This window comes from Macaca thibetana, chromosome X (genome assembly GCF_024542745.1).
Source record: "Macaca thibetana thibetana isolate TM-01 chromosome X, ASM2454274v1, whole genome shotgun sequence".
In the NCBI taxonomy this organism is placed as follows: Eukaryota; Metazoa; Chordata; class Mammalia; order Primates; family Cercopithecidae; genus Macaca; species Macaca thibetana.
The window spans coordinates 87,297,310-87,441,488 of NC_065598.1; the positions used below are offsets into that span (position 1 = coordinate 87,297,310).

Genomic DNA, 144,179 nt, shown 5'->3' on the forward strand with positions numbered 1-144,179 from the left:
ATCTGACATGTCCTAGAGACATTTTCCTCATTGTCTTAGTGTTTAACATTCAGTTCCTCATTACTTATGCACATTTCTATAGCAGGCTTGAATTTCTCCCCAGAAAATGGAATTTTCTTTTCTATTGCATCATCAGGCTACAAATTTTCTAAACTTTCATGCTTTGCTTCCTCTTGAATGCCTTGCTGCTTACAAAGTTCCTCCACCGGATACCCTAAATCATCTCTCTCAAGATCAAAGTTACACAGATCTCTGGGGCAGGAGAAAATGCCACCAGTATATTTGCTAAAGTATAGCAAGAATCACCTTCATTCTAGTTCCCAACAAGTTCCTCATCTCCATCTGAGACCACCTCAGCCTGGACTTCATTGTCCATATCACTATCAGCATTTTGTTCAAAGCCATTCAACAAGTCTCTAGGAAGTTCCAAACTTTCCCACATTTCCCTGCCTTCTTCTTAGCCTTCCAAATGGTTTCAACTTCTGCCTGTTACCCAGTTCCAAAGTCAATTCCACATTTTCAGGTATCTTTATAGCAGCACCCTACTGTCTGTGGTACCAATATACTGTATTGGTCCATTCTCATGCTGCTATGAAAGAATACTCATGACTGGGTAATTTATAGAGAAAAGAGGTTTAATAGACTCACCATTCCACATGGCTGGGGAAGCCTCAGGAAACTTACAGTCATGATGGAAGGAACCTCTTCACACAGTGGCAGGAGAGAGAATGAGTGCCCAGTGAAGGGAGAAGCCCCTTACACAACCATGAGATCTTGTGAGAACTTACTATCATAAGAACAGGATGGGGAAATCCACCGCCATTATTATCCCCTTGGTCCCTCTTCCCACGACATGTGGGGTGTATGGAAACTACAATTCACAATGAGCTTTGGGTAGGGACACAGCCAAACCATTTCACTCATCTATGAATATGAGATTTTTAAAAATTTGTTCGTGTCCTCTTCAACTTCTTTCATCAGTGTTTTGTAGTATTCCTTGCAGCGGTCTTTCATCTCTTTGATTAAAATAATTTTTAGGTATTTTTTGGAAGTTATCTTAAATGGAATTTTCTTCTTGATTTTGTTTTCAGCTAGCTAATTGTGTGTAGAAACTCTACTAATTTTTGGATATTAATTTTGAATTCTACAACTTTACTGAATTAATATATCAGTTCTAAGTGTTTTTGGTATTTAGTCTGTTTTATATATATGATAATGTCACCCACAAACAGGAACAATTTAATTTCCTCTTTTCCAGTTTGGATACCCCTTATTTCGTCTCTTGCCTAATTTCTCTTGCTAAGACTTTCAATACTATGTTGAGTAAGAGTGATAAGAGTTGTTATTCTTGTCTTATTTCAATTATTTTCCTCAATTTTCTTTACTGAAAGATTTTCCTCATTCACTACGATATTATCAATGCATCTGTCATATGTGGCCTGTATTATGTTGAATTACTATCCTTCTGTATCTAATTTATTAAGAGTTTTTTTATCATGAAGGGATGCTAAATTTTATCAAAAGTTTTTCTGCATCTATTGAGATGATCATGTTATTTGTCCTTCATTCTATTCATGTAATGTATGAGGTTTATTGATATGTTTATGTTGAACAATCTGTGTATCCCTAGGAAAAATCCCAATTGATCATGTTGTATTATCTTTTTGCTATGTTGTTGGATTTGGTTTGCTAGCATTTTGTTGAGGATTTTTGCATGTACATTTAACAGGGTTCTTGAACTGTAGATTTCCTTTATGTTATGTTCTTGTCTGGTTTTTGTGTCAGGGTTACGCTGGCCTCATAGATTGAGTTAGAAAAAAATTCCCTTTCCTTCAATTTTGTAAATAGTTTAAGAACCATTGGTATTTATTTGAAAAGGCAAGTTAGAATGAATAACATCTAGGAACAAGAATTTGTTTTATATTTAAAAATAATTAAAATATATTAAAATACTCCAATCATACTCTTACATCATATATACACCAACTATCTACCCACCAAAATTAAAAATTAAAAATAAATTTTAAAAATCAATGGAATTCAGTGGTAAAGTCATCAGGTAGTGCACTCTCCTTTGTTGGAAGTCTTACTGCTGCTTCAATTTTGTTGCTTGTTATTGGTCTGTTCAGGTTTTTAAATTTTTCTTGTATCAAACTTCATAGGTTGTATGTGTCCAGGAATTTATCAATGTACTCTGGTTTTGAATGTACTGGTGTAAAGTTCTTCATAGTAGTCTGCAATGATCCTTTGTATTTCTGTGGTATCCATTTTGATGTCTCCTTTTTCGTTTCTAATTTTATTTACAAGGGCATTTCTTATCTTAGTCTAGCTAATGGTTTGTTGACTTTGTTTATTTATTTAAGAAACAACTTTTTGTTTCATGCTCTGGTGTGACTTTTTAGTTTCAAATTTGTTTATTTCTGTTGTGATCTTCATTATTTTTTTTCTTGTACTAATTTTGGGTTTGGTTTGCTCTTGCTTTCTGGTTCCTTAAGATGTGTCATTAAATTGCTTATTTGAAATCTTTCTAATTTTTTTGGTCTAAGTATTTATTGCTATAAACTAGTCTTTTAATTCTGTTTTTGCTGTGTCCCATACGTTTTGGTAGCTTGTGTTTCCATTTTCATTTGTTTCAAAACGTTTTTAAATTTAATTCTTAACTTCTTTTATCAGCCATTGGTTATTCAAGAGCATATTGTTGTTTAACTTCTATTTATCTGTAGTTTTAATGTTTCTCTTCTTATTAATGTCTAATTTTATTCTATTTTGGTCAGATAAAATACTTCCTTTGATTTTGTGTTTCAAAAACTTTTTGAGTTATTTTGAGTCCTAATATATGAACAATTCTGGAGAATATTTTATCTGATGATGAAAAGAACGTGTGTTCTGTTGCTGTTGGGTAAAATGTTCTATAAAAGTCAGTTAGGTCTACTTGGTCCATGGTGTAGTTTAACTCTGAACTTTCTTTCTTGATTTTCTGTCTAGATGATCTGTCCAATGCTGAGAGTGGGGTATTGATATTAATTGTCCTTAAGATTTTTATTTTGATTTTTTTTTTGGCATTTTTAGATGATTGGGTTCTGTTACTGAAGAATAATTGTGTTCCTTCTGAGGTGACATTTTTCGCTTGCTTTTTCCTGGTTGTCCTGTTTTTATGTTGATTTATATGCATCTGGTAAAAAATTTCCTCTTCCAATTTGATCTAGTGGGTACCATAGGAAAGGAATTATTTGTAATAATAATTGCCTGAGAAATGTCCAGAATATAAATTATTTTTATAGGGAAGAAATTATTTGTAATAAGTCATATATCTCAGAGTGGCAATTCAGTGGAGTGCATTGGACTTGGTTTTAAGCACATACAATACTTAAATCTCTATTTAGTTTCTTCAGCTGGAATCTGCATTACTGACATTTGTGAGTTTCTCAGTGGTTTAGACTGAGAATTTGTGGTATCAGTGTTGTGGCTTTGCTAGCGGTTGGTTCACCAGGCTGTTTCTCATCTCAAGAGTGTGCATGTGGGCAAACGGTCGAGTATTCGTCTGTTTTCACATTGCTGATAAAGACATACCTGATACTGGACAATTTACAAAAGAATGAGGTTTCATTGGACTTATAGTTCCATATGAATGGGGAGGACTCACAATCATGGTGGAAGGCAAGGAGGAGCAAGTCACATCTTACGTGGATGGTGGCAGGCAAAAAAAAAACCTTATGCAGAGAAACTCCTGTTTTTAAAACCAACACATCTTTTGAGACCCACTCACTCTCATGAGAACAGCATGGGAAAGACCCATCCCCATGATTTAATAATCTCCCACCAGGTCCCTCCAGCAACACATGGAAAGTATTGGAGCTACATGATGAGATTTTGGTGGGGACACAGAGCCAAACCATATTATTCCACCCTGGGGCCCTCCAAAATCTCATATTTTCACATTTCAAAACCAATCATGCCTTCCTAACAGTCCCTCAAAGTCTCAACTCATTTCAGCATTAACTCAAAAGTCTTATCTGAGACAAGGCAAGTCTCTTCCACCAATGAGCCTGTAAAATCAAAAGCAAGTTAGTTACTTCCTAGATACAAGGGGGTTACAGGAATTAGGTAAATACAGCTGTTCTGAAAAGGAGAAATTGGCCAAAACAGAGGGGCTACAGGTCCCATCCAAGTCTGAAATCCATCAGGGCAGTCGAATCTTAAAGTTCCAAAATGATCTCCTTTGACTCCATGTCTCACATACAAGTCACACTGATGCAAGATGAGGGTCCCCATGGTCTTGGGCAGCTCTACCCCTGTGTTTGCTTTGCAGGGTACAGCCTCCCTCCTGGCTGCTTTCATGGGCTGGCATTGAATGTCTATGGCTTTTCTAGGTGCACAGTACTTGCTGTCAGTGGGTCTATCATTCTGGGGTCTGGAGAATGGTGGTCCTCTTGTCACAGCTCCACTAGGTGGTATCCCAGTAGGGACTCTGTGTAGGGGCTCGGACCCCACATTTCCCTTCTGCACTGCTCCAGCAGAGGTTCTCCATTAGGGCCCCACCTCTGCAGCAGTCTTCTGCCTGGGCACCCACGCATTTCCATATATGTTTCAAAATCTACATGGAGGTTCCCAAACCCCAATTCTTTACTTCTGTGCATTGGCAGGCTCAATACCATGTGGAAGTTCACAAGGCTTGCAGCTTGTACCCTCTGAAGCCATAGCCCAAGCTCTATGTTGGCCCCTTTCAGCCAAGGCTGGAGCAGCTGGGATGCAGAGCACCAAGTCCCTAGACTGCACACAGCACAGGGACACAGGGCCTGGTCCATGAAACCACTTTTTCCTCCTGCTCTCCAGGCCTGTGATAGGAAGGGCTGCCTTAAAAACCTCTGACATGCCCTGGAGACATTTTTTTCCATTGTCTTGGGGATTAACATTCAGCTCCTCATTACTTATAAAAATTTTTGCAGCTGACTTGGATTCCTCCTCAGAAAGTGGAATTTTATTTTCTATCATTTGTCAGGCTGCAAATTTTCCAAACTTTTATTCTCTGCTTCCTTTATAAAACTGAATGTCTTTAACCACACCCAAGTCACTTCTTGAGAATTTTGCTGCTTAGAAATTTCTTCTGCCACATAACCTAAATCCTCTCTCTGTAGTTCAAAGTTCCACAGATTTCTACGGCATGGGAAAAATGCCACCAGTCTCCTTACTATAACATAGCAAGAGTCACCTTTACTCCAGTTCCCAAAAAGTTCCTCACCTCCATTTGAGACCACCGCAGCCTGGACTTTATTGTCCATGTCACTATCAGTATTTTGGGCAAAGCCATTCAACAAGTCTCTAGGAAGTTCCAAACCTTCCCACATTTTCCTGTTTTCTTCTGAGTGTCCAAGCTCTTCCAACCTCTTCATGTTACCCAGTTCCAAAGTCTCTTCCACATTTTGGGGTATCTTTTCGGCAGTGCCCCACTCTACTGGTACCCATATACTGTATTCATCTGTTTTCACACTGCTGATAAATACATACCTGATACTGGGCAATTTACAAAAGAAAGAGGTTTAATCAGACTTACATTTCCACATGACTGGGGAAGCCTCACAATCATGGCAGAAGACAAGGAGGAGCAAGTCACATCTTACGTGGAGGGTGGCAGGCAAAAAAGTGACTCCTGGTTTCTTTGTTGGTTTGTTTGTTTGTTTGTTTGTTGAGACAGAGTCTTGCTTTGTCACCCAGGCTGGAGTGCAGTGGTGCGATCTCAGCTCACTGCAACCTCTGCTTCCCATGTTCAAGCAATTCTCCTGCCTCAGACTCCCAAGCAGCTGGGATTACAGGCCCATGCCACCAGGCCTGGCTAATTTTTGTATTTTTAGTGGAGATGGGGTTTCACTATGTTGGCTAAGCTGGTCTCAAACTTCTAACCTTAAGTGATCTGCCTGCCTCGGCCTCCCAAAGTGCTGGGATTACAAGCATGAGCCACCACTCCCAGCCAAGACTCCTGTTTTTAAAGCCATCAGATCTCATGAGACCCACTCACTCTCACAAGAACAGCATGGGAGAGACCCGTCCCATGATTCAGTTCTCTTTCACCAGGTCCCTCCCACAACACGTGGGGATCATGGGAGCTACAAGATGAGATTTGGTTGAGGACACAGAGCCAAAGCATACCAGGTGGTTTGGCCAACTTGAGGTCTGACTCACTAGGACTGGAGCCACAGTGCTGTTATGCTGGTTTAGAGCATGGGAACAAGGTTGCTCAGCCAGCCTGGGGGGATGCCTGCCAGAAGTGGCCCATAGGGCTGTTTCTTAGGCCCAGGATATAAATGCAAGGCTCCTTGGCTTGTCTGGGGGCATATTTTCCATGGGTGGCCCCACGGGGCTGTTTCTCCAGCCTTGGATTTGGGTGTAACACTGCATGAACAGCCTGATGTTATGCCCACCTGAGGTAGCATGCAGGGCTGTTTCTTAGGCCTTACATGAGCTGTTTCCCCAGCTTGGGCCACAAGAGCACAGTTGCTTGGCTGACCTGGGGGAATCTGCTAGGGGTGGTCCATGGGGTGATTTCTCAGGTTCAGGACATGGATGTAAGACTGCTCAACTAGCCTGGGAGGCATGTCTGCAGGAGATGGCCCATAGGGCTATTGTGTAGGCCTGGGACATGGGTGCATAGCTGCTTGGCTTGTCTGGGTGTGGCCCAAGGGGATGTTTCTCAGGTCTGGGACACTGGTGCGTTACTGCTTGACTGGTTCAGGGGCATGCCTACCTGGGACAACCCATGGGGCTGTTTCTCAGGCCCAGTCTGCAAGCGCATGGCTGCTTGACTACCCTAGGGCTTATCAGCTAGCGGTGGCCCATGGGGATGGTTTATAGGTCTGAGACATCAGCTCTTGGGTGCTTGGCTGCCCTGAGCATGTGCTCACCAGGGGAAGCCTGTGAGACTATTTCTCAAGGTGCATGTCTGCAGGGGTCGATGACAATGCAGGGTTATTTCTCAGGCCCTGAGCATAAGCGTGTAGCCACTCCTCTGGCCCAGAGGTATATAAGCTGCTCAGAAACTGTCAGTTTTGAGTGGTGTCCGGACAGGAGAAGGCTCTACAACAGGTCTGCACTGTTGTGCAGGCTGCTCTGCCACTTGGGCAATGGAACCCGGCAGATCCAATGGTGCTTGAGGTGTCAGTGGCAGATAGCGATGCTGTTTGGAGCCTTTCACAGGCCCCCATAGGTGAATCACAATAGAGGCCTTTAGGATTTTGAAGCAAGTTCCTGCCATCTTTTGCAGATAACTACTCTACTTTTGAGAGACAGTTCTTGGCCTATTACTGGGATTTCATAGAAACTAGACTTTGACTATGGGTCATCAAGTCACCATGCAACTTTATCTCCCTATCATGAACTGGGTTCGTTCTGACCCATCTAGCCATAAAGTAGGGCATTTACAGCAGCATTTCATCATCAAATGGAAGTGGTATATACATAACTGGGCTCAAGCAGGTCCTGAAGGCACAAGCAAGTTACATGAGGAAGTGGCACAACTGCCTATGGGTCTCCATTCCTGCCACCCTGCCTTCTCTCACCCAGCCTGTACCAATGGTCTCATGGGGAGTTCCCTAGGATCAACTGACAGAGAAAGAGAAGACCAGCGCCTGGTTTACAGATGGTTCTGAATGATATGCAGGCACCACTTTGAAAGTGGAAAGCTACAGCACAATAGCCACTTTCTAGGACATCCCTGAAGGACAGTGGCGAAGGGAAATTATCCCAGTGGGCAGAACTTCAAGAAGTGCACCTGGTTGTGCACGTTGCTTGGAAGGAGGAATGACCAGATGTGTGATTATATACTGACTCATGGGCTGTAGCCAATGATTTGGCTGGATAATCAGGGATTTGTATAAAAGCATTATTGAAAATTTGCTAACAAAAAATTTGGGGAAGAGGTATGTAGACGGACCTTTCTGAGTAGTCAAAAACTGTGAAGATATTTGCATCCCATGTGAGTACTCAACAAAAGTTGACCTCAGCAGAAGAGAATTTTAGTCATCAAGTTGACAGAATGAATCATTCTTGGACACCACTCAGCCTCTTTCCTTAGCCATGTCTGTCATCGCCCAATGGACCCATTAACACAGTGGCCATGGTGGCTGGAATGGAGGTTACACATTGGCTCAACAACATGAACTTCAATTAACCAAGATGGACCTGGCTACAGCCACCACTGAGTACCATTTGTCAGGAGCAGAGACCAACACTGAGCGCTCAATATGGTACCATTCTCAGGTTGATCAGCCAGCTACTTGGTGGCAGGTTGATTATATTGAACCTCTTCCATCATGGAAAGGGCAGTGGTTTGTCCTCAATAAAATAGACACTTACTCTGGATATGGGTTTGAATATCCTGCATTCAATGCTTCTGCCAGACTACCATCCATAAACCCATGAAATGCCTTATTCACCATCATGGTATTCCACACAGCATTGCTTCTGACCAAGGCACTCACTTTACAGCTAAAGAAGTGCAGGAGCTATCAAGTTCCAAGATGGTCAAATAGGAACAGCTCCAGGCTACAACTCTCAGCATGAGCAACATAGAAGACGGGTGATTTCTACATTTTCAACTGAGGTACTGGGTTCATCTCACTGGGGTGTGTCAGACAGTGGGTGCAGGACATTGGGTGCAGCCCACTGAGTGAGAGCCAAAGCAGGGTGAGGCATTGCCTCACCCAGGAAGCACAAAGGGTAAGGGAATTCCCTTTCTTAGCCAAGGGAAACCATAACACACAGCAACTGGAAAATCAGGTCCCTCCCACCCTAATACTGCACTTTTCCAAGGGTCTTAGCAAACGGCACACCAGGAGATTATATCCCACTCCTAGCTTGGAGGGTCCTGCACCCATGGAGCCTCCCTCACTGCTAGCACAGCAGTCTGAGATCTAACTGCAAGGTGGCAGTGAGGCTGGGGGAGGGGCGCCCACCATTGCTGAGGCTTGAGTAGGTAAACAAAGTGGCTGGGAAGCTCGAACTGGGTGGAGCCCACTGCAGCTCATGGAAGCCTACCTGCCTCTGTAGACTCCACCTCTGGGGACAGGGCATAGCCAAACAAAAGGCAGCAGAAACCTCTGCGGATTTAAATGTCCCTGTCTGACAGCTTTGAAGAGAGTAGTGGTTCTCCCAGCACAGAGTTTGAGATCTGAGAATGGACAGACTGCCTCAAATGGGTCCCTGACACCTGAGTAGCCTCACTGGGAGGCACCCCCCAGTAGGGGCAGACTGACACCTCACACAGCTGGGTACCCCTGTGAGATGAAGCTCCCAGAGGAACGATCAGGCAGCAATATTTGCTGTTCAGCAATATTCACTCTTCTGCAGCCTCCACTGCTGATACCCAGGCAAACAGGGTCTAGAGTAGACCTCCAGCAAACTTCAACAGAACTGCAGCTGAGGGTCCTATTAGAAGGAAAACTAACAAACAGAAAGGGCATCCACACCAAAACCCCATCTGTACGTCACCATCATCAAAGACCAAAGGTTTTTTGTTTTGGTTCAAGTTGACAACGGGTGAACTTGTGATCATTAATATTGGGTGTCAACTTGATTAGATTGAAGGATACAAAGGATTGTTCCTGGGCGTGTCTGTGAGGGTGCTGCAAAAGGACATTAACATTTGAGTCAGTGGACTGGGAGAGGCAGACCCACCCTCAATCTAGGTGGGGACCATCTAATCAGCTGCCAGTGTGACTAGAATAATGCAGGCAGAAGAAAATGTAATGAGGAGACTTCCTGAGTCGTCCAACCTTCATCTTTCTCCCATGCTGGATGCTTCCTGCCCTCAAACATAAGACTCCAGGTTCTTCAGCTTTTGGACCCTTGAACTTACACCAGTGATTTGTCAGAGGCTCTCAGGCCTTTGAACACAGACTGAAGACTGCACTGTCAGCTTCCATACTTTTGAGGTTTTAGGACTGGGACTGGCTTTCTTGCTCCTCAGTTGGCAGAGGGCCTATTGTGGAACTTCACCTTGTGATCCTGTGAGTCAATTCTCCTAATAAACTCCCCTTCATATATACATATACACTATTAGTCTGTCCCTTTAGAGAACACTGATTAATACAGGATCTTTTGATATTTCCTTCACAGCAGGAAATTCCTCCTAACTTCAGGCAGATCCAACCTTGGTCAAGGAGAAAAGGTTGCAGAGGCTGGATGCCACCATGCTGTCCTCCTTGACTTCCAGTTACCACAGGAGTGTCTCCACTTTCCCACTGCACTCTGGTGCTCTCCCTTCAACACTCCAGTCAAATGTTAGCTGTTTATTTATTGCTTTGACTTTTTTTTCCTGTGGGGGAGAAATATGCCAGGGGTCTCTAGTCCGCCATCTTGCTGATATCCATGAATGTGTTTTGTAACAATTATTGAAAACTCCAGTTCCATACAGTAAAAAACAAAATTTAATTTTCCACAAGCTTAACATTACTCAATTATTTTGGTATTTATATTAACTTTTATTTTCTAGAATATATAGGATAATTCCATTCTCAATTCAGAATGTTTTCTTTTATTAATTTTTCTTGATCTCCTATTATTTGTAAGGTCTTTTGCCTAGCATATTTTGCTTAGGCTCTCTATTTTTCTACTAGAAGCTTTTTATGTTTGTTTGTTTTTACTTCTTTGTTTAGATTGTCCCAAGTATTTTTCTCTTTAAAAATTGATCCCAAATATTTTTCCTAAAGTTGTTTTTAAATTGTGCTAGCTTGTCCAACTTGGTATCATTCACTTGAGTGCTGAAGCACCGTGAGTAGAGCATTTTCATTAAGCCATGCTACCATCTGCATTCTGGTTTATTAGCATATGCAATAGAGTAAGACATTGCACTGACTTCTATTTTTACATTTTGTGAAATTTTGCCAGTGGGTTTTCCTTTCTCTTTAGCACATGCGAAGATCTTAAGGAGATGAAACTTGTAAGATAAAGGGGTTTGAATTATGTAAAATCAGTGTAATGATTAGATGTACTAAATCCCATCTGAACCCAAACCAATATGTTTTACATTAGACATTCTCTTTTGCTAATAATATGCATAAAAGAAACCCTGAATTTATCTTATTACCACCCCAAAATTTAGTTTTTAAATTGCACCAGCATCTATTCATTAAAACGAAAGCTTATTCTGGTTTCAAAGGAATATTATTATGTCATGCTTTGAAACAGTAACTAAGCATCCCCCTATGTAACGAACTATCTGAAATTAAGAACCACAGACTATGAATACTCTGCATTATAAAATAATTTTGAATATGCCATTCATTTAGTGTACACATACATGCACATGTATTTATCTATGTATTTATTTATTTATAATTTTTTTGCAATGGAGTCTCATTCTGTTGCCCAGGCTGGAGTACAGTGGCATGATCTTGGCTCACTGCAACCTCAGCCTCTTGGGTTCAAGCAATTCTCCTGCCTCAGTCTCCCAAGTAGCTGGGATTACAGGCACTCGCCACCATGCCTGGCTAATTTTGTATTTTTAGTAGAGATGAGGTGTCACCATGTTGGCCAGGCTGGTTATGAACTCCTGTCAAGTGATCCACCCGTCTTGGCCTCCCAAAGTGCTAGGATTACAGGCATGAGCCACCACACCCAGCCTGCATTTAGACTGCCATAATATAGAGTTACCTATTTAAAATTTTAGTCTGATATCAGGATAATGCTGTACAATTTGCTAACATTTGCCATTAAAATGTCAGGCTGGGGCTGTGTATAGTTGTGCAAACTTGTAATCACAGCAATTTGGGAGGTCAAGGCACGAGAATCACTTGAACCCAAGAGATTGAGATGAATCTGGGAAACATAACAAAATCCCATCTCTACAAAAAATTTAAAAATTAACCAGACATGGTGACAAGTGCCTGTAGTCACAGCTACTTGGGAGACTGGGGCAAGAGGACTTCTTGAGCCCAGGAGGTCAAGGCTTCGGTGATCATGCACGACCCTCACACCTGGAAGAAAACAGTGAGAACTTCCCTCAAAATAAATAAATAAATTAAATAAATAAAGTAAATTTCAGGCTCAGAGGTACTATCCAACACAAGCAAGCAAGAGAAAGAAATAAAAGATATTCAAATAGGAAGAGAAGAATTCAAACTATCTCCCTTTGCTGACGATATGAATCCTAAAGATTCTGTCAAAAGGTTACTAGAACTGAAAAATGAATTAAAGAAAGCTTCAGTAGCATTTCTTTCTTTCTTTTTTTTTTTTTTTTGTTTTGTTTTGTTTTTAAGACAGAGTCTCACTCTGTTGGCCAGGCTGGAGTACAGTGGCATGATCTCAGCTCACTGCAACATCTGCCTCCTGGGTTCACACCATTCTCCTGCCTCAGCCTCCCGAGTAGCTGGGACTACAGGCGCCCGCCACCACGCCCGGCTAATTTTTTGTATTTTTAGTAGAGACGGGGTTTCACCGTGTTAGTCAGGATGGTTTCGATCTCCTGACCTCATGAACCACCCGCCTCGGCCTCCCAAAGTGCTGGGATTACAGGCATGAGCCATCGCGCCCAGCCTACAGTAGCATTTCTATACACCAATAATGTCCATGCTGAGAGTCAAATCAATAACACAATTCCATTTACAATAGCCAAAGGCAAATGAAATACCTAGGAATGAAGCTAAGAAAAGAGGAGAAAGGTCTCTACAAGGAGTTTCTTCATATAATTAGAAAAACATTATTCTAAAATTCATATGAAACTGAAAAAAGAGACCGAGCATCCAGAGTATCACCTTATCTGACTTCAAACTACACAATAAGGCAACAGAACAGTAACAAAACCAGCATTGTACTGGTACAAAAATAGACACATAGATCAATTCAACAGAATAAAGAACTAAGAAATAAAACCATACTGCTTATAATAATCTGATCTTTAACTAAGTTGGCTAAAACAAGCAATGGGGAAAGAACTCCCTATTCAATAAATGGTGCTGGGATAACTGGCTAGCCATATGCAGAAGATTGAATTTGGACCCCTGCCGTACATCATATACAAAAATTAACTCAAGATGGATTAAATATTTGAATGTAAGACCTCAAACTATAAAAATCCTAGAAAAAAAAACTAGAAAATACCCTTCTAAGCATTGGACTTCACAATAATTTTGGCTAAGTCCCCAAAAGTAATTTCAACCAAGACAAAAATTCTTCAAATAAGACATATAAGTAGACAATAAATATATTAAAAACTACTTAGACTCACTAATCATCAAATAAATGAAAATCAAAACCACAATGAGATACCATCTGTGATTAGTCAGAATGGTTACTATTAAAAAGTCAATAAAGACAGATGCTAGTGAAGCTGCAGAGAAAAGGGAACACGTATACACCACTGGTGGGAAGGTAAATGAGTTCAGCCACTGTGGAAAGCAGCTTGGCTATTTCTCAAAGAACTTAAAGCTACCATTCGACCCAGAAATCCCATTACTGGCTACATACCCTAGGGAAAAGAGATCATCGTACCAAAAAAAAAAAAAAAAAAAAAAAAAAATACACGTTTGCTTCTATGTTCATCATTGCACTATTTAGAATAGCAAAAACATGGAATCAACTTAGGTGCCCATCAGCAGTGGATTGGATAAAGAAAATTTGGTACATGTATACCATGGAATACTACATAGTCATCAAAAAAGAATGAGATCATGTCCTTTGCAGCACCATGGATGGAGCTGGAGTCCATAACCGTAAGTGAATTAATGCAGGAACAGAAAACAGAATACTACATGTTCTCACTTGTAAGTGGGAGCTCAACATTGAGCACACATGGACATAAACATGGGAACAACAGACACTGCAAACTACTAGAGAGGGGAGGGAGTAAAGGGAGCTTGTGTTGAAAAACTACCTTTTGGGTACTATGCTCAGTACCTGGATGAAATATACTGATGTAACAAATCTGGACATGTACAGCCTATATCTAAAATAAAAGTTGAATTCAAAAATAAAATGTTAGGCTGTGCTAATCCACAAAAGATAACATATCAGACATTTTTGAAAAGTTGTTATAAAAAATGTAAACTTTTAAAGCTATCAACAATGTTAATTATAATCAACATTTAGTTAAAAGACATATTTAACTATTCAGGAAAAAAAAACAGAGCTATAAAAATTGGACACTGAAAATAGGCATGCTCTTTACTTTAGAATCTATTTATTTAAAATAGGAAAAATGCCAACAATATTTCAGTCATGTATGTTTGGGGCTTTTATTTTTTCTCCTTTTGTTAATTTTAATTAACATATAGTATCCATTCAGAAAAGTGGACAAACAATAATTGTATAATTGAATTTCAAAAAGTAAAAACTGTTTAACCACAACCTAAACCCAAAACAGAACATTAGCAGCACCCAGGAGTTTTGTTCTTACTCCCTGGAAATTGTTGTCTTTTCCCCCATGCCACGCAAGGCTAAACATACTGACTTCTCTCCACATGCAATAATTTTGCCAGTGTTGAAGTTTATATAAATGTATTCACATATATAACATATGTGTGTATGTGTGTGTATGTATGTGTGCATAAAATCTGCTCTCTTTAACTCAGCATTAAATTTGTGAGATTCATCATTATCGTGTATAGATGTAGTCCATTCAAGTTCATGTATGCAATTTTAATTTGATTAATATGCCACAATATGTTTTTTCCTATTCTACTCTTGATGGAAATTTGACATGTGTTCCGTTTTAGGCTGTAAGAATAGTGCTATGATGAGCATTACTGTAAATATCTTTTTGTAAACATAAGTATGCATTTTTTAGTATATACCTATAAATAGAATTGGAGGTTCATAGAATATGCATATATTTAGATTTATTAGATACTATCAAATAGCCTTCCAAATTGAGTACATAAATTTAAACTCCATTAGCAATGTGTGATGGTTCTAGTTGATGTACATCAACACTAACAATTGGTATTGTCTTTTTTTTTCCATCCTGGAAGCTCCAGTGAGTGTGAAGTTCTATTTTACATTTCTCTAAAGATTAATACAGCTAATATGGTTTCATATGTTTATTAATCATAGGAAATTCTCTTTTGCCCTGTCCTCTTGAGTATTTTGCTCTTTTATTATTTGAATATCTTTTCTTATTTGAGCATTAATTACACTGAGTATTCATTTACAATTAAATGAATTGTAGCACTTCATATGTTATGGATATAGGGCATTTGTCAAATATATTAATTGCAAATATCATCTTTTGTCTATGCCTTGCCTTATTTTCATAATATTAATTTTGATAAACAAGTTCTCAATTTAATGTAATCCAATACATCTTTATTCCTTTATGGTTAGTACTTTATGTGCCTCATTAAATATATATTTGCCAGTCTCTAGTTCATGAGGATATTCCAATATTATTTCATATAAAAACTTTACTGTTATACTTTTGAATTTAGATTAACAATCCATTAGGAATTGATACTTGTGTGTGGTGTGAAGTAAAGATCAAGATTCCTTTTATTTCAACTGATGGAGCCCTATTTAATTAAAAGGATCATCTTTTACCAGGGCCCTTCAGTATCACCTTCATCATAAATCAAGTGAGTCAATTTCTGAATTCTATTCTGTTCCAATTGTCTACTTTTTTAACTTTGCACCAAACCAAAGCATTTTGTCCTACGTAGCAGCAATGAAAACTTTGAATTTGAAATTAAAACAAAAACACCATTTACATTAGATCCCCCAGAAATGAACTTAACAACATATATCCAATACCTGAAGGAGGAAAACGATGAAATTCTGATGAATGAAGACAAAAAATAAACTGAATAAATGGAGAGACAGTCCATGAATAGAAAGACTCAATACTGTCAAGTTGTCACTTCTTGCCAACTTTGTCTACAGATTCAATGCAATCTGAGACAAATTATTAGCAAGTTATTTCACTTGTTTTGTAGGTATTGATAAATTGATTCTAAGGTTTGTATGTAGAGGCAAATGATACAGAATAGCCAATAAAATATCGAAGAAGAACAAATTTGGAATAGTGACACTACCTGACTTCAAGATTTACTATAAAGCAACAATAATCAAGACAACGTGGTACTGGCAAAAGAATAGACAAACAAGTCTATGGAGCAGAATACTTAGCCCACTAATAAAACTGCATACAGCCAACTAATATTTGACAAAGAAGAAAAAATAATAAAATAGACCAAAGATAGACTTTTGAACACACGGTGCTAGAATTATTGAACATCCACATGCAAATTAAGTCAGTGTGGTATTGTTAAAAAAGAGACAGATTAATAAAACAGAATAAAGCCCACAAATAAACCCAAAGAAATTGTCAACTGATCTTTGACAAACAAGAAAAAGCAATGCAATGGAGAAAAGATAGTGGTTTCAATAAATCATGTTGGATCAACTGGATATCCACATCCAAAAAAAAAAAAAAAATGAACAAATAGACAATACACCCTTCATAAAAATTAACTCAAAATCAATCACAGACCTAAATTTAAAACACACAATTATAAAACTCCCAGAAGATAGCATAGAAGAAAATCCAGATGTCCTTGCATTTGCAAATATTTTTAGATGAAGGCGTAATCTATGAAAAAAATTGGTAAGTTGAACTTCATAAAAATTTGAAACTTCTGCTCTGAAAAGAAAGAGAATGAGAAGACAAATCAGACTGACAGAAAATATTTGCAAAAAAAAAATCTGATAAGGAGATGTCATCCAAAATACGCAAATAATACTTAAAACAACTATTTAAAGAGAACAACTTGATTTAAAAGATAGGCAAAATATCTGAAGAGAGATCTCACTAAAAAACAACATACAGATGTCAAATTAGCATATGCCAAGATGTTCAACATTATATGTCATTAAGGAATGACATGTGAAAATTACAATAAGATACCACTATACATCTGTGGAATAACCAAATTCCAACACCAAATGTTGTCTGGGATGTTGAGCAACAAGAACTCTCATACATTGCTGATGCGAATGCAAAATATTGCAACCACTTTGGACGACTGTTTGGCAGTTTCTTTCAAAACAAAACATACTCTTGCCATATCATCCAGCAACCAGACTCCCTGGTATTGACTCAAGTGAGTTGAAAACTTACGTCCACAGAAGAACCTGCACATTAATGTTTATAGCAGTTTGTTCATAATTGCCAAAACTTGGAAGCAACTAAGATGTCTTTCAGTAGGTGAATGGACAGGTAAACTATAGTATGTCCATACAATGAAGTGTTATGTAGTAATAAAACGAAATGAGTTATCTTCATGAAAAAACAGGGAGAAAACAAATTAATATTGCTAAGTAAAAGTAGTCAATCTGTGAAGTCTATATACTGCATTATTCCACACAAATGACATTTTGAAAAAGGCATAACTGTGAAGACACTAAAAAGATCAGTGGTTTTCCAGAGTTACGGGGACGGAGGGATAATAATGAAGCACAGAGCATTTTTAGGGCAATGACAGAATTCTGTAGCTCATAATGGTGAATATACGTCATTATACATTTAGGTGAATTGCTCACCTTTGTATCCCAAGAAAACTTGGGACTCCTGGACCTGTCAGAAAGTGGCATTCTTTACTTACCACAGGTGAGGAACCTGTACAGGAACTGTGTAGACAAGGTATGGGGCCAGTTTTCCCAATGGACTTTTATTGGCTCTATAAGTAACTTCGATTCCTTAAAGGAGTCTGTATCTGAAAGCATGCCATTCCAGTCAAAACCTTGATAAAATAACCAGTGTCTCCAATTGTGTCCTGTTATAAAACAGATTCTTACTGCACTTACGCAAATAACTTTGTTGCCATAAGAACACACACTAGTTTCCAAATGTTGTAGAAATCAGGTAGAGATAAATATGCTCCATATTTTATTAATAGGAGTATATTTTACTCAATTGTTAAAAGCTATAAATAGCTCAAAAGTAAAGTTTTCTTGGCTCTGACAAAAAAAAGATCAGCAACATTTTAAGCAAAACATCATAAAAGGATTTATTTCAGTCTTCTATTAGTTTAGTCCATGCAGTTAACTCCTGTTATGCTTGATATTCATGAACATTATAGCTCTCCATGGGAGACTTGGAAGTTCTTCCTCTATTCTCGTGTTATCAAAAACTGCACATCTCCAAAGATATCAGAAACCTGCATTTAAGAGCACCTGTCAGAGTCCTATGCTGATTATAAAACCACTTTTTCAAAAGGATAAAAGTAAAACAACTGCTGATGATAAGACTTAGAATAGTCACAGTTAAAGACACAATTGACAAGGAAGGTTGGTTACTTCTGTGGCATAAAACAATTTTACATAATAACCATAATTTCTACTGATAACATATGCTAAGACATATCAGAATCATAGGAATCCCATATAATTCTGGAACACATACTAATAACACATTTATATAAATACAATCCAAAGAAGTTTAAACACTTTTCATATTTGACAATACTTCCTGTATGATTTTATTATATCAAATAAGCTGAATATGTCTCTTTTGAACTTCAGGGAACCAATATAAAAAATAATAATAATAATGAGGACCAAAGTTAGTATTTGACTTTGGAAAGTTTGTCAAATATAAAAAGTTTAAAACACAAGATATCACAAAGTAGGATCACAGGTCATTGTAAAATAAGTCATTCATTCAGCCAAAGTGATAACTCAAAGATTAAAAAAAAAAAAAAAAGGCAAAAACCTTTATTCTTTGAGAGTTAATTTCCCAAACAATAAGCCCTAATAAAGATAGCATGAGGCCGTTTAAATTTGTTTTTCAAAATTGTATAAACAATCTATAAAATTTTAATCATCTTGACCATAAGATATAGTTTCCAAAAGCCTTTTTGTAACCTTTATAACCTTTCATTAAGGAGCGGGTTAATGCTATAGGAAAACCATGTTAATTTGACACGTGGGGCCCATATACTGGACTTGCATCAGTGTGCATTTGAGGTTAATGATTAATTTGTAGAGAAACCATAAAATTGGCCCTTACAATCTCACGTGCCCACCACTTCTGCAATAGTTCCTGGGCCTTGAGTTGAATAGTTTTAATTTCTGGCCCTGTGTCTCACTAATTCAGTCTATCTTGCTTGGCATTTTCTACCCGGTACTAGGATGAAGTTTTAACTTTAACACTTTATCAGTGTTTAAGATTCAGTAGGACTTGGGGTCCTTTTCAGACTCAGGATTCAAAGCCCTGTATCAATGGCATGAGGAGTTTGAAACCATATACACAAAGTTACACAGATGTAATAACCTTAAAGTTTTTAAATCTTTTTTTTCTAAGCAAACCCAAACTTAGTATATATGACATAGGAATTATTTCGGTAAAGTGAAAAATCTCTTTATTAGGACAATTACTCAAAGGCAAAAGAAAAGACCTTCTACAGTGTAACTGCTGGTCTCTATGGGTAGTCAATTTAGATAAAGAAAACAGAAACCCCAAAACGGAGTGAGTGGCATATTTGCTCTGAGTTCTTTAAGGGGGTTTAGTCATTTGAAACCTTCTCTAGGTTTTTCTTGGTACCGAAGATGGTGAAGGGGGAAGGAGGAATAGGGTGGAAGAAAAGTAAATGAAAGATTGTGTTTTTAAAGATGGGAAACAAACACAGAAGCCACACACATGGTTTTATTATTTTGTTTTTGTTTTCTTTTTTCCCTTTTGCAGCTGAAGGAATTTTAGCCAATTCAGAAAGGCCTTGTTTCCCATCATTTTGAGTTATCATTCGGATTTGACCAATTCAAGTAGAGTTGGTCAAATCTGATGTGAGAAAGACCTGAAAAAGCAACAACAACAACAACAAAAAAAAAAAACAACAATATGATTACAAGCACTCTAATGGTAAGGAGAAAGTAAGCTACATTACCAGTGGAAGAAATCCGTGTTACCAGGGGTGAATCCGTATAGATCGGCTGCAGCCTCAATTCTTGCCTCCTCAGAAGAAAGAATATGACTGAGGGGTATAAGGCAGAAGAAGAGACCTAGACAAGTTTCAGAGCAGGTGTAGAAGTTTATTAAAGGAAAAAAAGGAAAGAAAAAAAGAAAAGTATAACTTTGAAGTGGCTGAATTGAGAAACCAAGTGCTCAGCCTCACCTCTTCACTTGGGGTTTTATACATTGTCATACATCTGGGATCTTAGATTTCTTCTCCGCACTCCTGCGATCTTATTGGGAAGCTTCTGATCAGTTTCAGGTGTGTTTCAGGTGTGTTCTATCTGCTAGGAGACTGCCTTTCCCTGGCACTGGCTGTGACCAATTATTACTTTAGAGAAACAGTTAAAAACCACCTGACCGTCACCTGATGGTCGCCCAACACTCCTGGTGTGTGTGGGGGTAGTTCTCCTCTGCCCTACTCATACCCGAGTAGCTATCTACTCTAATAAGATGACTAATAATTTTAACTTTAGCCAGTATGAAACCTCAGTTCAACTACTTACCTAGGAGTGTGTCTTAGGCTGAAGACTGCTTTCTACCATTCTAGAAGCAGGAAAAAACTCAAACTCACCTTCCTTACCTGTTGGAAGTGAGCTCAAACTATAGAAAAGTGTTATTTGCCTTCCATTGTCATGGAAGCAGGAAAACTTGCCTTCCTAGTTGGAAGCAAGTACAACTCCAGAAAAGGAGTTGTACAGCAAAATAATTTTAGATCTCAACCAAATTTTGGAAGATCAGGGATTATCTGGAGGGAGAGAAGCTCCCAGGCCTCAGAAAATTGTCCTATTGGGTTTGAGCCATAAAGATAGCTCAAGCTGCTAGCAAGCCCTGATAGAAGATTTGTCAAAGGTCAAGGCCACCTCCACTCAGTGTCCACTCATGATCATTAAAAGCGAACCCCAAATATCTGAGACAGGTCTCAATTTAGAAAGTTTATTTTGCCAAGGTTAAGAATACCCGCATGGCACAGCCTCAGGAGGTCCTGATGCCATGCTTCCAAGGTGGTAGAGGCACAGCTTGGCTTTATACATTTTAGGGAGACATGAGACATCAATCCATATATGTAATATGTACAATGATTCGGTCTGGAAAGGCGAGACAACTCAAAGAGGGGAGGGTGCTTCCATGTTATAGGTAGATGAGAGAAAAATGGTTGCATTCTTTTGAGCTCCTGATTAGGCTTTCACTGAATGTGCAATTTACAGGAATAGTCAATTATGCATTAGTCTGGCTTAGTGAAGCAACAGGGCCACGGAAACAATCAGATACGCAGTTGTCTCATGTGAGCAGAGGGATGACACTGAGTTCTGCCTGTCCATTTTTCACGTTTGCCCACGGAATTTCCTTGTGGGAAAATTGCGAGGGAGGTATGTAGATTTTTTCAATCTTTATGCTATCTTATTTAGGAATAGAATGGGAGGTAGGCTTGCCTAACGCAGTTAACAGCTTGACTTTTCCCTTTGGCTTAGTGATTTTGGGGAGATTTATTTTCCTTTCAAAAAACCAATAAAATATATAATACTAAGGCTGAACCCTAATATAAGCAACTATGGACTTTGGATGTTTATTGATTGTAACAAATATACCACTCTGAGGTAAGATGTTGATAATGGCGAAGTCTCCTTGGGGATGCGTGTCAGAAGGGATATGGGAATTCTCTATATTTTCTGCTTAATTTTTCCATGAACTGCCAGCAAACATATATTTTTTAAAAAATCAGTTATAGCTTTATAATAAATTTTGATACCTTGTAGTATGTTTTCCAACTTTGTTATTTCTTGTTTGAGATTGCCTTGTCTAATCTTGGCCTTAGTAATTTCATTTCAATTTTGAAATTATCTCTTCAGTTTTAATAACATAATCATGTGGGATTTTGAGTATAATTTCCATTTAATCTACAGATCAATTTTGGGAGAGTTGACATCATAAAAATATTTGTGTTAAATCCATGAATACAGTAAATCTTTTAATTTATGTATGTATTCTTTAATTTATCTCATTAATGTTTGTCATTTTCAGAATAAAAGGGTTGCATGTGTCTTGTGGTTTTATTTATATTTTATGAGTTTTGCTGTTATAAATCATTATTCTTAATTTTTCAATTTTGTTTTTGTTTGTATATAGAAATAAAGTTCATTTTTAACTATTGATCTAATATAGAGTGACTTTGCTAAATTTACATATTAATCTTAATTATTTGTTGTAGGATATTTTAGATTTTCTCTTTATTTTTTATTTTTAATTATTATGGATACATAATAGTTGTACATATTTATGGGATACATTTTGATACAAGCATACAACGTGTAATGTCAAATAATGGTAATTGGTGTATCCATCACCACAGGCATTTATCATTTTTGTGTTATGTGCATTCCAGTTCCACTCTTTTAGTTATTTTTAAATATTTGATAAATTTCTGTTAACTAATGTTCCTCTACTGTGCTTCCTCATACTAGATCTTATTGCTCCTATCTAACTGTATATCTGTACCCATTACACACTATAAATGCTCCTGACAAGGATAGTTTTATATTTTTTATTCTAGGTCTTCCCCCTACACCTTGTTTTCTTACTCTTATTCCATTGCTAGAGCACCATGCACAACATCAAATAGAGAGTAGATAACAGGAAGCTTGGATTGGCTCTCTATTAAGACAGGGCCCATATAAGCTAGGTATTAATTTGTAATGTGGACTTTAAAGTTTGAAACTCATTTGGCAATAGCCAGAAACAACTTGTTTACATTGTTTAGGAATGTGTAGGTTGGTGTTCTAAAGCTCATTTAACCAGTTACATACCCAGACTTAGCTCCATGACAAGTGGGACATAAAACATGCAACTGGAAACATGAGCCTGAGATCTTCTGAAATCAAGGGCACATTTGTTTCTTTAAGTATAACAAAAAGGCCTCTCTCCCATTATCCTACAAGAACTAACACGGGAACAGAAAAACAAATACTGCATGTTCTCACTTATAAGTGGGAGCTAAACACTGAGAACACGTGGACACAAGTGAGCAAAAGACACCAGGGCCTACTTGAGGGTGGAGGGAGTGAGCAGGGAGAGGATCAAAAAATGACTTATCGGCTGGGTGCGGTGGCTTACACCTGTAATCCCAGCACTTCGGGAGGTTGAGGCAGGCGGATCACAAGATGAGGAGTTTCAGACCAGCCTGGCCAACATAGTGAAACCCCATCTCTACTAAAAATACAAAAAATTATCTGGGCATGGTGGTGAGCACCTGTAATCCCAGCTACTTGGGAGGCTGAGGCAGGAGAATCGTTTGAACCTGGGCAGCAGAGGTTGCATTGAGCCGAGATAGCGCCACTTCACTCCAGCCGGGGCAACAGTGCGAGACTCCATCTCAAAAAAAAAAAAAAAACACAAACAAACAAACAACAAAAAATACGACTTATCAGGTAATATGCTTATGTACTAGGTGATGAAATAACCTGTACACCAAGCCCCTGTGACATGCAATTTACCTGTATAACAAACCTGCACATGTATACCTGAACCTAAAATAAAAGTTTAAAAAAATCCTTTCTCCAGGGAAAATATCAGGTGATCTTATTATTATAAAGGTTTGGATTCCCTGTGCTTGAGGTTCCTCTCCAGTAATAAAACCTATTTCTTGTTCGGGTATCATCTTACCCTCCTCTCAGCGCCCTGTGTAAACTGGGGCCCAGGAAGCTTGCAAAATTTCTAGTATTTTGACTACTGCATTATTGCAAGCAGTAAACTATACTTTGTCTCTGATTGAAGAGTCTCATGCCTTCTGCCAGCATCAATGAAACTGTGGCAGATTCATTTGCCATCTTGTAAATAGAGTAAAATCTTAGATTATTCGTAATTTTAACACTATGCTACCCATATTTTCGGAAATCCTCTTTGTCAGCAAGAAGTTTATGTAAAGAAAATTAAATTATATTTTAAATAACAACTACAACAGTTAGGGGAAATGACTTTCAATTGGCTTTGTACAAATGCAAATACTTATTAATACAAGGATTCGAGGAATTCAAGCTTAACAGGAATAATCAAATGCTTATGTAATTTTGCCAGAGAGTAAAATATTCATAAAGATGCAACAACAAAAATTAAAAAAAAAACTTTATCGATCAAGTGGTAAAGAGTAATTATTTTATTTTATTTATCTTTTATTGCTAAAGTCAGAGATTATAGTATTAATTTCCTCAGACACATTTTGAAATGTGTTAGAGCACAGTTTATTTTTAATTAGAGAAGAAGGATCATCATTAATTATTTTCCATTCACTAAGACACTTCAGTTATGAAGAAATCTAGTTTAGGAATACATGCCCTAATGAACCCCAAAATGTTATTATTCTCCTTGTTTAATATGGATATACAAGAGGTAACATTCAGTCGTTTATTGTATTTCAATGTATGAACGTAATGATCTATATTGAAAAGCAAATATCCATTTCAATGTTATCTATTCTCATAAGTGTATATTTTACAAAATGACAGTTTCAATAGGAAGTGAGAGCTAAATCATTTTCTTTTACGTAAAATAAAGTTGATTTATTGTTTTAATGATGTTGACATTTCATCATGCTTGAGGAATATTAAATATTTGCAAATATTTTTTATCTCAAGCCACCTCTCTATTATTGTATGTGGACAAATATTCTTTGTTTAGGAATACATTTAGTGTTCAAAGTGTACTTTGCAATAAATGCATTGGGTAGCACGGAATCAGTTAGAGTCTTGGGAATAAAAGGCAGATAAATCCCTAAATTAGTGTAATTCTTGACAGAAAACAGATGCAACACTAAATCAGTGTAGTTAAAGAGAGTTTAATAAAAATTACCATTTGTCAAAATGTGAAAACAATGCAGTATGATAAAGTGCACTGATATTAACAACAGCAAAGAGACATTACCACGTTTAATACTGAAGAGATAACAGGAGGTATTAGATACAGAGACTTGGTGAGAATGCAAACTCTGGTTGTTGGATGGGGCCATCCAACAAAAGTCGTGACCCTTACATAATGGTACAGGGCTCCTGATAATATATAATCTTACAAGGAAGGATCAAAAGCAATTGTTGCCCTGACATTGCACTCTACCAATTTTTTGAGCTATTGATGTCTCTTATTGGCCATGCCCAACTTGAAGATAGAGGCTCTGAGTGTCACCATCCCCACAGCTCGCTGGATACAGCCCACACTACAGTTCTCTGATGGGTCCCATACTTGAGGCACTGGGCAGAGGCATCCTGGCCCACTTGAAACAGACAGCAACTAGCTCTGCTGTTCCCATGCCCCCTCTCACCATGTACTCTGAGCCTATAGTGAGAGTGTCTGCACTAATGATCTCTGAATCACCTTGAAGAAATAATTCCTCCCTGGTCTCAAAGAATAGCTAGTGCCTGGCTCCTGTAGAGATGGCTGATTAGATCTGTAGTTCTTTTATATATGCACTAACCCATTTCTGAAGGCTCTTCCCTAGTGAAATAATTATCTCCCAAATGCCTCCTCTCTTAATACCATTATGTCTAAGACTGGGATTTCAAAATATACATTTGGGATGGTGGTGGGAAGACAGAAACATTCATCCCATAACAAAATCCTAACCACCAATGTGATGGCATTTTGGAAATAATTACATCATGAGGAGGGAGCACTAATGAATGTGTGTAGTCTCTTTATAAAAAGAAAGACAAGAAAGATTATTTTTCTCTAGGCCATGTGAGAACACAATGAGGAGACCACTATCTGCAAGCCAGGAAGAATGCTCTCATCACACACCAGACCTGCCAGTGCCTTGATTTTGGACTTCCCATACATAAAAACTGTGAGAAATAAATGTTTGTTTTTTAAGCCATCCAGTCTATGGTATTCTGTTGCAGCCCTTTGAGCTGACTAAGACACCAGATAAATAGTTGCAAGGAAAAGGAATTTCCTCTGTTCTTAGTTGAATGTGTACATTCTAGCATAAACCTATACCCACAATCTTCGCTGCACTGCATTTGTTTTTCAACAGCTTTAGTGAGATACAATTTGCATACAAACATGTTTTGCAGTGTTTTTTCTTTATTTTGGAGATTATAAACTTCATTAGATTTACTTATAAGAGTATTTGATATTTTTACTGATGTAATTGCTATGATTTTTAAACTTTATTTTATTTACTTTATGTAAATAAATTCATCTTGTCTATTTACTTTGTATACAATGTATATTTCCTTAATTAATTGTAATATTCTCTTAGTAGCTTGTTACATACTTTCTATGCATTTACAAATACAAAGATTTTCTTTCTTCATTTCCAGTACTTATTGCACTGTTATTTCCTGCCATATTTTACTAGTTAGGTTTTCCAGTACAACATTGAATAAAGGTGGAGATAGTGTCCATCTATTTTTCATTCCAAATCTCTGGTGGAGTAATTAAGGTATAGGTTTTGTGTGGATTTCTGTTATCAAATTGAGTGGTTTTCCTCATACTACATTTTGCTAATGTATTTTATTTATTGGAAATGAGTGTTGGAATTCTGGGTTTGGGTCTGACCTATAAAAATGTGGAAGTCATTACTCCATTCTAACAATATGTAAAAAGATGGACAAACTGAAAAATCAACAAATTTTAGATCCATCAGAGAGGCAGGATTACAGCAAACCACTGACTCTATAATTGAGGAGACTGGTAGGAGAATGCCAAAAATTGTAACATCCATGTAAGGTTCTGCTTTGTCTTTCAGGCTTAATAGCATTTTTATTTATTGGATAATATCCCATTGTATCAATGTACCAAGGTTTATTTATTCATTCATCTTTTCAAAGGCATCGAGGTTGCTCCCAGTTTTTGGCAATTATAAATAAAACTGCCATAAATATTTGTGTTCAGGTATTTGTATACACATAAGCTTTCAAATAAATTGAGTCAGTACATAGGAACAAAGTGGCTGGATTATTGACCTTTATATGAAACTGCCAAACTGTCTTCTAAAGTGACTACAGCATTTTGCATTCCCCCTGGCAATGAATGAGACTTTCTGTTCGTCCACATCCTTGTCAGCATTTGTTATTGTCAAGTTTTTGGATTGTAGCCATTCTAAAAGCCACGTGGTGGTATCTCATTGCTTTAATTTACAACTTTTTAAATGACAAGTGATGTTGAGCATTCATATGCTTATTTGTCATCTGTGTATTTTTGGTAAGGGTCTGGTTAGATCTATTGCCTATTTTTCAGTTGGGTTGTTTTTTGTTGTTGTTGTGATGTTGAGTTTCTAAGAGTTCTTCATATATTTTGGATACAAGTCATTTACCAGTTATGTGTTTTGCAGATATTATCTCCAAATCTGGGGATTATCTCTATAATCTCTCAACAATTTATTCAGCAGATAAAAAGGCTTTTAATTTTAATGAAGTCCAAATTATCACATTTTTCTTTCAAAAACTATGCTTTTGGTGTTTTATCTAAAAAGTCATCAACAAATTCAAGGTCACCTATGTTTTGTCTTGTCATCTACTAGAAGTTTTATAGTTTTGCATTTTACATTCATATTTATAACATTTTTTTAAATTAACTTTTGTAAAAGATAAAAAATCAGTATCTAGATTCATTGTTTTGGCATGTGGATGACCAATTTTTCAAGACATTTCTGGAAAATACTATATTTCTACCATTGAATTGCCTTTGCCCCTTTGTGGAATAATCAGTGGACTAGATTTGTGTGTCTGCTTCCTTAGTTCCTTATACTGTTCATTTAAATCTCTTCATCTACTATTTTTCCAATATGACATTGTTTTAATTATCAAAACTTTACAGTTTGTCTTCAAGTTAAGTACAGTCCATCCTTCAACTTTGTCCTTCTTCATTATTGGGTTGGCTATTCTAATTATTTTCTCATTCCATAGACACTTGCTGGGATTTTTATTGGGATTGCATTGAATCTACAGATCAAGTTAGGAGGAAGAACTAGATTCTTAACAATATTGAGCCTTCTTATTTACAAAATGTTAATAAAAGGTCTCCATGCATTTAGATCTGTCTTACATTTTTTTCATAAGTTTTGTAGTTATCCTCATAAAGGTCTTGTGCATATTTTATTAATTTTTTCCCCAATTACTTCCTATTTAGGTGCTGATGTAAATTGTATTGTGTTTTTAATTTTACATTCAAATTATTTATTTCTGGAATATAAGAAAGCAATTGCATTTTGTATATTAACTTTCTGTGCTGCATCCTTGTAATAATCTTTTACTAATTCCAAGAGTCTTTTGCAAATTATTTGAAACTTTCTATATTAAAAATAATGTCATTTGTAAACAAATACAAATTTATTTTTCTTCCCAATTTGTATACCTTGTATTTTCTTTTTTTGATTTACTGCATTAGCTAGGACTTCCAGTATAATTGTGAATAGGAATGCTGACAGAGGACAGACTTGCTTTGTTCACAGTATCATCATAAAGTGTGATGTTCACTGTAGGTTTTGTGTAGATCTCCTTTATTAATATGGAAGTTCCCCTCTATTCCTCATTTTTGAAGAGCTTTTATCATTAATGGGTTTTAGATTTTATCATATGCTTTTTTTGCATCTATTGATATTATCATGTATTTTTAGCATGTTTATGTGAAGGACTACAAATAAGTGACATTTAAATGTTGAACTAGCATAAATATCTAGAATAAATCCCACAGAGGCATAGCATATACATTTTTATACATTGCTGAATTTGATTAACTGATATTATGTTGAGGATTTCTCTATGTTCATGAGAGACACTAATCTGTAGTTTTTCTCTCTTGTAATGGTTTTATCTAGTTTTATTCTGAACTCACAATGAGTTAGGAAGTGTTCCCTCAGTTTCCATCTTCTGGACAAGATTGTAGGGAATTGGTACAATTTCTTCCTTAAATGGTTGGTAGAATTCTACAGTAAACTCATCTGGTCTGGTGCTTTCTGTTTTAGAGAGTTATTAATTAGTGATGTAGATTCTTTAATAGATGAAGGAATATATAGATTATCTTTTTCCTTTTGTGCTAGCTGTATAGATTGTACCTTTCAAGGAATTTTTAAAATTAAATCTAAATCGTCAAATCTTTAAGTGTACAGTTATTAATAATATTCATTTATTACCCTTTTAATGTTCATTGGAGTCAGTAATGATGGAGCGTTTATCATTTCAGAGGTTAATATTAATGTGTATTTCCTCTATTTTTTCTTGATTAGCCTAGCTAGAGGTTTATCAATTTTATTGACCTTCTGAAAAAATCAGCTTTTGATTTTATTTTTCTTTATTGTTTTCCTATTTCAATTTCATCGAATTCTACCCTAAATTTTACTTTTTTCTTCTCTTTGCTTTCAGTTTATGTTGTTTTTCTTTCTACAGTATCCTGAAAAGGAAGCTTATACCATTCATTTTAGGTTTTTCTTTTTTTCTAATATACAAATTCAATGCTATAAGTTTTGTGTTAATCATTGCTATCACTGAATCTCATATATTTTAATAAGTTGTGTTTTCATTTTCGTTCAGTTCAAAATATTTTTTTAATTTCTCTTGAGACTTCTTCTTTGACCCATCAGCTATTTAGAAGTTTATTGTTTAATTTCTAATTCTAAAAAATCTTCTGGCTATCTTTTAGTTACTTTTTCTAGTTTAATTCCATTGTGATATGATTTGCATTTGTTTGGTTGGTTGCCCAAAATATGAACCCAAAGGAGGTCCAAAGTGAGTGAATTGGAAATTGTCCGTCTGCTTCGGCTCAATGTAGAGAAAAGTATTTAAAGGCTTAGAGAATCTGGAATATTAGAGTAGATTTGTCTACTCTAATATTAAGACCAAATTATTCACACTGGGAGGGTCCAGGAGATGTACCTTTCACAGAAACTGAGAAAAATAAATTGATTACAGGAAGTCCCAGGATCCCTGAAGAATTTTGATCACTCTTCTCCGTAGGCCAGACCTTACAGAGGATAATGCAGTAACCGAATTGGGAAACCTAGATGCAATGGAAGTAATTGGATAGCAATGTGGCAGAAGGCAAGTGGCAGCACCCAACTGCCAAAGGCAAGGTAGGCATGTTTACCATAATAAAGAGCATGACTACCTTGCCCCTACCTGAACACTTACTTTGCAGGTGTCTCTGTAGTTCTGTGAGGAGGAAATCTCAAAGACAACCCACAACCATTTCACCACTTCAACTGCAGTAGTGCCACCCTGATGCCGTAGGACTGTGGAAGGAACAAAGGGACTAGTCACTAACTTGACAAATGCAGCACACCACAGTCACCACACAGAAACAAATCCAGTCCCTCTTCTCTGTGAGGCCCCATTTCCCACTCATCAACAGACAGCGCCCCTGGCTCAGGAATACAGATCAGCCATCTCACCCACGGCTGAGCACAACCACTGGTAGTGGCTCTGAGTTTCCCTGGGAAGGGGCTCCCACAGGGAACTGACAGCCCCTCTGCCACTTCCACAGCAGTGATTCTGCCCCTGCTGCCCTTGGTCAGGTGAGGCAATAAAGATCCTGAAGACCTCACCCACACACCTACAGTCACCATATAGAGAGGAACTCAGTCTCCCCTCCCTGTAAGCCACTGAACCCCTGCTCCTCAACAAGCAGAGCTGTCAGCTCAGGCCAGCAGTGCGGCCACCACAACCCTCAACTGAATATTCGCAGTAGCAGCAACTCCAAGTTTCTCTGAGGTGGAGCCCCCAGAGGCAACCGAAAACCCCTTTCCCACGGCCATTGCAGTTGTACTGTCCTTGCTACCCTCGGAATAGAGAAGGATCAAAGACCCTGGATAGGTTAACAGGACCTCCAGAAAGCTGCAGTTGTCTTAAGAGGCCAGTCTGTCTCTCCGGTGACCCATCCAAACCCCTGCTCATTACCAGTCAGGGCTCCCTGGTTTGGGCTCACAGAACAGCTGCCCCATTCCAGGCAGATTGCACTGATTGATAGCAGCCCTGCATCCTTGTCATATGAAGCTTCCAGAGATAAGTGAAAGGCCCACTGCCACAACCATTGCTAAGTTCCCTTCCCCTGCTGCCTCCATGCTGAAGAGAAAACATAAATCCTGAGTTTGCTTCCAGAGCTGTGGTGTGCTGTCTTGGCATGCCAAGCCAACATCTGCAGCCAGCACTCAAGAGGGAGAAGGTTCCACACTTTCAGAGCACTGAGAGGGAGAATGGCTGAAATCATGAGGAAACATGGAGGAGCTCCCTGGATGAGCAAGAGGCTACCTACTTGCCATTGCATGTAAGTACCAACTATTGGATCACAGATCAAAACTTCAACACCAAAAACACTTTCCTAATACAGGCCCTGTGAAACAAGGACAAAAATTCAGCTAACATTAAAGACTCTACACAAAGCCTTCACCATCTGAAAACATCCAGAAAATAAGTCTACTGGCTGTACTCCAATTACACCACAGGTAAAAGAACAACAGCCTACATAGATGACAAAGAACTATCAAAAGAAATCTGGCAATTGAAAAAGCCATAGTGGTTTCTTTCCTCTAAATTAGTGCACTAGTTCCCCAGCAAGGGTTCTTAACTGGGCTGAAATGACAGGAAAAGAAAAAAATAGAACTAGAATACAGCTAGAACACAGAATATGGATAGGAGCAAAAATCACTGAGATTCATGAGAAAGTTGACACCCAATCCAAGGAATCTACGGATTACAATAAAACGATAGACAAAATAGCCATTATATAAAAAAAAAAAACTAAACTGATCTGATAAAGCTGAAAAACATGCTCTAAGAATTTCATAATATACCTATAATAATATCTATAAACGGAGCTACCATATGACCCACCAATCCCACTGCAGGATATATAACCAAAAGAAAGGAAATCAGTGTATCAAAGAGATATCTGCACTCCTGTGTTTGTTGCAGCACTGTTTACAACAGGTAAAATTTGGAAGCAACCTAACAGTCCATTAGCAGATGAATGGATTAAAAAAGTAGTAATATATACAATCGAGTACTAATCAGCCATAAAAAATAATGAGATGCCATCATATGCAACAACATGGGAGGAACTGGAGATAACTATCTTAAGTGAAATAAGCCCAGCACATAAAGACAAACATCACATGTTTTTACTTATTTATGGAATCTCAAAATCAAAGTAATTGAACTCAGGGACATAGAGAATAGAGGGATGGTAGTGGGGGGTTGAGGAGAGGTGGAGATGGCTAATGGGTACAAAAATAAAGTTGGAAAGAATGAGTAAGGCCTACTATTTGATAGCACAGCAGGGTAACTATCACCAATAATAACTGTATTTTTTAATAACTTAAGGAGTGTAATGGGATTTGTTTGCAATTCAATGGATAAATGCTCGACGTGATGGATACCTTATTCTTCATGATGTGCTTATTTCACATTGAATGCTTATACCAAAACATCTCATGTACCTCATAAATATATATACCTACTATCAATGTACCCACAAAAAATAAAAACAAAAATAAATTTAAAAACAGAATTTCATAATGCAATCACAAGTGTTAACAGCTGAATAGACCAGGCTAAGGAAAGAAGGTCAGTGCTCCAAGACTGGCTCTCTGAAATTACTCAGTATGATATAAATAAAGAAAAATAAATAATGAAGAACAACTCCAAGAAATATGGGATTATGCAAGGAGACCAAATTTAAAACTCACTAGTTTCCTTGAAAGAGGTGAGGTGAAACCAAGCAATTTGGAAAACATATTTGAGGATATCATCCATGAATTCTTCTCCAACCTCACTAGAGAAGCCAACATTCAAATTTAGGAAATGTAGAGAATGACTGTGAGATACTAGACAAGAATACCATCTCCAAGATACATAATCATCAGATTCTCCCAGGTTGGAATGAAAGAAAAAATGTTAAAGGCAACTAGAGAGAAGGGACACATTACCTACAAAGGGAACCTAACCAGACTAACAATGGACCATTCAATAGTAACTCTGTAAGCCAAGAGAGACTCTAGGCCTATATTCAGCATTCTTAAAGAAAAGAATTTCCAACCGAGAATGTCATTTCCAACCAAAGTAAGCAACGCAAGTGAAGGAGAAATAAGATCAAAATAAGATCCTTTTCAGCAAATGGTGAAAAGATTTGTTACTACCAGACCTGAACTGCAAGAGGTCCTAAAAGGAGCACTAAATATGGAAAGGAAATATCACTACCATCCACTACAAAAACACACTTAATTACACAGACCAGTGACACTATAAAGCAACCACACAAACATGTCTGCATAATAACCAGCTAACAACATGATGGCAAGATCAAATCTGCACACATTAATACTAACTTCTAATATAAATGAATTAAATGCCCAATTAAACAGCAAAGAGTGGAGAACTGGATTAAGAAGCAAGACCTAAGGATATGTAGTCTTTAAGAGACCCATCACACATGCATTGGCACCCATAGGCTCAAAATAAAGGAATGGAAACAAATTTACCAAGTAAATGGAAAACACAAAAAGCAGGGGTTGCTATCTGAATTTCAGACAAAACAAATTTTAAACCAACAAAAAACAAAAAGAAAAAAAGAAGAACTTCACATAATCATAAAGGGTTCAATTCAACAAGAAGACCTAAGTATCCTAAATATATACACACACAACACAGGAGCAACCCGATTCATAAAGCAAGTTCTTAGAGATGTACAAAGAGACTTAGATTCCCACACAATAATAGTGAATGACTTTAACACCTGACAGACAATATTAGACAAATCCTCAAGACAGAAAACAGAAAATTAACAAAAACAGTCAGAACCTGCACTCAACACTCGAACAAGTGGACCTAATAGACATATCCACGCCAAAACAATAGAATACACATTCTTCTCATCACCACATGACATATAATCTAAAATCGACCACACAATCAAATATAAAATAAATCCTCAGCAAATTCAAAAACCTGAAATCATACAATCCACAGTCTTCGATGACAAAGCAATAAAAATAGAAATAAGCACTAAGAAAATCACTCAAAAGCATACACTTAAATGGAAACTAAACAATATGTTCTTGAATAACTTTTGGGTAAATAATTAAGTTAAGGCAGAAATCAAGAACTTCTTTGAAATGAAGGAGAACAAAAATACCAGATACCAAAATGTCTGAATTGTAGCTAAGGCAGCATTAAGTAGGAAGTTTGTAACACTAAATGCCCACATTAAAAAGTTAGAAAGATCTCAATTTAACAACCTAACATTACAACTAGAGGAACGAGAGTAACAAGGCAAACCAACCCCAAAGATAGCAGAAGAAAAGAAATAACCAAATCAGAGCTAACCTGAAGAAAATTGAGATGTGAAAAACAATAGAAAAGGTCAGCAACTCCAGGAGAGTATTTTCTGAAAAACTAAAATAAACAGAAAGATAGACCACTAACTACCCGAATAAAAAAGAGAGAGGATCTACACAAATACAATTAGAAATGACAAAGGAAATGTTACCACTGACCCCGCAGAAAAATTACAACAACAAAAATCTCTCAGAGACAACTGTGAATATATCTACGCATCTGTGCATACAAACTAGAAAATCTAGAAGACATGGATAAATTCTCAGACACATAAAATCTACCAAGACTAAATCAGGAAGAAATTAAATCCCTGAACAGACAAATAATGAGTTCCAAAATTGAATCAGTAATAAAAAGACTACCAACCAAAAAAAGCCCAGGACCAGATGGATTCACAGCTGAATTCTATCAGATATATAAAGAAGAGCTAAAAACATTCCTAATAAAACTATTCCAGAAAAATTGATAAGGAGAGACTCTTCCACAACTTATTCAATCAGGCCAGCATCATTCTGGTACCAAAACCTGGCAGAGACAAAGAAAAGAGATAATTTAAGTCAATATCCTTGATGAACAAAGATGCAAATATCTTCAATAAAATACTAACAAACTGAATCCAGCAGCACATAAAAAAGCTACTCTGCAAGATCAAGTGGGCTATATTCTTGCAATGCAATGTTGTTTCAACATTTGAAAATCAATAAATGTGATTCATCACATACACTGAACTAAGGAAAAAACCATATGATTGTCTCAATAGATGCATAAAAAGCTTTCAATACAATTCATCATCCTTTCATGTCAACAACTCTCAACAAACTAGGAATTAAAGGAACATATCTCTAAGTAATAAGAGCCATCTATGACAAAGCCACAGAAACATCATACTGAATAGCTAAAAGCTGGAAGCATTCCCCTTGAAAACCAGAACAAGACAAGGATGCCCTCCCTCACCATTGCTATTCGGCTTAGCATCGGAAGTGCTGGCCAGGGCAGTCAGGCAAGAGAAAGACATAAAGAGCATCCAAATAGAAAGAGAAGAAGTCAAGCGATTCCTCTCTGCAGATGACATAATTCTCTGTCTAGAAAAGATATAGTTTGATACAATTCTGTATCTAAATATTCTTCAAAAAACTTAAAGACTATTCATTCAAGAAACCTCAATAAACTAGGAATTGAAAGGGCATGCTTCAAACTAGTAAGAGCAATCTCTGACAAACCCACAGCCAAGATCATACTGATTGGGCAAAAACTGAAAGCATTCCCCATGAAAACCAAAACAAAACAAGTACTAGTCAATATAGTACTGGAAGTTCTGGCCAGGGCAATCAGGGAAAAAGAGTTAATAAAAGACATCAACATAGGAAGAGGAGAAGTCAAAGTATCCCTGTTTGCAGATGACATGATATTATATCTCAAAAACTCCATAGTCTGTCCCAAAACTCCTTAATTTGATAAATAACCAGCAAATTTTCAGGATACAAAATCAAAGTAGAAAACTCAGTAGCGTTCCTACACACCAAGAACATCTAAGCTGAGAACCAAATCAAGAATGCAATTCCATTCAAAATTGCAACACAAAGAATAAAATAACTAGGATTATAGCTATCCAAGGTAGTGAAAGATCTCTACAATGAGAATTACAAAACACTACTCAAATCAGAGATGACACAGACAAATGGAAAAACATTCCAGGCTCATGGACAAGAAGAATCAATATCATAAAAATAGCCATGTCGCATACAGTGATTTACAGATTCAATGCTATGCCTATCAAACTAGCAATGGCATTCTTCACAGAATTAGAAAATCTATTTTAAAATTTATGTGGAACTCAAAAGGATTGAATATCCAAACCAATCCTAATGAAAAAGAACAAAACTGGAGGCATCGCATTACCTGACTTCTAACTATATCACAAGGCCACAATAACCAGAACAGCATGGTACTGGTGCAAAAACAAACACATAGACCAATGGAACAGAACAGAGAGCCCAGAAATTATGCTTCACACCTCAAACCATCTGATCTATTACAAGGATGACAAAAAGAAACAAGTGAGAAAGGACTACTTCTTCAATAAATGGTGTTGAGATACCTGGCTAGCCATCTGCAGAAGATTAAAACTGGACCCTTTCCTTACATCATATACAAAAATTAACTGAAGACAGATTAAAGACAAATGTAAAACCTAAAACCACAAACACCCTGGAAAAATAACCTAGGAAATAGCATTCTGGATATAGAACGTGGTGCAGATTTAATGACAAAGACTTTGAAAGCAATTGTAACAAAAACAAAAATTGACAAATGGGACATAATTAAACTAAAGTGCTTCTGCAAAGCAAAATGAACTATCAACAGTGTAATCAGAAAACCTACAGAATGGAAGAAAATATTTGCAAACTATGCATCCAACAAAGGTCTAATATCTAGCATCTTTAAGGAACATAAATTTATAAGCAAAAAAGAAACAACAAAGTCATTAAGAAGGGGGCAAAGGACATGAACAGACACTTTACAAAAAAAGACATACATGTGGCCAAAAAACATATGAAAATAACTCTCAACATCACTAATCATTAGAGAAATACGAATGAAAACCACAATGAGTTACCATCTCACACCAGTCAGAATGGCTGTTATTAAAAAGTCAAAAAATTATACGTGCTAGCAAGGTTGCACAGAAAAATGAAACATTTTTACACTACTGGTGTCATTATGCAAAGCAGTGTGGTAACTCCTCAAAAAACTTTAAACAAAATTATCATTTGACCCAGTAATCTCTTTATTGAGTGCATACCAAAAATAATACAAATGACTCTAGCATAAAGACATAAGCATGCGAATGTTCATTGCAGCACTATTCATGACAGCAAAGACATGGAATCAACTTAAATGTGCATCAGTAGTAGACTCAATAAAGAACATATGATACATGTACAACATGGAATACTATACTGCCATGAAAATGAACAAGATCATATTCTTTGCTGCAACATAGATGGAGTTTGAGGTCATTAATATTAGCATACTAGTGCAGGAAGAGATAATGAAATACTACATGTTCTAACTTAATAATGGGAGCTAAACAACAAAAACACATGAACCCAGAGAGGGGAACAACAGACACCAGGGCCTACTTGAGGGAGAAGGTAGGAGGAGGGAGAGGATCAGAAAAAAATATCTACTGGCTACTTTTCTTATCTGGGTGACAAAATAATTTGTACACGGAATCCCCATCACATTTGTAACAAAATTGCACATGTACTCCTGAAACTAAAAGTTATAATTTAAAAAGAGAAAGTAGGTGTGGCACCACTTACTATTACTCCTAAGTGACCAGGTACATTTTTTTCTTAAATTCCTGTTCCCCTACGTTTATACTCTGCTGGCATAGAGGGCTTAGTTCCAGAGAGGAGAATGCTTCCACTAAAAACTTAATAACGATTCTGTTGAACTTAAGCTAAGACAGCCAACCAGCCTCCTTGGGCTCCTCAGGCCTCTGAATTGACAGGCAAATATGGGAGTTACTGTGCTGGTTGGGGGATGGATCCTGACTACTAAGGGGGAAGTTAGACTACTTTACAATGGACGTGAGGAAGAGTATATAGTGATTGTAAAGACTACTTTACAGTGGAGGTGAGGTAGAGGATAATACAGGAGATCCCTCAGGACACCTCAATAGTACCATGCCCTGTAATTGAGTTCAATGTAAAACCACAACACCTCAATCCAGACAGGATTCTTAAGAGCTCAAACTCTTCAGGAGTGAAGGTTTGGACCACCAGGTTAAGAACCAGGATGAGCTGAGGTGCTTGCTTAAGGCAAAGGGGGTGTAAAATGGGTAGTGGAAGAAGATAAGGATAAGTATCAGCATTACAAGTGACCAGTTAAAGAAATAAGGACTCTAATTTTCATGAGAATTTCCTTTTTATTTTGTCATAAAAATGTTTATATATAAAAATTATATATTATATATTAACATATATATGTTTAATATATACTAAGTAAATAACATCTTGCTCTCATTTCCCCCTATCATGTACATATAATGCATGGACTTTATAAAACAGTTTTAAAGCATTGTTCATTTTACATTATACTATTTAGATTATGAGATATCAAGGAGAAGGAAGATCATCACTCCAGTATTTTACCTTTTTTGTGGAAGTGGTTAGTGCAGTTTCAGTTGTACACAAGATGACTATATCAGATTAGCTGTAATTATGACCTTGTTATCATCATTTAGAGATTAAGTTTGGTTTGAGGAGATGCATATAGATGCCAAGTTGACAAGGCGTGGACTTGTGATGGTTAATTTTATGTGTCAACTTAACATGAAAAGGAGGTGATCAGATATTTGGCCAAACATTCTGGGTGTTTCTGTGAGAATGTTTTGGGATAAGATTAATATTTTAATTGTTAGACTTAGTGGAGAAGATTGTCCTTCCTAATGTTGGTGGGCTTCATTCTATCAGTTGAAAGCCTGGATAGAATAAAACAGGTGATTTTCCTCTGAAAAGAAAGAATTATTCCTGCCTGACTGTCTTTATCCTGAAACATCATTTTTTCCTGCTTCTAGACTCAAACTGAAATATTGAAACTTCAGGAGTCTGGAGCCTGTCAGCCTTCACACTGGAACTATAACATTGACTCTCCTGGGTCTCCAGCGTGCCAATAGCAGATCATAGGTCTTGCCAGCTTGCATAATTATGTAAATCACTTCCTTTGAATAAATCTATCTGCCTCTCTTTATCTCTTTCTCGACACACACACACACACACACACACACACACACACACAGAGTCATGCATCATTTAATGACAAAAATACATTCTAAAAATTTCCTTGCTAGGTGATTTTGTTGTAAAAATATTACAGAGTGTACTTATATAAACTCAAATGGTATAGCCTACTACACACCTAGGCTATAAGGTGGAGGCCAAAGATGAGACTCCTTTGCCTTTGGAAAGAGAACAGTCAAAAGTATTGAATCTGGTGGTTTGAGTGCCAGCGCAACGACAGTACAACAGAACAGAAGGTAGACTTCTAAGGTTTTTGTCTCCAGTCTCAGGCTCCCTGATGGAACCTCTGAATCTGCCCTGGGCCTGGGGGAACTTGCCATCCAGAAGGGAAGGACACCATCCTGGTTGGCTTCAAAACAGGATAATTGTAGATCCCCAGGACCTTGAACACAGGCAGTAGTCAGAGAGTGGTTACAATGGGCCTTGGGTGAGACTCGGTGCTGTGCCAGCTCCAGGTCTAACCCAGCACAGTTCTAGTTGTGCTGGACACAGGAGTGCTTGTGTCATTCCATCTCCAGCTCCAAGGCAGTTCGGAACGAAGATAGATTCCATTAGTTTGGGAGAAAGTAAGAGAACAAGAAACTCTGCCTGGTAATCCAGAGAATTATCCCAGATCTTGTCCAAGACTATTAGAGTGGTAACTCTAGTCTGCAAGAACCACAGTGTTACTAAGCTTAGGGTTCCCCCTAGTGCAGATAGAGCTTAGATCACAACACCCAAGTATTTTTGAATATTTGGAAAGTCTTTCCAAGAAGGATGGGTACAAACAAGCCCAGACTGAGAAGAGACTGCAATAAATACCTAACTTTTCAATACCTAGACACAGATGAACATCCACAAGTATCAAGACCATTCAGGAAAACATGACCTCACCAAGTAAACTAAATAAAGCACCAAGGACCAATAATGAAAAAAAAAAAAATAGATATATGTGATCTTTCAGGCAGGTAATTCAAAGTAGCTGTTTTGAGGAAACTCAGAGAATTTCAAGATAACACGGAGAAGGAGTTCAAAATTATTTTAGGTACATTCAACAAAGGGATTACAATTTTTTTTAAAAAATCAAGCCAAAATTCTGGAGTTCAAAAATGCAATTGTCATACTGAAGAATGCATTAGTGTCTTAATAGCAGAATTAATCAAGCAGAAGAAAGAATTAGTGAGCTTGTTGATAAGCTATTTGAAAGATACACAGTCAGAGAAGATGTTATAGTTTGTATATATGTCCCACTCCAAAACTCATATTGAATTGTAGTTCCCAATGCTGGAGACGGGGCCCAGTGGGAGGTATTTGGATAATGGGCATGAAACCCTCATGGCTTGGTGCTGTTTTTGTGATGGTGACTTTTCACGAGATCTGGTCATTTAAAAGTGTGTGCCACCTCCCCACCCCACCACTCTCTCTTTCATTCCTGATTTCACAATGTAAAGTGCCTGCTCTTGCATAACTTTCAGTAATGATTATAAGCCTTCTGTGTCCTACCTAGGAGTCAAACAGATGCCAGCACTATTCTTCCTTTAAAACCTTCAGAATCATGAGCCAATTAAACCTCTTTTAAGAACAAAAGTATCCAGTTTCAGGTATTTCTTTATAGAAAAACAAGAATGGCCTAATACAGAAAGTTCATTCCAAGGAGTGAGGCATTGCAACAAAGATATCTGAAAATGTGGAAGCAGCTTTGGAATTGGGTAATGGGCAGAGACTGGAAGTGTCTCAGAAGCTCAGAAGAAGAAATGAAGATGAGGGAATTTTTGGAATTTCTTAGAGACTGGATAAATGCTTTTGACAAAAAAATGCTGTTAGTGACATGGACAGCAAAATCCAGGCTAAGGAGGTCTCAGATGGAAATGAGGAACTTGCTGAGAACTGGAGAAAAGGTCATGAGTATCATGCCGTAACAAATAACTTGGCTGAATTGTGTCCATACCCTAGGGTTCTGTGGAAGTTTGAAATTGGGATTGATGACCCAGGATGTATGGTGGAAGAAATTTCTAAGCAGCAGACTATTCAAGATGTCCCTTGGCTGCTTCTAACAACCTACACTCAAATGCAGGAGCAAATAAATGATTTAAAGTTAAAATATATATTTAAAAGGGAAGTAGAGCATAAAAGTTTGAAAAATTTGAAGGCTGGCCACGTGGCAGAGAAAGAGAATGCTTCCTCGGGAAAGAAACTCAAGTGGTCTGTGGAGGAACCACTTACTAGAAATATTTGCACAACTAAAAGGGAGCCAAGTGTTAATATCTAAGACAATGAGAAAAAGACCTCAAAGGCATTTCACAGACCTTTGTGAGAGCCCCTTTCATCACAGGCCCAGAGGCCTAGAAGGAAAGAATGGTTTTTGGGGACCTGACCCAGGATTCCATGGCCTTGTACAGTCTTGAGACATTGCTTCCCATATACTAGCTACTCTGGCTCCAGCTGTGGCTCAATAGTGCCCAGGTACAGCTCGGGCTGCTGCTTCAAAGGGTGTGAGCAATAAGCCTTGGATATGGGACATGGAGTCAAAAGAGATTAATTTAGAGCTTTAAGATAACTTGTCTGCTGGGTTTTGAACTTGCATGGGGCCTGTATCCCCTATCTTTTGGCTGATTTCTCCCTTTAGGAATGAAAAAGTTTACTCAATGTGTATATTCCCATCATATCTTGAAAGTCAGTCACTTTTTTTTTTTTTTAAATAGGCTAAAAAGTAGAAGGGATTTGCCTTGTCTCAAATGGGACTTTGAACTTTTGACTTAATGGTGGAATGAGTTAAGACATTGGAGGACAGTTGGGAAGGCATGCTGGTAGTTTCCAATATGAGAAGGAAATGAGATTTGGGAGGAGTAGGGGTCTAATAATATAGTTTGGATATTTGTTCCCACCCAAATCTCATGTTGAATTTTAATTCCCAATGCTGGAGGTGGGGCTGGTGAGAGGTGTTTGGATCATTGGGGCTAATCCCTTATGACTTGGCGCTGTCTTTGTGTAAGGAGTTTTCATGAGATATGGTCATAGAAATGTGTGTGGCACTTCCCACCTCACTCTCTCTCTCTCTCTTGCTCCTGATTTTGCCATATAAAGTTCCTGCCCCTGCTTTACCTTCCTACTGAGATTGTAAGCTTCCTGAGACCTCCTCAGAAGCTGAGCAAATGGTAGATCTGTGCTTCCTGCAGAGTCTGCAAAATCATGAGCCAATTAAACCTCTTTTCTTTATGAATTACCCAGTCTCAGATATTTCTTTATAACAATGCAAGAAGGACCTAATACAGGAGACAAAAACATTATAAAAATCAATTAAACACACCTACAAGATCTAGAAAACAGCCTCAAAAAGGCAAATCTATGAGTTACTGACCTTCAAGAGGAGCTTGGGGGTATAAAGTTTATTCAAATAAATAATAACAGAGAGCATTCCAAACCTGGAGAAAGATACCAACAACCAAGCACAGGATGATTTTAGAACACCAAGCAGATGTAACCCATAGAAGACTACTTCAAGGCATTTAATAAAACTCTCAAAGGACAAAGATAAAGAAATGCCCTAAAGTCAAAAAGAGAATAGAAATAAATAACACAATGTAGCTGTCATATGTCTGGCAGCAGGCTTTTCAGTGGAAACCTTACAGATCAGGGGAGAGTAGTATGACATATTTAAAGTGCTAAAGAAAACAAAACAAACAAAAAAAAAAAACCTTTAGCATAGAATAGTCTATTCAGTGAAAATGTCCTTCAAACATGAAGGAGAAATAAAGACTCAGAAATAAATAAATAATACAACTATTAAAAATTATTATTAATAAAAAATAAAGTTATCCCCCAGACAAACAAAAGCTGAGGGATATCATCAATACCAGACTCATTCTACAAGAAACACCAAAGGAAGTACTTCAATCAGAAAGAAAAGAGTATTAATCAGCAATAACTAATCACCTGAAGGTACAAAATTCACTGGTAATAGTAAGTACACAGAAAAATACAGAATATTATACCACTGTAACTGTAGTGTGTAAAACACTCTTATCTTAAGTAGAAAGGCTAAATTATGATATAATAAAAAATAATAACTTCAATAACTTTTCAAGACAAAGACAGTAAAATAAAATATAATTGGAAACAACAAAAAGTTAAAAGGGGGGATGAAATTAAGACATAGGGTGTTTATTAGTTTTCTTTTTGCTTGTTTCTTTGTTTATGCAGTGTCAAGTTGTTATCAGCTTAAAATAATGGGTTATAAGATAGTGTTTGCAAGTCTCATGGTACCTTCAAATCGAAAACATACAATGGATTCACAACAAATAAAAGTCAAAGAATTAAATCATATCACCAGAGAAAACCACCTTCACTAAAAAGAGACAGAAAGGAAAGAAAGAAGAAAGTGAAGACCACAAAATCACCAGAAAACAAATAACAAAATGGTAAAAATAAGTCCTTGCTTATCAAGAACATGGAATGTAAGTGAACTAAACTTCCGAATCAAAAGACACTGAGTGGCTGAATAGCAAAAACAAAACAAAACAGAAAAAGACCTGTTGCCAACAAAAAACACATTTCACCTGTAAATGCATGCATAGACTGAAAATAAATGTATGGAAAAAAGATATTCCATGCCAATGGAAACTAAAAAGGAGCAGAAGTAGTTATACTTACATGAGACAAAATATATTTCAAGACAAAAACTATATAAAGAGATAAATAAGGTCACTATATAATGATAAAGGTATTAATTCAGGATGAGGATACAACAACTTTCAATATATTGGCACCCAAAATTGGAGCACCCTGACATATGAGGCTAATATTATTCTTAGCAAGCTATCACAAGAACTGAAAACCAATCACCGCATGTTCTCACTCATAGGTGGGAACTGAACAATGAGATCACTTGGACTCAGGAAGGGGAACATCACACACCGGGGCCTATCATGGGGAGGGGGGAGGGAGGAGGGATTGCATTGGGAGTTATACCTGATGTAAATGACGAGTTGATGGGTGCAGCACACCAACATGGCACAAGTATACATATGTAACAAACCTGCACGTTATGCACATGTACCCTACAACTTAAAGTATAATAATAATAAATAAATTAAAAAAATAAATAAATAAAATAAATAAAAACCAGTGATTAAGACCTATCGGACTCCATCCAAAAAACCAAAACCAAAACAAACAAACAAAGCAAAGGAGTAGATGCTAAAAATGAACTGAATAAATACGTTACGAACGAAAAAAAAAAAAAAAAAAAAAAAAAAAGAGAGAGATAGCCCCCAATACAATAATAGCTAGAGACTTCAACACCCCATTTGCAGCATTGGACATATCTTCCAGACAGAAAACAAATGAAGGAACATCAGACTTAATTCACACTATGTCCCTAATACATATTTACAGAACATTTCAAACAATGGCTGCAGAATACACATTCTTTTTCTTAGCAAACAGACCATGCTCAAGGTTAGACCATATGTTAGATCACATAAGAAGTCTTAAAACATTCAAAAAATTGAAATAATATCAAAGATCATCTCAGAGCACAATGTAATAATGCTAGAAATCAATAGCAAAAGGAAATTTTAAAACTATATGAACAAACAGAAATTAGATAACATGCTGCTAGATAACCAGAGGGTCAATGAAGATATTAAGAAGAAAATTGCAAAATTTCTTGAAACAAATGATAATAGAAACATAACATCCAAAAGCTATAGTATAGAGTAAAAGCAATACTAAGTGGGAAGTTCACAGCTATCAGTGTCTACATCAAAAAAGAATAAAAACTTCAAATATTCATCCTAACGATGCACCTTAAATACCTAGAAAAGCAAAAGCAAACCAAACTGAAAATGAGTAGAAGAAAAGAAATAATAAAGATTGGAGTGGAAATAAATGCAATTGAAATGAAATAAAAATACAAAAGATCAATGAAACAGCAAGCTTGTTTTTTTTTTTTTTTGAAAAGATAAACGTAATTGACAAACCTTTAACCAGACTGAGAAACACAGAGAGAAGATACAAATAAAATTAGAGAAGAAAAAAGATATCATAACTGATACCACAGATATTCAAAGGATCACTAGAGGCTACTATGAGCAACTACATGCCAACAAACTAGAAAATTTAGAAGGCAGGTACAAGTTCCTAGACACATACAGTCTACCAACATTGAACCATGGAGAAATCCAAAACTTAAGGAAGACACTAATAACAAGTAATAAGGTTGAAGCCAAAATAAGAAGTCTTCTAAAAAAACAAAAGCCAAGGACTCAATGACTTCACTACTGAATTTGGCCAAACATTTAAAGAAGTAGTGCCAATCCAACTGAAAATATTCCATAAAATATATGAGCACAAAATACTTCCAAACTAATTCTACTACTCCAATTACAAAACCAGACAAAGACACATGAACAAAAGAAAACCACAGGACAATATTTCCAATAAATATTAATAAAAAAATTCTCAGCAAAAAAACTGACAAACCAAATTCAATAACACATTAAAAAGATCATTCAACATGACCAAGTGGAACTTATCCCAGGGATGCAAGGATGGTTCAAGGTACACTAATCAGTTAATATGATACATTGTGCATTATATCAACAGAAGGAAGGACAAAAATCATACGATCATTTCAATTGATGCTGAAAATGCATTTGATAAAATTCAATGTCCCTTCATAATAAAAACACTTAAAAACTTGAGATAAAACGAACATGCCTTTATGTAATAAAAGCCATATATGACAGACCTACAGCTAGTATCATACTGAATGGGGGAAAACTGAAAGCCTTTCCTCTGAGATCTGGAACACAACAAGGATGCCCGCTTTCACTTTTGTTATTCAGTATATTAGTGAAAGTCCTAGCTAGAGCAATCAGAAAAGAGAAAGAAATAAAGGATGTCCAAACTGGAAAGGAAGAAGCCAAATTGTTTGCAGATGATATGATCTTAAATTTGGAAAAACCTAAAGATTCCACCAAAAAACTATTAGAACTGATACATTCAGTAAAGTTGCAATATAAAATATCAACATAGAAAAACTGGTAGCATTTGTATATGCCAACATCACACAATCTGAAAAAAAAAAAAAATTAATCCGTTTCTAGTGGCTAGAAATAAATAAAATACCTAGGAATTAACCAAATAAGTGAAAGATCTCTACAAAGAAAACTATAAATTATTGATGAAATAAGTTGAAAAGGATACCAAAAAAAAAGGATATTCCATGCTTACAGATTGGAAGAATCAATATTGTTAAAATTTTCCTACTACCCAAAGCAATCTATAGATTCAATGCAATTTCTATAAAAATATTAATGACATTCTTCACAAAAATAGAAAAAAACTATCCTAAAATTCATACGGAACCACAAAACACTCTGGATAGCCAAAACTATCCTAAACAAAAAGAAAAACTCGAGGAATCACATTACCTGAGTTCAAATTATACTACAGAACTTTAGTAAACCAAATGGCATGGATCTGGCATAATAACAGACACAAATACCAGTGAAACAGAACAGAGAACCCAGTAATAAATCCATCCATCTACAGTAAACTCATTTTCAACAACAGTTTCAAGAACATTCATTGGGAAAAGGACAGTCTCTTCAATAAGTGGTGCTGGGAAAACTGGATATCCGTATGCAGAAGAATGAAACTAGACCCCTATCTCTCACCATATACAAAAAACAAAATCTAAATGAATTTAAGACATAAACCTAAGACCTCAAATTATAAAAAAACTAAAATAAAATATTAGGGAAATTCTCCTGGACATTAGACTGGGCAAAGTTTTCTGGAGCAATACCCCACAGGCACAGGAAACCAAAGCAAAAATAGACAAATGAGATCACCTCAAGTTAAAGAGCTTCTGCACAGCAAATGAAACAATCAACAAAGTGAAGGGACAACCCACAGAAAGAGAAAATATTTGCAAACTACCCATCTGACAAGGGGCTTATAACCAGAATATATAAGTAGGTCAAACAACTCTATAAGAAAAAATCTAATAATCTAATTTAAAAATAAATAAACAATCTGAATAGACATACCTCAAAAGGAGACATATCAATGACAAACAGGTATATGAAAAGGTGCCCAACATCGTTGATCATCAGAAAAATGTAAATCACAAACTAAACTGAGGTATCATTTTACGCCAGTTAAAGTGGGTTTTATCCAAAAGACACATAATAACAAATCCTGATGAGGATGTGGAGAAAAGGGAACCCTCATACATTGTTGGTGGGAATGTAAATTAGTACAACCACTATATAAAACAATTTGAAGATTCCTCAAAAGATTAAAACTACAGGCCGGACGTGGTGGCTCACGCCTGTAATCCCAGCACTTTGGGAGGCCGAGGCGGGTGGATCACGAGGTCAGGAGATCGAGACCATCCTAGCTAACACGGTGAAACCCCGTCTCTACTAAAAACACAAAAAATTAACCGGGCGTGGTGGCGGGCGTCTGTAGTCCCAGCTACTCGGGAGGCTGAGGCAGGAGAATGGCGTGAACCCGGGAGGTGGAGCTTGCAGTGAGCTGAGATCGCACCACTGCACTCCAGTCTGGGAGACACAGCGAGACTCTGTCTCAAAAAAAAAAAAAAAAAAAAAAAAAAGATTAAAACTACAGGTACCATAGGATCCAGCAATCCCAATTCTATGTATATACCCAAAATAAAGAAAATTAGTATATTACAGAGATATTTCTACTCCTTTATTTTTACAGCACTATCCACAACAGTCAAGATTCATAAGCAACCTAAGTGCTTATAAATCAACAGACAAATGGATAAAGAAAATGTGGTACATATATACAATGGAGTACTATTCAGCCATAAAAAAAGAATGAGATCCTGACGTTTTCAACAACATGGATAGAAATGGAGGCCATTATGTTAAGTGAAATCAGCCAGGCACATAAAGCTAAACATCACATTTTCTCACGTTATCTGTGCCAGGTAAAAATAAAAAGAATTGAACTCATGGAGACAGAATAGGATGGTTATCAGGGGCTTAGAAGGGTATCTGCAGGGGTGGGGGTAAAGGAAGGATTGTGAATGGGTACAATGAATAGAAAGAATAAATGCCTAGTATTTGATAGCACAACCTGGGTGACTATGGTAAAAAGATAATCCAACTGTACATTTTAAAATAATTAAAAGACTATAATAAGATTGTTTTAAACATGAGGGATAAATACTTGAAGTAATGAATACTCTACTTACTCTGAATGAAATTAATACGAATTGCATGCCTGTATCAAAATATTTCACGTAATCCATAAATATATACACCTACTATGTACTCATAAAAATTTTTAAAAATAAATCAATTATTTTCTTTCTTTATATTCTTATTGTATAAGCTTTTTTCTATTTTTACAATTAGTCTTTTAATTTTTGAAATTGTAGTTATAAACTAAGGCATAAACACACACATTAATATAGGCCAACATAAGGTAAAACCTGTCGAAATCACCGTCTGCCTCTTCCACATCCTGTCCCACCGGAAGGTCTTTAAGGGCGGTAACAAGCATGGAGCTGTTAAAACCTATGATAACAATACCTTCTTCTGGAATACCTTCTGAAGGATCTGCCTGCGGCTATTTTACAGCTAACTACTATTTTAAAGTAGAAGGAGTATATGCTTATATAATTTTTAAAAGTAGATTGTAGTAAATACAGTTGACCCTTGCATAGCATAGGTTTAAACTGTGCAGGTTCGTTTATACACAGACATTTGTAGTAAATATATTGAAAAAATTTTAAGGCAAAAATTTTTAAGGCACGGCCTAGATATATCAAAAATTTTAAAAAAGTTTAATATGCTATAAATGCATAAAATATAAGTAGATATTACTCTATTTTATTTTTTGTTACCATAAAATGTACACAAATATATTAAAGTTAAAATTTATCAAAACTTACGGCCGGGCATGGTGGCTCACACCTATAATCCCAGCACTTTGGGAGGCCGAGTTGGGTGGATCACCTGAGGTTAGGAGTCCAAGACCAGCCTGCCCAACTTGGTGAAACCCTGTCTCTACAAAAAAAAAAAAAAAAAAAAAATACAAAAATTAGCCGGGCATGGTAGTGCACACCTGTTGTCTCAGCACACCTACACTTCCTATAGTCGGGAGGCTAGGGTGAGAGAAACACTTGAACCAGGCAGGCAAAGTTTGCAGTGAGCCAAAATTTTGCCACTACACTCCAGCCTGGGTGACAGAGCAAGACCCTGTCTCAAAAAAAAAAAAAAAAAAAAAAAAAAAAACTGTGCACAGATATACATACTGCCATTCACAATCAAGAGAAATGTTCCATTCACAGTCAAGAAAAATGTAAACAAACATAAAGATGCAGTATTAAATCGTAACTGGGTAACATTAACTCTAGTCTGTAGTATACTACAGTAAACATTTCATAACTACCTCTTGATGCTATTGCAGTGAGCTCGTGGTGCCAACATTCAATTAAAGTGCCCTATGATGCTTATCATCTCCAAATGAACAGCTCGTCTCCTCAGTAAGTTCTGTATTGCAGTAAAATAATTGATTTCTAGCAGCTCTTGCCTATTTCTCATCATATTTAGTACAATACCGTAAACCTTCAATAACACCATAGGACCCATATGAAGTGGCATTAATGGTGCTGGAAGTGCTCCTAAGAAGCAGAGAAAAGTCATAACATTACAAGAATAAGTTTAATTCCTTAATATGTACTGTAGATTGAGATCTGCAGTTACAACTGCCTACCATTTCAAGGTAAATAAATCCAGCATAAGGACCATTGCAAAAAATAAAAAGGAAATTCACACATCTGTAGCTGCAGATATGCCAGCAGGCATAAGTATTAAATATCTTGTAGTTTTTGCAAAATATCTTAATCTTGTATTAAAAATGTAATTTTTATGTGGTTGCAGGATAGATGTAAGAAAGACGTGCCTATCAACTCATAGTTTTGAGAAAAAGCAACGTCATTATATGACAACATAAAGCAAAAAGAAGGTGAAAGATCGAATCTGGGAGAATTTAATATTAGCAAAGGATGGTTTGATAATTTTGAAAAGAGAGTTGGCTTTAAAAAATGTCAAGATAACAGGAGAAGCAGATTCTGCTGACTAAGAGGCAGTAGATAAGTTTTCAGATGCCATTGAGAAAATCATTGAGGAGAAAGGATATTTGTCTATAAATGAAAGTCCCCTATTCTGGGGAGAGGGGAAGGCCGGAAAAGACACGTATTAATAAGGAGAAGAGGCAAGCACAAAGATTTAAGGCAGGAAGAGATAAGCCAACTCCTATCTTGTGCAGATAGTCAGATTTATAACCAAGACCACTCTTATCTATAAAGCTGCTAGCCTCAGAGACTTAAACGGAAAACATAAATACCGGCTGACACTCTCTTGGTTGTACACCAAGAATGTCTGGGCAATAATCCTTTTTCTGGATTAGTTCAACTGATGCTTTGTCCCTGTAGCCAAGAAGCATCTTTCCAGTAAGAAACTGTCTTTTAAGTTCTTTTGATATTGGAAAACGGCCCTAGCCACCATAAGCCTTTGAGTGGATGTCAACATGGTCTGCTTGCTGCCAAACACAACATCTCTAATTCAGTCTCTAGATAATGAGAAAATAAGGATAACAAGGCTTTAAGGCTCATTACACATGATACTCTATGAAAAAAGATTGACATTTCTATGAAAAATGACCCAAACAGAGACAGAATCAAGCAAGTCTAATAGGGTTACACTATTGAAGATGTCATCATTGTTGTAGAAACAGCCATGAAAGCCACCAAGCTCTAAACAACAAATTCCTGCTGGAGAAAACTGTATCCAAACATTGTGCATTACAACAGGGCCAATCAAGGAAATTTTAAAAGAGTTTGTGGATATGGTCAAACAAACGATGTGAGGGGTTATGTGAAGGGTTTCAACATACAAATCTTGCAGAAAATCAGAAGCTAGTAGATCAGAAGAAAAAAACAGAAGACAACTTCAAAGAGATGAATGCTTCTGAGCCAGTGCTGGATGAGGAGGAAAAAACACAGGAGAAGCAGTGCCAGAAAACAAACTGACATGAGACAATCTGGCATGAAGGTCCTGATTATTCAAGATTCTTTTTGCCTTTTTTAAATAACATGAACACTTTTATGGATACTGCCACCGAATCTGATGGTGGAAGAAGGGTTGGCACTATCTAGAAATATTTTTAAACAATTGAAAAACAAAAAAAAAAAATCAGAATTTACAATGTATTTGCATGAAATTACACAGAGCGCACCTGCCTCTCCTGCCTCCCCTTCAGACTCTTCTATCTCTCCCACCTTAATCTTTGCTACCGGTGAGAGAGCGAGACCTCCTCCTCCTCCTCCTCAACTTACAAAACTTGAGGTCAATGAGAAGTGTTTGTGATGATCTACTTCCACTTAATGAATATTAAATATATTTTCTCTTCCTTTATGAATTTTTCTGTGAAGATTCCAAATGTACATTATTTTCTTAATAACATTTTTTTCTCCAGCTGATCTTAAGAATATAGCATATAATACATATAACAAAAATATTTGCTAATCAATTGCTTACATTATCAGCAGGCTTGTGGTGAACAGCAAGCTATTAGTCATTAAGTTTGGGGGTAGTCAAAAGTTATACATACATTTTCAACTATGAAAAAGAGAGGCTGGAGTCCCTGATCCTCATATTGTTCAAGGGTCAACTGTACATAAACCAGTAACATATTCATGTATTATTATTAATATTACCATACTACACATAATTGTATATGTTATACTTTTATATGATATAACTGGCGGCACATTAGGTTTGTTTACGCCAGCATCATCACGAACATCTGAGTTATGTGTTTCACTACTTCATTACAATGAATATGAGGACGTGAGGTGACAGGAATTTTTCAGCTCCATTATAATCTTATAGGATCACTGTCATATATGTGTGTGATCTGTTATCTGTCATTGACCAAAATGTCATTATACAGCACATGATTTTGTGTGTGTACGTATATACATATATTTGTTGTTTCTCTAGAGAACTCTGACTCATAAAATGGCACTGTTCAGTTCAACTATATACTTAGCTGATTTCATTTTTTTCTCCTGTATTAGTATACTGATTGTACTTCCTCATTTATTTTTATCATTTGCCCTATAGTTGGCAATATACATTTACAACTAATCCAAGTCTACTTTCATATAACATACCACTTCATGAGTAGTGCAAGTTCCTTATAACAGAGTATTTAAATTCCTCCCTCCAACCTGTCCCTTATCATATTGCTGTCATTTATTTCATTTATCCATGAGTTATAATAACCTAATTCTTGCTATTATTTTGACAAATGATTTTCTATTACATCCATTAGGATTAATTTACTTTCCTTTATTCCTTTTCTAATGCTCTTTTTAAACAAAGATGTGAGTTTTGGACCTTACTATATTTTTTCTTTATGAAAAACTTCTTTAAACATTTTTGTTAATCTGTAGGCAAAGTTCCCATTTCTAGTGCCTTAGCTTGTTCAGGCTGGAATTATAAAATACTGAGCGACTTACAAACAAGAGAATATTTTTTATAGTTCTGAGGCCTGAGAATCCCCATAACAAAGGAGCCATCAGATTCAGTGTTTGGTGAGAGCCTACTTTCTGGTTCACAGATGGCAACTTCTTGCTACGTTCTCAGATGGTAGAAGGGTAAAAAATGGTCTTTCTGGGTCTGTTTTATAAGTTTCTTAATCCATGGGGTCTCTACCCTTATGATCTAATCATCTGCAGTCTCACCTCATAACACTATCATGTTGGTGGTTAAGTTTCAACATATGAATTTTGGGAGGGGTACACAAATACTCAGATCATAGCACCTGATTTCTTTCAAGATTTTTTTTACTTGTCTTTGACTTTCTGCCATTCAAATATAATACGCCTAATTGTACACTTTTAGTATTTCTCTTGTTGGTCTTCTCTAAGTTTCCTGAATCTGTGGCTTTCCTGATCGTTGTGGTTTGTCATTGCTTATTAAAACTTCTCAGCCATAATTGCTTTAAATACTTTTCTATCTCTTTTTATGGTATTTCCAATACAAATACATTATGCTACTTGAATTGTCCTACAGTTCGTGAATATTTTGTGTATATTTTTTTGAGTATTATTTCTATTTGCATTTCAGTTTAGAAAGTTTATATTGACATATTTTCAACTCACTGATTATTTTATTGGCTGTATCCAATCTACTGGTGATCCCATCGAAGACATTATTTTTATTGGAGTGGTTTTGATTTCTAGCATTTTACTTTGATTCTGTATTATAGTTTCAATTCTCTCTGCTTACATTACCCATCTGTTCTCACATGTTGTCTGCTTTTTTCACTAGAGCCCTTAACATATCAGATAATCAGATTGTTTGATAATGTCAAATAATCAGAATAGAGATAATTAAATTCTTTATCAGATAATCCCCAAATCTGTGTCATATCTAGTTCTGTTTTAATGTTTCCTTTGTCTCTTCAATCACTTCTTCTTCTTACCTTTAGTATTTCTTGTAATCATTTGGTAAAAGTCAAACACTGTGTATTGTTTAACAGGATCTGAAGTAAACAGATCTTTAGTGTAAAATGTTATATTTATCTGGCTATGAGTTAGGTTGAGTTTATTGTTTTCTGTAGCTATATGTGTGTGAGGCAACAATTTCCTCTTTTGTCTTTGTTTTGCCTCCCTTGCTCTCTTTCAGTTTCCCTAGAAACTTTTTATTAAATAGTTTCAGAGCCAGGTAGTTCTTGCATGTGTAATCTATTATTATACATCAGCCCAGTTGATGTATTAGGAAGGGGAAGCATTCTATAATCATATAATTAGGACTCACATCTTAACATGCTCTGATTAACAAACTGTACTATGGGAAAGCACACGCTTCTAGAAATTATGATTCTCGATTGCCAATTTACAGATTGCTGGTGTGATGGCATTACACAGTGTGACAGCAAACATCAAACACAGTTGCTTGCTTCTGATGTTCACTAGAAATTAAGGTCACTATGTATTAATAATTTTAATTAATATGTGTAATAAAAATGAGTAAAATGCATAAGGAAAAAACTATATATACAAGTATACAGAGAAGGTACAATGTGTCTTTGATAAGGAAAGGCTAACAGTGTGAAGATGTTCTATTTTGTTTTATTGAGGGAAAGAAGAGAGAAAATCTTTTCCTAAAGAAGTTGCTGGATTGTTCCAGAATGGGAGAAGGACAAAAGTGAATGGATATGAGAGTTGTAGGTGTGTGGAAGATTAATCTTGTGAAAGGAACTTTATGTATAATCAAGCTGGCTAAGGTTAGAAGGACATTATTTATAAATATTCCTAAGAAAATCAGTATTGGTATCAAAAATATACTAATAATACAATTTCTAGAAATCCCATCATACCATTGGACTAGGTGGGAGTTCTCAGAACTCTAATGAAGTTCTCAGAACTCTAATGAAGTTCTCAGAACTCTAATTGATTGCTTCCATAAAACTGCTAACACAGCACAAAGCAGAACAAGAATAAACTGAATACCAAGGAAATGCAGGTTTTTATGCTAAGCCAACCTGTATTGAAATTTGTGAGATATGTAATTGGAATGAACTCTATAAGATTGGTCCAAGTCAACTTTCCTATTGTGATATATTTAATAAACAGTGCAATGCACATGATTAGAAAAAATAAAAGTGATATCTAAAAGGATGTAAATTCAAACCTAAGTGTAGATTCATAAGGGGGCATGATAGCTGCCAGGATATCCTCAAGACTCTAAAGCCTCCATTTTTAAAAGCACAGAAGCTGTGCCACTGCCACCACTGGCATGCACACGAGTGTGATCTCCGCTGCCACAACTGTGAAGCAGCACTTTGGCGATTACCCTCACCAAGGTGTTGTTGCCAGCATATCAGAAACATCTTGGCTCGTCAATTGCAGCAGGTGCTTAATATTGAGAGGCCAGATAACAAAGCTGTGAGCCTGGTTCAGCCCCACCATGATTAGAGCATGTAGCCCAGGGGTGTTAAGCTGAGGTTTGGCCCAGTAAAACCTTCCAGAAGTAAAGATAGTCTACTCAACCCAACTTAAACCACAGTCAAATCTTCAAGGGCATGAAATAATATAAAAACAAAATAATCCATTGAAAATATAGCAACTTCAAAAATTAAAGGAATATCAGACCATCTCAATGAAAAAAAAAAAAGAAAAAAAGAAAAAAAAAAACAGCCTAAGGACTGCGGCAACTCAAAAAGTCACAGTGTCTTCTTATCTCCAAATGATCACACTAGCACCCCAGCAATGGTTCTTAACCAGGTTACATTGGCTGAAATGATGGACATAGAATTCAGAATCTGGATAGAAATGAAAATCATTGCGATTCAGGAAAAAGTCTCAACCCAATCCAAGGAATCCAAGAAAACAATACAAGAGATGAAAGCCAAAAGAACCATTTTAAGAAAGCACCAAACTGATCTGATAGAGCTCAAAAACTTACTACAAGAATTTTATAATACAATCAGGAGTATTAACAGTAGAATAGACAAAGCTGAGGAAAGAACTTCAGAGCTCAAATACTGGTTCTTTGAATCAACTCAATCAGACAAAAAATAAAAAGTAACAAACAAAGCCTCTAAAAGACATGAGATTATCTCTTTACAGAGACCAAAGCTATGACTCATTGGTGTCCCAGAAAGACAAGGAGTGAGAGCAAGCACCATGAAAAACATATTTAAGGATATTGTCCATGAAAATTTTCCCAACCTAGCTAGAAAGGTTGATATTCAAATTCAAAAAATGCCGACAACTGCTGAGAGATACTACAAAAAAGTGAACATACCCAAGATACATATTCATCAGATTCTCCAAGGTCAAGATGAAAGAAAAAAATATTAAAAACATCTAGAGAGATATTGCAGGTCACCTAAAAGGGAACCCCATCAGGATAATATCAGATCTCTCAGCAGAAACCCTACAAGCCAGAAGAGATTAGGCGGCTTTAACAATTAAGCAGTGTTAAAGAAAATAAATTCCAATAATTTCATATCCAGCCAAACTAAGCTTCATAAGCAAAGGAGAAATAAGATCCTTTTAAGATAAGCAAATGCTTAGGGAATTCATTACCACTAGACTTGTCTTAAGTGAGGTCCATAAGGGAGTGCTAAACATGGAAATGAAATACTGTTACCAACCACCACAAGAGCACATGTAAGTACAAAGATAATTGATAAAATATAGCAACTACACAATCAGTCTGCATAACAACCAGCTAACAACATAATATCAGGATCAAATCTACACATATCGATGTTAATCATCAATGAACATGAATTAAACACACCATTTAAAAGGCACAGAGACACAAATTGGATAAAAGAGCAAGACCCAACTCTGTACTGTAATCAAGAGGCTCAACTCTATGCAATGACACTCACAAACTCAAAGTAAAGGGATAGAGAAAAACCTACCAAGAAAATGGAAACCAAAAAGGAGCAAAGGTTGCTATTCAAATTTCAGACAAAACAGACTTTAAATCAACACTGATGAAAAGAGACAAAGAAAGGCATTACCTAATGATAAAGGATTCAGTTCAATAAGAAGACTTAACTATCCTAAATATATACGCACCCAACACTGTAACACTAAGATTCATAAAACAAGTTCTTAGAGACCAATGAAGAAGCTGAGATAACCACACAATTCTAGCTGGAGACTTCAACAACCCATTGACAGTATTAGACAGATCCCTCAGGCAGAAAACTAACAAAGATATTAATGACTAAAACTAAACACTTGACCAAATGGACCTAACAGCCATCTACAGAACACTCCACCCAACAAAAACAGAAAATACATTCTCGATATCGTGGTGGACGGGAGGCAAGACTAGATGGCAGCTCCCATTTGGACAGACAGAACACCTTGTGAAGGCGCGCATCGTGAACTTTTTCTCCACACCAGCTTCAGGAATACATTAGGAAAGCCAAGAGAACCCAGACACCCTCTGAAGGAAGCAGATTGCTCCCTGCAGGACCCGGGAGACACCCCAAATAAAGTCAGTGCCCAAACTGTGGAAGTGGGAAAAGGAGATCATCTACCCTGTAACACACACCCCCACTAGGGAACCTGAAGGTCTAGATCACAGGAGAAGATTTTGACCTTACCTAGAGCTGAGTCAAACTAGAGAGCAGAGTGAAGTAGAGGGGTAGAGGAAGCAGCAGAAAAATCCCTGTGGGCTCGCTGGGTCCCCTACCAAGCCATTTCTCCCTTGCGTCACAGGGGTCCTTGAGGAGGGCTGTCAGAGGCACTGGGAAAAGGCCAGGAGGAGAAAGAAACCTCCAGCTGAACGTTGTAACAATTTGAACTGATAGAGAAGTCTCCTGGCCAGAACTTGTGGGAGGGCATGAATCTGGTATGCAGACTCCACAGGCAGGGGAAGAAAGAAAACTCTACTTATTTTCACAGCTGGAAGGCTAGGGTAGCCTGGCACAAGTTCTCAGCCCTGCTTGCTCACTGACTGAAAACAAACTTGATGCTGTTGGGTGGGGCACAGTGGGAGTGAGACTGGCCCTTTGGGTTGTGTGGGAGCTAGGTGAGGCCTGTGACTGCCGGCTTTCCCCCACTTCCCTGACAACCTGCATGACACAGCAAAGGCAGCCATAATCCTCTTAGGAACATAACTCCATTGATGTGGGAACCTCACCTCCATCACACACCGCAGCTGCAGCAAGACCAGCCCGAGTAGCGTTTGAGCTCAGACATGCCTAGCTCTGCGCCCACCTATTGGACTTTCCCTACTCACCCTGGTAACTGAAGACAGTGCATACACTCTTGGGAGTTCTAGGGCCCCACCCACCATCTCTTCCTCTGCCTACTACCACAGCTGATGCCCTCTTGAAAGTGCCACCTCCAAGCAGGGGGCCAACCAGCACAAAAACAGTGCATTAATCAACCAAAGCTAAGGACCCCCACAGAGTCCATTTCAACCCCCTGGCACCTCCACCTGAGCAGGTGCCGGTATCCACAGCTGAGAGACCCACAGACGGTTCACACCACATGACTCTGTGCAGGCAACCTCCAGTGCCAGCCCGGAGCCTGGTAGAATTGCTTGGTGGCTACATCCAGAAGAGAGAGAACAATCACTACAGCACAGCTCTGAGGGAGCCACATCCCTAGGAAAAGGGGAAGAGTACTACATCAAGGAAATACCCAGTGGGACAAAAGGAACTGAACAACAGCCTTGAACCCTAGACCTTCCCTCTGACAGAGCCTACACAAATGATAAGAAACCAGAAAACCAACTCTGCTCATATGACAAAACCAGGTTCTTTAACACCCTCAAAAAATCACACTAGCTCTCCAGCAATGGATCCAAACCAAGAATAAATCTCTGGTCTACCTGAAAAAGAATTCAGAAGTTTAGTTATTAAGCTAATCAGAGAGGCACCAGAAAAAGGGGAAGCCCAATGTAAGGAAATAAAAAGAAAAATGATACAAGAAGTGAAAGGAGAAATAGTCAATGAAATAGATAGTGTGAATAAGAAACAATCAAAACTTCAGGAAACAATGGATACACCTATAGAAATGCAAAATGCTCTGGAAAAACTCAACAACAGAATAAAACAAGCAGAACAAACAACTTCAGAGCTCAAAGACAAGGTTTTTAAATTAACCCAATCCAACAAAGACAAAGAAAAAAAGTTGAGAAAATATGAACAAAGCATCCAAGAAGTCTGGGATTATATTAAATGACGAAACCTAAGAATAATTGGTGTTCCTGAGGAAGAAGAGATATTTAATAGTTTGGAAAATATATTTGAGGGAATAATCAAAACGTCCCTGGCCTTGCTAGAGACCTAGACATTCAAATACAAGAAACTCAAAGAACACCTGGGAAATTCATAGCAGAAAGATCATTGCCTAAGCACATTGTCATCAGGTTATCTAAAGTTAAGATGAAGGGAAGGATCTTAAGAGCTGTGAGGCAAAAACATCAGGCAACCTATATAGGAAAATAAATCAAATTAGCAGCATATTTCTCAGCGGAAACCCTGCAAGCTAGAACAGATCAGGGCCCTATCTTCAGCTTCCTCAAACAAAACAGTTATCAGCCCAAAATTTTGTACCCAGTGAAACTAAGCTTCATAAGTGAAGGAAAGACACAGTCTTTTTCAGACAAACAAATGCTGAGAGAATTTGACACCAGAAAGCCAACATTACAAGAACTGCTAAAAGGAGCTCTAAATTTTGAAACAAATCCTGGAAACATATCAAAACAGAACCTCTTTAAAGTATAAATCTCACAAGACTTACAAAACAAAAATGCAAAAAAAAACAAAAAAAGCCATGGTACACATGCAACAAATAACATGATGAATGGAATGGTACCTCACATCTCAATGCTAGCATTGAATGTAAATGACCTAAATGCTCGACTTAAAAGATATAGCATTGCAGAATGGATAATAATTCACCAACCAACCATCTGCTGCCTTCAAGAGGCACACCTAACACATAAGGACTCACATAAACTTAAGGTAAAGGGATGGAAAAAGACGTCCTATAAAAACAAAAGGACACCATAAGTGACCAGAGTTTTTTTGTTTGTATTTGTTTGTTTAGATGGCATCTTGCTCTGTCACCAAGCTGGAGTGCAGTGGCACTTGGGTCACTGCAACTTCTGCCTCCCAGGTTCAAGTGATTCTCCTGACTCGGTCTCCCAAGTACCTGGGACTACAGGTACACAGCACCACGCCCAGCTAATTTTTGTATTTTTAGTAGAGACCGGGCTTTACCATGTTGGTCAGGATGGTCTCGATCTCTTGACCTCATGATTCACCCGCCTTAGCCTCCCAAAGTGCTGAGATTACAGGTGTGAGCCACCACATCCGGCTAGGGGTAGCTATTCTTATATCACAAAAGAAACTTTAAAGCAACAGCAGTTAAAAAAGACAAAGGGGGCATTATATAATGATAAAAGACTTTGCCCAACAGGAAAATATCACAATCCTAAATATATATGCACCTAACACTGGAGCTCCCAAATTTATAAAATAATTACTAATAGACCTAAGAAATGAGATAGAAAGCAACACAATAATAGTGGGGAACTTGAATACTCCACTGACAGCACTGACACGTCATCAAGACAGAAAGTCAACAAAGAAAAAATGTATTTAAACTACATCCTGGCGCAAATGGACTTAACAGGTATTTACTGAAAATTCTACCCAACAACTGCATAATATACATTATATTCAACAGTGCATGAAACTTTCTCCAAGATAGACCATATGATACCTCACAAAATGAGCCTTGATAAATTTAAGAAAATTGAAATTATATCAAGCACCCTCTCAGGCCACAGTGGAAAAAAACTGGAAATCAACTCCAAAAAAACTTTCACAACCATGCAAATACATGGAAATTAAATAACTTGCTCCTCAATGATCACTGGCTCAACAATGAAATTAAGATAGATATTAAAAAATTCTTAGAACTGATTGGCAATAGTGGCACAACCTATCAAAACCAAGGGGATACAGCAAAGGTGGTGCTAAGAGCAAAGTTCCTAGCCCTAAATGCCCACATCAAAAAGTCTGAAAAAGCACTAACAGACAATCTAAGGTAACACTTCAGGGAACTATAGAAATAAGAACAAACCAAACGCAAACCCAGCAGAAGAAAGTAAGTAACCAAGATCAGAGCAAAACTAAATGAAATTGAAACAAACAAACGAACAAAAAAATACAAAAGATAAATGAAACAAAAAACTGGTTCTTTGAAAAGATAAATTGATAAACAATTATCAAGATTAACCAAAAAGACAGAAAATCCAAATAAGCTCAATTAGAAATGAAATGGGATATATTACAACTGACACCACTGAAATACAAAAGATCATTCAAGGCTACTATGAACACCTTTATGCACATAAACTAGAAAACCTAGAGGAGTTGGGTAAATTCCTGGAAAGATATGACCTTCCTGGCTTAAATCTGGAAGAATTAGATACTTTGAACAGACCAGCAACAACCAGCAAGATTGAAATGGTAATAAAAAAAAAATTACCAACAAAAAAATGTCCAGAATCAGATGGATTCACAGCAGAAATCTACTGACATTCAAAGAAGAATTGAGACCAATCCTACTGACACTATTCCACAAGATAGAGAAAGAGGGGACCCTCCCTAAATCATTCTACAAAGTTAGTATCATCCTAACACCAAAACTAGGAAAGGACATAAACAAAAAAAGAAAAAAAAACTACAAACCGACATCCCTGATGAACATAGATGCTAAAATCCTTAACAAAATACTAGCTAACTGAATCCAACAACATATAAAAAAAAATAATCTACCATGATCAAGTGGGTTTCATACCAGGGATGCAGGGATGGTTTAACATGCGTAAGTCAATTAACATTATACACCACATGAACAGAATCAAAAAAAAAAAAAAATCACACGATCACCTCAATAGACGCAGAAAAAGCATTCAACAAAATCCAGCATCCTTTATGATTAAAACTCTCAGCAAAACCAACATACAAGGGATGTAATATAATAAAATGTAGTACAATGTAATAAAAACCATCTATGACAAACCCACAGCTAACATGATACTGAATGGGAAAAAAGTTGAAAGCATTCCCTCTGAGAATTGGAACAAGACAAGGATGGCCACTCTCACCACTCCTCTTCAACATAGTACTGAAAGTCCTAGCCAGAGCAATCAGACAAGAGAAAGAAATAAAGGGCATCCAAATTGCTAAAGGGGAAGTCAAACTGTCGCTCTTTACTGATGATGATTGTTTCCCTAGAAAACCCTAAAGACTTCTCCAGAAAGCTCATAGAACTGATAAAAGAATTCAGCAAAGTTTCCAGTTACAAAATCAATGTACACAAATCTATAGCTCTTCTATACACCAACAGAAACCAAGCTAAGAAGCAAATCAAGAACTCAACCCCTTTTACAATAGCTGCAAAAATAAAATAAAATACCTAAGAATACATCTAAAGAAGGAGGTGAAATACCTCTGCAAGGTAAATTACAAAACACTGCTGAAAGAAATCATAGATAACACAAACAAATGGAAACACATCCCATGCTCATGGATAGGTAGACTCAATATTGTGAAAACGATCATACTGCCAAAAGCAATCTACAAATTCAACGCAATTCCCATCAAAATGCCACCATCATTCTTCACAGAATTAGAATAAACAATTCTCAAATTCATATGGAACCAAAAAAGATCCTGCATAGACAAAGCAAGACTAAGCAAAAATAACAAATCTGGATGAATCACATTACCTGATTTCAAACTATACTATAAGGCCATAGTCACCAAAACAGCATGGTACTGGTATAAAATTAGGCACATAGACCAATAAAACAGAACAGAGAACCCAGAAATAAACCCTAATACTTACAGCCAACTGATCTTCGACAGAGCAAACAAAAACATAAAGTGGGGAAAAGACACTCTATTCAACAAATGGTACTGGAATAATTGGCAAGCCACATGTAAGAAAATGAAACTGGATCCTCATCTCTCACTTTACACAAAAATCAACTCAAGATGGATCAAGGACTTAAATCTAAGACCTGAAACTGTAAAAGTTCTAGAAGACAACATTGGATAAACCCTCCTAGATATTGACTTAGGCAAGAATTTCATGACCAAGAACCCAAAAGCAAATGCAATAAAAACAAATATAAATAGCTGGGACTTAATTAAACTAAAGAGCATTTTGTGTGTGTGTGTGTGTGTGTGTGTGTGTGTGTGTGTGTGTGTGTGTGACGGAGTCTCGCTCTGTTCCCCAGGCTGGAGTGCAGTGGCGCGATCTCGGCTCACTGCAAGCTCTGCCTCCCGGGATCATGCCATTCTCCTGCCTCAGCCTCCTGAGTAGCTGGGACTACAGGCGCCCGCCACTGCGCCCGGCTAATTTTTTTTGTATTTTTGGGAGAGACGAGGTTTCACCGTGGTCTCGATCTCCTGACCCTGTGATCCACCCACCTCGGCCTCCCAAAGTGCTGGGATTACAGGCGTGAGCCACCGTGCCTGGCCAACTAAAGAGCATTTGCACAGCCAAAAGAACAGTCAGCAGAGTAAACACACAAAACACAGAGCGGGACAAAATCTTCACAGTCTATACATCTGACAAAAGACTATCCAGAATCTACAAAGAACTCAAACAAATTAGCAAGAAAAAAAAAATCCCATCAAAATGTGAGCTAAGAATATTAGACCATTCTCAAAAGAGGATACACAAATGGCCCACAAACATATGAAAAAATGCTCAACATCACGAATGATCAGGAAAATGCAAATCAAAACCACAATGAGATACCACCTTACTCCTGCAAGAATGGCCATAATCAAAAAATGAAAAAATGATAGATGTCGGCGTGGATGCAGTGAACAGGGAACACTTCTAACACTGCTGGTGGGAATGTAAACTAGTACAACCACTATGGAAAACAGTGTGGATGTTCCTTAAAGAACTAAAAGTAGAACTACCATTTGATCCAGAAATCCCACTACTAGGTATCTATCGTGAGGAAAAGAAGTCACTATATGTAAAATATACTTGCACAGGCATGTTTATAGCAGCACAATTTGCAATTGCAAAAACATGGAACCAACCCAAGTTCCTATCAATCAACAAGTGGATAAAGAAACTGTGGTATAAGATGGAATACTACTCAGCCATAAAAAGGAATGAATTAATGGCATTCACAGCCACCGGATGAGATTGGAGAACATTATTCTAAGTGAAGTAACTCAGGAATGAAAACCAAATATTGTATGTTGTCACTCATATGTGGGAGCTAAGCTATGAGGATGCAAAGGCATAAGAAAAACACAATGGACCTTGGGGATTCAGGGGCAAAGGAAGGGAAGGGAGTGAGGGATAAAAGACCACAAATTGAGTGCACTGTATACTGCTCTGGTGATGGGTGCAACAAAATCTCACAGACCACCACCAAAGAACTTACTCATGTAACCAAACACCATCTGTTCTCCCAATAACCTATGGAAAATTAAAAATATATATATACATTTGTTGAATAAATGAATGAGTTAAACACACACACACACACACAAAAATAAGTGATACACACAGCCAACAAGTATATAAAAGATGCTCAACATTGCTAGTCATCAGAGAAATGCAAATCAAAATTGCAATGAGATACCATCTCTCACCTGTCAGAACAGCTATTGTTGAAAAGTCAAAACAACGGTTCCGGAAAGGCTGTGGAGAAAAGGGTACAACTATATACACTGTTGGTTTGGAATGTAAATGAGTTCAGGCACTGTGGAAACCAGTTTGGAGATTTCTCAAATAACTTAAAATAGAACTACAATTTGGCTCAGCTATCCCATTGCTGGGTATATACTCAAAGGAAAATATATCATTATACCAAAAAGACACATGCACTCGATGTTCATCACCACACTGTTCACAATAGCAATGAAATGAAATCAAGTAAGGTGCCTATCAAAGGTGGACTGGGTAAAGAAAATGTGATACATATATATATATATATACACATCACGAATCCTATTCAGCAATAAAAATGAATAGAGTCATGTCCTTTGTAGCAACACGGATGGAACTGGAGGCCATCCTAAATGAATTAATGCAGGAACAGAAAACCAAAATACTGCACGTTCTAATTCATAAATGGGAGCTAAACATTGAGCACACATGGTCACAAACATGGGAACAATAGACACTGTGTACTACTAGAGGGGAGAGGGAAAGAGGGGGTCATAGGTACAAAACTGCAAATTGGGTACCATGCTTATTCCCTGGGTACAATATACCCATGTAACAAACCTACACATGTATCCCTTGTATCTAGAATAAAAGTCGAAATTCGTAAAAAGCAAAAAAAAAAAAAAAAAAAAGGGGGATATACATTTTCATCTGCACATGGCACATACTTCAAATTTGACCACACACTGAAGAATAAAACAATTCTCAACAAATAGGAAGAACGTAAAATCATACCAACCACACTCTTTGAACACAGTGCAATAAAAATAGAAATAAATACTAAGAAGATCTCTCAAAACCATACAATTACATAGAAGTTTACCTGCTTCTGAATGAGTTTTGGGTAAAAAATAAAATTCAGGCAGAAATCAAGTGTTATTTGAAATTAGTGAAATTGTTGAAAAACAGATAAAAACATACCAGAATCTCTGGGACACAACTAAAGCAGATTTAACAGGAAAGCATACAGTACTAAATGCCCATATCAAAAATTAGAAAGACTTCAAATTAACAATCTAATATCACATCTAGGGTAACTAAAAAAATCAAGAGCAAATCAATACCAAAACAAGCAGAAGAGAAGAAATAAGCAAATCAGAGCTAAGCTGAAGAAAACTAGGATGCAAAAAAAAAAAAATACAAAAGGTCAATGAAACCATAAATTGGTTCTATTAAAAATAAACAATATTAATAGACCACTAGCTAGCCTAATAGAGAAAAAGAAAAAGAAGTCTGAAATAAACGCAATCAGAAATAACAAAGAGGACATTACCACTGACCTCACAGAAATACAGAAAACCCTCAGAGACTATAATGAACACCTCTATGTACCCAAAGTAGAAAACCAAGAAGAAATGCATACATTCCTGGAAACGTACAGCCTCCCAAGATTGAACCAGGAAGAAACTGAACCCTAAACAGAGCAATAATTTCCAAAATTGAATCACTAATAAAAAGCCTATCAATCAGGAAAAGCCCTGGTCAGATGAATTCACAGCTGAATTCTGCCAGACATGTAAAGAACAGCTGGAGCCTATCGTAGGAAAACTACTACAACAAATTGAGGAGGACAGACTTCACCCTAACTCATTCTACAAGGCCAGCATCATGCTGATGCCAATACCTGGCAAAGACAAAACAAAAAAAGAACACTTCAGGCCAATATCCCTGATGAACATACATCAAAAATCCTCATGAAAATACAAGCAGAAAGAATTCAGCAGCACATTGAAAAGCTAATCCCCCATGATCAAGTAGGCTTTATTTCTGGGATACAAGGCTGGTTAAATATATGCAGATCAATAAATGTGATTCATCAAATAAACTGAACTAAAAACCAAAATCACATGATCATCTCAATAGACAGAGAAAAGATTTTAGATAGATGTCAACATCTTTTCATGTTAAAAACCCTCAACAAACTAGGCACTGAGGGACAATACCTCAAAATAGTGAGTCAATTACGAAAATCCTACATCCAGTATCATCCTGAGTGGGCAAAAACTAGAAGCGTTCCCCTGGAAAACTGGCACAAGACATGGATGCCCACTCTCACCACTCCTATTCAACATAGTTCTGAAAGTCCTACCCAGAGCAGTTAGGCAAGAGAAAAAAAATAAAATACATCCAAATAGGAAGAGAAGACAAACTATCTCTCTTCACAGATAACATGATTTTATACATAGAAAACCCTATAGTCTCTGCCCAAAAGCCTCTAGAAGTGATAAACAACTTCAGTAAACTTGTAGTATACAAAATCAATGTACAAACATCAGTTGCATTTCTATACATCAACAATAGTCAAGCTGAGATCTAAATCAAGAACACAATCCCATTCACAAGAGTGGCAACAAAATAAAACACCCTGGAATAGATCTAACCAGGGAGGTGAATGACATCCACAATGAAAATAACAAAACACTTCTGAAACAAATCAGAGATGACACAAGTGGAAAACATTCCATGCTCATGGATGGGAAGAATCAATATTGTTAAAACGGACATACTGCTCAAAGCAATTTACAGAAATGTTATTCCTTTAAAGCTACCGATGGCATTTTTAACAGAAGTGGAGAAACCTATTTTAAATTTTATATGGAATAAATAAAGAGCCTGAACAGCTAAAGCAATCTTAAGCCAAAATAACAAACCAGAAGGCATCACATTACCTGACTTAAAACTATACTACAAGGCTACGCAAAGCAAAAAAAACCATGGTACTGGTACAAAAAACAGACACTTAGAATAATGGAACAGGTTAATGAACCCAGAAATAAAGCCACACACCTATAACCACCTAATCTTTGACAAAGTCTCCAAATGCAAGCAATGGGGAAAGGACTGCCTATAAAAGAAATGGTACTGGCATATCTGGCTAGTCATATGCAGAAGACTGAAACTAGACTCCCTCCCTTTCCCTAATATTCAAAAATCAACTCAAAATGAATTAAAGAATTAAATATAAAACTCAAACCGATAAAAACCCTAAAAGAAGTCCTAGGAAATACCATTCTGGATATAAGTCATGGCAAAGATTTTATCACAAAGCCTCCAAAAGCAATTGTAACAAGACAAAAATTGACAAATTGTTCCTAATTAAATTAAACAGTTTCTGCACTGCAAAATAAACTATCAATAGAGTAATAAACAGACAACCTAAAGAATAGGAGAAAATTTTTTCAGACTATGCATCTGACAAAGGTCTGCTATCCCAAATCTATAAGGAACCTAAACAAATTAACAGGCAAAAAACGAAAAAAAGGTCATTAAAAATGGGCAAATGACATGAATAGACACTTCTTAAAAGAAAACATATGTAAAAGTAAACATCACTGATTATAAAATAAATGCAAATAAAAACCACAGTGAGATACCATCTCACACCACTCAGAATGTATATTATTAAAAAGTCAAAATATAACAGATGCTGCTGAGGTTTCAGAGAAAACAGACTACTTATACACCGCAAATGGGAATGTAAATTAGTTCATATACTATGGAAAGAAGTTTGGAAATTTTTCAAGGAACATACAAAAAAACTACCATTCTACCCAGCAATCCTATTTTGGGGTATATATCCAAAGGAATATAAATTGTTCTACCATAAAGACAGATGCACACATAGGTTCATTTGCAGCACTATTAACAATAGAAAAAACATGGAATCAACCTAAATGCCCATCAATATTGGACTAAAGAAAATGTGGTACATATGCCCCACGGAATACCACACTGTCAGAACACAAATGAGATAATGTCCTTTGCAGCAACATGGATGGAGCTGGAGGTCATTATCTTAAGAATATTAATGCAAAAACAGAAAACCAAATATCCCGTCTTCTCACTTATAAGTGAGAGCTAAACACTGAGTGCACATGGACACAAAGAAGAGAACAAGACACCTGGGCCTCCTTCAGCATGGGGTGTGGGAGGATGGTGAGGATCAAAAAAACTACCTATCAGGTATGATGCTTATTGCCTGGATGGTGAAATAATCTGCCCACCAAGCCCCCATGACTCTAAGTTTACATGTGTCTGGCCATCTCATATAATCCCTGAACCTTGAATGAAAGTTGGAAATAAAAATAAATAAAAAATATTTTAAAATAAAAAATAAATCTAGGATGTGGAAGAAAAATAGAAAGACTACAGTAGAAATTAATAAAATAGAAAGAAATGCAATACACAGTCTCAGCTAAACCAAACATTTATTATTAGCAAAGATTAATAAAATTGATATGCTTTTTTTTTTTTTTTTTTTTTTTTTTTTTGAGACAGAATCTCGCTCTGTCACCCAGGCTAGAGTGTAATGGTGCTATCTTGGCCCACTGGAACCTCTGTCTCCCAAGTTTCAAGTGACTGTCATGCCTAAGCCTCCCTAATAGCTTGGATTACAGGCATGTGCCACTGCACCTGGCTAGTTTTTTAATTTTTAGGAGAGATGGGGTTTCACCATATTGGCCAGGCTAGTCTCTAACTCTTGGCCTCAAGTGACCCAGTTGCCTCGGCCTCCAAAAGTGCTGGGATTACAGGTGTGAGCCACCATGCCAGGCCAAAATTTGATATGCCTTTGGCAAGATGATTAGGATGAAAAAAGTGAAGGCATAAACAATACTAGTAATAAAATTTGGCACCTGAATATGATGCTGTAGACCTTGTAAAGATAATACAATTTATTTTTAACTATATTACATCAACAAATTTTGATACTTCATATGCAATGGACAACTCCTTGAAAACTATAGCTTACCAAACTAACTCACAAAGAGCCACAGCTTATGAGTAGTTGTATAACTTTCATTAAATTGAATGAGAAGTCAAAAATCGTCCACTCCCAAATCCGAGGTCTATCAACTTTGTAAGTTCTACAGAACTTTCAGTGAAGCCAGTACTACCATAATACCCAAAGTTTTTCATAATATATAACACTTGTGTAACTATGATTCTAAAACCTGAGAAAAATAATGGGAGAAAAAATGTACTAGCCAATATCATTCATGCATATATAGGCCATTTATTTTTACCGTTTATATTTGTGGGTGCATATGAAGGTTAGTTTCCTGAGTGCACTGCCTAATTGCTCAAAAAAACCTGGCAGAGTCACACACGAGAAAGATAACTTCAGGCCAATATCCTTGATGAACATTGATGCAAATATCCTCAACCAAACAGAAGGAAACTGAATCCAGCAGCACATCAAAAAGTGAATCCACTACAATCCAAGTAAGTTTTATCCCTAGGATGCAACATTGATTCACTACATGCAAATCAATAAATGTAATGCATCACATTAACAGAAAAAAAAAAAACTCATATGATGATCTTAATAGAGGCAGAAAAGACTTTCAGTAAAAGTCAACATCCATTCACGTTAAAAGCTCTCAGCATACTAGTTATTGAAGAAACATACCTCAAAACAGCAAGAGCCATTTATGACAAATGCACAGCCAACATTATACTGAACAGTCGAAAGTGAAAAGCACCCCTCTTAAAAACTGGAACAAGACAAGGATGCCCTCTCTCACCAGTTCTATTCCACATAATATTGGAAGTCCTGAACAGAGAGATCAGGTAAGAGAAAGAAATGAAGTACATCTGAATAGGAAGACAAACTATCCCTATTTGAAGAAGACATAATTCTATATCTAGAAAACCCCATAGTCTCAGCCCAAAATCTCCTTAAGCTGATAAATAGCATCAGTAAAGTTCCAGGATACAAAATCAATGTACAAAATCACTACTATTTTTATACACCAACAACAGCCAAGCAGAGGCCCAAATCAGGAACACAGTCCCATTCACAAATGCCACAAAAATAATAAAATACCTAGGAATATACCTAATGAGGGAGGCAAAAAATCTCTACAAGTAGAATTACAAAACACTGCTCAAATAAATCAGAGATGAGAAAAAAAAATAAAAAAAAAATTCCACACTCATGGATAGGAAGACTCAAGATCCCTAAAATGGCCATACTGCACAAAGCAATTTATAGGTTCAATGCTATTCTTATCAAACTACTAATGAGATTCTTCACAAAACTATACAAAAACTATTTTAAAATTCATTTGGAATGAAAAAAAAAAAAAAAAAAAAAAAAAACCAACCTGAATAGCCAAGGCAATCCTAAGCAAAAAGAACAAAGCAGGAGATATCACGCTACCTAACTTCAAACTAAACCACAGGGCTACAGCAACCAAAACAGCATGGAACTGTCACAAAAACAGACCCACAGATCAATGGAACAAAACAGAGAGCCCAGAAATAAGGCCACACACCTGCAACTATCTAATCTTCAACAAGGCTGACAAAAATAAGCAATTGGGAAAGGATTCCCTATTTAATAAATGGTGCTAGAATAATTAGCTAGCCATATACAGAAGATTGAAAGTGGACCCTTTCCTTAAACCATACACAAAAAGTAACTCAAGATGGATTAATGACTTAAATGTAAAATCCAAAATTATTTTTAAAAACCCTGGAAGACAACCTAGGCAATACCATTCTGGACATAAGAACTCTCAAAAATTTCATGACGAAGATGCCAAAAGCAACTGCAACAAAAGCAAAAAAGTATAAATGAGATCTAATTACACTAAAGAGCTCCTGCACAGCAAAAATAAGCTGTCAGTAAACAGACCACCTACAGAATTTGCGAAAATATTTGAAAACTATGCTTCTAACAAAGGTCTAATATCCAGTATCTATAAGGAACTTAAACAAATATACAAGAGAAAAACAAACAACTCCATTAAAAAGTGGATAAAGGACATGAACATAAACTTTTCAAAAGAAGACATGCATGAAGCCAACAATCATATGAAAAAAACTCAATATCACTGATCATTAAAGAAATGCAAATCAAAACCACAATGAGATGCCATCTCACAGCAATCATAATGGAAAACACATGCACACATATGTTCACTGCAGCACTATTCACAATAGCAAAGACATGGAATCAACCTAAATGACCATCAATGACAGACTGGTTGAAAAAAGACGTGGTACATATACATCATGGAATACTATGCAGTCATAACAAAGAACGAGGTCATGAGCTTTGCAACAACATGGAGAAAGCTGGAGGCCATTATCCTTAGCAAACTAACGCAGAAACAGAAAAACAAATATTGCATGTTCTCACTTATAAGTGAGAGCTAAATTATGAGAACACATGGACATAAAGAGAGAAACACCAGACACTGAGGCCTAACAAACTGTGAAGGCTGGGAGGGAGAGGAGCAGAAAAAATAACTATTGGGTACTAGGCTTAGTATCTGGGTGACAAAATAATCTTTATATCAAACTCCCATTACATTAGTTTACCTGTATTACAAACCTGCACATGTACCCCTGAATCTAAAATAATTTTTATTTATTTATTTATTTTTGAGATGGAGTCTCCCTCTGTCACAGGCTAGAGTGCAGTGGCACGATCTCGGCTCACTGCAACCTCCACCTGCTGGGTTCAAGCGATTCTTTCTCAGCCTCCCAAGTAATTGGGACTACAGGCACAAACCACCATGCCCAGCTAAACTTTTTTGTATTTTTAGTAGAGACGGGGTTTCGCCATGTTGGCCAGGCTGGTCTCGAACCCCAGACCTCAAGTGATCAGCCCGCCTCGGCCTCCCAAAGTGCTCAGATTACAGGTGTGAGCCATTGTGCTCAGCCTAAATTTTTTTTTTTTTTTTAAATAAAAAGACCCCTACCAAGTTTTTTTTCTTCACCCTCACCACAGCAAAGCTCAAGAGACTTGAAACTTGGGTCTACAAGTCACAACTTAAGAGGGCCCCTCCAGGCTCCTGGAACTGCACACCTGTTTGAGACTGTAAGGTAATGTTAACCAAAGAAATTCTTTCCCAGAAACAGATGGAATTGTAATACATGGACAGCTTTCCTAAGATCATGGACCAAGACTTCTCTGCAATTATGAAGACCTTAATTTTCCTCCTGTTTTCTGCTATTCTCACCCTTTCTCTTTTCATGCAGGAAAATTCATGGGACAATAACCTGCAGATGGCTTTAGCAAAAGCTTATGCTCTAGCAAGAAACCAAATAATTGTTGGATTTGTGGTCTAACACAAAAAGAAAAACCCTTAAGAAATCATTCCATTATTGCCAATACCTCTTCATGTTCCCATACTCACCTTGAAAACCTCAAAGGAAGAGTGAAAAGTTATCCCTGATATGTTAAACATCACCACTTATTGTTTTCCTATGATCTATAGAAGCAGTACTCTTACTATTTCAATCAATAGCCTACTTGCTACGAGGAACACGTAGGCTATTGATTGAAAAAAATCCTCTCTGGGTGATGCCTTTTACAAGGTATACTGGTATACTGGTATACTTTTACAAGGTATACTGTGCTTTCTGGCATCAAATATTAGAGACCCAGGAACTACCTATGCGGGTACAAGTAACTGCCTATATAACACTACTCACCAATAGGTGTGGTTATGCACACCTACAGTATACAACAGAGGGGCCACCTAAGAGCAAATTTCTTTTTGTATTTTATTCAGGAGCTATGATTATTGACTGAGTAGATATAACTGACCTTCGCTCAAACGCCACTAGGTGGCCTTCCTTTCCAGCTCCCAAGGGCCTATACTGTATCTGCCTCTTCACTTTAAAATCTTGCTGTTTGTCCAGTTTCCCTTCTGCCTTCCAGACAGCTTTTCCTAAAAATCTTCTTAGTATTTTCTATAATCAGACATCAAAAAGGTCAATAATCAAAATTCGTATCCATGTTGAAATGAATACGGACAAATTTGTTTCCAATGAGGAAAGGTTTCTGTCATGTTTCTGGGGCCTCACTTTTGGCAGTAGTGGGGTGCCAGTTGTATGAAATTTAAAGTTAATTCATAAATTGGGAAAAAATGTGGACTTTGTGGCCAATCAAACCTCTCAGGGATTCAGATGCATAGAGGCTATCCTCTGACAAATGGATGGCAAGCTTGGCTGCTCCAAGGTTTTCTAATATTTACATTTCTGTTAATGGATCTCCAGATCACTAGGAATTGTGTCACCAGACTGACCAGAAAATTGAATACCTCTTTAGATCAGACAATCTTGCAGCATGCTATGGGCCTCGTTCTCCATCATATTCCAAACAAGGAGTATGACCAATGGGACTCAAACACTAATGAATTATACTTAGTGTCTGAATTTTCAGTTGTTCAGTTTTGATTAGTTAATTCATGGAGACTCCTGCTGAAAGGTGAGTTTCAGTTTCTTGGCGTTGGATTGTGTTGTCCTCACTCAAACATTTTAAATACCCATATACAGCTGTCTTCTGTGCATTGGATGGTAATAACAAAAACATAAGAGTTGTCTAACTTATTTTACATCGTGAAATTGTAAATTCTTGACAATTGCTGGATCCAGAAGAGTGATCATGAAGACTGCAGAGGATGGTGTAACTCCCCATGTCTATGGCTTTGGTCAATCTCTTTTGGATGAGAGGATGACCAAATGGGGGGAATTGTTAAATTAAGTATGGTTTAAAGTGGCATTTTACATAATGAACTGTGGCCTAGCTTGATGTGTAAACAAGTTGTCAGCATACACAGTAGTATGCCCTTGTAACGAAGCAACAGCGTCTCAGTCAACTGTAACAGCCGGACCTTCAGCTGAAGGTCTGAAAGCTGCTAAAAGCTGCTGAAAGCTGCTAAATTATTCCCAAATAAGGCAAATGCAAACTGCACCAATCAAGTAATCCCTATATGTCATTTTATATTTTCTGGTTGTAAATATAGCTCACCACATTCGGGGTGGGTGCATTCTGAATAATCTTTGGTCCAGAATGCTGCCTGGTTCTAGAAGCTACTGCTTGCTCAAGTAAACTTTGTTGAATTTAACTTGTCTTAGGTTTTTCCTTAATAAACTCCATGAGGTATATGCTGTTTTATCTCCATGAAATATAGCAATTTGAAGATTACAAAGGTTAAATAGCTTGTCTAAGCTCTCATAATAAGTTGTAGAGCAGCACTATTGCATCTGTCCTCTTCTAAATGTTAAAGCAATTTTAAGTTGAAGATTAAAGAAGATTTCATCTTCCTTGCAAATAATTTCAGTATTTTCAAAGTGCCCAAATGGTAAAATCACTTATATTTTCTAGCAAGCAAACAATTTATAATTTATTCATCAAGTTATCCTGAATAAGCAATTTAGTTTTTTTGATGATTAAGACATATTGCTATGTCTTAGCATAAGTATCAGCATAAGACAGTATTAGTGTAAGACACATATTACCCAGATAGTTAACTAGCTAATCTCTATGATAGGGGATGGGATTTCAAAGTTTCTTAAGACTTAGTGTCTGTTCTTAAAAAACTAGTAGCAGAGTCAGAAAGATAGGTAAAGTGATGATGAAATGTGGCAAGTTCTATAGTAAACATTTGTGTAATATGCTATGGGAAATCAAATGAGGGAATGAGAATACCTCTATCAGAAAATAACAGTATGTTTCAGAGAAGGAATATTGAAAAGTGAGTAGGAGTTGATCAGATAGAAACAGGGAGAAAGACATGCTAGACAGTGGGAACAACACAGAAGTATAAAAGTACATGACATGAAAAAGGCATGAATGGTGAAGAGACTCTTTCAATAAAGCAGTTGTATATGGTATGTGGTAAAGAACAGTGGGGAAGGAAGCAAATAAGGTTAACTGTGATCAGGTCATGAAGGACTTTGTTTACAATGACTAATTTATCTTTATAGTGAAAATATTTGGAGCCGCCGGGTGCGGTGGTTCAAGCCTGTAATCCCAGCACTTTGGGAGGCCGAGACGGGCAGATCACGAGGTCAGGAGATCGAGATCCTCCTGGCTAACACGGTGAAACCCCGTCTCTACTAAAAAATACAAAAAACTAGCCGGGCGAGGTGGTGGGCGCCTGTAGTCCCAGCTACTGGGGAGGCTGAGGCAGGAGAATGGCTAAACCCGGGAGGTGGAGCTTGCAGTGAGCTGAGATCCGGCCACTGCACTCCAGCCCGGGCGACAGAGCGAGACTCGGTCTCAAAAAAAAAAAAGAAAATATTTGGAGCCACAGAAGATGTTCAAGCAAGAGATGAACAAAATTGTATTTGCATTTTACTTTCAGATTCTAGTCTACAAATTTTACATTTACATTCTATTCTGTAAACAAATAATTCTATTTACACTACCTTTACATTATTCTTGTGCCAATGTAAGTGATGGGATGAGAACAGAGAATCCTGGAGGTAAGAAGACTAAATATATGAATGCTCCACCAAACCATGTGAGAGATTACAAGTACCTGAGCTAATACACGTATATAAAAAAAGATGGAAAATGTATTAAGAAGTAGAAATAGATTTAATTAAGACATAGGAAGGAGCGCTCCCAAGGAAACTTGGGAGTATGTCACAGGCTGCCGTCCATTAAAAACAAACAAACAAAAAAACAAAACAGACATAGGTATTGAGTAGTCCATGAATGGTAAAGAAGAGGAGGAACCATCAATGACCTCACAGCAGTTTCTCTTGGAAGTGATTGAATATGAAGTTCATATATAAATGAAAACATAACTTGCATTATGACTTAGTTTTGTTCAACAGATCAGAGTCCAATTACCTTTTGTTATCCTCATGGGAACTGATTGCACAGCTAACCTCAACGGGCTTAAAAATTCTTCCCACCAGTACAATAATTATGTGAGAAGCTTTGCATAAATTAACAGTAATCTAATCCAACTAAAATTTGTTATTTGATTACACCTTATCTAATTTCTAAAAGAATTGAAATAACTAGCACTGAAAGGCAGAGAAATATTGTTTTATTTTATAAAAAGACTTCGAAAACCACCATGGAAAATAGGGAACGTGTTTGTTTTGTTCATCACTATCACTTGTTTACTATTATAGTGCTTGGCTCATAGTGAATATTTGTTAAATAAATAAATTGAAAGCAAGTAAAAGACTCACACTAAGTAGCTACAATATAAGTAGAAGAAGTGTTACTGAAAAACTTTGAGTACATTAAGTTTTTTAAATTTGAAACATATTTTCCAAGAATTTTCAATGTAGTCAATGCTGAAGACTTTCAGCAGAACATTACATTTATCATAGCAAACATTTTTAAATTTTGTATTTACCACAAAAAATACTTTAATTATAACAGGAGGTGCAATGTGCCACTAGCTAAATATTATCTTAAAACATACTACCATGCATTACCATAAACTTCTCATTGTCAAACAGTTTTAGGAAGGGTCAGGACTAGTTTTGCCAGTAAAATATTGTGGATCTGGGGGAATATTGTATTAAATAAACATTAAACTGCAAATCAACGGACATTTCATTTTGCTGTTGAAGTTTCTTCCTAGAGTTTTCTTCTTTCACATTGTTACATTTTGCCAGCCAGCTGTAGATGAAAACAATGCAGTATGTTACACTCACAGTCAATGGATTCTGTTTCTAAGTTATGCTTCTCACAAAGTCCACACTTTTAATAAATACTATGTGTTATGTTGTAAATTAATTATTATCAGAATTATTTTGAAATGAGAGGCAAAGACCAAAAGAATAATAAGATGTGACTACAGAAACTATTAAAGAAGCCAAATGATTTACTAAGAAAGCCAAATTAGAAAACAAAGAGTTTTATATTAAGGATGACAGAAAGATGACTTCTCATGAAATACATTTATTTGCCAACTGCCTAAAATTCATTCATGAATTCTAATCCAAAATATATACTTCGAAGCTTTAAGACACTCTGAAGCTAGAGTGATCAATTCCTCTTAGTTTTCCTTAGACTTTACTACTTTTAGCACTGAAAGTCCCAGTATCCCATGAAACCTCTCTGTTCCACATTAGCAGGGATGGTTAATCACTCTATCTGAAACACATCGGAAAAAAAACAAGAAAAATGTGATTTTATACCATGTACATTCATTCATTCATGTTTTATTAAGCTCTGACCTAACCAAACTATTCATTTCAATGTAAAATAAAAGCAATTAACCTGAATCCACTTATTAAAGTAAAAAAAGGAACTATGTCCTTCAGTTTCATTATATGTTTTCAAGTAGTTTATTATCCTGACTTGTAACTGAAAAGAATTAAGTAGTTCCAGTAAATTCAGAGCTATACCTTTCATTGCAAAATAATTATGTTACGGCTAGATCGAATACAGCAGACTTCACATGTCTATTTTTACTCTGTCTCTCACACACTGCTCCTCCGTAGTTATAAATTTCACAAGTGATAACAGTTTAAAGTGAGAAATTAACTCAACAAAAAACTCATGGTTAAGATAGTTCTCTTCTTCACGTATTGAAGAACTGGTAGCAAATAAAAATTAAATTATATCAGCAAAGCTCATCATTGGGGGGATACATTTAGAATATGCATATAAAAAGCAACTTCAATGTTGAAATGCTAAATTTCATGTAGAAGTAAAATATTTTTCCTTAATAGGCCATTTTATTCCCCCAAAAATTATAAACACTATTCTCATATTCTTACTCAGAAATAGACATAAACATCCTCGATTTTTATGGTGCCCTAATGTTTATATCTGATTCTTCACTAGGATTTGAGGCTGAAAACCAACTGGGGCCAATGGAATCCAAGAAGAAATCTTCTGTGCTGGGATATGGCTTCAGAAAAAGGTTTTCTTCCACGATTAGGAGTGAAAAACTAGGCAAATGTTCTACTTTGCCCTTCCCTGCATCAAATATAGTCTGTCAGCTTGAGATTCCTGGGGCTTCAGTTATAAGTATGTGAGGATGAGATCCTTCAAAGGGAAGACTGAGAGAATAAAAGAAGCCATTTAACCAACACCTGAACCATCTCTCTCTGGTATTTTTTATGTGAAAGTAATAAACCTCTAGGGTTTAATTCCATTTCAGTCTGGTATTCTAATACACGTGGCTGAAAGTATCTTAATTGATACTCCAGTTTTCCAACCACAAAAACAAAAATACTGTAGCTGTCAACTTGATAAAAGGCAACTTGTTGGATAAACAACTAAACTTATCACTTTGGCATTTGTCTTTACCTATCTCATTGTTTTTATATAGTTAGGGTTTTTTTCTCTGAATTGAACTTTTATTCTGCCTCAAGATGCACAGGACTAGTAATTTCTCCCAAAGACTAACATCATGCCAGCTTCCACTCATAAATAACCGAAAATCTTGTTATAAGAATTACTGCCGGGAGCGGTGGCTTACGCCTGTAATCCTAGCACTTTGGGAGGCCGAGGCAGGCAGATCGCCTGAGGTCAGGAGTTTGAGACAAGCCTGACAAACATGGAGAAACCCCGGCTCTACTAAAAATACAAAAATTAGCTGGGTGTGGTGGCAAGCGCTTGTAATCCCAGCTACTCTGTAGGCTGAGGCAGGAGAATCGCTTGAACCCGGGAGGCAGATGTTGCAGTGAGCCAAAATTGCGCCACTGCCCTCCAGCCTGGGCGACAAAAAGGTCCCAGAAAACTTTCCCACTTGAAATGTTCATAAAGGGAATTTCCAGTTTCCAGTTAATCATGTAAAGAATGTGGAGGTCAACAGTCCTGTCCACACAACAACAACAAAAGCTGAACAAACTGAAAATCAACACCATATTATTGATTCATCAGAGAACCTAGGTCATAGGGCAAACCTCTGTCCCCAATATTGTAGAAGAAGATAAGCAGATAGAATAACAACTTATTGAAGCAGAAATGCACACACATAAATACCCATGTTAACCAATCCAGAGTAGAAAAATTAAAACAATAATTAATACATTTCTGGAGGATTTGTGTGAAAAAAGTTTGAGAGTTAAAAGCTCCAAAGTGGGGGTAGTCTTAGAGATGCTTTCACATTTTTGTGAGTTTTACTGCCAAGAGATAACTAGGTTCTCACAGTGAACATCAGAGAAAAATGTCTTAGTTATTTCAGCAGGAGGAGAGAAAAAGCAGCCATTAGGAAATACTCTGAGAGCATTCAGTTTTTCACAAGGCCCGCCCTCAAGAAAGACTATTTTGTTAAAGCTGTATCCACTGGGGCTTTACCAGAGGCTAACCAACCTGGAAGGAAAGTATTTAACTCCAGCAATATCTGGAGCCCCTGTATCACCTAGGTGGTGGAGGAATGATGAGAAGCAATTACAAAGGTCATAGCTCAGGGAAACAGGCTCACTAAAAGGCTGAGGTCAAACCACAGGGCAATATGATGATTCTCCTTCCACCCACATTCTAGCAATACATCAGTGAAGACCTATATGCCACAGTTATCCAGTATATCATGACTTCCTTCCAACAAAAAATCACAAAAGACCACACAATTTGAAGAGACAAAGCAAATGTAAGATCTGGATTCAGATATGACACAGAGGATTATCTGACAGAAAATTTAAAATAACTGATTTAATAAGCCAAATATTCTAATGAAAAAAGTGTCAACATGCAAGAAGAGATGGATAATGTAAGCCGTGAGATGGAAATTTTAAGAAAGAATACAAGGAAATGCTAGAAATCAAAAACACTGTAACAAAAAAGAATACCTTTGATGGGTTCATTAGTAAACTGAACATGGTCCATGAAGGAAACAGTGAACTGGAAGATAATGTCAATAGAAATTTCACAAACTGAAATGCAAAGAACAAAAATACAGAAAAAAAAATAGAACAGAAATGTGAGATGACTACAAAAGGTATAACATATATGTAATGAGAATACTGGGAAAAGAAGAAAAAGAGAAAGGAACAGGAGAAATACTTGAAGCAATAATCACTGAGAATCTACTAGGATTAATTTCAGACACCAAACCACAGTTACAGGCATTTCAAAGCACACAGAGCAATATAAATGTCAAAAAGTCTACACCTGCGAAAATTATATAAAGAAAATCAAAGACAGAAAAAATCTTGAAAAAGATCATAAGAGACAAAAATACCTTAACCGGAAAGCAATAAGGATAAGAATTATATTGGACTTCTTTTTTTTTCATTGCAGCCTGTGCCATCAGAACCAGCTGCTGCAGCCACATAGGTAGCCAGACTCATAGGAAAGGTGGGCAGGGCTGGGCAGGGCTGTGCAAGGTGAGGCAGGTTTCTGGCTGCCCACCATGCACTGCTTTGGAGAAGGCTGGAAGCTTTTTAGCCCAGAAGGAATTCCTAGCTAGTTTTAAAGTCAGTGCCTCCAGAGCCAGCATGGTGGCCGTAGACAACAAGATAGAGCAGGCCATGGATCCCTCGGTCTGATGAAGAATCATCTGATGCATGCTGTGTGAGAAGAGGTGGAGATTCTGAAGGAGCAGATACTAGAGCTGGTGGAGATGAACTCCCAGCTGGAGTGCAAGAACACCCTCTTGAAAACCCTGGCAAGCCAGAGCAGCTGGAGAAGTTCCAGTCTGGTCTGAGCCCTAAAGAGCAAGCTGCTGAATCCCAAGTGCCTGAGGCCCTTGGTGGTTCTGCAGTGTAAGTGGTTCTGTCCTCAGAGTGAGCAAAGCCACTAAACTTGTTTTACCTAGTTATTTCCAGTTTGTTTTTGGCTTCCCAAGCATCATCTCATGAGAAGTTTACACCTTGTATAGCTGGTGTCAAGAGACATCCTAAGAACATGGCCAGGCCGGGCACAGTGGTTCATGCCAGTAATTCCAGCATTTTGGGAGGCTGAGGCAGGCAGATCACTTGAGGCAAGGAGTTCGAGACCAGCCTGGCCAAGTTGGTGAAACCCCATCTCTACTAAAAAATACAAATATTAGCGAGGTGTGGTGACGCACACCCGTAATACCAACTACTCAGGAGGCTGAGGCACGAGAATTGCTTGAACCTGGTAGGTGGAGGCTGCAGTGAGCCGAGATTGTGCCATTGCACTCCAGCCTGGGTGACAGAGCGAGACTCTGTCAAAAAAAAAAAAAAAAAATAAGAAAAAGGAAAAAAAAGAAAAAGGGACATGGCCACCTGGGTCTACTCTAGTGACAGATCCCCGACAAAGAGTAGATCTCTGGAGGCTGAGTTGCATGGGGTCTAGTAACTCCAAGCCAGTGAGCCTCTAATGCTACTGCACCCTGGGGGCTCCCAGGGACTGGGCAACTTAGTTGCACCTGGCAAAGAGGAAGGGTAGTTTGAGATGTGACACCAGTTTTCTCCAGAAAGTATAAGGGGCCTATTTCTCATTCCATGGACGTCTTCAACAATTTCACCTGACAGCAACTGTTCCTATAAATAAGTCGCTTGTGTTTTAAGCAGAGGCAGCCTCCCTTTTCTCCTCTGCTTTGTGAAAGCAGAGGACACAGAAGGGACAGATTGAGCCAAGTCAGCCTTCTGTTGGTTAATATGGTATAAAGCGTGGTTTTGTACACAGTGCAGTGTGAGATTACAGCTTTAAGATGACTGCTTACAAAGTTCTGCTTGGTTAGTATTGGCATAGTTTTTCTTAAAGTCACAAATGCACACACACACACACATGCGCACACACACACACACACATAGGGCTTGATCTGTGTCTTAGTGTAGTGATGTATACATACACTCATCCACCTACATGTCAAAGGGTCTAAACAGCTTTGGGAGTATTGACTGGTATCTTATCTCTTAAGGCTAAATCTTTTGACTGTATTCATTTGCCATATTGATTCTGTTTCTCCTTTAGGTTAAGTAAATCTCGTAAGTAAAGGCAGGGAGGGTGCCAGCCTCTGAATGCAGCCACAGATGCCTTACTGCTGCAATCCTTTCCCCAGCTGTCCACTGAAGACACATGAAGTCATTAGAATGCCAAACCCACCATTCAGTGGTGCTGACTTCATAGAATGGGGTTAACAGATCAGTTTGCACTTCACAGTGTCATTTAAATTATGTTTAATTATTTAAAAATAAAGAAATAATTATGTGGAAAACTTACAAGTGAAAAGAAGGAAGGTGTCCTACTGTGGATGAAGGATGGACAAGGGAATGGCTTTAATCCAGTGAAGCCTGGGAGGTGTATGCAGGGAGCTTGTCTGTAGGGGAGTGATATGGTTTGGCTCTGTGTCCCTACCCAAATCTCAACTTGAATTGTAATAATCCCCGTGTCAAGGGCGGGACCAAGTGAAGATAACTGAATCACGGTAGTGGATTTCCCTATGCTGTTCTCATGATAGTGAGTGAGTTCTCACGAGATCTGATGGCTTTATAAAGTGCTTCCCCCTCCACTTGGCATTCATTCTCTCTCCTGCTGCCCTGTAAAGAGATGACTTCCACCACGTTTGTAAGTTTCCTGAGGCATTTTCCCAGCCATGTGGAACTGTGAGTCAGTTAAAACCTCTCTTCTCTATAAATGATGAAGTCTCCGGTATTTCTTCATAGCAGCACGAGAAAGGACTAATACAGGGAGTGTGTGATAGTTTCTAAAACTTTATCCTGATGTATGTTTCCAGGATTTGAATTTTGATTTTTCAAATGTAGCTTGAAATTTCAGTAAACTTTCCTCTTTTTTTGTTAAAAAAATAACTGTCCTAACAACAAGAAAGTACAATAAAATATTTAAAGTCTTGAAAACAACCCACCAACCTCGAATTATCCATCCAGCCAAATTAATTTTCAAAAGTGAAGGACAAATAAAGACTCTTCCAGACAAACAAAAACTGAGGCAATTGTTGCCAGTAACACTACCTGGCAAGAAAGCTTAAAAACAATTATTTAAAGATAAGGAAAATAACACAGGTCAGAAACGTGGATCTAAATAAAGAAAATGAGAACATTAGTAAATGAATAAATGAAGGTAAAATAAAACATATTTCTTATTTTTAATAGTCTAACAAATAAGTTTGTTCAAAATAATAATAGCAGCAATGCATACAATTATTATAGCTATAGATAAGTTTAATGAATGACAGTTGTTACAGAAGGAATGAGAGGGAGAAATTAGCAATACTTCATTAGTGGGTAATTGTACTACTTCCAAAGTGGCATGGTGTTATTTAAAACTAGAGTTGCATTTATTGTAAATACATATTTTAATCTCTACAGCAACCAATAAGTAAAAGCAGTTTAAAGAAGAGTAAAGTATAAAAAAAGTATAATGTATATGCTAAGAAAGGTGAGAAAACAAAATCATATCAAATCATCAATTAAGATTGAGGAGGCAGAATAAAAATGGAAGATAAAAATAAAAAGAAAGAAGGATAATGAATAGAAAACAGTAAACAATGTTGCAGATATTAACCAAATTATATCAGTAGTCACCTTAAACATCAATGATTTAAATATACCAATTAAAAGACAGAGACTGTCAGAGTGGATTAAAAAAAGAAGACCCAACTGTGTGTTGTCTTAAAAAAAAAAAACAACTATTTTCAATATAAAGACACATCTAGATTAAAAGTAAAGGAATAAAGAAAGTGAGTGGCTATATCAATTTCAAAGAGAGTAGACTTCAGAGCAAGAAAACATGTCAAGGATAAACAGGACTGTTATCTAGTGATAAAAAAGTCAATTACTCAAAGAGACATAATAATATTTAATGAATGTGTCTAAAAACAGAGTGTCAATATAGATGTGGCAAAACTAATAGAAATGCAAGGAGAACGATACTATCTACTATTATATTGGAATACTTCAACACCCCTCTGTCAGAAATGAACAGATCCAGCCAGAAGAGCATCAGGAAAGATACAGTTGAACTTAACACTATCAACCAATTGGATCTAATAGACACTTATAGTATATTTTACCCAGCAATAGGAGAAAACACATTATCCTCAGGCTTACACTGATTCAGCAAGATAGACCTCATTCTAGGCCACAAAACACACTAAATCAAATTTAAAAGAATATAAATTATACAATGTGTGCTCTCAGAGCACAATGGAAATAATTAGAAACCAACAACAGAAAGATAGCCAGAAAACCACAAAATACATAAAGATTAAGCAACACACTAATAAGTAAGACACAAAAAAGTCTAAAGATAAATTTAAAACTACTTTGAACTAAATGAAAATGAAAATACAACTTACCAAAAATCATTTGATGCCACAAAACTAGTGCTCACAAGGAAATCTATAGCAGTGAATTAATATGAATTTATATATTAAAAAGAAGAAAGATCTGAAATGAGTAATCTAAGCTTTACCTCATGAAACTAGAAAAAGAGTAAACTGAATCCAAAGTAAGCAAAAGAAATAATATAACACATATTTGAAATAAATCAATGAATTTGGAAACAGGAAATCATAGTAAAATCAATGAAACCAAAAGTTGTTTCTTTGAGAAGATCAATAAAATTTATAATACTCTAGCCATGCTAACTAAATATAAAAGAGAAGACATAAATGACTAATATCAAAAATAAAAGGGAAGCCATAATGAGTGAACATCAAAGTGGTAAAAAAGAAATAAACTGTATGCCCACGAATTTTATAACATAGATGAAATAGACTAATTCCTTCCAAAATATAATTTTCTAAAACTCACACAAGAAGGAATAGATTATCTGAGTACGCCTGTGTCTATTAAAAATGTTTAATCAATAATTAAAAATCTTCAAATCAGAAAGCATTGTTCCCAAATGGGTTCGCTGGTGAATACTATCAAATATTTAAAGAAGAAATAGCAAATTATCTGCAATCTCCTCTAGCAAATAAAAGCAGAGAAAACCTATCCTAACTTGTTCATGAGGTCAGTATTACTTTAAAGCAAAACTAGATAAAGACTCTACAAGAAAACAAAACTAAAGACGAATATCTCTCATGAATATAGGTGTAAAAACCCTCAATAAAATATTAGCAAATTAAATGCAAAATGTACACAAATAATTATTAACTTTCAGGTATGCAACATTGGTTCAACATCCAAAAATGAATTAGTATATTCCATTACATCAATAGATTACAGAATGTAAATCACCATATCATATCAACAGATGCAGAAAAAGCATTTGATAAAATCCAAAATCCATTAATAATAAAAATATATCAAAAAATTGTAATAGAGCAGAACTTCCTCCAACTGATAAAGAACATCTATAAAAAATATTCAATATTGTCAAGATATCAGCTTTTCTCAAATTGATCTACAGATTCATTGCAATCCCAATCTATATCACAGGAAGTTATTTTGTGGTTATCAAAAAACTGATCCCAAAGTGTATATGTAGAAGTAAAAACCCTAGAATAGCCAACATAATATTAAGGAGAAGAAGAAAGTTGGAGGACTGGCACTACTCAATTTCAAAACTTAAAATAAAACTATAGTAATTAAGGTAGTGTGGTACTGGCAATAGAATAGACGAATAGATCAGCGCAACAGAGCAGAGAACCAGAAATAAACCCACATAAATATAGTAAACAGATCTTTGACAAAGGAGAAAAGTACAATTTAGCAAAGATAGTTTATTTCAACAAATAGTTCTGGAACCAGTAGATATACACATGAAAAAATTAATCTAGACACAGACTTTACACCCTACACAAAACTTGTGGAGACTGTGAAAAGGGGTATCAGAGAAGAGAAAGATGAATGGGTGGAGTTCAGGGGACTTTTGGAGGAAAGTGATATATTTTGAATAATACTGTAATGGTGCATACTCGTCATTTACATTTGTACATTATAAAATGTACAACACAAAGAAGGAAATGTACTTTGGTTGATAATGATGTGTCAATGTTCGATCATTGATTGTGACAAATGTAACATTTTGGTGCAAGATCATGGCAGGGAGGCTCTGTTTGCACTTTGCACTATCCACTCAATTTTGCTGAGCATCTAAAACTGCTCCAAAATAAAGTCTTGACCAGGTGCAGTGTCAAGTAGTTCAGGAGGCCGAGGCGGGTAGATCTCTAGGTCAGGAGTTCAAGACTAGCCTGGCCAAGATGGTGAAACCCGGTCTCTATTAAAGCTACAAAAAATACCAGGGCGTGGTGGTGGGCGCCTATAATCCCAGCTACTTGGGAGGCTGAGGCAGGGAACTGCTTGAACCCAAGAGGTGGAAGTTGCAGTGAGCCAAGATTGTGCCACTGTACTCCAGCATGGCAGAGTGAGACTCCATCTCAAAAAATAAATAAATACATACATACATACATACATATAAATAAAGTCTTAATGTTTTTTAAAGGTCATAAAGAAAACTAGATGCTGTCTTGTGCCATCATGGATTGTGAAGCAAATGGGAAAGTTTCAACAGAATAAAAATAAGTATGGGCAAGTTCATGAGTGGCAGGAAAGCAATAAAAACAAGTTTGGGTAAAGTGCCTGATGCACGTTCTGATGGTGCAATTGTATAATTTGTACTTAGCCACCAAAATCAACTGACATACTTTGGACATTTGTCCCCACTATTTGTTGAAGTTGAAGAATCTAACTTCAAATTTCATGTTGAAATGCAATCCCCAATATCGGAGGTGGGGCCTTGTTGGAATTGACTGGATCACGGGGACAGATTTCTCACGGCTTGGTACTGTCTTGGAGACAATGAGTTGCAAGATCTGGTTGTTGAAAACTGCGGCACCCCACCCCCACCTTGCACCTGTTTTTCACCATGTGAAGTGCTTGCTCCTATTTCATCTTCCACCTTGAATAAAAGCTTCCTGAGGTCTCCCTAAAAACTGAGCAGAGGCCAGCACCATGCTTCTTTTAAGCGTGTCATAAATTAAAATTCACTTATTTCTTATTTTTTTAAATTATATTCCCCCTCTCTAGAATGTAAAAACTACTATGTACAGCTGAGACCATGTTTATCTTGTTCAACATTCTATCCCCTAGGCCAAGCATAGTGCCTGAAACATAGGGGTACCTTAATAAATATACTTTATATAAGTAAGGGGACTGCAAATAGATCTTAAAATGATCAAATAGATCTTAAAATGCACCTCAATATCATCATATATTGAATGTCATGAAAACGAGATAAGATCTATAAACAGTTATGTGAAGAAAAATACATGTCGTGTTGGTGGGGGGGAAGAGTTGAAGCAAACGTGAACTACCTAGCAGTCAAACTGAAACAGAGAGCTCACTTAAGTTGACGAATAATGTATCCAAACATTTTAAAGGTTATTTCAGTATTATCGGAGCCACAAGGAGGTCAACAAATTAACCAAAACAAATGTTCCCACATTTTTAATGAATTTTTTTTGTCTTAATAGTAAATCAGTTTCAAGGCTATTTCAGCAACCAAAGTCTAGAATTAAGACTTTAACAACCATGAAAACAAATAAAGATAAAACTTGAGCCACAACCAGGACACTGCAGTCAACAGTAACAATACCAGAACCTCTTATATCCTTTGATTTTTTGAGGTCGGTTTGTCCCTTCTATTTAAATTTAAGTATAATTTTAATATTAAGTCCTACCTATTTATCTTTGCTTTTGTTGCATTTGCTTTTGAGTTATTGGTCATGAAGTCTTTGCCTAAGCCAATGTCTAGAAGGGTTTCTGCACAGCAAAAGGAACAGTCAGCAGAGTAAACAGACAACCCACAGAGTGGGAGAAAATCTTCACAATGTATACATCCAACAAAGGACTAATATCCACAAACTACAAGGAACTCAAATCAACAAGAAAAAAAGCAAACAATGCCATGAAAAAGTCAGCTAAAGATATAAACAGACAATTCTCAAAAGAAGATATACAAATGGCCAAGAAACATATTTAAAAATGCTCAGTATCACTAATGACCAGGGAAATGCAAATCAAAACCACAATGTGACACCACTTTACTCCTGCAGGAATGGCCATAATGAAAAAATTGAAAAATAATAGACATTGGCATGGATGCAGTGAAAAGAGGACACTTCTACACTGCTGGTGGGAATGTAAACTAGTACAACCACTATGGAAAACAGTGTGGAGATTCCTTAAAGAACTAAAAGTAGAACTACCATTTGATCCGGCAATCCCACTACTGGGTATCTACCCAGAGGAAAAGAAGTCATTATATGAAAAAGATACTTGCACATGCAAGTTTATAGAAGCACAATTTACAATTGCAAAAATATGGAACCAGCCCTAATGCCCATCAATCAACAAGTGGATAAAGATATTGTGTCACACACACACATGAATGTGTATATATATACACACACACACACACGAATGTATATATGTATATGATGGAATACTACTCAGTCACAAAAAGAAATGAATTAATGACATTTGTGGCAACCTGGATAGAACTGGAGACTATTATTCTAAGTGAAGTAACTCAGGAATGGAAAAGTAAACATCTCATGTTCTCACTCATAAGTAGGAGCTAAGCTATCAGGATGCAAAGGGATAAGAATGATACAATGAACTTTGGGGACTCGGGGGAAAGGGTGGGAGGGGGGTGAGAGCTAAAAGGCTACAAATTGTGTTTAGTGTGTATTTCCGGGGCAATGACTGCAGCAAAATCTCACAAATCACCACTAAAGAACCTACTCATGTAACCAAATACCACCTGTTCCCCCAAAAACCTATGGAAACAAAAAGTTTTAAAAAATAAAATAACCCTCAAAGAAATTATTTCTCCAATACTGCAATAATTCATATAAGATGCTCTTAAAAGAGCACCTGCCCAGTAATGACATTTCCACCAATGAACTTACACCAACTCTGTCTTTGCTTCTCCAAAACCAATGAACTCTATTTCCAAGCAGTTTATGTGAACTTATTTTTTTGCCAGTATCAGCTTCCCTTTACTCTGCCTCTTCAGATGCATGCGTGACTTGGCATAGCTGTGCATCTCAGGTTATAAACTTCATTTCTAATTCCCAAATAAATTCAACATATTTGGAGAAATATATATATATTATTTATATATATATTTTATATATATTATATATATAAATTATATATATATAATTTTTAAAAGTGTATCTCTAATGGAATTGTGCTAGAGCTTCAGTATCGCTCCAAGTCAACAAATAATTATTTTGATTATAATATAAACCAAAGGTAAGTATTACCGATGATTCTTTATTGAGAAAAATCAAAGTAATTAGAATGTGTGTTTCTTCTCCGATCAGATGCATTAGTTTACTTTAAGCCTTGGAGTTTCTTTGAGTTTTCACATTGTCAGATTCTGGTATTGTCATTTACACTCTCTGATATTGCACAGGAATTAGGTTTAAAGGACAAAGTAAGGAAGTAAATGTATAATATTAATAAAATCATAGTAGAAACATTCATCACATTTTATAAGAGTAAAATATTTTTATACCACTCCACCCCCAAAAAGAAATAATTATGGAAAGGAAATTTTATAATAAAAAATATTTTTAAGAGCATATTTCAGACAGTGGCAAAGGAGAAATACTAAGGAATTAAAAGAGCAAATGGAAAATGAAGATATTTTACCCTGTAAATACAATGTGCAATTGATTTAACTACTGTCATATGCAAAAAAGCAGAAAAATGATGATTACTCTCAGAAGAAAATGGGTACACAGTTCCTGTTTTCTATTATGTGGGTTAATGTGGATGACTGAGAACTATAAAAGAGGAGTCCCACCAGCTTTCACAGGAATTGTCTTATTACTTAGTATGTTCATAAACACAAGGCAGAGATTTGGGGACACGGGATGCTTTAAGGGAAAGAAATTCTATGATTTTTCCATTGATATTGATTAAACAATAATGTATTGTTTTACATATGCAGTTTTTTGTAAGGAAAGACAGAGGCTTTTCCTCAATCATCTGCTTGTTACAATTTTAACTTTTCCTCATTTGCGGAGAAGTGTTATCCATGTTTTATATTTTTGAACAGACATTCCAGAAATGAGGACAAAATGTTAATATATGACAGTCAGTATTTGGAAGATGGTTTGGTTTGCTTTGACATTCTAAACCAGAAGTCATCAATTAGCTTCCCACCACATATTCCCTTCTAAATCCTTACAAGCTAACATGTAATCCTGCTCATGCAATCAGCCAACCCTCACGCTCTCTACCCTGCCCCCCACACACCTAAATGAGTCCATATATAACCAAGTTCTGCTGGTAAATGGACTAACCATGAATATATACATTAGTCTGCTTTGAAAAGAGGAGCCAAGTTTATGTGACTACTCGCTCAGAGATAAAGTTATAAAAATGATTCAGTAGGTTTTATGGTTAGACATGCATTTTTATGGTTGGAATGCCATTGGCTGTACATATATTTTCTTTCTTTATTTTTGAGACAGGGTCTTGCTCTGTTGCCTAGGCTGGAGTGTAGTGACATGAACATGGCTTGCTGCAGCCTCCACCTCCTGAGCTCAAGCGATCCTCTCACCTCACTGAGTAGCTGCTAACACAGGTGCCTGCCAGCACACCCAGCTGATTGTTTAATTAGCTGGGGTCTTTCCATGTTGAACAGGCTGCTCTTGAACTTCTGGGCTCAAGCAATTTTCCTGCCTCGGCCTCCCAAAGTGCTGGGATTGTAAGAGTGAGCCACCATGCCTTATGTTTTCTTAAAGGTTATATAACAGTACTCAACTACAAAATCACCTGTTGTTGTTTGTTTTATTAGTAGCACATGTGTAATCATTCTGTAATTTTTTTCTAAGACTATTGTTCTTTTTTCCTTTCAATGAAATTTGGTAATTTCTATTTTGCTAGAAATTCCAAGTTCCTCCAATTTTTCATGTTTTTGGCAAAATAGATAAATTGCTACAGCATATTTTAAACAAGTCTGACAGTATATAAAAACATTTAATGACATACATACCATTTAATTGTGCAATTCCCACTTCTGATAATCTACTTAATAGAAACAGAATGAATAATATAAAAAATTACGTAATGTGGATGTTTATGATAGCATTGTTTGTTATAATACTAAAATAACTAAAAGCAGCTTTAATGTCCAACAATAGAGAAACGGTATAATGTATTTTAAGTGTCATCTAAAAGCACAGGTTAATAGGTATAGAGTTTCAGTTTAACAAGATAAAAAGGGTTCTGGAGATAGACAGTGGTGATGGTTGCACAACAATATGAATGTTCCTAAAACCGCTAAAACACTTAAAAATCGTTAAGATGGTAATTTTTGTTACATGTATTTTACAATTTTACAATTTAAAATAAAGCATTATGTTCACATCTTTTAAAATTATTATTCTTTTATTTATTCTTCCAGGTCAAGTGAAAGGACTACAAATCAAGATTTTTAATCAGAGAATGTGCTAAATATATATTTTCCCTACATGAGACATGTGTTCGGTTAACAAGCACTAGCAAGGAAACAGACATTTGTCTGAGACTATCTGCTAAGTAGGCAATACTCGCCTACCTTATTTCAATGTATCATAACAGAAAAGAGCTTAATTATATATAAAACTCTAAAGACACTGAATTCTGAATACATAATAATTATATAAATTCACATGTACTATTCTAAGTATTTATTTTAAACTAATAGTATCTAATTAAAAGGGCACCCTAAGCTGTGCTCATCTGATTTTAGTCATCATTACACAATGTATACTTAAAGCAAATCATCACATTGCACATCTTGAATATATGCAATCTTTGTCAATTAAGTATTTTAAAATAAAAAATCACCCTGAGGAGATGCCATACTAACTCAAAATATACTCAAAGTTGTTATATTACTTTTATTATACGTTTTCAATACCCATATTTCTTCACAGCTGAATTATTTTAAAAAAACTGTACTAAGAACACTTAACATGCGATCAACCCTTCTAACAAACTTTTTAAGAGCACAATAGAGTATTTTTAAATATAGGCACAATGTTATACAGTAGATCTCTAGAACTTACTCATCTTGTGTAACTAAAATTTTATATACACTGAATTCCCCAGTTCCCCTCCAGCAGTCACTCCCAACCACCACTCTACTCTGTTTCTATGAGTCTAACTATTCTAAATATGTCATTGACATGGAACCATGCACTATTTGTCCTTCTGTGATTGGCTTATTTCACTTCACAAAATATTCTTGAGGTCCATCCCCGTTTCCACATGTTGCAGGATTTCTTTTTTTGTAGGCTGAATAATATTCCATTGTATGTTTATACCACATTTTCTTTATGCAATCAACCATCAGTGGACATTTATGTCGTTTTCAAGACTTAGCTATGGTAAATAATACTGTAATTAACACGGGAGTGCAAATATCTCTGAGATTCTGATTTCAATTACTTTGGATATATACCTAAATATATGTGACTACTATCCAGTAGAACTTGGATACATATTAACTCAATTACTTGTGTGTGGGGAGGGGTAGAGAGCATGAATGTTGGCAGATTGCAGGAGTAGGGTTACATGTTACCTTGTAAGGATTTAGTAATCCTAGTAGGATTGCTGTTTCATACGAAATTTCTACTTTTAACTTTCTGAAGAACCTCCGTACTGTTTACCACAGCAGTTGCACCACTTTACATTGCCTCCAACAGTGATGGATTCCAATTCTTCCACATCCTGGCCAACGTTAGTTACTTTCTGATTTTTTATAATAGCCATATCAACAGATGTGAGGTGACATCTCATTAAGGGTTTGATTTTCATTTCAATGATGATTATGATGTTGAGCATCTTTTCATTTACTCATTAGCCATTTATATTCCTTCTTTTGAGAGATGGCTATTCAAGTTTTTTCTTTGTTTTTGCTATTAAGTTGTAAAAGTTCCTTTTATTTTGGGGATGATAACCCCTTATCAAATACTTGTTTTACAAAAATTTTCTCCCATTCTGTAAGTTGCTTTTACACTGTTGATTGTTTATTTTGCTGTGCAGAAGCCTTTTAATTTGATGTAGTCTCACTTTTCTATATATTTTTTTGGCTTGTGTTTTGGTGTCATATACAAGAAGTCATTGATAACACCAATGTCAGGAAGCTCTTACCCAGTTTTCTTCTAAAATTGTATAGTTTCGGATCTTAGGTTGAAAGTCTGTATTTTGAGTTGATTTTTGTGTACAGTGTAGGATAAGGATCCAATTTTACATATATCCAAGTTTTTAACACTATTTGTGAAAGAGACAATACTTTCTTCATTGTGTTTTCGTGGCACCTTTGTCAAAGACCAGTTAACTGTACATGTGTGAGTTTATTTCTGGGCTCTATATTCTGCTTCATTGGCCTATATGTCTGTTTTTAATGACAGTGCTATAGCGTTGTAATTACTGTAGCTTTGTAATATGTTTTGAAATCAGGAAGAATGGTGTCTCCAGCTTTTTTCTTCTTTCTCAGATTGCTTTGGTTATTCAGGGTGTTTTTTGTTGTTGTTGTTGTTGTTGTTGTTGTTGTTTGTTTGCTTCTTTTTGTGGCTCCAAATGAATTTTAGGTTGTTTTTTTCTATTTCTGTAAGAAAAAAAAAAAGTCATTGGGTTTTTGATAGGGATTATATTGATCAATTTGGATAGTATGGAGATTTTAAGAATATTAGACTTTAGGGTTTTCTACAGATAAGATCATGCCATCTGCAAATAAAGATTAATTTACTTTTTTCCTTTCTGATTTTGATGCTTTTATTTCCTTCTCTTGCCTAATTGCTCTGCCTAAGGTTTCCAGTACTATGTTGAATGGAAGTGGTAAGTGTAGAGATGTGATTATTTTGAAAATGTGTATTTTAACAAATCAATTCTAATTATAATCTTAGAGAAAATATGTACAAATAAATTTGAATATGGACAACATTTAGTTGGTTACAGGAACAGATGAAAACATTGATTTGAATCAATGATGAGATTGTGGGAATTGGATTTATGTTGTTATTTTACTATTTTCAATAAGGCAATTTTAAAAATGAGAAAAGTCAAAAATAGACTAGAATTCTAACCCATTGTTAATTATGCATATAAGCAAATATGTTTATAAAAATAGATTTAAAATGCAATGAACTAAGCAGATGTTCACAAGTGTTTCCACATGTTGGTCACTCTGGTCACAGTGAAAAAGCAATTTATGAGTCTACAATATCGTTGTTCATATTTGCCTTTTCTCAAAATCTCCATGTCTTAGTTAACCAAAGACACTAGAAAGCAAGCAAAAAAAAAAAAGTAAATTACTAAGTTTCTGAGTAAACAATGAAGTTTAATGTCTCAATTCTACAGTCTAATAGACACTGTAAAATGTATAAAGTGAATCAACACGTTAATTTAGCCTCTTTTTCTGAGGACTTATTAGGAAAACACCCACTAAGGTAATGTCCTTCTCTTGCACTCTTTTTTTCCCAGGATCTTTTCCAGCCTAAGAGTAGTGATAGATGTTTTGTTTGGATTTTTCTGGAGCGGTAGAAATTGTGGAAGGAGCTCCTTGAAGTGTTGTTTGTGTATGCTAGGTATCAGTGAATTTCTGAAAACACGGTCAAAATTTCTCTCCACAAGGGTTTCTCAAATACTCTGAAGAAAGATATTGTTGAGAAACCGCTGAGTTGAGTCCATTCTGATGGCACTGTTTCCTGCAAGGGTTTCAAGTTGACAACTCAAGCTGAAATTCACAATTGTGTAAAGTGCATACATCTTAATAAGTTTATTTCATCTATAAATATTAATTATATATTTTGTATTGGTTCTGTGGCTTTTATCTCTTTAACTGAGATTTTGTAAATGTAATTTTCGCGGCAGCTCAACAGTTTCAACGTTTTGTGGCACTAAACACCATCGAAAGCCCTTATATGGCTCTCCAATCATTAAAACCTGAGTATTATGGGATCAGAGAAAAGATCTCTTTGCCTACCACCTGGGGAAAACATTACCATTATGTTGGAGATTAATAAAGTAAGGCTAAAGGCCAAAGGCAACATGACCCTGTGTTCTACTTGACCCTGTGATCCTTTAGCACTGGACTGGGAAGCCAGGGCAGTTGTAAACTTTGACTTTCCAATGTACTCAGGAAAGTATGCAACCTATCTTTTTCCCTAAGCTAAAATTAAATTGATAATTAGTTTTTTAAAACTTATTATTTTTGCCCAGGTCATCATCTTCTTATGTGATTTTTAGATGTTCAGCTTAAATATAGTATTTTAATTAATAAATAACATTTAAAATATAAGAAACATCTAAAAGCCATCTTACATTTTTCTTTCTCTCCTTCTCTCTCTCTCTCTCTCTCTCTCTGTCTCTCTCTCCCTTTCTCTCTTTCTTTCTGTTTTTTAATCTTGGCATAGAGGAAGCGGGAAGTTACTTAGCACGGTTCCGGGTTTCTCGCGCCCCGCCCGTCCCCCCTCCCTATCACTGCTACTGGCTCTTGGTCCCTCCGTTGGACTGTCCTGCGGAGAGAAACCCCAGCCCATCGGTCTGCGCTGGGACCGCCCGCCGCGCATCTGCCCTTCTTCGCTGACTCCGCCCCGCATCTGGCCAGACCCGCCTCGCGTCAGAGCTGACCCACTCACTGCGCGTTTGCCAGTCAGTCTCTCCGGACCTGCCTCGAGCCTCAGGCTGCTGAAATCACCGCGCCTCACTCGGTCCGTACCCAGTGGGCATCTTGGGTATCTGGGCGGTCTTCGATCCCCCGCGCGTGTGTCTGTCTGTCTGTCTCTGTGTCCTATCCGCTGCCTGCAGCCTGCCTGCCGGTCTTATCGCACCAAGTGTCTAGTGTACCGTTTCGCAGACGCTGAGTGCGGAGAGGCCTTAGCGAAAGGCTAGCCAGCCCGAGACTGGCCAGGCAGCCGGCGGAGGAATACGCGCTCGGTCCCTGCCCTTGTTGATATCATTTTAAACCAAGAGGAGCTCTAGGCCTGTATTTATGCAGAAAACGGGTCGGGAGGCCTCTGCCTGCAATGCTAGTTGTGGGGAGCCAGCCAGCTGCTTGGTGGCTTCTCACAATTTCACGGGGACAGGAAAATTACGTTTCCGGTACTGGCTTTTGAAACTGATTTTAAATCTGAACGGGTGACAATTTTAAGTCCCCGCAGGGAGAATAGATTCGTATTTGGGGCGCCTTTTTGTCTGATGTGTTTGTTCTGAGCCTGCTGACCAGCTGTTTCTGAACTTCATTTTCTCAGCCTCGACAGTGATTCTGAGTCTGCTTTTAGCTTCCTTTTGCCTGCCTTGGCTTTTTCTGTTCCTGAACAGCTGTTTGGCCCATAGCTTAGAGAAAGCAGCCTTTTTTCTCTTCAAAGAGAACCTCCTCCCAGTGCTCAGAGAGATGGGGAGCGGGGAGCCTAATCCTGCTGGCAAGAAAAAGAAGTATCTCAAGGCCGCTCTGTACGTGGGTGACTTGGACCCAGATGTCACCGAGGACATGCTCTATAAGAAGTTCAGGCCTGCTGGCCCTCTGCGATTCACCCGAATCTGCCGTGATCCGGTGACCCGCAGCCCCCTGGGCTATGGCTATGTTAACTTCCGCTTTCCCGCGGATGCAGAGTGGGCCTTGAACACCATGAATTTTGATTTGATTAATGGAAAACCATTCCGCCTTATGTGGTCTCAGCCAGATGACCGCTTAAGAAAGTCTGGAGTGGGAAATATATTCATCAAAAACCTGGACAAATCCATAGACAATAGGGCCCTGTTTTACTTATTTTCTGCTTTTGGGAACATTCTGTCCTGCAAAGTCGTATGTGATGACAACGGCTCTAAGGGTTATGCCTATGTGCACTTTGACAGCCTGGCCGCTGCCAATAGAGCCATCTGGCACATGAATGGAGTGCGGCTCAACAACCGCCAGGTGTATGTTGGCAGATTCAAATTCCCAGAAGAGCGGGCGGCTGAGGTCAGAACCAGGGATAGAGCAACTTTCACCAATGTTTTCGTTAAAAACATTGGAGACGACATAGATGACGAAAAACTGAAGGAACTTTTCTGTGAATATGGGCCAACTGAGAGTGTTAAAGTAATAAGAGATGCCAGTGGGAAATCTAAAGGCTTTGGATTTGTGAGATATGAGACACACGAGGCTGCCCAAAAGGCTGTGCTAGACTTGCATGGAAAGTCCATCGATGGAAAAGTCCTCTATGTAGGGCGAGCACAGAAGAAAATTGAACGCCTGGCTGAGTTGAGGCGGAGATTTGAACGGCTGAGGTTAAAAGAAAAAAGTCGGCCCCCAGGGGTGCCTATCTATATTAAGAACTTGGATGAGACAATCAATGATGAAAAACTGAAGGAGGAATTTTCTTCCTTTGGGTCAATTAGTCGGGCCAAAGTGATGATGGAAGTGGGGCAAGGCAAAGGATTTGGTGTGGTCTGCTTTTCCTCTTTTGAAGAGGCTACCAAAGCAGTGGATGAGATGAATGGCCGCGTAGTGGGCTCCAAGCCCCTGCACGTCACCCTGGGCCAGGCCAGGCGCAGGTGCTGAGAATAAGAATGCTCAGTTCGTTTCAGCCTTAGTTGGTGCCTCCTTAGTTTGGGCTCCTTTGTGATAAGGGGTTATTTTATGCTAATTCACAAGTTTCTTTTTTTTTTTAAAGTGAATTCTTTCTTTTGAAAAAAAAATGCAAAACTAGAAAACTGTTCAATTTAGATTGGAACATAATTTCTAATTGTAAAATTGTCGTTTTGTATTTTTTTGATGTAATATCCTTAGAAATATGTAGAATAAAGTGTATTCCTCCACTTTTTTTTTTCCTGAACAGTCAAGGTGAGGCAATTGATTGAGTATATTTCCCTTCTTATTTCAATAATACTCTATTATTTTTCATGAAAATATTGTCAACATGGTTCTTCTGAATCTATCACAGTGAAAAGTTCTAACTTGCTTTTTGAGAAGTCAGTACAGCAGGGAAAATCATATGTGATCCAATTAACATCTGCATAATTTCACTTAAAATTTTTATGCAAAATGAATGTTTTTAACGTGAAATTTATTTTATTTTCTTTATTTATTTGTATTCTTGTTTCATTTTTTAATATGTTGTGAACATACTGCAGACTTGATAATACTTTTGACTAATTGTTGGGAGTGGTTGTATTAACTTCTTGCCCAAATAAGTAAGCATATTGGTGTTTTCTCAATTAGTCACTATTAACACTTAAGGCAGTGGCTATTTAAAGTAAGAATTGCATCTAGGCCGGGCGCGGTGGCTCAAGCCTGTAATCCCAGCACTTTGGGAGGCCGAGGCGGGCGGATCACAAGGTCAGGAGATCGAGACCACAGTGAAACCCCGTCTCTACTAAAAATACAAAAAATTAGCCGGGCGCGGTGGCGGGCGCCTGTAGTCTCAGCTACTCAGGAGGCTGAGGCAGGAGAATGGCGTGAACCCAGGAGGCGGGGCTTGCAGTGAGCCGAGATCGCGCCACTGCACTCCAGCCTGGGCAACAGCGTGAGACTCCGTCTCAAAAAAAAAAAAAAAATAAAATAAAAAAATAAAAATAAAGAATTGCATCTTAAAAACCTTTCCTAAAGATTTGGTATTTGAGGATACTTTCAGTACCACTCCTACCATCCATTTTTCTAAATTCCTTAGTACATGTACTTGGATCATGTTAAATTAACAAGAAAAATGAATAACTGCACTGAATTGCCTTTACCTATAAATAATTTAATCTTTTACCTTCAGCTTTTATCAACTGTCAATATAAAAGGCAAATAATCCACAGAATGATGTTGAAAAACTTCTTGGAAGAACACCTTCTATTAAACTTGTTATCTCTTGTAAATTATTGAGTGTATCATTTTGATAATGTTCACAGATGTTTCAAAGGTAAGGAATAGGTTGTCTCTTGGATTAAGTCATATGCCTCCAGCTATTATATGAGAACTGTGAAACCAATATGGTTTTCTTTATGTCTTGGCTGCTTGAAAATTCAAAAAAAAAAAAAGGTTTTGTTCAATATTGCAGTTACATTAATTAGCCTGTAATTTCTAAATTAGAGATTCTCTACATTTCACTTGTGGTTTCCTGTTCTCCTCATTGCCGGCCTTCCATTCATATTACACTTATTTTTCTATTTTTTGTATTACCTTTTTAAAAATATATACCTGTTCAAGTCCTTTTAGGAAGAAGAAAATACCTAATTTATGTAAAATTTAATAATTACTTTTTTATAATATGATTCACTTACGCCACAGATTTGACCATTAGAATATGTTTTTGCCTCTACTGTCAGTTTTATTACCTTATATACAAATCTTCATTTTCATACATAGTACAATGTAAATAAATAATTTTGTTAACACTTTTGTTAGCTCTTTGACCATAAAATAATGACAATAAGCTGTTTCTATGTATTTGTTTATCTACAAATTACAGGTTTATTCGTTTTCAAATATTTTCAAAATGGAAATCACTGTTTTTATTGATTATAAACGTAACACATGCTCATTGTAAAAAATGTACACAGTGCAGAAGGAAGTAAAATTTCCACAGTTCAGAAATAACCACAATGAACGTTTTCAATGTGTAAATATCTTTTTGTATTTTTTCCTATGTATACACAAACATTTTGACCAAAAATCCATACTATATTTACTGTTCTGTATTTTTAATTTAAAACTGAACCATAATCATCTTTTCATGACAATAAATATCCATCTCTATCATCATCTTAGTGACTGCATAGTATTCCCTTGTGTTAACATATTATAATTTATCTAAACAGTTTGCTACTGAATCTAATTTGTGTGATTTTTCACATATTTACATGCGTAAACAATGCCATGATGAACATCACTTGCTTAAAACCGTTATTAATTCATGACTGCAAAAAAATTTATATAATTTGCAAAAGCTTAAATCTGATGAAAAAAATATGTGCACATCATATTGATATATGTATCAAAATTTTGGAATACTTTCAAGATATACTCTGCATTTAGATTGACAAATGGAAAACTAAAAACAAATCTTATTTTTCATTTTTCTGAGCCAAATTGCTTTACACCATTGTGATTATTAACATATATCAAAACTATGAAACTACAAATAAAATTTAAAATGTTTATGTTGGTAATTATTTATCATATATACTCTCGATTTGTTTTTACCCATTACCAGTCTTCAGTTAAATTTATAAACCTGAAGTATCAGTGTTAGCCTGCAGCCTTTACAAATGCTTTGATTCAATATAAATCTAGACAGGTATCTATAATGTAGAAATTATCAAATAAAAGCATTTAATATATTTTTGGAACAATGGATTTAAACTATTACTATTTTTGAAAAGCTAGCCGGTGTAAAGAAAAGAAGAAATTAAAATATGCCTAAGAACAGATAAAATATATATGTTTAGTGCTTTGATAAACTGTTGAAAGAAACACTGTAAATTCCGTTGGTGAAAATCAAAGCGAAAATATAAAGGCAAGATATTCTCTATTTGAATGTAAACACCAGGGTAGTTTTTCAATCCTGTACTTTTGCTCATCATTTCTTTTATCACAATATAATTAGTACAAATTAAATAGTTAGGTTAAGAATGCACCATTTAGTACAAATTTTGTTTTGTTCTGTTTGGCTTTTCAAAACAGTCACTTGTATAAACTTAAAATGTACCCAAGGAGAAGAAAACTAAAAATATTGTTTTGTAATTGCAAGCCATCACAGTCAAGGTTATTTTGAGGAGGCTTTTTTGTACAAGAAGTTGGCACATACTGCTGCCTATCTAGTAATAATGGTGAAGGAGAAAAATAAAATATTACACATGTAAGTGATATCTTTAGCCCAGTGGGAAAAAGTTACAATATTTTTTTAAGGGGAGAGAGGAATGGAGTGAATACCCTCTTCCCTATAAATAAGTGGCCTAATTTAAGGGAATAATTAGAAATGTATCAATATATGACTACAGACAGATAAAACAAGTTTTTTCAGCACTTATGACAATAGCTGGAATATAGGAGGCATTCCACAAATATTTGTGGAATGAATGAATTCATAATCTGAATTATACCCCTCCATTTGTTTGCTTTTCAATTCCCTCAATATTTGATCAAAGAAATGAGTTATTACAGAATAAGCCATTTGTATTAAAGCCCATCTTATGAAGAAATAATTGAGAAATGATTGGTTACATAGACTGGTGCTTATACATAGTGTTATTGGTTACATAGACTAGTGCTTACAGTGTTAAGGTTTCTCAATGCTTTCCTTCCTCTCATGCTCGTTTTTTCATTGTTTTTGTGTTTCATACTCGATTGATGAGCCTGTCTTAAACAGACAAAGCTTCTAATAATTGGCATAACTTAAATCAAACAGTCTATTTGTAGAGCAACACTTTTTATAAGTTAATGGGATGCTCCATCGAGTCCAATGCTATTTCACAAAGTCGTGCTCCTGAATCCAACAGTATGACCACAATAATCCTTGAGATACAAGAGCATGCTCATTTGAAGTGAATTAATTCTTACACATTTTAGGGTTTTATTTACTGCCCATGAAATGTAACTTAACAAATGATTCCTTGCAGCCTCATCAGAGTTAATGTATCCCTCTTGGTTCCAGGGAATCACAGTAAGTATTTAAAAATCATCTAGCTACCATTGGAAAGATGAGAAAATAAAGCCCTGATGAATTCAAAGTACCAATACTGAAGATATCATTCTTATAAAACTTTAAAAAACTAACTCCAAATACTTTCACCCTCAAAAGTCGCAGTCAACTTCAAAATATCTCCCATTTGGTAGAAAAAAAGATCAGTTTACTCACTAAATTTCTCATCAAAATTTGGGAACTTCACAGTTTATTTATTTTTAAAAATTATTTAGTGCTTAAGGGAGATAAGGATGAGTGCTGATAAGGGATGAGTGCTGATATTGTATGGCATGACTGGCTCTGTTTTAGAGCTAATGTAAGTGAAACACAAGATGTTGGCATCTTTTGTATGAAAAAATAAGTCTTCTATAATGTAAACTAAATAATTTTACATCCTTTCGTGATTGAATTGAAACTTCTAAAAGGATAAATTTATGCTTTTGAAAAATCAAGAACTTTACAAATCAGTATTTTAAAAAGTAATGTAAGCGAATTTACACAGAATGACAGCCAACTTTTTTTAAGTCACCTCTCTCTGAGGATATTGAGCAGACTAAATCCCTGACTAAAACAAATACAGAGAGGAATTTACAAATATTTCTTTTTCAGTGTCTCAGGAAGCCCAGAGTATATCAGTAAATGGTCTTATTGCACAAAAATCTATCATATATTAATATTTATAAATAAAGAAAGAAGAACCTACTTTAGTCTTTTTGTCTCAAAGGGCAGTTTTATTACATTAAAGATTGTTACAGAGCAAAGCAAGTCAGGATGAATAATTTGTTTCCTATTTTATTGATGAATTTAAAAAATAGGGGAGTTGCAAATTAAGTCAAGAAGAATTAAAAAGAAAGGATGTACAGAAATAAATAGTAATTTAAATGTTAGAAGTGTAAATACTGTAAAGGCATTAAAATTCTGCTTATTTTGATACTTAATTGAAGGTAAAACATCACAAACCATTTGTATTCAATTTGTATGGTTATTTTTATCACTGATTTGACTACTACAGTGACACTAAGCCTCAGGAGTATTTCATTTTTAAGTGAATTTGCTTAAATAATTATTGGTGCTAATCTACTTCCGTCCACTCTCTTACCTCCCTCACTGAATCTCAATCCCATCCTTGCTGAGTATTCAAAAATACATGAGGTATTTCTGGATTATATAGTCTGTCTAAATATCAGCTCAGAAATTTATTTGTAGCTATTAGATGTGCATGTGTTTGATATTGTACAATTCGGTGAGACAAAGCTTCAGGACTTGCATGGTAAGTTGTACATGGTGGGAAACTTGTCTACTGTTTAGGTGTGAGTGAATGTATTTAGCTAAAGATATTCTTTTAAAAAATGTAAATTTCATAAAGATGCGAATTAAACCAACGACAAAGCCATAGGGTCTGTTTGGAATTGTGGTTTCATAATGTATAAATGTGCTGAAGCATATGAATAGCAAAGACTAGGGAATATATCTAGAAATATATATTGCTAATGTGGGATAAATTTTGTGGTATGAAATCATACTCCAAGCATAGCAAGAGATATTGCTAAGAGAAACTGCCCAATACTTCTGAAGTGTAACATAGGCAATGAAATTATCTACTTGTTTCATGGAGACATATTGCAATAGTGTGAACCCTCTCAGTTAAAGAGTAAAAGTATGTAGGAAGATACGTTTTTCTGAAACTTCTATTATATTTTGATATAAGTGAAACAAACCGTGAAAGGATGAAAAAGTATAAACTAGGTATGTCTCTTATTTTAGTCTCCAAAATGAAAAACAGTTTTACTTTAGGCAGAATAATTTTCTCAGACTACTGAGTACTGTTTGTATTATCTTTAGATTGTGAGAGCTGCATGTATAAAATTTATTGTAATGGTCAAGGACAAAAATATCTCCTGAGTACATTTTAAGGTAATACATAAACTGGTAAACAGGACTACAACCTCCCCTCAGCAGCAATTTTCATCATAAATATCATTTAAGCTGAGTTTCTGATTGAAGTAATTGCTTGCTTGAAATTTTCACTGGAATCTGGGGCTGAGAACTTGGGGTCGTGACAATTATGTTTTAATTGATCTTGGAACATACGTTTTTAGAGTATTGCTAACCTTGTCTGGTAAAGCAGTTTATCTTGCTATATATGCAAAGGTTATCTATTGTTCAAGTTGTTAGATAAAATTTCAAATGTTACTCAATACATAAAACAATATGGAATCTGTCCCTAAAAAAATTCCTCAGTGAATAATTAAGAACGTTATATTAAATAACTTAAGTCAGTATTAAGAATTCATAATTTAAACAGAGAGGAGTTTCAGATCAATTGAATACACATTTTGAATGCAAAAAAAATGAATTTTACAGTTGAAAAAATGGAAAACATGTCTGTGTCAGATACTAGTTAATACATTCTCTCTAAAGAGACAGCCCTCACAGAAATTTGTAAAGGTGATGATTAGATACAAAAAGGATTAAAAAAAAAGTCATGGAAATCTTTCATAACAACTCTGAAAGGGGAGTCATGTTTCTCTGTTGCACCATCAATGTAGATCCCAAGAAACAATGAGAATGTAGAAAAGGTGGCAAAAAGAAAGACTTGGCCCTTGGAAATACAAACTTGTGGCACACATCGAAAGTTCATTAAAAAGTGTCAGTATTTAATGCTAGAAATTATCTCAGAAGATACATTACTGCTTGCTTGCTTAATTTCATATGTACTACCTAAAAGCTCCAGAACTTCCTACAATCATTAAGGTATTAAAGCAATAATTTTTAACTTATAATAACAATGATTCTGAAATGTGTTATAATGGTTTGAGTTTTAAAGCTCCCTATGTTTTGCTGTTTGTACTGAGTTAGACATCCAAAATTTGCTCTTTCCAAGGTTCATTGGTAAATTTTTTAAATTTTCTATGGCACAAATGGTAGATCATACCTATTAAAAACTCAGGATGTGCATGGCAATTGGGCTGGAGGACTGTTCTAAATATAGTCAAGTTAAAATCTTCATGTTTGTAAGGAAATTGGATGGACGAATGGATCAATGGATGGATGAATTTGAGGGTGGATGCATGCATATATACCTGCATACATATATAAATAATAATAAAGATGATATAGAAAGGGAGATAAGAACAAATACAAGGATCCCAGGACTAACAACACATCAATTATCATATGGGCTCAAATTAGGAAACACAGACCTCTTCGTCCAAAAACAAAGCTTTGGTTCCCAAACAAGTCTATGGTCCAAAGAAAGGTGATTGGGCAAGTGGACAGAACCATACGCAAGTGTAATCCCTGTGGCAATTCACTCCAGTAAAATCTTTGTGATGAACTAATATTTACCGGCATGCTGGTGGGGAAGCACTGGCCCACATTTAGTTAAATGACAATATTGAAACCTGTTCAACATTTTTGTGTTTCTCAAACTGTGTTTCAAAGTGTATCAGAATCAATGGTAGTATTTGCTAAAATTTGGATTCCTAGGACTCACCCTTGGCTTACTGAATCAAATTTGATGTAGCAGTGGTGATGTTGGGTTGAAGAACAGAAATCTACATTTTTTTCTCATAGCTCCCAGGAGATTTTTATGCATACTTTTTCTAGAACAGGAGTCAGCAAATTGTTTATATAAAAGCCCAGATAACAAATATTGCAGCCATTGTGGGCCAAGAGAAAACATCAAGGATATTATGCAGGCTTTCATATAACAAGAAAAAACACATCTCCACAAATGTTAAATTTGATGAAATTCAAAATATAGTGATGATATTGAGAAGAAAAGAATACTATAATAAAATTATCCTACAGAGTAGAATTTGAGTGGGTTATATTTCACTTAATTAAGGTTCAAAGTTAGTGTTCTCAATCACTCAATCATCAAATCAATTGTAAATATGTTCACCTGTAAAACCCTTTTGTAGCTGTGGCAATACAAAAACAAGTGGCGGCCTGCAAGCTCTCATTTTGCAACTTCTAATCTAGAAACACTGTTCCAGAGGCTTGTCTTAGTTTCTGCCGTTATTACAAAATACCATAAATTGGGTAGTTTATAAACAACGAAAATGTATTTCTCACAGTTATGGAGGTTAACACCATGGAATACTATGCAACCATAAAAAAGGATGAGTTCGTGTCCTTTGTAGGGACATGGATGCAGCTGGAAACCATCATTCTCAGCAAACTATTGCAAGAACGGAAAACCAAACACCACATGTTCTCACTCATAGGTGGGAATTGAACAATGAGATCACTTGGACACAAGAAGGGGAACATCAGACATCGGGGCCTGTTGTGGAGTGTGGGGAGAGGGGAGGCATAACATTAGGAGATATACCTAATGTAAATGACTAGTTAATGGGTGCAGCACACCAACTTGGCACATGTATACATATGTAACAAACCTGCACGTTGTGCACATGTACCCTAGAACATAAAGTATAATAATAAAAAATAATAATAATAATTACAAATATACAATCTGGGATCAGGAGTTACCAAGATTCTAAAAAAAAAAAAAAAAAAAAAAAAGGAGTAGGAAGATGCTCTTGGTGGTACTGAGGATTTACAGTACTCTGGATTCATCTAGAGAAAATCAGTTTCTTTAAAATATAAAAATAAATGCATCCATAAGAGGTAAAACACAGACATTACCTTAAAAATACAAATCAATACCAGGGTTGGAGGTATCATATGGAAATACAGTACCAAACTGACAGAATTAATTTAAACTTTTCCTTACTGCGTTAGGAGATTAGTCCCCATTCACTGAATCATCTGAATTTTGCTGATTACGTCTGAAATCATTAAAGACCACTTTTGTTTATGAAAAAAAAAAAATCCAAGATCAAGGCAGGTTAGGTGTCTCGTGAGGGCCTATTGATCATAGACAATGCCTTCTCCCTGCAGTCTCACCTGGTGGGAGGGGCAAACAAGCTCCCTTGGGCCTCTTTTGTAAGGATATCAACTCTATTCATGAGGACCTCACCCTCATTCTCTAAGCACCTCCCAAGAGACCCTACCTCCTAATATCACTGCTTTGGACATTAGGATTTTAACATGAATTTTGGAAATACACAAATATTCCCACCATAGCAAGCTGAAGTGTAGAATATTTTCAATAAAGAAAAACTATTTAAAATTATAATTACAAACACCTTGTAATAACTGAACTCTTATCTCCTCACGTTCCAAACTTATTCCTCCGTCCTTGAATATTTTTCATCTCAGTAAATGTCAGCTTTTTTCTTGAAGTTTTTAGGCCAAAGGCCTTGGAGTTTTTCTTTACTCCTTTCTTCTTCTCATGCCCGCCAAGTCCACTCTGTCGGGAAATCACGATGGCTAAGTTTTCAATATATATTCAAAATTTTAGAATTTTGTATCACCTCTTTTGGCAACCTCCCAGTCCAAACCACCCTCACCTCTAATTCTCTAATATAGGTTATTTATGTAGGCCATTATGTAGCCTATTAAGATAGGCTATTTATTACGGTAGATTATTTTGATAGTCTCCTAACAGGTTTTCCAGCTCTCCTTGTTTTCTTCCTATAGTCTATTCTCCACAAAACTACCAAGGTGAATCTTTACAAGTCATATCATGTAACTTCTCCCTCTAAATGATCAATGGAAGCCTATCTCATATTCGATGAAGTTCAAAGTTCTTACTGTGACCTTACCTCTTTGATTAAATCTCCTACCGCTCTTCCCCTCCCTCATGCCACTCTTGTCACACTGTCACTTCACTGTTCTCTGAAACGTCAAGCACATTCCTATCTCAGCTCCTTTGTTCCTGCTCTGTCCCTTTGCCTGGGATTCTCTTCTCTCATTCTGTCATTTCACTCAGATCTCTGCTAAAGTATCACCAAATAAGGGTTTTCCTCAAACCCTGTACTAAATTGCAACCCCTTCTTCCAAACCTCTTTGTTACTATTCCTTAACTGACTTTCCTTTTCTTCATAGCACTAAAAAATACCCAGTATGTTTTATGTTGATATGTGTTTTTGTCCCCCACCATACTATCACTAGAAAGTATTTTCCATGTGATCAAAGACTGTTCACAGCTGCATTCCAGTACCTGGAAAAGTGGCCGATATTTAATGATGATAAATAAATGTTTATTTAATAAATGAATTGTATGACATGACAGGAAGAAACATGACATGAAGGAGCAGTTATTATATCATATGCTGTTAACAGAATGAACCAGAATGCATCGTTCTAAAAGGCAGAAAATAGCAATAGCAAAAGAAAACTTTTTTTACTCTTCTATTTTTTTGGATATTCCAAATTGTCTTTAATGAACTTATGTGATTTTATAAGAGATAAAATTGTTGAACTTCAAAAAATCATTAAAATAGAATAAATAAAACATTAAAGCTCAATGAATTTAACTATGTTAACATTTGACTCATTTATTTCTATTAGCCAAATGAAATTTTGAAGGAAAACCTGAAAAATATTCACATCTGTTATGCCAAATCAATTGGTACATTATTTGTTTTTATATAAAGAGGTCACACAAATCAATACAAGAGCACATGGGCAAAAGTAGTTTTTGGGAAAACATAACAAAACAGACAACTATAAAAGAACAAAAAAGGATAAAACAACTAGACAACAGACATATGACAATGACAATGTCTAAAGTAACTGGCTAAGATACAATTTTAGTGAGATACTATTTTCACCCATGAAATTAGTAACACTGAAGAAAGTGTCAATACTGGTGAGGCGATAGTTAAAACAGGCACTCTCAGTATTGCTTATCAAGGTTTAAATTTATAAAACCCTTTTGAAACTAGGGGGGGGGGGGTTGGGGGGGGGGGGGGGGGGGGGGGGGGGGGGGGGGGGGGGGGGGGGGGGGGGGGGGGGGGGGGGGGGGTGGGGGGGGGGGGGGGGGGGGGGGGGGGGGGGGGGGGGGGGGGGGGGGGGGGGGGGGGGGGGGGGGGGGGGGGGGGGGGGGGGGGGGGGGGGGGGGGGGGGGGGGGGGGGGGGGGGGGGGGGGGGGGGGGGGGGGGGGGGGGGGGGGGGGGGGGGGGGGGGGGGGGGGGGGGGGGGGGGGGGGGGGGGGGGGGGGGGGGGGGGGGGGGGGGGGGGGGGGGGGGGGGGTGGGGGGGGTGGGGGGGGGGGGGGGGGGGGGGGGGGGGGGGGGGGGGGGGGGGGGGGGGGGGGGGGGGGGGGGGGGGGGGGGGGGGGGGGGGGGGGGGGGGGGGGGGGGGGGGGGGGGGGGGGGGGGGGGGGGGGGGGGGGGGGGGGGGGGGGGGGGGGGGGGGGGGGGGGGGGGGGGGGGGGGGGGGGGGGGGGGGGGGGGGGGGGGGGGGGGGGGGGGGGGGGGGGGGGGGGGGGGGGGTGGGTGGGGGGGGGGGGGGGGGGGGGGGGGGGGGGGGGGGGGGGGTGGGTGGGGGGGGGGTGGGGCAGGGGGGGGGGGTGGGCGGGGGGGGGGGGGGGGGGGGGGGGTAATGCATGGGGGGGGTGTTTGGGGTTGGGGGAAGTAGGTTGGGGGGTGTGTAGGGGGGTTGGTTTTTGTTTTTGTTTTTTATGTGTTTGGTTTTGGGATTAATGCGGTTTGGTGTGTTGAGGGGGATGCCTTCTGGTGTGATGGTTGTGGTGTGGGGTGGGGTTTGGGGGTGAGAAGGTGAGACATTGGTTTTTTTGTTGGGGAAACGTTTGGTTGGGTTTGGGGGGATTGATTTTTTTTTTTTTTTTTTTTTTTAGATTGTTTTGTTGTTTGAAAGAGGGGGGGGGTTTTGGGCGTGTTGGTGTTTTGGGTAAGGGGATTTTTTTTGTTTTATTTTTGGTGGGGTTGTTTTAGGGGGAGTGTGGGGTGAGGGGAATGGGGGTATGTGTGGGTTAGGTGGGTGGTGGTTGGTGGTTTAGTGTGAGATGGGAATGTTTGTGGCAGAGGGTGAGTGAGGTTTGGGGGTTTTTGGGGGGTTTTGTCAATTTTAGTTATGTTTTAGTATCTCTAAAGTTGTTCATAGGCTTTGAACAAGTCGTTATCATCTGAAAAGTCATGTTAGAATGGAAAATCACATTTTCAAACCTCATTAAAGATCTTTGGAGTAATCTTCATGCTTCATCATTCTTCTACAGCCATGCCCCCACTCCGCCTTCATGTCACAACATATGCTAAAAAAGTGCATTGTGTTTGCAAGTATAACTATTACATGCCAGACAAACTCATTATTCTTTACATATAACATCCTTTTTTTTCTATCTGCTTTTCCCAAGTAGCTACATCTACCACAGACCTGAGATCATAGAAGGCATATAGTATGTATTTGTTAATCAAATTATTGAAAATACACATCTGGTTTTCCTCTAACCATGAAATTATTTTCTGTTGTTAGAAATAGAGGATAACATCCAAAGAGAAAAGAGAATCAATGTAGTTATCCTCTGCCAACCCAGAACCAATAACTTCACCTTGATTTTAACCTTTCCTCTATGGTGGTGTCCAACTTATACCAAATATCAATTTGATGCTTTACATAAACTAAGTGTCTTTTTGCACACACGTGTGTGTGTGTGTGTGTGTGTGTGTGTGCTTGTTCGTGTGTTTTTGTGTGCTCAGGGAAAAGAAAGATTATCAGAATTGCCTGGTTAATGTGATTACGTAGGCAAACCAGTTATAGGAGTAGAGATAATATTATCTGGCTTGTACAACCTCAGCATTAACTAACTCAGAACAGAAACAGAAAAGAAAGCTTCACCAAATGAAGTATATTTGGAGGAGAATAAAAGTGTTAAAGAAAGACCATTATGAAAAGAAATACTTTGTGTTTTGAGCTATTATACATAAAACATAATACTCTATATAATTCCCCCAGAAAAGCAAGTAGTAGAGATACTTGAGAGTGAGGAAGACATAGACGTGAAGCTCAATCTGTGTCTGTAGTCACTTGTAAAATGAATTGTTGAACCAGCAGAGCAACTCTTGTTAGGTAAATAAAGCAAACATACAATTAATCTAATTAAAGGAATGGCAAGAACTGAAACAAATGATTAGATTTGCTCCAAATTGAGGAGACAACTTTGGCAACTTTTTTCATCTAGCTAAAAGAAAGTTATTTAATATGATATCTAATGTTTCTTTTTAAATCTAAATATATTTCTAAAATATATTTTATTCTAGTGTCTAATATTTCTTTTTAAATGTAAATCTATTTCTAAACTATATTATATTCCCAAATGTTTATTAGTGATAGGTAAAATCATTTCAGTGAATGTAAAATATTGGCAATTTTATGTTTTTAATTTCGACAACCACAGCTCTATGTTTCCCTTTATATTAAAAAAATAATAATACATATAATGGATGTTGCTTTTATCACCAACCAGAATAGGCTATGCAGTCCTGCCTTCTGAGCCATTTATTCTTTCTTATCTGGCAGTATGTTTGACAACAAACGCAGTATATAATTAAACTCAGATTTTGCGTAAAACATTAGGTTGTAGGCTGGGGTGAGGCAGTCACAGAGCTTTTAACTCCTTGAACCATGTTGAATTATGGTACATTTTCTCTTATCTATGAATAAAATGTTTGGATCATTTGCAGTATGGGGAGATAATCGTCATCTTTTAGCAACTGAAGAACAGTATTCACAAAATGTAAGGATGACCAATAATATATGTATATTTTCCCCCAGGATTAATTCTAAGTCTTTAAACATAAGTCTATAGATTTTTGTCTTTGGAACATGTCTAAAAATCTTCGGTCTCTTCACATAAGGGTGGGTGAGAAACCTCTCATGCTTTAAAATTACTCTAATAGGGAGAAGATGAGGCAACCACCTAAATAATTTACATACGTACTCAAATCAATTATTAAATTTATGTCGCCCTTGTGAAAATAGTACCACCCTCTCCAAAATCACATCCTTATACAATAAGCTTTTCGTTCCTTACCCCTATCTTACTATATTAATGTTGGGTTGGTGCCTAGATCAGAAAGGCATTTCTAACTACCACCATTTCATCCTAAAGGAATTTTTAAGCTCTGTTCCTCTTAATAGGAGCTTGTAGTTACTATGTAGCTTTATACCTATTTGCCTTCACAGATACCTACATAGAATATATAAGTATACTCTATAAAAATGCAGACATGTAAAAAACAGTCCAAATTTTTTTCATAAATTTTAGTATTATCTAAAAATTAAAAAATTTGACATATGCAAGTATAACTGAGAAAGGCTAATTAAAAGCAGTAAAAATAAAAAAGTTAATAGTCAAAGCACTTCTGAGTTAGCAAAGAGTTCATAAAGAATGAAGGAAGTCATACATTTGGTGATTTCAAACATAGACGGTTTCATTAACTTAAGTAGTTTGGAATTCATTGCATTCCAAGTCAACATAAAAAATGATTTTTAAGTTGGCCTTGTTTTATATATCCTGAAGTCAACTTTCTCAACACAGGAGTGGGAGAAGAATGTTGCTATCACCATTTCTATTTAACAGTGTACCAAGGCGGGGCGCGGTGGCTCATGCCTGCAATCCCAGCACTTTGGGAGGCTGAGGAGGGCGGATCATAAGGTCAGGAGATCGAGACCATCCTGGCCAACACGGTGAAACCTCATCTCTACTAAAAATACAAAAAATTAGCCAGGCATAGTGGCACGCGCCTGTATTCCCGGATACTTGGGAGGCTGAGGCAGGAGAATCGCTGGAACCCGGGAGGCGGGTGTTGCAGTGAGTCGAGAACACGCCACTGCACTCCAGCCTGGGTGACAGAGCAAGACTCCGTCTAAAATAAATAAATGAATAAAAACCGTGTACCATATGTCTTAGGTAGTTCAGTAAGTCATAAATAAATGGATAAATGAATATTTGTACAAAGAAATAAGAGGTAAAATGGTCAGAAAGAAATAAAACTGTCATTATCCACAGAATACATGATTTTATAAATTGAAAATAAAAATGAATCTGCAAATAAACTCAGGATGAAAAATGGTTTTCTAATATGTGCTAAATACAAGGACAATGTAAAGTAATTTGTCTTTCTTAAAAAATTATAAACTTTTAAATATTTTATACGGTCCCAAAATATCAAATAACTAGGAAAAAAAAAAACACACACACACACACAAACACACAACAGAAACTTAGAAAAAATTTAAAACTTTATTGTTAGTCATTTAAAGGAGACCAAAATAAATGAGAGAACTACAGTGTTCATAAATTAAAGACATGAATTGTAAAGGTCAGCTATCAAAAATTGATTTATAGATTAAATTTCATATCAGTAAAATTTCCAACTATTTTTCTTGTGTACAACTTGATAAGCTGACTCCAAAATTTGTATGAAAATTCAAAGGGCCATGTATAGCCAGAATAATGTTGCAAAAGAACATGATGGTAGAAAAAGCTCTGCCAAATATCAATAACCATATAAACTTATTATCCAAGATTATTATAAAGCTGTAGTAATTAATATGGTGAGTTAATTATTGGGCACTATAGCTCGATAGAACAGAAAAGAAAGCACAGAATGTTACTTTCACACACTTATATATGGAAACTTGATTTATGAACAGAGGTTGTGGTGATGAAAAGATGTAATAAGAAGGCTTTTTAAAATTAAATAAAGGGCAATAGAACAATATGAAAGTGTGAAAAATAATTGGATACCATACACCACACGGAAACATCAATTCCAGGTGCATTAAGCACCAACATTTGTAAGAGAAAACAGCAAAGCCATTTAGAGACAAAGTTGGAGATTTTTATGACAATATAGAATGTTTGATAAATTAAAATAAGTTATATTTAAAACTTCTATTCATCAAAAAATAAAAATAAAAAACATTAACATATAAGTCACAAAGTGAGCATAGATATTTACTGTACATATAACCAACAAGAATAAAAAATAAACCTATATAAATTTTTAAAAAAGAACAGGTAACAATGCCAATTTTTTAAAAATGGACAATCGACTTGAATGAAACTTCACAAGAAGAAAATCAAAATGGACAATAACTATATGAAGAAGTGCTTGACCATATTCATGATGAAGAAAATACAAATTAACAACTCAGAGTGATTAATACCACTAGCATGATGAAATTTCAAAAGTCTAAATTTACTAACTGGTTCTTTTAATGTTCTCATCCACTCTCAATTAAAAACATGTAGAGTGCTATTAACAAGTTGAATTCATTCAATCCAATAAGAATTATCTAAAAAACTATAAAGTATCATTCTTAATGGTAAAATATTGAAAGCAGTCACTTTAAGATAGGGAACTCCATATTCTCCTGGTGAGAGTATAAGCTTGTAAAATCACTTTGGAGAATAATTTGGAAATTACCTAATAAAATTGAAGGAAATCATATCCTACCACCCAGCAATTCCACTACCCCTTTTATGTGAGAAAATATATGCAGTACCATTCATAACATCCCCAACAGGAAAAAACCCACATAGCCATCAAAAAGTGTATAATGGTAGAATTATAGTATATTCATATAAACATCACACTATGAAGCAATAAAAATGAAGGAAACACAACTATACACAACAACAGAAATAAATTTTACAAACATGATATTATGCAAAAGAGGCTAGGCTCAAGAGAACACATATATTCAAAAGTATATAAAAAGCCCCAAAACATATCCTTTTAAAAAATTTAACAGCGTTTAATTGAGCAAAGAATGATTCGCATATCAGGCAGCATCCCAAGCCAGAGTAGTCTCAGAGTGCAGCCACGTGGTAGAAGATTTATGGACAGAAAAAGAAAGTGATGTACAGAAAATGGAAGTGGGGTGCAGAAACAGTCAGATTGAGTAGAGCTCAGCATTTGGCTTATTTGAAATTGGTTTGAACAGTTGACAGTCTTTGTTTGGCTGAAACTCGGTGATGGGCACAAGAGTAGGTTACCATCAGTTTACATGTCCACTTAGGTTACAGTTTGATAAGTATGGAGAAAACTTTAGGCAGAACTTATTAATAAAATATGTGAGGCAGCTTTAGGCTAAACTTACTTTAACTATTCCCCCCTTTTTATCATCCTCTCAGTTTTGATAGACCAAAACTTTTAAGCACCGATGTCACTCTGTCACCATTGTAAATGCACTTATTTGTTCTCAAATCCCACTGGGAAATAGCAAAACAGTGGGTTTTGTAAGGTAGGGACAAGGACTTTATGTGATTAGTTTTTAAATGTTTAGAGAAGAGGTGAACTTTTGTGCTGTAATCTCTGATTTACAAGAGAAACACAAAATCCAGTCTGTTTTAGGATCTATCTGTTTTGCTAAAGTTTTCATTTGATTATGTCACATTTAGCATAGATGACTCCATTTTTTTTGGTTTAGTCTGCTGGGGCCTAGTACATGAGCTCAGTCCAAAACAATGGCTTCCCATAAGTTTCTTTAAAAATTCTTCACTTTTGATAAGGTTCTCATTTAGATGAGAGTGTAACCAAAACATAGAGCCTTAGCGTCACTCAGTTACTATCATTTTGGGTTCCTGGCCTCAGCACGTCACTGATGAGTTATGGTGTCCTCATGGTCACATCTCTTCTTTTGATTTTATGTCATTACAGTCAAAGAGAGACCTTGACATTCTAGAGATGGCTGCATGCAAGTGTTTAAAGCTTTTGCAAGAATAAAGCACACCAGGGAAACTACTGTTATGACTATCAGGAAGATAATACCAAGAGTTTGGAGCATGTACACTAGCCAGAATCTCCATGAACCAAATCAACTAAAATCAAATAGATCAAAGAATGAACTATATAGAATACACTTCTTTTAATCAAGCAGCCTGTTGGTTGATCCCCTATAACTGAACCTCTAAAATACTTGATGTATTCCTCCATTTGCTACTGGAACTATTAAAAACTGCACAGCCACTTCTCTGTTTAGCCAGTAAGTAAACTAGAGCAATTATATTATTTAGCACAAGTTTAGCAACAGAATTTAAAATGTATTGTGTGATCATAGCCTTTACAGTATAATCTGCTATACAACTTATTATGAGGGATACATTTCTAATCATTGTTTCATTTACTCAAAACCATGAAAAAGGAGGCCTAACACATGATGCCCATCCAGAAGACTGAAAGCCTTCTGACAATGTTCTCTTTAATCTATGATGTAGGTTAACAGGAGTAGACCAATGTTATATTTCTGACTGATTATGAAGTAACAAAGGTACCATTTCTCATCCACATTGGCCCTTCATATTTTAGCTATCAAGGCATATGGTTGTCCACGTATAAGGCTGGCTAAAAAATCCTGCACAAATAAAAGTATACCTTATGAATGAACAAAAGGGACCTCATTTTCAGTTCTATTGTTCATTGAGGCATAAGCAAGGGAAAATAATGAGAAATAAGAGTTTCCTGATAGCAGAGAAGTATTGATCTGCAATCTGAGGATAAAACCAGTCCATGTCTGGGATGCCATCTGCTTCTGGGGAGAAATTTCCCTGGGTTCCTTTACCTTAAGGTCTCCAATCAACATACAGAGAAGGGTCCTTCTGAGTTGTGAGATTCCAACCCAAAGTTTCAAGGTCCTGAAATTTGGTGGCAGTGTGGGTGGCAAGGTCTGTCTTTCTCTGATGTCATTCTCAGAAAACCCAATATGCAGGTTCCAGATTGTGAATGGTTCGAATGTGGAACATGTAAAGTTTTCTTTACCTGGTGAAAATACATTTTAGCACATTGCATTAAAGCCTGGTTGTAGGGGACTACGTGCTCACAAACAGGGTGTTCCCGATAAGTCCTGCTCTCGCAAACGAAGCAGGGCATTCCCCATAAGTCCTGCTCTCGCAAACGAAGCAGGGCGTTGGGGGCCTGTTCATATGTAAACATCTTGAAAATCCAGAAAGTCAGGGAAAGGACAGAAAAACAACAATGTGTCTTGTGACTTGGCAACATTCCACAAATGACTGTATAAAATAAAGCGGAGTGCGCCATTCGAGGCGGCCGCCATGTTTGTCTTGTCTTGTGTTGTCTTGTGTGTTCATTCCTTTGTTTAGGAAACACGCGGACCCCAACATCTGGCACAGCGAGCGGGGTCCGTGGCTCCACGAGAGCGAGGAACCGGAGGGGGAACACCCCGGGCAGGTAAATAAAGAAAGGGGGACCCACGGGAAAATTATGAGGAATTCCACCTCTCTGGTCTCTGAATATTTGTGGTTACTCCAGGGACTGTTGATGTCTATAGGAGTAGAAGTTAGTTAAGGAACATAAGACTTTGGAGCAATTGTTTGCCCATGTTGAACAACATTGTTATTGGTTTCAATATCAAAACAAAGTGCAGTTAAATCGAAAAGAATGATTACAAGTGGTTAAAGCCCTGCGTCGAGCTCATCAGCGGGGGCAAACGATGCCTCTAACTTTGTGGACTTTGTGTAGTTCCATTACTCAGGCATTAGAGTTACTTGAAACTGACTCAGAGCATGGCAATACTGCCACAGGAGGTGAGGCATCTGAAGCTTTAGAGAGGAATGATCCTAGAGAGGGACATATTTACGCCCCGGTTGTTGAGGACAAGGAATTGGAAAAAGAGCTAATGCCTCCTTCATCTGAAGGAAATTCTGATTTGCAGCGCATTTTAGAGATGTTACAACAGATGTTAAAATTGCCAGGTACCGCTGCTCCTGTTTCTCCTATCTCTCCGCCATCTCCTTTGAAAAAGGATTTCCCTTTGCCTCCACCTCCAACCTCTTTGCCTATGTCAGGTCAGGTTTTCTCTGTGCCTCTTCCTCCTGTAGGAGAAAAGAAGGAATCGAAGGAAAAGGATGATTTCAAGGAATTAGATTTATTCCCAATAACACGGGCTGCTTTAGGCCCCAATGCTGAGTTCCCAAACGGTGGCCAGAATGTGACTTTTACAGCCCTACAATTTAAATTTTTGAAAGAAATGCTAATTATGGACCTCAGTCACAGTTTGTTCTTGGCCTTCTTGATTCCTTCTCTTTAGAACATATGATGATTTCTATTGACTGGGAAACGTTGGGACAGGCTGTTCTTGATCGTTCACAATGGCTTCAATTAAAAAGTTGGTGGTGGGAGGAAGCAAGAGTACAAGCTAGAAAAAATGCTACCCGAAATCCCCCAGGACTTACTGAAGAGCAACTTACGGGTTCAGGACAATAGGCCACTCTTAATGTTCAGGCAGGCCTAGATGATATTGCTCTCACTTAGATTGAAGCCTTGTTTATAAAAGCGTGGACTAAGGTTGAAATAGCAGGTAAAACTTCTTTACCTTTTGTAAAGATCCTACAAGGAGCCATTGAGCCGTATCCAGATTTTGTAGCACGTCTTCAAGATGCTGTATTAAAGACTGTAGGTTCAGGCCCTGCTGCTAAAATTCTTTTGGATACTCTGGCTTTTGAGAGTGTTGATCCCGAGTGCCAAAAATTGCTGCGTCCTCTAAAAGCTAGTGGAGCTGATTTAGCTGAATACATTCGGGCTTGTGCAGGTGTTGGAGGAGCTATTTACAATGCTCAGTTGTTTGCTGGGGCACTTTCTAAGGCTTTAAAAGGCAATTCTAAACAAGGTATATGTTATCAATGTGGGAAACCCGGTCATTTTAAGAAGGAATGCCGAAAAAATTAGGCTCTTCTGCTCTAAAAGAAAAAAGGTTACCATCTGATATGTGTAAACAATGTGGCAAGGGTCAACATTGGACCAATGAATGCCGTTCAAAAACTTATAAAGTGGGAATGTATTGTCATCCCTCTCAGGAAATGGGAACCGGGGCCCGCATGCTTGGGGCCCCAACAACTACAATGCAGGCCTACGCCAGTACCCAGTGAGCAGTGGCTTACAACATCAAGGAATGACCTCGAGTCCTCCTTAAAGACATCTTACCCTACCCCAGTTTCTCAGCTTTATGCTGCCACTAAGCAGAGTGCCGCTGCTGACCTAGCTATTGTCCAACCTTATACTTTATCTCCTAATGGAGGAATATATAAGTTGGCTACCGGAGTGTGTGGTCCTTTGCCAAAGGGACATGTAGGACTTTTACTAGGTCGAAGCAGCAGCGCTATGCGGGGGTTAATGGTGGTCCCAGGAATTATTGATCCTGATTTTACTGATGAAATCCTTATTATGGTACAAGTCTCACAATTTATGCGCCCAGAGGCAAGGAAATGTATTGCACAATTGCTTTTATTGCCTTTTTTTCCTTTCTTATCTAGAGGTGTGTCTCGTCAAGGAGGTCTTGGTAGTACTGGGAAAACTGTTTTCTGGGAAACTTTAGTTTCTGATCAAAAACCTTTATGTTCATTGCAAACTAATGGGATACTTTTTGAGGGATTAGTCGACACAGGAGAGGATGTATATAATAATGTTTGGCTCAATGGCCTATCATTGGAAAAAGAAACAAGTATCGGTTCCTCTATCCGGCCTAGGTACTGCTTCTATAGGCTACCAAAGTGTCGAGCCCCTGAGCTGTGTAGGACCTGAAGGACAACAAGGAAAAGTGTTCTTTTATATTGTTCCCATTAATATTAACCTTTGAGGCCGTGATCATTTACAACAATTTTGTGCCTTTTTAAGCATTCCTCATTTCTTCTGCTGCCAAAAATATGATGTTCAAAATGGGCTACAATCCTTTAAACTCTTAGCCACTGTCCACAAGCCTCAAGCTTTAAAACTACAACTCCTGTTTGGGTGGAACAGTGGCCATTATCTAAAGAAAAAACTTAAGGCTTTAAAGAATTTAGTTAAGGAACAATTGGCCGAGGGGCATATTGAACCAAGTACTTCTGCATGGAATTCCCCTGTGTTTGTCTTGTCAAAAAAAAAAAAAAAAAAAAGGAAACTGGCACTTATTAACTGATCTTAGAGCTGTAAATACTTGTATTCAACCTATGGGGACTTTATCCCCTGTCGCAGAAGAAGAATTGTCATTTGTAGAAAATAGAATTAGTGAAGCTCACCTTGATTATATTGCACCCAATCTTCCACTTTCATTGTGTCTTTTACATACTCTCCATCCACCAATGGCCGTTTTACACCAAGATAATAATATTCTGGAGTGGCTGTTTTTGGCTAATAAAGCCATTAAGAAAATTCACCCATATATTGATAAATTGGCTGAATTAATTATTAAAGGATGACATCGAGCTCGTCAGTTGCTTGGTGCTGACCCTATAAAAATTATTCTCATTCAGCTTTGCCAGGACCTTATCTTTTGGCAATAGTCAGATTGATTCTTTACTTATTGGCAGTGTCCAGCGGGCTCAGGATGAGCACCACCTACATCATACTAATAGTTTAGGATTACAACGGTGATTTTCTATAACACGCCGTCAAGCCCGAGCTATTGTCAGAGCCTGCTAATCTTGTGCTCCTATTATTGCACCTTTTTTAAGTCCAGATATTAATCCTCGAGGCATTCAACAAAATCACATTTGGCAAATGGATGTAACTTATGTTCCTTCCTTTGGTCATTTAAAATACATTCTTCACACTATTGATACGTGGTCACATTTACAGTGGGCTACGCCATTACCCTCTGAAAAGGCTGACTCTGTTATTACTCATTTACTTGCTTTGCAGTTATGGGAGTCCCTGCTGAATTAAAAACTGATAATGCCCCTGCTTATTGCTCTTGCAAATTGGCTGCCTTTCTCTCTTTATACCATATTCATCATTCCACTGGTATTCCATTTAACAGTCAAGGTCAAGCAATTATTGAAAGAGCCAATGCTACCTTAAAATTACAACTTTTAAAACTAAAAGGGGGAGATGGGCGAGATTCCCCAAAACATCAAATTCTGAAAGCGCTTTTTACTTTAAATTTTCTCAACCATTGGTGCCAATTACAGCAGTCTGCAGTGGTGAAACATTTTCAACAGCCTTTAGAAAAACCAAAAAACAGTAATCAGTTGGTGTATTATCCTTCATTACAAGGACAATATTTAAAAGGAAAAGTTTTACAATGGGGCTGAGGCTATGCTCTTGTCCGTACAGGTGCCGGAGACAAGTAGTTTCCATCTCGACGGTTGAAACAGTGCCATGGCGAAGAGGAGCCGATCCAAAGAGTTCCTGAAGGAATTCCAGCAGCTAAATCTGAGCGCTCAGAGAACATTCACCTTCGGAACTCGTGCGGAGCCCCCGACATGGGGACAACTGAAACAGTTAAGAAGCTGAAGGGGTTGTTCAACAAGCTGGGCAGCCCAAAACCCCACTGACTTTATTCCTGGCTATGCTGGCCATAGTAAATTGTCAGGTAACAGCTGGAGAATTTACATACTGGGCTTATATTCCTTTTCCACCCTTATATCAATGTGTGGCCTGGGGAGACAGAGAAGTCCCAGTATTTACTAATGATACTGCTTGGATGCCATCGCCTTTTTTAAACCAGGATCCTGAATTAAACACTGGCACAGTAAATAGTTCATATCAATTTGGGGTTGAAGGGCTACCTATATGTCTTGGGGGGGTAGTCCACATTGTCTGCATCTTTCTCATAAGGCTTGGGCTGTTCGCTATAACCATAGTCATATCTCTGCCTTTACTATGATTATTGTTGCTCAAAGTTTTAAGTATAATCATACTGCAGTACTTAATGAAACTCTGCCAAGTACATTATCTTTATGCCCTATCCCTGATGTGTCCGGAGGTGTTTCCCAACTAGAGTGGACTAGATGTAGAAGTAGTGGGCCACGATTGTTGTTAGAAGTAAAAGGGAAGAGTCATAAATACCTTGTTCCAGATTGGAGTATACATGGAGATTTTCAGACTAAATTCAGCCATGTCAACCTGCGTTGGCATAAGGTAATCACAGCATTTCTGCAGATGGCAATGAAACTATTATTTGGCATGATGGTGGTCTATCACCCCCTTGCCACATTTGGCTAATACCTCACAAATACAAGGTCATATTTGGAAGTTGCTAGCTGCTGGTAAACCAATGTTCACTTTCACGGGAAACATGTCCTTAAATCTTACTAATATTGCTAACCCTTTCCATATATCTTTGCATTGAAATAGTTCTAGATATGTTATTGCATGTGTAAGAAAGCCTTACTTGTTGTTGACAGGAATTTTTAAATGGGATAATAATACAGGGGTAGTTAACTGTATAAACAATTGTACATTCTTAAGTTGTATAAATACTACTTGGTGGAATAATAATTGGAATGAGTCTCATTCCGATTTATATATACTAAGAGCCAGAAAAGAAACCTGGCTACCTGTAAACTTAACACGTACTTGGAGTGAATCTGCTGGGATTACTCAAATTTACAAGGTTATGCAAGATCTTGTCCACCGCAGTCAGAGGATAGTTGGAATCGTCGTGACCGCGGTGATAGGACTTGTAGCAATTGCTTCCACTGCCACTGTTGCTGGATTAGCTCTACACCGGAGTATACAAAATGCAGAATTTGTGCAACAATGGCATGAACAATCACATTTGTTGTGGCAGCAGCAACGAGACATAGATGCACATTTGACTGAACGAGTGAATAATCTGGAGCAAGTGGTTTCTTGGTTGGGAGATCAGCTAACAGTGTTGAATACCTGAGCTTTGTTGAAATGTGATTGAAACACTACCCAATTTTGTATTACTCCTGTTCCTTTAAACAGCACTGTACATAACTGGACTGAGATAAAGAGACTTTTAATTGGTCATAATAATCTTTCCCTAGAAATACAAGAATTAACACAGAACATTTCTGAAACATTTCGCAATCAGTTACCGTTGCTGACTGGTGCAGATTTGATGACTGGTATTGCACAATGTTTGACGTCTTTGAACCCTATGAGTCCTGTAAAAACTTTGCTGACCTCTGTTTCTAGTAATGTATTGATTGTTGTTCTTGCCTTTGTCATTTTTCACAGTCTGCTGGAGATGGTGCGGAAGGGCAAACATCGAATCCCAGTGAGCCCAACATGTAATGATGGTTTTAAAACAAATTCAAACTTGTAAATAAGGAAAGGGGAAATGTAGGGGACTACGTGCTCACAAACAGGGTGTTCCCGATAAGTCCTGCTCTCACAAACGAAGCAGGGCATTCCCCATAAGTCCTGCTCTCACAAACGAAGCAGGGCGTTGGGGGCCTGTTCATATGTAAACATCTTGAAAATCCAGAAAGTCAGGGAAAGGACAGAAAAACAACAATGTGTCTTGTGACTTGGCAACATTCCACAAATGACTGTATAAAATAAAGCGGAGTGCACCATTCGAGGCGGCCGCCATGTTTGTCTTGTCTTGTGTTGTCTTGTGTGTTCATTCCTTTGTTTAGGAAACACGCGGACCCCAACACCTGGTAGCATTTAGTCATATCAGAGCTTAGAAGCAGAAGATACGTAAGTTTCTACTATTAGGTACATAGGCCTTCCAGCGACTATTTTACAAGATATCCACTTATTTTTCCACAGGAAGTGAATCTGTCATTAATCTACAATACCTTTGATGAAGGCAATCCAGTCAATTCAGTTAACTTTGCTTAATGCTATCATATCTGCAATACCTTATTTAACTGTTTTACAACTTTTCTAGTGAAACAATATCTACTTATATCACTAGAGATTTCTTCAAGAACATCCCATGAGGAAAACATGTTTCCTAATACTGTTTCAGCTATCATTATAAGAGGGAAAGCTTTTACATAAACATAAAACATGGATTGAAAATGACAATGGTAAGAAATCCCTCTATAAATGCTTGGATGGCCCATCAGCTATCAGAGCTGTACCTGAAGTTTGATTGTCTTCCCAGGATTATGGGTTTGACAAACCAAACAAAGGTCAAAAACCACTTTAGCAATTTAGAAGTCTCTCTCTCTCTCTCTCTCTCTATATATATATATATATATATATATATATACTCACACACACACACAGACACACACATACACATATGTGTGTATATATATGTGTATATATATATGCACACACACACACATATATATATAGCAACTTCTAAAAATATATATATTTAATTTGAATCATCTTATTTCTTTCATAATGAGTTGTGGAATACAGAGCTTTTAATAATGAAAGCTTTAAGGACTCAAGAAAGACCACACAGAGTCACCCAGTTTCTCTGTGAGTCCACACTTAATATTGGACTTATATCTTAAATACAAATTTTGCTTCTCCAATTTAGGTGCACACTATTTATCAGATGGGTTATCATGGATAATTTGACTTGGATCATGAAGTTTATTAAAAATGAATGTCTAAACATTTTTGGTACTGGTAGACTTAGCATAAAAATCTAGCAAAGTATTTACTTGGTATTCAATTAATTTTTGTTCTGCTGGGGTTAGCAGTATTATCAACCAGTCAGTCTTTTTATTGGAGTTAGGGGAATTATTACTCAGTCCAAATGATATAATTCTAAAGTTATCAGAACCTTGTATTCAAGAGCACTTGTCAGGGTTCTTTCCATCCTTTCATGAACCTCCCTGAAAACACAATACTCTAAGATTTTACTTGTTTGTGATGTTTTCAAAAAATGCATCAGAATTAAGCAACTAACTATGGAAAGAACTTAAGCATAAAGACACAAATGCCAAGAAAATTTTGTAACTTTGTGGCCTACAAAAATTTAAAATAATAACCATAATTACAACTGATAACATGTACCCAGATATCATAATTTCAGGAATCACATACAATTTTGGAACACATATTAATAGCATATTCAATACAATACATCCCAAAGAAAGTTGAACATCATTTCTTATTTGACAATGCTTTCCAAGTAATTTAACATATCAAATAATGCTTTTTATCTCTCTATTTGATATTGCAGATGCCCTCTGTAACATTCTGAAGTTAACGATTTAAAAAACAAAAGACTTAATTTTGTAGTTGAAATTGGACTTTGGGAGGCTTGTCAAATGTGTCAAAAGTTTACAACACTTGCCAAAAACATGTATTAAAGTAGATTAATTTTGGTCCAAGATTCCCTAGGTACTTTGAGCTCCTATGTAGCAGACTGCAACCTAACTTAGTATATAAACAAACTGCATCCGAATTTAAGGATATATTCCAGTAAGGACTAGCTGAGTCTCAGCCAATCATAACAGCCAAGCTTCAGCCAATCACAGGCTACCAACTGATCACATCATGTACATAAAAGTCAAAGACCTCCTTACATTGTGCTCAAATAAGGCAAATGCCAAGTTGTAATCAATCAATTTGTTTCTGTATGTAACCTCCTTTTTATGTCTATAAATACTGCTTGCCCATGTTGTTGGGCATTCTCTGAACCTCTCCTGGTTCAAAGTGATGCCCAATTTATGGATTGTTCTTTGCTCAAATAAGTTCTGCTTCATTTAACTTGTTGAAGATTTTATCTTAATACAGGGAATTGTAAGAATAGTGTTTAAGGATGTGTGAATCAGTAGCAAAACTATAAAGAATGTAAAGAAGCAATTTTCACCAAGAAACAGAAGTCTATTTATCCTTAAGGGAGATAAAAAAGTTTGTGATAAAAAAGATGCTCTATTTCCTGAACTTAGTTATGGTTACTGGATGTTCACTTTATAATCAACTGCTAAACTCTACAAATATTTTATATAGTTTTCCTTATATGTGTTATACTTCCCAATAAATGTGTTTAAAAAAAAAAAATCCAGTTCAATGTATTACCAAGGTTTATCCTAGCCAATAATCTTGATACATAGCTGTTGGACATCCACATCTTCTTAAAAACACAAAGGAGATTTTATTTCCAAGACAATGGATTGGAGATATTATTAGCATGCCTCTCCCACTTGGGAAGACAAAATGGTGTGTGGAGATATATGTTGTGAACTTTTTTTTCAAGAAGCAACACAAGAACTTAACAGAAAAACTGAAAGAAACCACAGATCCTTTGCAAAAAGCAGCAGGCAGGAGCATACACCATGAACCATGCAGAAAACTATGAGTTTCCAGAGTGTCAAAGGGAGACTCCCTCCACGACACACGATCTCGCAGGGAGGCCAGCCAATCCAGGCCATGGGGTAATGCTTTAATCCTACCCAGTACTAGAGCTGATTCACTGAGCAGTGTGAAGTATACGGAGCAGCATCAGGACATGCTTTGCATGTACTCCAAGATTCCAGTGGTGATGGAGAAAAGCCACTCCTGATCTTACCTCATAGGGGACCCTGTGGAAGTCTACCAGCTAAATCAGGCTGTGGTCACAGGTTGAGAGAAGTTGTCAGTTGGATTATGTGATATATTCTTGAGTGGGGATAAATCCCCTTGGCCAGACCCAAGGGACTAATGGGAACTGTTCTATAGCTACAGGAGCAGAAGCTGAGTGCCCTTGCTTCCTGGTTGGACTGGGAGGGGCATGACCTGAAACACATTGTTTCTGACTTGGTGGAGAAGGCTTTATGACCTGAGGCAGTTTTGAGTTCTAAGCGAAGGCTTCCTGTTTCCCAGCTAGCTGCTGCCAGCAAAATAATGCGGATGTGGAACCTGCCTTAATATGTGCATGGAAGTTAAATGGGTCTTACTGTCACCTGCTGCTCTCTGCTCCCCGTGTGGATTCTTTTGTGGAGCAGAGACAGCTGCATTCTAACCTAGAACATTACTCCAGTGGCCAGGGAACTTCCATCTGATTCTTATTGGGGCTGCTGTTTGTACCCAAACATAGGGAACCAGAATGTGGACTTGCCTGACTCAGCCCCAACTTGGCTTTTTCCCTCCCCACACCCTAGTAGCATAACACAATGGTCAAAGACTTTTGGGAACTCCGTGGCTTCCAGCCATTGCCTAAAACACTGGAGTCCTTCCCTTGTAAGGCAAACACAGATCCCAACACTACCATTGCAGCTGGAACTCCTCTGCACCACCTCCTGGCTGAAGGCCAAGCAGCACAGCCCATTGCAACTGTGGGCACAGTAACACAGCACTCAAGAGCCAGAAAAGTTTGTCAAGACCTCAGCTATCAGAATGGCTGCATCATACTGGATAACCAGGAGGTCTTGAGTTTGGCCATGTGCCCAGTACATTATTACTGAAGCTGGCATTTAAGAAAGCTAACACAGTAAGGCTATTTATAACCAAGGAAATCTCACAGAGTCTACATCACTCCCCTCCCAGCCTCAACAGAACTGCTGCTGGTACCCATTCTAGGAGACTAGAGGACAGGCTAAATAACTAGATCCCTTGCAGACATTCTCCCAAACCAGCCTGCAGTGTGGCAGCTCCACTGGGTAGCTACACCCAGAGGAGCAGCAACATTCACAGTAGTCTTGCCCTCAGGATTGCTACTCCTAGGAAAAGAAGATGTGTATCACATTAAGGGAAAAGCCAGCGGGACAAAAGAGAGCAGACTGTGATCCTTGAGTCCCTGAACTTTCCACTTGTGGATAGTTTCTTCCCATAGGCACAGATGCAATGCTGGGCTCAGTGGAGAAAGTTTGCAAGTCTAACCCAATTGTCAGGCAGCCCTGGTGCTCATGAAGGGTCTTGGAGAAGGGTACTAATTTTCCCCCTCACCCAGTACTACAGACATAGTTGGGGCTTCTCAGATGGGAGCTAAGCATGGGTGCATCTGCCGACAGCCTTTCTGGAACATTTCATGGTGACTGCATTCCCACAGGAAGAGTGCACTCCAGGTTCATGCTTGCACAATAGGTAGAGTCAAAATCCCTCTCTACATGGAAAATCACAACTGAAACACTGGGTAAAGAAAGTGACTGGAAGGTGGATTGCTGTGCAGCAGGCCTGGAAGAGAGGCTGTGGCAGCTCCCTGCCTTCCCCCTAAAAAGTCTTCTGGGCCGGGCGCGGTGGCTCAAGCCTGTAATCCCAGCACTTTGGGAGGCCGAGACGGGGGAATCACGAGGTCAGGAGATCGAGACCATCCTGGCTAACACGGTGAAACCCCGTCTCTACTAAAAAAAATACAAAAAACTAGCCGGGCTAGGTGGTGGGCGCCTGTAGTCCCAGCTACTCGGGAGGCTGAGGCAGGAGAATGGCGTGAACCCGGGAGGCGGAGCTTGCAGTGAGCCCAGATGGCGCCACTGCACTCCAGCCTGGGCGACAGAACGAGACTCCGTCTCAAAACAAAACAAAAAAAAAAAAAGTCTTCTGTTCATTTTACTGAGTTTCCTCAGTTTCCTCTGTCAAAACTGGGACATTGGTCCACCATTCAGATTTTGCATTTATGCACCTGCTTTAGCCATAGTGAAGTTTTACCCATGGGCACTTCCTACTTTCCTGAAGCTGAACTGTTTAATCCCATGAATGAAATATGGGGATTTTTTTAAGTACACTCCAGTTGATAATGAGATAAGCTTCATGAGACTTCTTCAATGACAGCTCCAAAGGAGAATGAACGTGCTCACACACATAGCACACTGCTACCATAACTACCATCTGAGAAAGCCATTGCTCAAAGATTCTCCATAACCAAGGAACACACACAAAATCTATCTCTGAAATCAACTAGAGCCAAAGCTAAGTGACAATAAACTGTAAATATTAAAGTCACATTCTCTAGGAGAAAAGAAAACCAGTCAAATCAAAAATAAATTCAAAAATAATTAGAAAAAACATTGAATCCAAATGAGAAGAAACCAGAAAAATAATTCTTGTAATATGAAAAAACAGAGTTTTATAAAACCCCAAAAGATCACACTAACTCCGGCAGTAGACACAAACCAAGATGAATTTTTTGAAATATCAGAAAAGGAATTCAAAATTTTATTATGTTACTCAGAGAGACACAAAAGAAAGGTGGAAACCAACAACATTTAAAAAATTAAAAATTTAAAAACAATTCAGGATATAAATGAAAAATTTTCTGAAGATATAGAAATTTTAAAGAAAATCCAATCAAAACTTATGGAAATAAAAAGACACGTTTGGAATACTGCAAAATGCAGTAGAAATTTGTAGTAATAGGCTACACTAAGTAGAAGAAAAAAAAATTAGAGTTGAAAACAAGGCTTTTGAATTAACTCAATCAGACTAAATTTAAGAAAAAATTAAAATAAATGAACAAAGTCTCCTAGAAATATAAAATTATGTAAAACTGACAAACCTAAGAATCACAGATGTTCCTGAGGGAGAAACAAGAAATTCAAAATTTTGAAGAACCTACTTGAGGGAATAACTGAGGAAAATTCCCCTTGCCTTGCTAGACTTAGACATCCAAATACAAGAAGCTCAAATAAATCATGGGAGATTCATTGCAAAAAAGACATCACCAAGGCATACAGTCATGCTATCTAGTCAACATAAAGGAGATAATTCCATGAGCATTGAGACAAAAGCATCAGTTAACCTGTAAATAAAAACCTATAAGACAAACAGAAGACTTCTCAGCAGAAGTTTTAGAAGCTAGAAGAGACTGGGAGCCTATCTTTAGTCTCCTTAAACAGAAAAACTGACAGCCAGGAATTTTGTACCCAGTAAAACTGTTTCATGATTACAGGAGAAATAGTTTTTTTTTTTTTTTTTCAGACAAGCAAATGCTAAGTTAATTTGTCAATATTAGACCAGTCCTATAAGAAATGCTAAAAGGAGTTCTAAAACTTAAAGCAAAAGCAATATACACTAGAATATAAGCTCCTGCAAGCATAAAAATCATAGGCATAATAGAACAATAACACAATGAATAAAACAAAATCACTTGGTAAAAATTAACATGATGACTAGAATAGTACCTCACATCTCAATATTAATGTTGAATGTAAATGGTCTAAATGCTCCACTTTAAAGATACAGATTGGCAGAATGGATAAAAAAATAAAAATAAAACAAACAACTATCTGCTGTCTTCAGGAGACACACCTAACACAAAGATTCTTATAGACTCAAGGTAAAGGGATGAAAATAATATTTCATGCAAATGGAAAATAAAAGCAAGCAGGAATATCTATGTTTAAGTTAGATATAACAGACTTTAAAGCAACAACTCTTAAAAAGGCAAAGAAGAGTCATTACATATTGATAAAAGAATCAATTCAACAAAAATATATAACAATCCTAAATATAAATATACTTAATATATATTTGGAGCTCCTAGATTCATAAAGCAATTACTGGTAGACCTAAAAAAGAGATAGACGGCAAAATAATAACAGCGGAGGACTTCAACACTTCACTAACACCACTAGACAGATCACTGAGGCAGAAAGTCAACAAAGAAACACTGAACTTAAGTTGCACTCTCGAAACAAATGGATCTAACAAAAATTAACCTGGCTTCCCATTATTACACAGAAAATTCTATGAAACAGACCAAATGATAGTTCACAAAATAAGTCATAATAAATATTTAAAAACTGAACAAATATCAAGTATATTCTGAGACTATAGTGGAATAAAACCAGAAATCAATTTCAAAAGTAACCATCAAAACTGTACAAATAAGTGGAAATTAAACAATCAGAAGCTGGGCATGGTGGCTCACACCTGTAATCCTAGCACTTTGGGAAGCCTTGGCAGGTATATCAATTGAGGCCAAGTTTGAGACAAGCCTGGCCAATATGGCAAAACCCTGTCTCTACTAAAAATACAGAAATTAGCCAGGCATGGTGGTGCATGCTTGTAATCACAGCTGCTGGGAGGCTAAGGCAGGAGAATCACTTGAACCCCATGAGGCAGAGGTTGCAGTGAGCCGAGATCATACTATTGTATTCCAGCTTGGGCAACAGAGCAATACTCTGCCTCAAAAAAAAAAAAAAAAATCTTTATTTGAGAAAAAACAAACTCAAAGGTAGAAAAAAGAAGAAAAATAAAGAAAAAGACAGAAAGAGAAAAGAAAAGAAAAGAAATAACAAAGATCAGAGCATAACTAAATGAAATTGCAAACCCACAACACAAAAGAACAATGCAACAAAATGCTGGCTCTTTGAAAAGATTAACAAATTGGCAGGCCACTAGCGAGATTAACCAAAAAATGAAGACAGAAGATTCAAGAAAGATTGATTATAAATGAAAATGGGCAAATTAAAACTTCCACCATTAAAATACAGAAGATCATTTGAAACCACTGCGAACACCTCTATGCAAACAATCTAGAAAATTTGGAGGAAATGAATAAATTCCTGGAAGCATAGAACTCCATAGCTTGAATCAGGAAGTAATAGAAATCATAGCAAACAGTGAGATGGAATCAATAATTAAAAAAAGAAAAACATGGGGCCATACAGATTCACAGACAAATTCTACCAGACATTCAAATATAAATTGGTATCAATTATACTGGAACAATTTCAAAAGATTGAGAAAGAAGAAATTCTCCCTAACTCATTCTATGAAGCCAGTCTCACCCTGATACCAAATCTCAGAAATAACATAATAAAAACAAAAACTACAGACTAATATCCCAGATAAATAAAGGTGAAAAAGTCCCGAACAAGATGCTAGGAAACTTAATCCATCAGCACAAGAAAAATAAATTAAAAAAAAAAAAAAATCACCATGATCACATGGGTTTTATCCCGAGAATGCAGGGGTGGTTCAACATATGCAAGTCAATAAATGTGATTCATTACATAAAAAGAATTCAAAGCAAAACATATATATATATATATACACACACACACACACACACATACATATATATATATAATCTCAATAGATGTAGAAATAGCGTTAGATAAAATTCAGCATGAGTATATGATAAAACTCTCAACAAACTAGGTATAGAAGGAAAACATCTCAAAATAATAAAAGCCATATATGACAAACATACAGCCAACATCCTACTAAATGGGAGAAAGTTAAAATCATCCCCACACATACTGGAACAAGACAGAGATGCCAACTTTCACCACTTACATTCAACACAATATTGAATGACCTATCCAGAGCAATCTTGCATGATAAGAAAATAAAGACCATTCAAATTGGAAAAGAGGAAGTCAAACTGATGACACAATAGATGCTGTGTGGATGTGATGAAAAGTGAACACTTATACACGGCTTGTGGGAATGTCAATTAGTACAAACTCTATGGAAAACAATATGGAGATTTGTCATAATAACCAAAAAGTAGGTAAGTGATCATGGTACTTTATTTTAACATCATATCAAGAAAAGAGGCAATAAAGAGGGTAGAAAAGACAGTCGTGGCTTGCATACACCACCACTCTTCCATCCCTTATTAGTGCCATATGGCATGGAGAAAGAAACTTTTTGCTTATGGATGGGAGAGCTTATTGCTATCAACTTCCTCTTAGTACTACTTTTGTTGTATCCTATAGGTTTTTGTACATTGTGTTTCCATATTCATTTGTTTCAGAAAAATTTTAATATCATTATTAATTTCTTCATGGACCCAGTTGTCATTCAGGAGCATATTGTTAATAATTCTATGTATTTTATACTTTTGAAAGTTCCAGCTGCTATTCATTTCTTAGTTTATTTCATTGTGGGCAGAGAAGATACTTGATATAATTTCAATTTTTAAACAATTTTGACATATGTTTTATGTAATAACATATGGTCTATCCTTGAGAGTGATTTATTTGCTGAGGAGAAAAATGCATATTTTGCAGCCAATGGATGAAATGTTCTTTAAGTATCTATTAGTTTTAGTTGGTCTAGAGTGTAGATTAAGTCTGTTTCTTTGTCGATTTTTTTTCTGGATAATCTGTCCAATGCTGAAAACAGTGGTTGAAACCTCCAAGTCTTATTCTCTTAGGGTATCACTCTCTCTCTCTCTCTTTAGCTCTGATAATATTTGCTTTATGTATTTGCTTGTTGCACTGTTGGGTGCATTTATATTTACCATATTACATCCTCTTGCTAAATTGATTCCTTTATCATTATATAATGACCTTCCTTGTATCTTTTTACAGTTTTTGTCTGGACATGTATTTTGTATAAGTATAGCTACTCCTGCTTGTTTTTGGTTTATTTTCGCATGTAATATCTTTGTCATTCTTTTATTTTAAGTCTATGTGGGTCTTTATATGTCATGTATGGTTCTTGTAGGCAACATATTACTGTGTCTTGTTTTTTTCATCCATTCAGCCAGTCTGTGTCTCTTTGTTGCAGAGTTGAGTTCATTTACAGTCTATATTATTATTGATAAGTAAGGACTTACTCCTGCCATTTTGTTATTTGTTTACTCCTTGTTTTGTGGCATTCCTTCCTTCTTGTTTTTCTTTTTAAAAACTGATTTTCTCTACCAATATGTTTTAATATTTTGCTTTATATATTTTGTGTACGTGTTGTATGTTTTTGGTTTGATATTACCATGAGGCTTACAAATACTATATTATAATCCATTATTTTAAACTGCTGTCCACTCTGCAGAAACAAACAAGCAAAGAGGAAGCTAATAAATACTCTAAACTTTAACATCATCTCCTCTGCTTTTTAACATTTTATTGTTTCTATTTATCTTATTGTACTATGATTTTAAAAGTTTCTGTAGTTATTAATATTATTATTATTGAAATAGGGTCTCACCTCCATTGCACAGGTTAGAGCACAGTGATGCCATCAGGGTTCACTTGTAGCCTCAACTTCCTAGGCTCACATGGTCCTACCACCTCAGCATCCTGAGTAGCTGAGACTACAGGCATGTGCCACTATGCCAGGCCAATTTTTGTAGTTTTAGTAGACACGGGGTTTCACCATATTGCACAGGCTGGTCTTGAACTCCTGGGCTCAAGTGATCCACCCACCTCAACCTCCCAAAGTGCTAGATTACAAGTATGAACCATAATACCCAGCCAGTTATTATTTTTCATAGTTTTGTTTTTTGTCTTCCTATACAAAGTACAAGATTACAATAATCACACTTTGGGAACATAATTGGATAAAAATGAAAACCACTACTGAAAATGTCAACACCATACAATTACATGGAAGCTAAACATCCTCCTCATTGAATGACTTTTATTCAAACAATAATTTTTTAAAAAATAATAAAAGTATTTTAAACTAATAAAAAAGAATCACAACATACCAGAATATTTGAGACACAGTTAAAACAGTGTTAAGAGGAAAGTTTGTAGTGCTGATTGCCTACATCAAAGAAGTTAAAAAGATCTCAAACTAACAATCTATTGTTGCACCTAGAGTAACAAGATAAGCAAGAGCAAATAAAATCCCAAACTAGCAGAAGAAAAGGAAAAATAAAAATCTGAGCTGAGCTGGACAAAACTGAGACATGAAAATTCACATCAGAAGAAAATCAATGAAACTAAAAGTTGGTTCTTCAACAGATTAAACAAGATTGATAGACTGCTAGCTAGATTAATAAAGAAAAAAATATAGAAGATCCAAATAAACATAATCAGAAATGACAAAGTTGACATTACAATTGACCCCACAGAAATACAGAAAATCCTCAGGGACTACTGTGAAAACCTCTATGTACACAAACTAGAAAGCATAGAAAAAATGAATAAATTTATGGAAACACAAAGTCTCCCAGTATTCAACCAGGAAAAACTTAAATTCCTGAATAGACAAATAACAAGTTCCAAAATTGAATCAGTTATAGAATGCATCCAACCAAAACAAGCCCTGGACCAAATGGATTCACAGCCAAATTTTAGCAGATATGTAAAGTGTAGGTGCCAATTCTTCTAAAACTATTACAAAAAATGGAAGAGAAAGGACTCCTCCCTAACTCGTTATATGATACCAAAGTTCTGCAGCAGTCATACCCGTGCATGCACACGGGTGCACACATGCATGTGCACACACACATGCTTCAGAACAATATCCCTAATGAACATAGATGCAAAACTCCTTGATGAAATACAAGCAAACCAAATCCAGCAGTACATCAAACAGCTATTTCACCATAATCAAGTAGGCTTTTTTGCTGGGATGCAAGGTTGCTTACATGTACATAAACCAATAAGTGTGATTCACTACAAAAACAGAATTAACAACAAAACCCACATGATCATCTCAATAGATGCAAAAAAAGCCTTTGACAAAATTCAACATCCATTAATGTTTAGCTACTGTGGAAAGCAGTATGGAGATGTCTCACAGAACTTAAAACTGAAATATCGGGGGGGCGGAGCAAGATGGCCGAATAGGAACAGCTCCAGTCTCCAACTCCCAGCGCGAGCGACACAGAAGACCGGTGATTTCTGCATTTTCAACTGAGGCAAACAGGGTCTGGAGTGGACCTCAAGCAATCTCCAACAGACCTACAGCTGAGGGTCCTGACTGTTAGAAGGAAAACTATCAAACAGGAAGGACACCTACACCAAAACCCCATCAGTACATCACCATCATCAAAGACCAGAGGCAGATAAAACCACAAAGATGGGGAAAAAGCAGGGCAGAAAAGCTGGAAATTCAAACAATAAGAGCGCATCTCCCCCGGCAAAGGAGCGCCAGCAACGGATCAAAGCTGGACGGAGAATGACTTTGATGAGATGAGAGAAGAAGGCTTCAGTCCATCAAACTTCTCAGAGCTAAAGGAGGAATTATGTACCCAGCGCAAAGAAACTAAAAATCTTGAAAAAAAAGTGGAAGAATTGATGGCTAGAGTAATTAATGCAGACAAGGTCATAAACAAAATGAAAGAGATGAAAACCATGACACGAGAAATACGTGACAAATGCACAAGCTTCAGTAACTGACTCGATCAACTGGAAGAAAGAGTATCAGCAATTGAGGATCAAATGAATGAAATGAAGCGAGAAGAGAAACCAAAAGAAAAAAGAAGAAAAAGAAATGAACAAAGCCTGCAAGAAGTATGGGATTATGTAAAAAGACCAAATCTACGTCTGATTGGGGTACCTGAAAGTGAGGGGGAAGATGGAACCAAGTTGGAAAACACTCTTCAGGATATCATCCAGGAGAACTTCCCCAACCTAGTAGGGCAGGCCAACATTCAAATCCAGGAAATACAGAGAACGCCACAAAGATACTCCTCGAGAAGAGCAACTCCAAGACACATAATTGCCAGATTCACCAAAGTTGAAATGAAGGAAAAAATCTTAAGGGCAGCCAGAGAGAAAGGTCGGGTTACCCACAAAGGGAAGCCCATCAGACTAACAGCAGATCTCTCAGCAGAAACTCTCCAAGCCAGAAGAGAGTGGGGGCCAATATTCAACATTCTTAAAGAAAAGAATTTTAAACCCAGAATTTCATATCCAGCCAAGCTAAGTTTCATAAGTGAAGGAGAAATAAAATCCTTTACAGATAAGCAAATGCTTAGAGATTTTGTCACCACTAGGCCTGCCTTACAAGAGACCCTGAAGGAAGTACTAAACATGGAAAGGAACAACCGGTACCAGCCATTGCAAAAACATGCCAAAATGTAAAGACCATCGAGGCTAGGAAGAAACTGCATCAACTAACGAGCAAAATAACTAGTTAATATCATAATGGCAGGATCAAGTTCACACATAACAATCTTAACCTTAAATGTAAATGGACTAAATGCTCCAATTAAAAGACACAGACTGGCAAACTGGATAAAGAGTCAAGACCCATCAGTCTGCTGTATTCAGGAGACCCATCTCACACGCAGAGACATACATAGGCTCAAAATAAAGGGATGGAGGAAGATTTACCAAGCAAATGGAGAACAAAAAAAAAAAGCAGGGGTTGCAATACTAGTCTCTGATAAAACAGACTTTAAACCATCAAAGATCAAAAGAGACAAAGAAGGCCATTACATAATGGTAAAGGGATCAATTCAACAGGAAGAGCTAATTATCCTAAATATATATGCACCCAATACAGGAGCACCCAGATTCATAAAGCAAGTCCTTAGAGACTTACAAAGAGACTTAGACTCCCATACAATAATAATGGGAGACTTCAACACTCCACTGTCAACATTAGACAGATCAACGAGACAGAAAGTTAACAAGGATATCCAGGAATTGAACTCATCTCTGCAGCAAGCAGACCTAATAGACATCTATAGAACTCTCCACCCAAAATCAACAGAATATACATTCTTCTCAGCACCACATCGTACTTACTCCAAAATTGACCACGTAATTGGAAGTAAAGCACTCCTCAGCAAATGTACAAGAACAGAAATTATAACAAACTGTCTCTCAGACCACAGTGCAATCAAACTAGAACTCAGGACTAAGAAACTCAATCAAAACCGCTCAACTACATGGAAACTGAACAACCTGCTCCTGAATGACTACTGGGTACATAACGAAATGAAGGCAGAAATAAAGATGTTCTTTGAAACCAATGAGAACAAAGATACAACATACCAGAATCTCTGGGACACATTTAAAGCAGTGTGGAGAGGGAAATTTATAGCACTAAATGCCCACAAGAGAAAGCAGGAAAGATCTAAAATTGACACTCTAACATCGCAATTAAAAGAACTAGAGAAGCAAGAGCAAACACATTCGAAAGCTAGCAGAAGGCAAGAAATAACTAAGATCAGAGCAGAACTGAAGGAGATAGAGACACAAAAAACCCTCCAAAAAATCAATGAATCAAGGAGTTGGTTTATTGAAAAGATCAACAAAATTGACAGACCACTAGCAAGACTAATAAAGAAGAAAAGAGAGAAGAATCAAATCGACGCAATTAAAAATGATAAAGGGGATATCACCACCGACCCCACAGAAATACAAACTACCATCAGAGAATACTATAAACACCTCTACGCAAATAAACTGGAAAATCTAGAAGAAATGGATAATTTCCTGGACACTTACACTCTTCCAAGACTAAACCAGGAAGAAGTTGAATCCCTGAATAGACCAATAGCAGGCTCTGAAATTGAGGCAATAATTAATAGCCTACCAACCAAAAAAAGTCCAGGACCAGATGGATTCACAGCTGAATTCTACCAGAGGTACAAGGAGGAGTTGGTACCATTCCTTCTGAAACTATTCCAATCAATAGAAAAAGAGGGAATCCTCCCTAACTCATTTTAGGAGGCCAACATCATCCTGATACCAAAGCCCGGCAGAGACACAACAAAAAAAGAGAATTTTAGACCAATATCCCTGATGAACATCGATGCAAAAATCCTCAATAAAATACTGGCAAACCGGATTCAGCAACACATCAAAAAGCTTATCCACCATGATCAAGTGGGCTTCATCCCTGGGATGCAAGGCTGGTTCAACATTCGCAAATCAATAAACATAATCCAGCATATAAACAGAACCAAAGACAAGAACCACATGATTATCTCAATAGATGCAGAAAAGGCTTTTGACAAAATTCAACAGCCCTTCATGCTAAAAACGCTCAATAAATTCGGTATTGATGGAACGTACCTCAAAATAATAAGAGCTATTTATGACAAACCCACAGCCAATATCATAATGAATGGGCAAAAACTGGAAAAATTCCCTTTGAAAACTGGCACAAGACAGGGATGCCCTCTCTCACCACTCCTATTCAACATAGTGTTGGAAGTTCTGGCTAGGGCAATCAGGCAAGAGAAAGAAATCAAGGGTATTCAGTTAGGAAAAGAAGAAGTCAAATTGTCCCTGTTTGCAGATGACATGATTGTATATTTAGAAAACCCCATTGTCTCAGCCCAAAATCTCCTTAAGCTGATAAGCAACTTCAGCAAAGTCTCAGGATACAAAATTAATGTGCAAAAATCACAAGCATTCTTATACACCAGTAACAGACAAACAGAGAGCCAAATCAGGAATGAACTTCCATTCACAATTGCTTCAAAGAGAATAAAATACCTAGGAATCCAACTGACAAGGGATGTAAAGGACCTCCTCAAGGAGAACTACAAACCACTGCTCAGTGAAATAAAAGAGGACACAAACAAATGGAAGAACATACCATGCTCATGGATAGGAAGAATCAATATCGTGAAAATGGCCATACTGCCCAAGGTAATTTATAGATTCAATGCCATCCTCATCAAGCTACCAATGAGTTTCTTCACAGAATTGGAAAAAACTGCTTTAAAGTTCATATGGAACCAAAAAAGAGCCCGCATCTCCAAGACAATCCTAAGTCCAAAGAACGAAGCTGGAGGCATCATGCTACCTGACTTCAAACTATACTACAAGGCTACAGTAACCAAAACAGCATGGTACTGGTACCAAAACAGAGATATAGACCAATGGAACAGAACAGAGTCTTCAGAAATAATACCACACATCTACAGCCATCTGATCTTTGACAAACCTGAGAGAAACAAGAAATGGGGAAAGGATTCCCTATTTAATAAATGGTGCTGGGAAAATTGGCTAGCCATAAGTAGAAAGCTGAAACTGGATCCTTTCCTTACTCCTTATACGAAAATTAATTCAAGATGGATTAGAGACTTAAATGTTAGACCTAATACCATAAAAATCCTAGAGGAAAACCTAGGTAGTACCATTCAGGACATAGGCATGGGCAAAGACTTCATGTCTAAAACACCAAAAGCAACGGCAGCAAAAGCCAAAATTGACAAATGGGATCTAATTAAACTAAAGAGCCTCTGCACAGCAAAAGAAACTACCATCAGAGCGAACAGGCAACCTACAGAATGGGAGAAAATTTTTGCAATCTACTCATCTGACAAAGGGCTAATATCCAGAACCTACAAAGAACTCAAACAAATTTACAAGAAAAAAACAAACAACCCCATCAAAAAGTGGGCAAAGGATATGAACAGACATTTCTCAAAAGAAGACATTCATACAGCCAACAGACACATGAAAAAATGCTCATCATCACTGGCCCTCAGAGAAATGCAAATCAAAACCACAATGAGATACCATCTCACACCAGTTAGAATGGCGATCATTAAAAAGTCAGGAAACAACAGGTGCTGGAGAGGATGTGGAGAAATAGGAACACTTTTACACTGTTGGTGGGATTGTAAACTACTTCAACCATTATGGAAAACAGTATGGCGATTCCTCAAGGATCTAGAACTAGATGTACCATATGACCCAGCCATCCCATTACTGGGTATATACCCAAAGGATTATAAATTATGCTGCTATAAAGACACATGCACACATATGTTTATTGCGGCACTATTCACAATAGCAAAGACTTGGAATCAACCCAAATGTCCATCAGTGACAGATTGGATTAAGAAAATGTGGCACATATACACCATGGAATACTATGCAGCCATCAAAAAGGATGAGTTTGTGTCCTTTGTAGGGACATGGATGCAGCTGGAAACCATCATTCTTAGCAAACTATCACAAGAACAGAAAACCAAACACCACATGTTCTCACTCATAGGTGGGAACTGAACAATTAGATCACTTGGACTCGGGAAGGGGAACATCACACACCAGGGCCTATCATGGGGAGGGGGGAGGGGGGGGGGGGAGGGATTGCATTGGGAGTTATACCTGATGTAAATGACCAGTTGATGGGTGCTGACGAGTTGATGGGTGCAGCACACCAACATGGCACAAGTATACATATGTAACAAACCTGAACGTTATGCACATGTACCCTAGAACTTAAAGTATAATAATAATAAATAAATAAATTTAAAAAAAAAACTGAAATATCATTTCGTTCAGCAGTCCCACTATTGGGTGTATAGGGAAAGAAAAATAAATCACTTTACCAAAAAGATATATGCAGTTATATGTTCATCACAGTACTATTCATAAGACTAAAAACATGTAATCAACCAAGATACCCATCAACAGTGGAATGGATATAGAAAATGTGGTATATATACACCATCAAATACTACACAGCCATATAAAAGAATAAAATTATGCCATTTACAGCAACACGGACGCAGCTGGAAACCATTATTCTAAGCGAACTAATACTGGAACAGACATCAATATTGCATTTTCTCACTTGTAAGTGGGAGCTAAATATTGAATACACATGAACAGGAAAAAGGAAACAATAGCCTCTGGGAACTTCTTGAGGGGAAACGTGGGGAGGGGAGCATGGTTTGGAAGGCTCCCTATTGGTATTTACTCATGACCTTGGCAGTAAAATCATTGATATGCCGAGCCTCAATGACACACAATTTACCCATGGAACAAAACTTTTCATGTACCCTCTGAACCTAAAGTACATACTTTAAACAACTAGACCTCCCTCTCTCTCAAAATACACAAAAATCAAATAAAAATGGTTTGAAGACTTAAATCTAGTACCTCAAATTATGAAACAACTAAAAGAAAACAGTGCGGACACTTTCCAGGACATTGTAAAGGGCAAAATTTTTGGAGTAATACTTCCAAAGAACATGCAACCAAAGCAAAAACAGACAAATTGAATTACATTAAGTTAAGAAGTTTCTGTACAGCAAAGAAAACAATCAACAAAGTGAAAAAACAACAGACAGAATGGGAGAAAATATTTTCAAACAGCCCATATGACAAGGAATTTATAACCAGAATATATACGGAGTTCACACAACCTATAGAAAGGAATCTAATAATCCCATTAAAAAAGGGCAACAGATCTGAATAGACATTTCTCAAAACATGACATAGAAATGTCACACAGGTATATGAAAAGGTGCTCAAAATCTCTGATTATCAGAGAAGTGCATATCAAAATGACAATAATTCTCCATGATGTGATTATGTCACATTGCACTCCTGTATCAAAACATCTCATGTATTCCATAAACGTATACACCTATCAAAAGATCTGATTATACAAAAATTAAAAACAAATTAAAAATCTGCAATTAGATATCATTTCATCCTAGTTAAAATACCTTTTATCTAAAAGTCAGATGATAAGGAGGGCTGGCAAAGATGTGGAGAAAGGGGAATTCTTGTAAATTGTTGATGGGAATGTAGCTTAGTACAGCCACTATGGATTAGAGTATGGAGGTTCCTTAAACAACTGAAAATAGAACTACCATATGATACAGCAATAGCACTGATAGGTATTTGTCTCAAAGAGAGGAAATTAGTATATTCAAGAGATATCTGCACTCCTATGTTTATTTCAGCACTATTAACAGCATCCAATATTTGGAAGCAACCTAATTATCCATCAGCAGATGAATTAATAAAGAAAATGTGATGCATATACACAATGAAGTACTATACAGCCATGAAAACAAATGAGATTCTCTCATTTGGAACAATATTGATGGAACAAGAGTACACTATACTGAGTGAAGTAAACCAGGCACAGAAAGACAGACTCTGCATGTTCTCACTTATTTGTGGGGGCTGAAAATTAATACAAATGAATTCATGAAGATAAAGAGAAGATTCATGGTTACCACTGGCTAGGAAAGGTAGTTGATATGGTTTGGCTCTGTGTTCCCACCCAAATATCATCTTGAATTGCAATACCATGATCCTCCTATGTTGTGACAGGGACCCGGTGGGAAGTAATTGAATCATGTGGATGGTCACCCCTTTGCTGTTCTCATGATAGTGAGTGAGTTCTCATGGGATCTGATGCTTTCAAAAGGGGCTTTCCCCTCTTTGCTCAACACTTCTCCTTCTTGCCATCATGTGAACAAGGATGTGTTTGCTTCCCCTTTCGCAATAATTGTAAGTTTCCTGAGGCTTCCCCAGGCCTGCAAAACTGTGAGTTAATTAAGCCTCTTTCTTTGATAAATTACCCAGTCTCAGGCAGTTCTTTCTAGCAGCGTGATAACAGACTAATACAGCAAATTTGTACCACAGAGAGGGGAATGCTGCTGTAAAGATACCCAAAAATGTGGAAGCAACTTGGGACTGGGTAACAGGCAGAGGTTGGAACAGTTCAGAGGGCTCAGAAGAAGAAAAGAAAATGTGGGAAAGTCTGGGACTTCCTAGAGACTTGGAGGGCCCAGAAGCCAGGAAGATGTGGGAAAGATTGAAACTTCCTAGAGACTTGTTGAATGGCTTTGACCAAAATACTCATAGTGACATGGACAATGAAGTCCAGGCTAAGGTGGCTGCAGATAGCAATGAGGAACTGGAGCAAAGGTGACTCTTGTTATGCATTAGCAAAGAGACTGGTGGCATTTCCCCATGCCCTAGAGATCTGTGGAACTTTGAACTTGAGAGAGATGATTTAGGGTATCTGGCAGAAGAAATTTCTAAGGTGCGAAGCATTCAAGAGGGAGCAGAGTGTAAAAGTTTGGAAAATTTGCAGCTTCACAATGTGACAGAAAAAGAAAACTCATTTTCTGGGGAGAAATTCATACTGGCAGCAAAAATTTCCATAAGTAACAAGGAGCCCAATGTTAATCAACAAGAGAGTGTGGAAAATGTCGCCAGGACATGTCAGAAGATTTTCATGGCAGCCCCTCCCATCACAGGCCTGGAAGCAAAAATTGTTTCCTCAGCTGGATGAAGGGACCACTGCTCTGTGCAGCCTTGTGACATGGTGCTGTACATCCCAGCTGCTTCAGCTCCAGCTGTGGCTAAAAGGGGCCGAGGTACAGCTCAGACTGTTGCTTCAGAGTGTGCAAGACCCAAGCCTTGGCAGCTTCCACGTAGTATTGGGCCTGCAGGTACACAGAAGTCAATAATTGAGGTTTGGGAGCCTCTGCCTAGGTCAGAGGATGTATGGGAACACTTGGATGTCCAGGCAGAAGTCTGCTGCAGGTGTGGATCCCTCATGGAGAACCTCTGCTGTGACAATGCAGAATGAAAATGTGGGGTCAGAGCCCCCACAGAAAGTCCCCACTGGAGCACTACATAATAGAGCTGTGAGAAAATGGCTACCATCCTCCAGAACACAGAATGGTAGATCCAATGACAGCTTGCACTGTGCACCTGGAAAAGTCACAGATACTCAATGATATCCCATGAAAGCAGCTGAAAGGGAGACTGTACCTTGCAAAGGAATAGAGGCAGAGCTACCCAAGGCCATGGGAACCCACCTCTTGCATCAGCGTGACCTGGATGTGAGAAACAGGGTCAAAAGAGATAATTTTGGAACTTCAAGTTTTAATGATTGCCCTATCGGATTTTGGACTTGCATGGGGCCTGTAGTCCCTATGTTTTGGTCAATTTCTCCCATTTGGAACAGGTCTATTTACCCAATGCCTGCACCTATATTATACCTAGGATGTAACTAACTTGCTTTTGATCTTACAGGCTCATAGGCAGAAAGGACTTGCCTTGTCTCAAATGAGAGTTTTGGACTTAGACTTTTGGGTTAATGCTGGAATGAACTAAGACTTTGGGGGATTGTTGGAAAGGCATGATTGTGTTTTGAAATGTGAGGACACGACATTTGGGAGGGGTCAGGGCAGAATGATATGGTTTGGTTCTGTGTCCCCACCCAAATCTCATCTTAAACTGTAATCCCATAATCCCCACGTGTCATGGTAGGAACCCAGTGGGAAGTAATTGAATGATGGGAGCAGTTGCCCTTATGCTGTTCTCATGATAGTGAGTGAGTTCTCAGGACATTTGATGGTTTTATAACGGGCTTTCCCCACTTTACTCAGCACTTCTCCTTCCTGCTACCATGTGAAGAAGGACGTGTTTGCTTCCACTTCTGCCACAATTGTAAGTTCCCTGAGGTCTCCACAGGCCTGTGGAACTGAGTAAATTAAACCTCTTTTCTTTATAAATTACTCAGTCTCAGACAGTTCTTTACAGCAGCTTGAGAAAGGACTAGTACAGTAGTGGAATGTGGGAAGTCAGGATACTAAATGGATACAAAAATATAGTTAGATACAATGAATAAGACTTAGTATTTGATAGCACAATAGAGTGACTACAGTCAGCAATAATTTGTTTTACATTTTAGAATAACCAACAGAGTACAACTGGAATGTTTGTAACACAAAAGAA

General features: G+C 37.1%; 1 protein-coding gene across 1 annotated transcript; it reads left to right on the top strand.

Moving 5' to 3' along the window:
- The first annotated feature begins 95,554 nt into the window (after positions 1-95,554).
- Positions 95,555-98,210, top strand: PABPC5 (poly(A) binding protein cytoplasmic 5). The gene is made up of 2 exons (XM_050775274.1): positions 95,555-95,675; positions 96,216-98,210. The coding sequence occupies exon 2, from the start codon at positions 96,359-96,361 to the stop codon at positions 97,505-97,507; it is 1,149 nt and encodes a 382-aa protein (XP_050631231.1). The 5' UTR covers positions 95,555-95,675; positions 96,216-96,358; the 3' UTR covers positions 97,508-98,210.
- The last annotated feature ends 45,969 nt before the right edge of the window (positions 98,211-144,179 follow it).

Bases quoted from the DNA above. Each gene is read 5' to 3' on its own strand.
- PABPC5 (XM_050775274.1), top strand. From the start codon at position 96,359: ATGGGGAGCGGGGAGCCTAATCCTGCTGGCAAGAAAAAGAAGTATCTC.